Source organism: Anolis carolinensis, chromosome 4 (genome assembly GCF_035594765.1).
Source record: "Anolis carolinensis isolate JA03-04 chromosome 4, rAnoCar3.1.pri, whole genome shotgun sequence".
NCBI lineage: Eukaryota > Metazoa > Chordata > Lepidosauria > Squamata > Dactyloidae > Anolis > Anolis carolinensis.
Window position 1 is genome coordinate 233407445 of NC_085844.1, and position 144179 is coordinate 233551623.

Consider the following 144179-nt stretch of genomic DNA (forward strand, 5'->3'; position numbering starts at 1 on the left):
TCTTGGCCTTGATGAGGCTGTTGAGACATCCCACTGAAAAGATTGTTAACCACTGCGAGGTTGTCACTCCTTCACAAGCGTGAAAAGACCAAACAGCGGTCAACAATCTTTTCCAGCCTGAATAAAGCTCAGAAAAATGTGAATGTTCTTTATCTGCCTACTGTCTACTATCAGTAATCTGCAGCTGCTTGGTGGAAAACAATTCTTTATTGAGACAAGGTCCTGGAATTGTTGAAGAGGCCCTTAGCAGAAGCATTCTGACAGACTGTACCTTATAAGACCATACTCACCCTATCACACCACATGCACCACTTGCTGCTGAAGATGATGAATTATATACTAGATAGAAATGCCATGATATGGGAGCAACTACAGATATATATAATGCTGGAGGCTTAATACATGGTGTTGAGACTCCAAAGGCAACTGTACTTCTGAACCTTCATGAATAGAATCTTAGGGTGACTAATTCATAGGCTAATTTCCTTAGGTGTGAGTAACCATGTTCTTTTAGAGCAGTGGTTCTCAACCTGTGGGTTCCCTGATGTTTTGGCCTTCAGCTCCCAGAAATCCTAACAGCTGGTAAACTGGCTGTGATTTCTGGGAGTGGTAGGCCAAAACACCTGGGGACCCACAGGTTGAGAACCACTGTTCTAGAGTTTGTTATGCAGCTAAAAGTGAAGTAAAACATAGTCAGTCGTGCATTCTAGGCTTTAAGAAAGCTGAATTCAGTAAACTTAGGGGAAGATGAAATGGTGCAATAATAATTGGAACGGCCTGGTCTATGATATTGGATTATGTGATTTTAATAATTTTAATTGTTGAAACGTTTTAACGGTTGTTTTAATGGATATGTTTATTTGCTGGATGTGTGTTGTATGGCATCAAATTGTGCCTTATATGCGCTGCTCTGAATTCCTTTTGGGGTGAGACGGGTGGGATATAAATATGGCAAATAAATAAATAAATGAATAAATAAATAAAATAATCAAAGGCTTGGAAACCAAGCCCCATGAGGAATGGCTGAGGGAGCTGGGTATGTTTAGCTTGGAGACGGATGAGGGGGGATATGATAGCTATATTCAAATAGGAAGGCACAGCCTTGCTTTCTGCTGCTCTAGAGACTAGGATTCAAATTGCAGGAAAAGTGACTCCGCTTACTAAATATCAGGAAAAACCTTCTGATTGCAAGAGATGTTCAGTAGTGGAAAATGCTAACTCAAAGTGTGGTGGAGTGGCCTTCTCTGGGGGTTTTAAGCAGTGATTGGATGTTCTTGCACAGCAGGGGGTTGGACTGGATGGCCTTTGTGCTCCCTTCCAAATTTAGGATTCTATGATTCTACGACACATTGTGAGATATCAAACTCATTGCAATCCCTTGAAAGCTTAGAAACTGGCACTACAGACATCATCAAAGTCCTCAACATTTGTCCATTAATTATAAGCCAGAGATGTTCCAGACCCTTCATTGACGTGAACAGCTCTTGATTTCCCAGGCATCAAAGAGAAAGTTTCCATCGCCAACCTTCATCCTTCAGTTTGGCTCTGATATATTTTTGTGATTTAGGCTCCTAGCAACATCTGGTGCCTTCAGAGATTAAATCTGCCCAAGGCTGTTTGCTTGAAGATTTGCCATAACTGAAACTACCCTAGAGTTCATGAAAACCAAAATGATTCTGAAATGAATTGCACATCCAATCAATGTAAGTGCATACTTGAGGTAACTTGAATTTCTAGTTCAAAGGACACCAGTATTATTTAGAGTTTTAGTAACCATGATGGTCATAGCCATCACTTTCCTGGCAGGTACAGCCCTAGAAATTGATGAGAACTGTAAGCAAGGGAGCTGGATGGTACAAGAACCCCAATCAATGTATGACTCATTCAGGAATGTTATTGGCTTGGAAGAACTGTAGTGCCCCTGGAAGAACTGAATAATCCCACTCTGTTTGCTACCTCCAAACCCACCAGAATCACAAAAACAGTTATAGCAGCATGCTCAGATGGAGGCCCGTACTGAAGGCTCAGTCCCCATCTGTCAACATGTCAAATGTCCAAAGATGAGTCATGTTCAAAATTGAGGGTTTAATGATAAGCTAGGATAAGCTAGGTGCACAGTATAATAGGTAACATTGCTGTCACTCTTGTACTTCCTGCTAGATTGATTCTTAAATAATGAAACCTTTCATAGAGTCATAGAATCACAGAGTTGGAAGAGACCTCATGGGCCATCCAGTCCAACCCCCTGCCGAGAAACAGGAAATCACATTCACCTTTTCTCAGCTCATATTGCATAAAAGAATGACAAGACCAAGCCAATGTAATAGTATATGTCAGAGTTCTGGGGAAGGGCTCTGGTTTGTGAACCTCTGGCACTTGCTTAAGAAATCTAAGAGTTAAATCTGAAATCCAAAAGCTAAAGACAGATATCATTGGTATTTTTTTTTCACTGATGTGCTAATGCATGAAATAAAGAAGGAAAAAATCGCATTACATTTATTTGGAAACCTACTTATGTACTGGACAACATAAGTTGTATTATATGTGTTCTTTTTCCATAATAGATCTGTTACTGCAAATAATTATTGGCTGTTAGGAGAGTTGTATCTCATTTACTCTAATTTCTTTAATCTATGTAAGTACTGAATTTCACTCTAATTTAGTTTTGTGTTTCCCAATTTTTGCTTATGACACAGAAGAAGTAGTGAGGGAATACACACTTTAAATCACAATTCACAATGAGAGGAACTAAAAGGTTCAGGCAGAGATGGATAAAGCCCTTGATATCAAGAAGATGGAAAACGCTGAGATTTTCTCAAGCCATGGAAACACCTCGGACATGTATCAAGATGTGTAAATATTTTCTTCTTGATCACAGTTGAAATGTGGGATGACTGGTCACAAGGATGTGAAGAAATCTTGATGAAATTCCTTATTTTCAGTGAGACAAACTATCTCACTCCATTAAGGCAGTCTGTCAAGATTTGCTAACCTCCTTGAGATTTCTCACTTCCAGTGTGAGATGAGCATTCTCCTGTTCATTTAAAATTGGGGACATTTTCCTTTGAAAAGCTAAATAGACACACACTAAGATAAGTAAGCACTATTGAGTAAGTGAAGAAGGATGAGCTGATTCATCAAAAAGATTCATGGAATTTATTCTATGCATCTACTGTTCAAAAGTCCATGCAATAAGGTACCAATTTTCAGGTTGCAAAAAGCTTGATCTTACAAATAAAAAGCAATCATCATCCTAAGGTCAATATGAAAAACATTAAGCTTTCCCCTTCTTGAGTGTGTGAATGGAACAATAATCAAGGATTTACATTTTGCAGGAATAAAAGAATAATAACCCTAAAAGCACCAGATCCTGGTTGATCTTGGGAGCTAGTAAGCACATTCAATCCTAGTTTGTATTTGGATAGGGGACTACCAACAATTGCCAGGTGCTGTAGGCTATATATCAGATTATTCCTTGAAAAGAAACAGCCTATGAAATTCATGGGATCACCATAAGTCAATTGGGAATTCAGGGCCATTCTAGACAGGCCAAAAACCCAAGAGAAAAAGGCATTTGAAATGCTGGTTTCTCTCAAGTTTGCAGCAAAACAAAAAAAAAACCCAAACCCCTAAAACCCAATACTCTTTTTGATGGGGCAAGGGGGGGCTGGTTGTCCAAATTCCCTACCGTGTTGACCCAGCATTGGCATGGAGGGGGGGGGGATATGGCACTGGCCTCCTACCCTCCATCACCCTCTTTTCTGAATTTAAACAGCATTGAATTAAGTAGTTACTCTTCACATGTCCCTGGCCCCTGTTCCATTTTGCTGTGTTAACGCCCTGCCCCTGGCCCCATTGGTGGGAGAAAAGGTGGCAATGTGTGTTCCCCCTTCCCCATCACAAGTGCGAAAGGGCCCAGAAATGCAGGTAGCTCCATTGGAGATACCCAAAACCTGCTTACCTCTCTGTTGTTGCTGACGAAGCATCCTCAACACTTGGAGTTTAAATAGGGTGGGGCCTGCTGAGCATCATGTGATGGCGCTTGGTAGCCCCCCCCTCCCCTAAGTGCTTCAAAGGGGCAATTTGCACCATTGTGATGAGGTGGCAGGGCTGGATGCTTGAAAGCACTCTGTTATGCCTGGAAATGATAGAATGGAGCTTTCGAGGGGGAATTCCCCCCTCACCTCTCAAAAGCTCTGTTGTGTCATTTCCAGGATCGAGCGCTTTAAATACCACATCCTTGGTAACTGCTTAATTTTATGTTGTTTAATGACAGAAAACAGGGTGAGGGAGGATAGGATGGCATTGTCATCCTTTCTCCATGGGTTGCTTGAGCCTACAAAAGCAAGATCGCTATGGAGACTGCTCCTGAGATCACGGATGTCAATGTCAGGAGCAATCTCCACACACCCCTCACCTGCAAAGATCCAGACATTATTTTTTAACTTGTAGCAAACCTAGGAATCCAGATTTACTCCAGGTTAAACCAGATTAGCCCGAGGCATCATTTGGATGCCTCAGGCTAATCTGCGGAAGAAAACCCGCAGTCTTAAGGCCTGTATAGATGGGACCTTAAAAGCACATACAAAAAATGGGGGAGCTAACAGCACATGTAAACATAAAAGTAAAACCCATATCAAAAGGAGAGAACTAACAAAATTATTTGGGACAGGTTGAGCATATGCCAGGCAGCCTAACCAGCATATGTTGATGATAGCTTGAAATAACTAAATGCGACCCTTGGAGTCCTTCCACACCATCATATAATCCAGAATATCAAGGCAGAGAATCCACAATATCTGCTTTGAACTGGGTTATGAGTCCACACTGCCATATAATCCAATTCAATGTGGATTTTATACAGCTGTGTGGAAGGGGCCTAAGATCCAAGAGGAAGGATATCTGTCAGATTAAGCACTGAGGGGTTTTTTTTACTGAAGTACTCTACAGCCAACAGTTTTCTGTCATGCTGTACCTGTTCTAAGCTCTATTACAATCAATTTCTTTATTTTGTTCTGATAAACTTGAATATCAGTATTTGCCCTGTTGCCATTGAAGTAACTGCATTTTGTGTTGTTTCACCTTCATAGAAGGGTAAAAACAAACAAATGGCATCAGATGGGTAATGTTAAAATGAATCTAAACAAATTGTGGCCAAAAAACTTGAAAATCATTGAGGCCCCATCTATACTGAAGTGTTGTTAAAGTCCATGCATAGAGCTTCTTAGAAAATATATATATATATATATATATATATATATATATATATATATATATATATATATATAAATCTAAGAAGCTCTATGCATGGACTGTAACAACAATATATATATAAATCTAAGAAGCTCTTTCTATATATATATATATATATATTGCTGAGAAGGGGAAATCCAAGTCCTGTTTACCTCTTTAAAATGTTTAAATCATCTCTTGAGGGGCATTTGAAAAGTGACTTCAGATGCTAACCCTAAAGCTTGCCACAGATTTTCTCAAATGCTTTCTGCAACATTTTCTTTGTCTCAACATTTCACTTAAGATGAAAATTAATGGCAAATCTAGTTAATGTCTTAGGCATTTACTGTTAATGGTAGAAAGATATGTTATTTACGCCAAAGAAACATTCCCATTAAAAACATAAACCAGAGAATAGTCCACTAAATGTGAGTGGAAAGAAAATGACACCTTTTAGTAAGAGTGCTTCAGAAATCAGATCTTTGTGAATTTTGCTACAATTTGCCCTGATTAAATTATGAATAGGTTCTTAATTTTCTGGCTTCCACAATTCCTGAATGTTCCAAAAATGGAAAACTGTATGAGAAATGTTTGCAGAGAAAATTGGTTAGATCCAGTATAAGCCATCTGCCACCAAAATAGCTCCATTTTCAAATGATGACCTTCAACTTGAGTTGAAGATATTTTTCTCACCTCACACATTCAAAAGTTTTATCCCTACTTGGTGAGAATATGGGGTGCAAGGTGGGAGGGTTGCACATCTTTAATCTTTAAATTTTATTTGCATAAAAACATTACAATTTTTCAGCACTATGATACCAAACGCTATGCTGACACTGCTATTCACCAATAAATAAACCTCACAAACCATGAGACTAACATTTGGTAAGCATAAATATGATTTTACTACATGAGAAAATGCAGGGGGAAAGTTGACAATTTGATATGAAGAGAGACAAAACATTTTTTACATTAGCTATACAACTGAGCAACAGTTTTGACAGCTACAGCGATCACATGCTGAGCAATAATGAAATCTAATAACAGGCTAGTTCATGTACTATTACGCACATTATGGATCTTGGCATCAATAGGGTTATATTCCTGGCAATCCACAATACTAGGAGGTCATGGGCAGTTAAATACATATCACGAAGAGAGACATCTTCCAGGATAATGACAATGATGAACACCTAGTTGTGCAGACATGATTTCCAATCATTTTGATTAGATCCAGATTGCCAGGCTCTGTTTTCTGGGTAGTTATCAAGACTATAAATGACATAAGTGTTTTCCATTCCCACTACAATTCTGGAATGAAAGACAATGCTACTTTTGGGAAACTCACTTGTGAAACGAGAAAAGAAACAGAAAAGAAGAATCCAATTCCTCACAAACATGAAGCATTCTACCCTCTTTACAACCACACAGAAACTGTCTCTTGGTTCTGCCTGAAGTGTTCTTGCAAAGGAGAAACAATGCTACAAGACATGGCTAAAGAAAAATTCTCTGTGGGAAAGTGAACTTTCATGAACCATTCCAAGGGGTGTTTTTGCTTTTAAAAACACAATTCTCTTAGAAACGTGAGTCACAATAACAAGAAAATCAGGATGAATAGGATTCTAGTTCACTTAGGGCATGTTAAGCTAGACTTGATTTCATTAAATATTTCATGAACAGAATGCTGAATGAAATAAAGAGTAGAAATAAACAACCAAGGGATGATTGCCTTTGTCTTACTACACTTTTCTTCTCCTCTTCAAATTCTGTTGTTATTATGATTTTCTCTTTCTGCCTATACATTAGACCTATGAGCATTTTAAAGGAGTTGGATGTGAAATATAATGAGAAGTTATAGAATGCTATACGATAGAAAAGCCATAGTTGGGGTAACAATGAGAGACAGAGGCTTAAAACTTTCACAAGGCAAGTAAATAGGCATTGAATCTGGCTCTTCATCTTTAGTGACAGTCCCTATTGCATGATGTAGGGTGCATCCCACTACTGGTCTGCCTCCTCCACACATTTAAGCCATCTCCCACTATTGAGAGGGAAAGTCAGTCAATAGCTCTCATTCCCACAACAGACTCATCACCTACATTGTGCTGGCATGCTGGCTGTAAAGTGATGGCAGGGGACAGGATGCTCCTCCTCTTCCCATCTCCCTTCATTTCATTATTCAATAGCTCTTTTCTGTTTAGTCAGTATTTTCCAGTTATATTTTTTATGTTAATAACCACTGAAACTGCACAATTGCTCCAAATCCACTTTATTAAAGTTATGGAGGTATGAAAGTGTTGGAAGTTAACATTACAAGGGTATGCAGAAGTAAAATCACAGGACCACAGATTGGCAATTGGGTTTGAGCACTGGATTCTGGAGACCAGGGTTTCTTCCATCATGAAACCCACTGGTTGACAATAGGCAAACCACTTTGTCTCAACTCAGAGGAAGGCAAGTGCTCGTCTGTTCCCTAGGGTTCCCAATTTTCACTTAGATCCAATATTTTTGAATATTTTTTTCCATCCATATACTACCCAAACAGTTTTAAACATGAATTTTAAATGTGTGTCATTGTTTAATCTCTGCTTTGTGTATTTTAATATGTATTTTATAGAAATACTTTTTAATATGTATCTTTTATAGAAATACATTTTAATATGTTTATATGTGGTATTTTACAGTGTTTATTTATTTATTTACAGCATTTATATTCCGCCCTTCTCACCCCGAAGGGGACTCAGGGCGGATCACATTACACATATAGGCAAACATTCAATGGTTTTTAACATAGAACAAAGACAAGACAAACATAGGCTCCGAGCGGGCCTCGAACTCATGACCTCCTGGTCAGAGTGATTCATTGCAGCTGGTTGCAGCTGGCTTGCTCTCCAGCCTGCGCCACGTAATTATTCTATAACCTGTCTTGAGCCATGAGGAGAGGCAGGTAAGAAATAAATTTATTTATTTATTTATTTATTATTGTATGACACAGCAAACAAGATAGATATGCTGGATTTCGTTTCACAAAATCACAAATGGAACACTTCCCAAGTGTCTAGGACTGTGTGATGTATTTTCGGATGATGCGTGCAGATCCCAGTAGGGTGGCCTTTTGCAGTTGGCAGATCGTAATTTTGTCAATGTCTATTGTTTCCAAATGCTGGCTGAGATCTTTTGGCACGGCACCCAGTGTGCCCATCACCACCGGGACCACCTGGACTGGTTTCTACCAGAGTCTTTGAAGTTCAATCTTGAGGTCCTGATAGCGGCTGAGTTTTTCCTGTTGTTTTTTGTCAATGCGACTGTCACCTGGGATGGCAACATCAATGATCCAAACCTTTTTCTTTTCCACAACTGTGATGTCTGGTGTGTTGTGTTCCAGAACTTTGTCAGTCTGGATTCGGAAGTCCCATAGTATCTTTGCGTGTTCATTTTCCACAACCTTTGCAGGTTTGTGATCCCACCAGTTCTTTACTGCTGGGAGGTGGTACTTGAGGCGTAAGTTCCAATGAATCATTTGGGCCACATAGTTGTGCCTCTGTTTGTAGTTTGTGCAATTTTCTTACAACAGCTGAGGATATGATCAATGGTTTCGTCGGTTTCCTTGCACAGTCTGCATTTTGGGTCATCAGCTGATTTTTTGATCTTGGCCTTAATTGCATTTGTTCTGATGGCTTGCTCCTGGGCTGCAAGGATCAGGCCTTCTGTCTCCTTCTTCAGGGTCCCATTCGTGAGCCATAGCCAGGTCTTCTCCTTATCAGCTTTTCCTTCAATTTTGTCAAGGAACTTTCCATGCAATGTTTTGTTTTGCCAGCTGTCAGCTCTAGTTTGTAGTGTGGTTTTCTTGTACTGGGTTTTTTGTCTGCTGTGCTTTGAAGAGTTTCTGATTTTTGACTTCAATCAAAGCAGGTTCTTCACTTTGCTTTACATATTCTGCCAGGGCATGTTCTTCTTCTTTGACTGCTTGTTTTTACTTGTAAGAGTCCTCTGCCCCAGATATTTTATTTATTTATTTATTTATTATTTAAACTTATATGCTGCCACTCCCCTAGGGCTTGGGGCGGCTTACAAGAAAGGCTAAAATCTAACAATTTAAAAACATCTTTAAAATATCTTTTTTAAAAAATCTTAAAAACACTCCCCCAAGGCTCGGAGTGGCTTACAAAAACAAGCTAAAATCTAAGCAATTTAAAAACAGCAATATCACTGTGAGGGTGCAGTGAATGATGAATGTTCATGAGTTTTCTTGTTTTTCTGTCCAAATTGTCCACTTCCGCCTGTGTCCAATTTATAATGCCAGCAGTATATCTTATGACAGGTATGGCCCAGGTGTTTATGGCCTTGATGGTGTTGCTTCCATTGAACTTGCTTTTGAGAATTTTTCTGACCCTTTGTGTGTATTGTTTGCTGACCACAGTTTTCACATGTTCATGCTTGATGTTGTCCAGCTGTAATATGCCCAGATATTTATAGGCCTCTGGCTGGTGACACTTTATTGTTTGGCCATTGGGCATATTTATGTCCCCACTTTCAATGATTTTTCCCTTCTTCAATGCCACTGTCAAACATTTGTCCAAACCAAACTCCATGCTGATATCAGTGCTAAAAATTCAGACAGTGTTGTTCAGAGACTGGATTTCAGTTTCCGTTTTCCCATATAGCTTCAGGTCATCCATGTACATCAGATGTGAAATTTTGTGAGAATTCTTAGATGTTTGATAGCCGAGATTTGTTTTTTGTAAGATTGTTGACAGAGGGATCATGGCAATAATGAAAAGCAAAGGGGACAATGAGTCTCCCTGGAAAATTCCTCTTCTGATGTTGACAAGTCCATATCTTTCATTTCCAACAAACAGTTCAGTTTTCCAGTGCTCCATCATGTTTTCAATGAAGGTGCCAACGTTTTTACAAATCCCTATGGCGTCCAGGCACTTGATGATCCAGCTGTGTGGGAGTGAGTTAAAGGCCTTTTTGTAGTCAATCCACGTCATGTGAAGAGTAGCATTTCGGCTCTTACAGTTCTCCAGAATCATTTTGTCAATCAATAACTGGTCTTTTGTGCCCCTGCTTTTCCGTTTGTTGCCTTTCTGTTCATCTGGCAAGATCATAGAATCATAGAATCATAGAATAGTAGAGTTGGAAGAGACCTCATGGGCCATCCAGTCCAACCCCCTGCCAAGAAGCAGGAAATCGCATTCAAAGCACCCCCGACAGATGGCCATCCAGCCTCTGCTGGATGTTTTTTCTTCTTCAAGATAGTCTTGAATTGTCAGCTATGATGCCAGTCAGTAGTTTATACATTATTATTATTATTATTTGATACACAACAAGATTACTTCACAGCAATCAAGATCACTATGCTGGCTGTTGTATTGGATCACACGTCGGACACTTCCCAAGTGTCTAGGACTATGTGATGTATCACCAAATAATGCGTGCAGATCCAAGTAGAGTGGCCTTTTGCAGCTGACAGATGGCAATTTTGTCAGTGCCAATTATTTTTAAGTCCTGGCCAAGGTCTTTAGGCACTACACCCAGTGAGCTGATCACTCCTGGGACCACCTTTACTGGCTTGTGCCAGAGTCTTTGCAGTTCGATCTTTAAATCCTATTATTATTATTATTATTATTATTATTATTATTATTATTACTATTATTATTAAAAGATCTCACTTTCTTATGGCAGAAAAATGGTGGTGAGGGTTCAGATCTCCAAATCTCAATTGATTATATTGTTTGTAAGTAAGTCATGGATAAAGCAGTGAAGATCTGTCAGCCTCAATTTTTTCTCAACTATCAGAATTCTTGCTCCACCTTAATTCCAACTGTAAGTCATTTGTATTTATATTTTGCATTTGTACTTTGGCATTTATCTCTTCTAGGCTGTTCCCATAACATTTATCTACTTCTGATGGGTATCACAGGCTTTATAGTAATAAACCAGCTTTGCCCCTCTTTGGGCAACATCAGGGGATACTCCAGAGTCTGGAGTATCCTGTAGCTTTGTGGCAGTCTACACAATGGGACTGGTTTGGATTTAGACCAATTCACTGTCCCATCTGCACAGTGAAAGGGGATACATTGTGTCCATGTCACTATCGCAATTGCTTCCATATGGCCTACTGGGCATTGTGGGCACCCCATTCTGCCATCAATAGAGACACTTGCATGACCAGGAAAAGGGAGGGGAAATCAATCTAAGTAATAGCTTTCCTAACACAATTCATTTAAAAAAATACTTTGACTTTTCTTGAACTCATCATTATTTTATTAAATCTCAAATGCATTAAAATAAGCTTAAATGATTTATAATAACAAAAGAAATCTGACGTCAAAAATTGGTGCAATTATGACATTCAAGAAAGACAGATGGGCAACAGAAAATGGTTACATGATTTGAATGTGATCAACACAGCAATCTTCTCTGGTCATGATTATATACATATAATTGATGATTGAAATTGCATTTACTTCTGTTTTTGCAGCAACATATTATTAACTAATCATTTATTAGCAAGCAAACAAACAAGCTGTATCCATTTCCATTATTTTTTACACTATTTAAAATATCATCTCTAAATTGCTTTTAATTCCAAGCAATTGAAACATTTATCCAGAGCTGGTACATACATTCAATCACCTACTTGTTTATGTGTTTAAAAGTAGTGATCCTGGTAAGGATTAGTGGATTGCTGGGGTTTGTTTTTCTTATGTGGATTCAAGCATTATGGATTTTTCTTGGCAAGATTTGTTCAAGGGGGGTTGCATTTGCCATCCTCTGGGACTGAGAGAATGTGCCTTACCTAAGGTCACCCAGTGGGTTTCCATGGCAAGTAAGAATGCAAATCCTGATTTCAAGAGTTGTCGTCTTAATTCTCAAACCACTCAAACCAGATTACTATCTGGAGCAACCTACAGGGAGCTCCATTGGTTGCTGTTCATCTTCCGGTCCCAATTCAAGGTGCAGGTCATCACCTACAAAGCCCTGCACGGTTCGGGACCCACCTACCTTCGTGACCACCTTTCTCCCTATGAGTCCGCACGATCTCTTTGATCATCTGGGGAGGCTCTCCTCTCGTTCCCTACAACATCACAGGTTCAGTTGGTGGGGACGAGGGAGAGAGCCTTCTCTGTGGTGGCCCCTCGGCTCTGGAACTCCCTCCCCAGGGAGATTAGGCTGGCCCCAACCCTGCCTGCTTTTATTAAACAACTTAAGACATGGTTCTTTCAGTGTGCTTTCGATTAAACAGACATTAAACAGACACCCCTCGACAACTATGCTGCAATTTTTGCACTATACCTAACACCATCTTAGGTAACCTTGGAACACTTGGCCAGGCACTTTATGGAATACCTAGTTATCATGCACTTTGCTCTGACCCCCCCTTTATTTTGTTCCTTTGGTGGTTGAAATTGAGATTGTTTTAAAACCTTTTTACCTTGTCTTATAATTGTGCTTGAACTTATTTTGATTTTATACTGCCTGTTATTTATTGTTTGTTTTATATTCTAACTTGTATACACTTTGTCTTTTCTGGGCTTGGCCCCATGTTAGCTGCCCCAAGTCCCTTTGGGGAGATGGTGGTGAGATACAAAAAATAATTATTATTATTATTATTATTATTATTATTATTATTATTATTATTATTATTATTATTATGCTGGCTCCTTTTGCCAGTTTAGTGGGAGCATTATTCATAAGAGAATAAAATGCTTTACCATGGTATTTTTCACAAGAAACACATTTTTGTCAGCATTGGTTGCACTGATAATGTCTGAAACAAATTGTAAATACTTTTCACTTTGGATAATTAAGAAACATACAGAAGAAATCAAGCTATACTTCTTGTTTAGCGAACAGAGTAAATGGTTTTTGATCCCATCTCAGGAGAAATGTGAGGTAAAATGCAACAAATAAATAAATTTAGTCATCAACATTATTGTCATATTGTCATCATCATCATTTATGTATTTGTGTAACATCATCACTGTGTATGATATTTTACAAGTTAAGGAACAACAAAACAGTTCCACCCTCTCAGGCTTGTAATCTAATTAAGACATGCTACAAAAGGAAAGGGTGATGGCAGTATAGGAGGAGTTAAAGACCAGCAGATATGGCCTCTTCTTCTCTCCTTCCATGGTCAGGGCAGTGGCAGTTGGGATGGAGGGAGGGGCTGCTTCTAGGCTAGGCATGATGGAGCTGTGCCTACTACTTCTCTTTCTCCAAGGTCAGGGCAGTGGCAGTTGGGATGGAGGGAGAAGCTTTAATCTTTCAGGCCCAGTAGTCATGATGGAACTATGCCAGCTTGTTCTTCCTTCTCTCTCCTTGGCCAGGGCAATGGCAGTTGGGATAGAAGGATGGCCTTGTATCTGCTTTTGGGCCAAGAAACATTGGAACTGTGCCTGCCACTTCTTCTCTCATTGAAGCCAGGGTATTTGTAGTTCAGATGGGAGAGTTTTTCATCTGCTTCTGAGCCTAGGGGTTGATGGGGCTGAATACACAGATGTTTCGGGAGTTTCGTATGTTTCCCACTTACCAAGTATTTCCTTTGTTTTGGATGGATTTCTTATTTTTTTGGGATGTCTTGGTATGGGGTCTAGTGTGTCATTTGTTCACAATGTATTGATCGTCTGACAGAGAAGGGTGGTTAGGGTTCAAACACAATTGTGGAGATAAAGAATGCATGAAAATGAAACTTTGATCTCTCTTTCTGGAGATGAAATGTGATATAATGGTATTCAAATATACTCTGCGCTATTTCATTGTTCAAGAAGTCTTTGGAAAATTTATCACTGAAAAGAAAGAGAGGCCAATTTGAGGGGAATTGTAAATTTCCTTGACAAAATGACATTTGAAAATCACAGTGTATCAAAAGCTGAGTCTGACAAGAGCTTATCATTTGAGGGATGAATTAAAATATGGCAAATACATTCAGAATTATAATTTGTAGGCAATGAAACAGTATTTTTTCTTTTCAACTACAATGACTTTTTCAGAAATGGAAAAAAGCTTTTATAATATTCCATAAAAATTATGAAGTCATAATTTGCTCATGGGAAAATAAGTAAACATTTTTCTTTTACTTGAGAAAGAGGAAGTGGACTATGGTTGAGAGATCAAACTGAGAACAGATCATCACTAATTATACATGAGTTCATTAATTGAGTTTTAGACAGAATCCTTGGAGGGCATTTCAGTAATGGAAAATGTAACAGCCTTTCAGATCTATAATGCTAGCGCAAGTTCATTTGATAAAGAAAATGTAGAGTCAACTTAATGAACAAGCAAACTGAGAATACAGAATAAATCACAGAATATAAAGGAATTTTGCTAAAACAATCTTAAAAATGTTCCATTGAAATAGCTGGACTTTCCTAGAACTGCTCCAGCTCAAATTCTTCATGAATTGCAACCAATGATGCCAGTTGAACATATTTTGTTTGTTGTTATGGATCAAGGGAAATTCAAGTAATATTTTACACACAAAAGGTTGTATCTAATTTCAAGCTAGTGGGGAAAGTTTGAGGACTGGCACTGATGAGACTGCTAATGGAAAAATGCACAAAATAGTATGAAGAATGTGTTGTCGAAGGCTTTCATGGCCGGGATCACAGGGTTGTTGTATGTCTTTTGGGCTGTGTGGCCATGTTCCAGAAGTATTCTCTCCTGACGTTTCGCCCACATCTATGGCAGGCATCCTCAGAGGTTGTGAGGTATGGATAAATTAAGTAAGGAAAGGAAAGAATATATAACTGTGTATAGTCCAAGGTGTGGCAAGAGTTCTTTGTCACTGGGAGCCAGCATTAATGTTTCAGTTAATCACCCTAATTAGCATTGGAAATGTCTTGTAATACTGGTAGCCAGATTTTGTTCATTTTCATGGTTTCTTTGTTTCAGTGCCTTTCATGTTCTTTGACTCTTGTTTGGGCGCTGCGTTTGGTGGTCCCTATGTACCGGATACCATGCAGCTGTGGACAAGTATACATAGGGACCACCAAACGCAGCGCCCAAACAAGAGTCAAAGAACATGAAAGGCACTGCAGACTAATTCAACCAGAGAAATCAGCCATAGCAGAGCATTTGATGAACCAGCCTGGACACAGAATACTATTTGAGAACACAAAAATGCTGGACCATTCTAACAACTATCATGTCAGACTACACAGAGAAGCCATTGAAATCCACAAGCATGTGGACAACTTCAACAGAAAGGAAGAAACCATGAAAATGAACAAAATCTGGCTACCAGTATTACAAAACTCCAAAATCAAAACAGTAGATGGGAACCAACACAATAAGGACTTGACTGAACAAAGGATGCCCCCAGGCAAGGGACAAAACATTTCCAATGCCAATTAGGGTGATTAACTGAAACATTAATGCTGGCTCCCAGTGACAAAGAACTGTTGCCACACCGTGGACTATACACAGATATATATTCTTTCCTTTCCTTACTTAATTTATCCATACCTCACAACCTCTGAGGATGCCTGCCATAGATGTGGGCGAAACGTCAGGAGAGAATACTTCTGGAACATGGCCACACAGCCCGAAAGACATACAGCAACCCAGTATGAAGAATGACTGGAAGATGGAAATTTAATTTAAAAAAGTAATTCATTCTCATTGGCTTATAGAATATAACTACATTGTTCAATCCCATTTTTGCTGTGGCCCCATTTTGGAATCGGCACTTTAAAGTCTCTCTGCTAGAGAGGCTTAGGGCAGTTCCAGACAGCAGAAATGTCCATGCCAACCTGAGGCGGACTGTAGTCCACACACTGGCCTCAAAAGCCCTCACTTTTCATGGGGGGTGTCTAGATGTCCTCCTGGTACCTTCTAGGAGGACAGGAAGGTACCTGAGACACCCACCAAAAAAGCCTTTAAAAAAACTTATGGGGCAGGCATTTCCCTGCTACTGGCTCTCTCCTGATGTGTGGCAATGATGCGCCAGGAGAAGAGGGAATAGGAGTAATTTTCCTCCTTCCCAGATAGCAAACAATCAAGAGCCAGGTAACACCTCTCGAACAGAGGATACCTCTGGGCAACAGAGCCCAGGTTACCTCTATGCAGATACCCCCACTGATTGACTTTGCAGCTTCAGGGCCACTATTTAAGCTTGTTAATTGCAACATTCACACATGCCTTAACAAAACAATAGTTCTTTCTCCCATGAGAACCGCCACTCCTCTTGATGTTCCTCCAGCAACAACAAGAGTATCCCTTTGGGCACCTAAACCAGGCAATTCCAACTGGATGGCTCCTCATGAGGAAGGTGGCACTACCTGGAGGAATCTTCCACCTTATGTGACTGTGGAGCAGAACAAACAACTCCGCCTATGTATGTTTGCCCACAATGTCCTGCCTCATATACCGAGGAGGAGTTGTTTAAAGCTATGGACAATGCGGTCGCTGTTGCCCGCTTTTGGTCTAAAACTATCTAGCTGCTTGTGATTCCTTTATTTCATCACTTTTAAACTTCTTTATTATGCAATCCTTTTGACACGAAATAAATAACTTGCTTCATTGCCAAAGGAACCTCTGAAGGTGCCAGCCACAGATGATCGTGCAGCCTGAAAAATTCACAGCAACCCACAGTTTTCATTCTTTTTCTTTTCTTTTCTTTTCTTTTCTTTTCTTTTCTTTTCTTTTCTTTTCTTTTCTTTTTTGTGTCTTTGTTCCTAAAGTTAAATGTTATTCAACTATTTTGATCTGATCTGGTTTCCAGAAACTTCCTCTTTACTGTTTTCCCAAAAAAATCACACAGATTAGCCTTTTAATCCATTAGCCCACATTCCTTCCCAATGTGCTAACTCAATTTTATAACCCAGATTTTGGACCCATTTGACCATACATTCTGTAATGTTTTCTTCTTCAAGTCCATTTTAAGCCAAAGCACATTTTAACATGTACCTTGAATCTTTTCAACAGGTGTTTATATAGCAACCAGTATTATTCTCTTAATAATTCATCTTGTTTTTCGATGTCATTCATTGGTCATTCTCCCAAATAATAATAATAAATAATTTTTAAGTGTCAATTTCTTCTCCTTTGCCTTACTAGAGATTTTATGAAATGCTAGGGACATGAGGGCATAACCTGAGTTTTTATCTATTCTCAAAAGTGCACATTTAACAAAATTATTATAATCCATGTTTACTATTGTATTCCAGCTCACCAAACAAGGATTCACATAAGAAGAAAACGGACAGGCTTTGAGGCTGCAAGGCTATTCACTGCTATTCCACCTGGTCAACAAATGATTCCCATAAGCCACAGCAATGCGTGGCCAGGCACAATTAGTATATGTATAAACAGAATGGTTTCCATTTGGCAATAGAGTAAGATTAGACTGTTTAATTTGTATGCAGAACATGCCATATAGGCTTGGAGTTTGGAAAAGATGGCATGAAAATTGTGGGGGGAAAGCATCAATGGTTTTAGCCATGACAACAAATCTTTACAAAGAACACCAAGGACTAGGAATGACTACTGATAAAAGTTTAGGGGTGGAATGCAAAAGTAGGTTTGCAGCTGAATATTAAGAAAGCAAATATAATAATCACAGATGATGTCTATAACTTTAAAGTGAATGGTGTAGACGTTGAAACAACTGAAGATTTTCTATAATTTGCCTCAGTCATAATGCCAAATTCAGTGGTCAAGAAATCAGATGTAGAGGTATCTCATTCATACGGTGGCCATTAGACAAAGTTGGCTTGATGTCAGATGATAAGAACCACATGAAAGTTAGGTGTAACCAACCATAAAAATATAGTAAGATAATAATTTGATGAATTGAGTTAATTCAAAGCAACATGTAAGTCTACAGTGATAAGAAATAAAGTATGAAATGCATGTTTTGAACTTGTTATTTCACAAAATTCTTGCCAGCAAAACAAGAAAGTAGATGAGAGTACTTGTGGGTGAAGAATGAGAAATAACATCAAGAGAGAAAAAATGAAGTCTGATGCCTCTGGGTTTGTTCTTGTACATTCTCTCTTCAGCTTTAATAATAGATTTGTAAAAACTTTGTGAGCAAATGCTTTCCTTTGTTCACTTTTTTAAAGTGGTTACTCTTTTCATTGTGACAAACGCTTGTTCTATGTTGCTCCCACAAACAGTTGCTTTCTTTGTCTCTGAATCCCCATTGACCAGCTGATGAACTTTTTGGATAGATTTTGACTGAAGAAGTAAAAGTTAGGAATGTTGTATTCTGAGATGATTCTCACATTATACCATGACATATTTTAGCACTGGTTTCCTTTTTAAAAAAAAAAAAACTAGACATTCAACTATCATCCCATAAAAATGTAAGGAAATAATACATTCCATCTAACTAATTTTGCAACTAATAAATACCTAATTTTCAAATACACAGTGTAAATAGTCAAGTGCATGCAAAGATAGCTTTTGTGGTGGCCTGCAAAACATGTAAGCCCAAGAAAACGTACTTTATTGTATTATAAGGTACATGAATGATCCTTCCCACATTTCTGTAATTCCAGGCAGAGGAAAAGGAAAAATAATGAAGCCTTTTGGTATTAGCAGTTTATGTTGTGCATTATGGATTAAAAATTGAGCAAAATCCAACTCTCATTTCAACAGTAGTTAATCTGGAGTTTTGGGAAGATCATTATCAATATATGCTGGTGATGACAATATCCTGCTGTTTTCTTCCCAATACATGGTATTCAGTGATGCAGCCCATGAGTAGATTGTCCTATATGATGATCAGACGGATATGTATTGCTGTTCTCATTGTTATTTGTGGTACTGTTTCTTTTGGTTGGTAGCAACTCTGAATCTCATGCACAGATTATTCGTAGCCTTTATACGCGTAAGAATGAATTTCAGCTCATTTATATTCAAGGAATATGTTCCTTCATTGAGGTCTGGCTGTACATACTGAATAGGGCTAACATCTTTCTCATCAGCTTTTTTCTAGGTCCCAAAAGTGTTTAAAATTAGACAGTACCAAATTATTTACCATGCAATTACAGGGATAATATCCAGTGAGACAACAAGATGTCAGCTTAATCTGTCCAAGCACTAATCTTTTTTAAAAAAGTACAAAGTGAACAATCAGATTTTGAAGCTAACCTGAGAAGTTGTCTATCAAGTGGTTGGTCTTTCCTCTAAGGACTTTACCACATGGAAGTTGAGACCTGGCACAGTAGATGGTCTGTATTGCATTATGTGGTGCAATCCCCATTGCCAGCCCACCATGGAGCTGTCAGGGTCTATCACGCAAGGTAAGGCCCCAGGACTTAGCTTGTGAGGTGCGCCTAGGCATCTCTGTGCCAGCATCATGTACTTCGTTTTCTCCATGTTCATTTCTATGGTGGCTCATGTAAGATTTTCCTGTTATTTCCACTATTAAAAAGAATGGTGGGTGCTATGATTTATTTCTATTTTAAGAATCATTTCATTTACTGCTTCTAGTCAAAGATGACAGCAGTTCTGCCTCTTCATTGTGTCTTCTTTATAAGGTTTAATGTCTCCACTTGTTTGTTTTATCAAAGCAATTATGGGTGGAAATTCTGATTTTCTAGCCCTACCTGTACTTGATTTTTGGACTATCTATGAGCTGTATTTCATAGGTTCTCCCCTACCCATACTCTCGAATAAGCTGGAAAGTGCATGCATTTCAATTTAGACAGAACACAGAGAACATCAGCTATTAAAAGGAGAAAATGCTACACTATAAGAGCTTTAAATTCACCAAAAAAGGAAAGAAAAGAAAAACAGGCATAACAATGCTTGGAAAAAACTTTTCTTCAGCGATTTGTCTCTTATGTCTCTCTATATTTCTAGAATAGAAAAAAATTCTCCCAGAGGGAAAAAAAACTTCTGTTTAAAAGCAAAAGCTATTTATTTATTTATTTACTACATTTATATCCCGCCCTTCTCACCTCAGAGGGAACTCAGAGCGGTTTACAAATTATATGTACATACAATCTATCTATATATATAAACGAGTGATGGCATCACGGCAATTCACAAAACAACAAAAGTACAGGCCCCCCAACCTCAAAATTTGACAACACAACCCATCATCCACGCCTCAAGGTTGATACAACAAAAAGAAAAGAAAAATAAAGTCCTAATTAGAGGGAGAGCAATAATTTTTTTTATCCAATTGCTGCCAGTTTAGAGGGCTAATCTCTGCCCACTGGGTTGCCTAGCAACCAAGGGACAGCCAGGTTTCAGTTAGGGGACAGGCCGATTTAGGCCTCACTTAGACTTCTTCCACAGATTATCTAATTTGCACTGGATTATATGGCTGTGTAGACTCAAGGCCCTTCAACACAGCTATATAACCCATTTATAATCTTATATTATCTGCTTTGCACTGGATTATCTTGACTCCACACTACCATATAATCCACTTCAGTGTGCATTTTATTCAGCTGTGAAGACAGAGCCTCATATAATCCAGTTCTGAGCAGATAATATAAGATTAGAAATATACAGTAGAGTCTCACTTATCCAACGTAAACAGGCCGGCAGGATAAGTGAATATGTTGGATAATAAGAAGGGATTCAGGAAAAGCCAATTAAACATCAAATTAGGTAATCATTATACAAATTAAGCAACAAAACATCATATTATACAACAAATTTGACAGAAAAAGTAGTTCCATGCGCAGTAATGCTATGTAGTATTTACAGTAGAGTCTCACTTATCCAACACTCGCTTATCCAACGTTCTGGATTATCCAATGCATTTTTGTAGTCAATGCTTTCAATATATCGTGATATTTTGGTGCTAAATTCATAAATACAGTAATTACTATATAGCATTACTGTGTACTGAACTACTTTTTCTGACAAATTTGTTGTCTAACATGATGTTTTGGTGCTTAATTTGTAAAATCATAACTTAATTTGATGTTTAATAGGGTTATCCTTAATTCCTCATTATCCAACATATTCGCTTATCCAATGTTCTGCCAGCCTGTTTATGTTGGATAAGTGAGACTCTACTGTACTGTATTTACAAATTTACCACTAAAATATCACAATGAATTTAAAACACTGACTACAAAAACATTGATTATGAAAAGGCAGACTGCGTTGGATAATCCAGAACATTGTATAAGCGAATGTTGGATAAGTGAGATTCTTCTTTAATATGAAATAATTACTGGGATAGAATAATGCAGAACAATATAATCTCTAAAACCAGGACAGTAAATAAACAGGGGAATTCCACACAGGAAACAATCAGGGCCAGCTAACACCTCCCAACAAAGTATTCACATCATCAAAGTCTGGCAAATCCTGTTTTCTCAGGGTCACAGACAGTAGAAGCACATAAAATATCGCAAACAACACCACTCTGAAAACAAGGGAATTCCAGACAGGAAACAATCAGGGCCAGCTAACACCTCCCAACAAAAAATTCACTCAGGCAGGAAACAGCCAGGCTTTAACGCTGCAAGGCCATTACATCCTAATCATTTTTCCTAATTGCAGCATTCATACTTGCCTCCAACAAACAAAAAAGCCAATCAGAAATATTGTATATTCACAACCTTTAGGAAATAATATCCCCTGATGGTGCAGCGTGTTAAAGCGCTGAGCTGCTGAACTTCTGGACTGAAAGGCCACAGGTTTGAATTGGGGGAGCGGAGAGAGCCCCCACTGTTAGCCCCAGCTTCTGCCAACCCAGAAGTTCGAAAACATGCAAATGTGAGTGGATCAATAGGTACTGCTCCGGTGGGAAGGCAATGCCGCTCCATGTAGTCATCCCACATGACCTTGGAGGAGTCTACGGACAACGCCGGCTCTTCGGCTTAGAAATGGAGATGAGCACCAATCTCCAGAGTCAGACACGACTGGACTTAATGTCTGGGGAAAACCTTTACCCTTGACCTTAACTACCACCAATTCCTCAATACTTTATTTCCCATATCACCATACTTCGCCACAGCAACGCGTGGCCGGGCACAGCTAGTATATATATAAAAGAGTAATGGCATCAGGGCGATGCACAAAACAACAAAAGTAAAGGCCTCCCAACCTTGAAATTTGGCAACATAGCCCATCATCCACGGCTCCAGTAAGTTACAGCACAATTAGATGGCAAACACAATCACAGGGCCAACAAAAGCCCAAAAACCGCAACAGGCAATCTGCGCCTGCGTGCACACCGCCCTCTCCTCCCTTCCCACGCGCGCGCACACACACACACACACATCATCCTCACTCAGGAGGCCTCACAAACACCTCGCCTCAGAGCTGGGCCTGGGCTGAAGGAAGGAAGGAAGGCAGGAAGGCGGATTCCTCTGCCCTCTCCCCCCCCAATCTCCTCCCCCCTCAGGGCCCATGGAGGGTCGCCGAGCAGGCCCCCTCCTCCCGCCCCTCTCCCCTCCCCTCAGCGCCAGGAAGGCCCCGCGGACCCCCCCCCCCCCGCCTCACCCTCTCTCCTCTTCCCGGCCTCGGCCTCGGCCTCGGCCTGCCTCCTACCGGGCCCTCCGTAGCGCCGTCTACACCCTGGTCCACCTCAAGGACTTCTTCCCCGTTCTTTGAAAACTTCAAGGTGAGGGGGGAAGAGGAGGGCATGGCCCTCGAGCAGACCTGGGCCTCCCCTCCAGTTGTTTTGGGCGCCAACCCCCGCCCTTCCCGGCCTCAGGCCCCTTCCTTTTCCCCCTCACCCAGTTAAATGGCTGACGGGGGAAAAGTAAAGAGTCTCAGACCAGGAAGGGTGGAAGTTGGCGCCCAAAACAACTTGAGGGAAGGCCCAAGTTGGCCCAGGCTGAGCCCCCCCTTTTCTGTTGTTATTGTGGTTGTTGTTGTTGTCACCCACAAATGACAACCCTTCCAATGCCTCAGCAACCCCCCTTTTTTCCCTCTCAAGCCCTATCGCCCTCACCTTTCCCTTCCCTGTCAGTAATAATTATTATTAATATAATAATAACTGGTCATCATTTAAGAATGTCATAATAACCAATTATAATAGTAATTTTTTATTGTTATTATAACAGTAATAATCATTCAACAATGCAATAATAACTAATCATAACAAGTTATTATTATTACAACTATAATAAACATTCAAGGCTGTCATAATAATAATAATTATAACACTGATAATCATCCAACAATGTATTAACAATTCAAAATAAGAGTAAATTATTATTATTATTATTATTATTATTATTATTATTATTATTATTATTACAGTGATAATCATTCACAAATGGAATAATAATTATTAGAACATTGATAATCATTCAACAATACAATAATAATAACTAATAATAGTAACTTATTATTTTTATAACACTCTGAAATCAGGAAAATTGGGAATGCCACAAAATAAACTATCACAGCCAGCTAACACCTCCCAAAAAAGGATTCTTCCAGAAAGGAAGCTCACAATGCAGTGAAGCAGTGTGTATCACCAGACCCATTATTATTATTATTATTATTATTATTATTATTATTATTATTATTATTATTATGTTGCTGTCAACTGTAAAAATGAATACAATCTGGCTCCAAATATTCAAAAACAATAAAATCAATATATAAAAATTACTCTGCTATAATAAAACACAACAATACAATCTCTAAAATCAAAACACTACATAAAGAACAACAATCTGAAAACAGGGCCATTCCACACAGGAAACAATCAGGGCCACCTAACACCTCCCAACAAAGTATTCCCATCATCAAAGTCTGGCAAATCCTCTCTTTTCTGACACCCACACACAATAGAAGCACATAAAATATCGCAAACAACACCACTCTCAAAACAAGGGAATTCCACACAGGAAACAATCAGGGCCAGCTAACACCTCCCAACAAAAAATTCACTCAGCCAGAAAACAGCCAGGCTTTAAAGCTGCAAGCCCATTACATGCTAATCATTTTCCCTAATTCCAACATTCATACTTGCCTCCAACAGACAAAAAACAATCAGAAATATTGTATATTCACAACCTTGAGAAAATAAGCTCCCCTGATGACACAGCGTGTTAAACCGCTGAGCTGCTGAACTTCTGGACCCAAAGGTCGCAGATGAACACAGCCCCCACTATTAGCCCCACCTTCTCCCAATCCAGAAGTTTGAAAACATACAAATGAGAGTAGATGAATAGGTGCCTCTGCGGCGGGAAGGTAACGATGCTCCATGCAGTCATGCTGACCACATGACTTTCGAGGAGGCTACGGACAACGCCGGCTCTGCGGCTTATAAATGGAGATGAGCACCAACCCCCAGAGTCAGACATGACTGGACTTAATGTCAGGGGAAAACCTTAACTACCACCAATTCCTCAATACTTTATTTCCCATACCACCAGACTTCGCCACAGCAACGCGTGGCCGGGCACAGCTAGTATATTATATTATTAGGATAGCACTAAGCACAATATTAGCATTATATATTACTATATTGTACTATACCACTATACTGTAATATTATTAGTAATATTACATGTAATATATAATATATAGATTAATTTATTAATATATATAATAATATATAGATTAATATATAGATTAATGTATTATTATTAATATTATATTGTATTCTATTATAATATTATTATCAATATTATATGTATAAACAATATATTGTATTGTATGATTGAGGCTATGCTCCAACCCAAAGAAAATAAATTCTTTTTGGGAATGTTCTGCATCTTAATCTTTGCATTGTTGTATGGTGATTTCTTCACTTACAGATCCAGAGATCAAAATAAATTTTTAAATGCTGTGTAGTTGTTCTCCAAACATTAAAACAACATTTATATAGCTCTTTGCTTGCAGGATGATATAAACTGCCTTTTCATTTTGTGAAGGGATAAATTAACCCCAAGAGATAAATACTCATTTAATAGCAGGATAGAGCAGTCTGATTTGTGTGGTCTTTATTGCTGACATATAATATTGGAAAATATTTCGCCATTAATTTGCCTCATAAAATATTAACAGCATTGTGCAAAAATTTACAAGTCTTTTCATTTATGAATTAAAAATGTAGCACAAGTTAAAGCTGCATGCTTTCTCGAGGTTTTGTCTCTTTGCATTAGTATACACTAGGGAACAACTAAAATTTCCTGCTGTGAAGCTGAGATTTGCCTAAGAACATGAAAAAATCCTAGATGAATGGTCTATGTTAACAAGGCCTTTGGGCAGATTTGACATGACTTTCCTTTATTTTCATAACCCAGTCTAGACCATCTACTATTCCTTGTGCCACAAAGTAAGGGAAAAGGGGACAGTGGCACCTGGCCATATGGACAGTGGATGGATTTGAATGAGAGACCATTCCACACTGCTCCAGAGCATTTTCCTAATACAGGATAAACTCATTTGACACCACGTTACTGACTGGACAGCCAAACTTTTGATCAAAACTGGGATATTGGGCCAGTGTAGACAATTTCCAAATTACAATGTGTCTGTCTAAAAACAAGAACCACTGCTGTATATGACGCTCCTAGAACCATAAGAATTGGTATTTTCCCTTCTCTGCAGAATGACCCTCGATTTTTTATGGTCATATCAACCCCATTGATAGCTATGACTACAAACTGCTAAATGTAAATCAGGAGACTTTCAGAAATAATATGCAGCCCTGGATATGTAATAAAAATGGGAAACTCCAGGTTCTTCATTTGTAGCTGTGATGCAGTATTTCAGCCAGAAAATTGCATTTGACAATCTCTTCATAGAACCAACTGTATGCAGAATATCACTTGTTTGTAAGGGAGGGAAATCCATTAGGATTTAATGATAAAATATGCAAAGTGCTTAATACATACTCTGCAGGTCTGATATAAAATTCTGTATCTGTTGTAAATTAATTATCTTGTAAATATTGTATATGATGTTGGTGGAAGTGGTTTTAGTAAATATTTAGTAGGTCTTTTTATCATCTTTTAAATGAAATTCTTAATGGAACCACTATGACATATTTATAGATCATTCAGAATTGTTTATTTCAAAAGTCAAACTTTGATATCTCCCCATGCCTGCAGGAGTATATTCGTGGTCTGCATTAGGAACTTGTTTTTAGGATTCTTGGCTATAATCCTGCTATTATTCACATGGAATTTAAAATAATAAATATAATTTTCCCAAATGTGATTTTAAAAGAATCCCCTTCTTAAATAATATCTTTTGGAAGATATATGTTAATGAAGATCACTGTGTAATGAAAGAACACTCATCCATAAATGTGCTCATTATAAGCTGCAGGTACATACAACATGCAGAAAGGGATTCAAGAAGATCTTATTTGTATTCCATTGGCTGGGGCCAATGAAAAGGATATGTGTGACAGCCAAAAAGATCATTGTTGTACAAAGAGCATGGCTGGTTAAGAGTTAAGAAAAACCTCAATCTACATGTGTCCCTTGAGACCTTTTTGCAGCCGTGTTTGCTATTTGCCCTCCAATTGGACGTCCGACAAATTTGTCCAGCTTACCTGTCCAAATGTATCTCCCTCTATGAACCATCTTGGAGTTTAAGATCATCTGAGGAGGCCCTACTCTCAGTCCCACCTTCTTCGCAGGCACAATTGGTGGGAATGAGACACAGGGCCTTCTCAGTTGTCCCCCCTCAGGTATGGAACTCCCTCCCCAAGCACATTAGATCAGCCCCCTCCCTCCTGATCTTCCACAAGAAATTTAAAACATGGCTTTGTGACCACACCTTTGTAGAACCTGTGCAATAAACAGATATGGAATGACATGTTATGACTATAGGAACGGCCCAATTTATGCTTATGGGTTATGTGATCAATTGTGATTGTATGGTTTTTAAATGTCTCTTATTGTTTAAGTTGCATTTTATTATTCTATTTTAAATGTTCCTTTTAATTTTGTATTTAAGGCATCGAATAGCTGCCTTTATGTAAAGCCACCTTGAGTCCTCTTTGGAGTAGAGAAAGGCGAGATAGAAATATCGTAAATAAATAAATTTGGTCAAAAAACCACCAGTAGAGCTTTCCCAGTTTTTGAGATTACTAGTGCCATTTTAAAGCATTTTTCTCACCTTTTAATTGCCATATTAACATTTTTCCCAAATAGGAAGTGTCATCTTTCCTACTATGTGGAAAAAAGGTGCCCCCGAGACAGGTATGCTAAAATGCCCCCTCAGTGGCAGCAAAAGGGTGAATAGCATCTCTGGATGCTTTCAGGTATATATTAGCTATGAGGGGAGGAAGATCACCTTGTTTGGGGAGGAGAGTTTAGGTACACGGGAATTGAGATGAAGCTCTTTGCATTGCCTTCTTTACAAACTATATGAGGGAGATTTTGACAATGCTATAAAAAGTTATGCTGGGATCCCAAAAATCCACCTCCTCCTATTGTGAATGGCTTTGTTGACATTGCTCTGACCTTTCTGCACATATCTGAATGATAAGGTAGATTCTGAAGAGGGGAATAACATTTTTTAAAAAGAAAGGAAGAAAGAAAGAAAGAAATTTGCAAATATGTAGAATCAAGAATTTCCATGTCAGGAAACTCAGTTGTTGTTGTTGTTTAGTTTGTTTATTTATTGTCTTTACCATTCTGTTGTTTTCAATAAGAACAATTTTGTTTCTGACAGCTATGATCAATTCATGCAATCCAACCCAAATATATCTCTCTCAACCATTGCATTTCGGGAGCCACCCGTGGCGCAGTGAGTTAAACCCTTGTGCTGGCAAGACTGGTTGCTGGTTCAAATCCAACTGGGGAGAGCATTGATGAGCTCCCTCTTTCAGTTCTAGCTCCATGCGGAGACATGAGAGAAGCCTCCCACAAGGACGATAAAAACATCAAAATATCAAAGCGTCCCCTGGGCAACGTCCTTGCAGATGGCCAATTCTCTCACACCAGAAGCGACTTGCAGTTTCTCTAGTCGCTGCTGACATGAAAAAAAACAACATTGTATTAAAGCAAAATGTTCAAGAATGGTTTAGCAGTGACACTTCTGAAAAAAACAGACCCCAGACAAATAAAAAACTATTCAGGGCCTGTCCAGGTCCCAAACAAAATCATAATGGACTATGAAATCTGAAGTTTTATTTTAAAATGTTTCTCCTACACATATATCATTCATTAAATCTCAGTGCCAATAAGAACCAAGTGTTCATTTCACTAAACAGTTGAATAGTAAACTCACGCATAAGTAAAATAAGAAAAATCCTTATCTCACAGGCATATCCAGACATACAGGTCCAGACTGAAATAAATGCAATTGGGGGGGGGGGGGGCTCTCTGCTAAGTTTTCTTTCACAATTTTGCTTGCATAAGCAAATCCAGAATAGAAGAATGAGAAAGCAGCAAACATATCATTGCACACATAAGCATACTGCTAGAATGTTCTTATTTTCCCCTAGACCCAAGGAGAGACCCTAAGGAGAGTGATGGAAAACAGGCCTACAGTCTTCCCTCACTTATTGTACAGGTTACATTCCAGGACCACCTGCAATAAGTGAAAATCCATGAAGTAGGAGCACTATATTTATTTTAATATTTACACACTATATTAGTAGTTAGGTGGTTTTTCTCCCTTTCTTCCTGTGCTTCTTCTTGGCGGCCTCCTCTCTGGTGCCTGCTAGTTTCCCTTTTGTGCATGTACATCCCTCTCGTCGGCATCCAGAGTGGCCCACATAACCCTCCCATTTTTTAAAAAAATTACGCTAACAAGCAAAAAAAACAGGTTTAAGTACTTCAAAATCCAGGTGAATTTAGAAATCAATACAATAGAGCAGATAAGTAATCTCTGTTCAGTGCTTGGTGTAAATCATCTGGATAAAATAAGATCACCTTCCAATTTGCTTTTACTATTTGTTGGTTTAAAATCTTTGGAATTAACTAAACTATGTTCTATTCATGAACAAATGGGTAGCATCAATTTTCTGATCTCAACACCATAATTCCTCAACACTGCGAATGTCCAATAAGAGGGAAAAACAGTTTTGCAAAAATGCAGTAAAACTAGGCTTGGAATAAATAACCCACACAAAAAATAATCTATCCACTCATAATGTGTTTTAAAACTTACTTTCACCTTGCTAAAAATTACACTGGTTTGTAATCAGTTGTGGCACCGAATGATAAGTCCAAAGTTTGAGATTCCACTTAATTTTGCTTTTAATAAAAAAATTCAAAAATATATAAATTTATTCATATGTCTGTTTGAAATAACTTTTATTTTAAAAAAAAAATGGGTGGAAATTAAATTGGTAGATTTAACCTTCCAGACAGAGGAATTTGAGTTTGCTTAACTCTTGGCTTTTGTATCCCTGTATATTCAGCCACATTTGTAGTGCAGAATTCGATACATTTTCCCCTGCCCTATTGACTGACATTTCATCTTCTCCATTGATTTACCTGTTTAATTGCCCTTGTGCAGATGTTTGAGAATTTGTTCTTCATAATTTTGATGTAAAAACCTTGAGAATAAAACTAAGTATGGGGAAAAATGTAAGTGGCAGATTTGACCATCTCCAGAGAATGACATGGAATAGACTACAGGCAATCTGAAATTCTCTGGACTCTCAACAGAGCTATTGGCATCAAAAGAAGGAATAATGATAGTAGCTGCTGAAACCTTAAGGAAAAAAAACATAATAGAGAAGTGGTGAAAGAACATAGAAAAAGAAACCACCACCACCCCCGCCCCCCCCCCCAAAAAAAAAAAACAGAATAAGGAAGGAGTTATGCTTTTGCTTGGCTGGTTTGGTCAAAGCAGTGCTGTGAAAGAGTAATCTTTGGACAACAATTCCTAGAATTTCTCAACATGAAAAGTGACTGTATTAGTCAGAGATGTTAGGAATTGTCTTAAAAGTGACTGTATTAGTCAGAGATGTTAGGAATTGTCTTAAAAACAGTTTTTCTGAATTCTGGTTCAGGTAGAAATACTACCAAGAAATACTATGTGGGTGCCATTTTAAATTGCATCATGGAAAAATTGTATACATCCAAAGCTTGAAGAGTGAGGTAGGATACCATCCTACTCTTCTAGTAGAATTAAAACTGTTCCTTTTATGTGAGTAGGATATAAAAAGGAACTTGAGACTAGTAGCACTATTGTGAAAAGTCACATGAATTGAGCCAAAACAAATATAGAGTGTAAAGAAACATAGATACATGATACCACTTACAATAAATTTTACCTGGGACCCGTCCTAACATTGTAGCACTTTGGGTATTGGATTTAGGCAGCAAAGTATGGATATAATTCTGTACTCTTGGCATAAATTGTGCTGAGAAAACCATGTAATAAATTTGCCTTAGAGCTGTCATAAGTCAAAAAAGATTTGAAAGCACACAACCACATATTGGGTTGGATTGCAGGATTAATTAGAAGTGAAACAAAGATTCATAACAATCTTCCAATGGTCTTTCTTTCTCTCTTTAAAATGTAATTGATTTTTATTTCTGGGATACTGTACCACTTTGAGTCTCTTTCAAAAGACGAATAATAATAATAATAATAATAATAATAATAATAATAATAATAATAATAATAATATACTAAGTTTCAGGTGGATACACAACACCTTATGGTCACAACTGTGTAAATATGTAAACATATGTCCATAAATTGCATTATTTCATGAAAGAAAATATTGCTGCTTTCTGGTTCTGACAAAACTACCTCTGAGTATTTCTTGCCTAAGAAAATCCTATGAAATTCACCGTATGTGAACAGAAGACATGAAAGCACATACATTCTAGAGATTTGCAAAATCACTCTTTCATGTTCATACAAACAAGGGGACACCCATATTCCCCATGGTCAATATTGTTATTACTGTTAAAATCTAAAATGATTTGAAATGAAAATGGACAAATAGAAGAATCTAGTAAGCCTCAATTTTTTAAAAAAAATAAATAAATCGTAGAACTCTAAATGGAAAATAGGCTTGTTTTGTATGCTTTTATAAAACAGAAGCTATTCTAAAACAACCTATAAAATATATCATTTCATTTTGCTTTAAAAGTACCACCGTCTCTACCCATCGTAATCTCTCTTCCGCCCACACAAAATTGCCAGAACAATATAGGATGCTACAAGAATCCTCACAAAAGCAATGGAGGATAATTTGTGAAACTTCTGGGAAAGTTATTGTTTTACATTTCATACAAAAGTTTCCTTTCTGAAGGAAATAAAGTCTCCTTTCTGAGACTTGCTTGCAATAGTAAATGTACCAAAAAAGGGAAACAAAGTCAATTTATTTTTAGAGTCTTAGAGTCAGATATACATTTGGCAATAAAACACCATTAAAAGAATGAAATGATATTTTATTTTTGCAGCCTAGAATGACATTGTCAGCGCTGAGGAAGACACACTGGAGAAAGAGAAAAATGGAAAGACAGAGGAAAGGATAGTGGAAAGTGTGTGTGAGAGAAATTCCTATAGCACAGATGAAGTGTTTGAAAGCTCACAACTGAAGGCTTGCTTCAATAAGCAAATGGATCATTAGACCATCAGGTTCAGAGAAGCTCCATAAGAGATCCAACTAGGATTATGTAAGACTCTTGGGTTTCAAACAAAAGTTGTCATCACTCAGACTCCAGCACATTATTTAAGTAAAATCTTCATTGTCTCCACTGGAATTATAGCAAATATGATTGCTATAATTCTGCAGTGTGGCTACAACCAATGTTTAAAAGACAGAAAGAGTAAATAGTAAAAAAAAAAAATAAGATTTCTTCTGCCAAGAAAAGGAAAAATGCACATATATTTTGGCACACAATTAAGTATCCCTCTGCCTCAATCCTTGCAGCAATTTCCCTTCCTCCATATAATATCTATACGGGATATAAGTGTGGTACATGCAGTTGTGCCTGTATTGATGTAAGATCAAGGTAAAGCCCTTACCAAAGATTTCACATCTCAAAATAGGGAGATTTTTTAAAGAAATAGACTTGATTCAAGACACACAGAAGAGTAGGAAACTAAGAAAAGAGGAGTTGAATGTATTCCACCTGCCATTCTATAATCAAAGTTAACTCTATAAAAAGTTGCTCTGTAAGTCTTTCCTGATTTAATTCTCAAAGGAAGATATCAGTAATTTTATCAATTTTCTCCCAGCTCCAAGACTGTCTTCAAAAAGGTGCAGTTCAAAATGTATTCTGCACAAAATTTATGGACTGTCGTTTTGTACAGATAAAAGCATTTTGGTATAGGAATTAAATTTGCAGTGCAGCCAAACAACATATTTTCCATGTCAACAATATCTCCCATGTGCAAATTATATTTAAACTGCAAAGCTACTCATTAATCCAGGTTTCTCTACATTAGCATTTCCCAACTCTCAAAAAACATAGAAATGGGGGTTTCAAACATGTATTCCATATTTTTTAAATATTCTTTCTATCCCTAATCTATATCTCACAATGTACTCAGCATATATTCAGGCCTGAGAAGCACAGAAGGGTTACTGTTGTTAAGTTTCCACATTTTAATCTTACTTCTAACGATTGTCATTGAACACATAAACCTCACCTCCTCTGAGTAACATTTTTTAAAATTATAACCGGGGGATTTCTCTTTTTATTGCTGCTTCTGTCTTCCTATTAGGTTACATAGTTAAGTTAGAATGTATTCCTTTTTCTATTAATTATGAATAAGTATATCTTGGAAACATTATTCAGTAGAAATTGTGTGCTTGGTGTCTAGTAAATTAATAATCTAGGGATTTTCCTTGCACATGGCACATGTTGAATGAGACTTTCCATTAAATCCTATCCCAGAAATCCAACATGTTTTCCACCAAAATCTCCACAAGATACTTAGTGGTTAGATCCCCTGTTGAATTACTGATTCCAAATGGCAGTGCCCTCTGGCTTACTTGAAGCAATGGTAGAGCTTGGAAATTTTTTCTCTCCAAGCTCTAGGAAAGAACAAAAGAAACTCAGGAACAGCAATGCACAAACTAAACAATTGCTTTGGTTTTTTTCCATTAAAGAGTGCTTGTTTTTACTCTTCTTCTCACGTTCTCTATTGCAGTGAAAGAGGAAAAGTCTCACAGCTGTCACTGCAAGCCCTTAAATATTCGTGCATATTTTTCAACTTAAATGGATACACTTTCGAAGTGAAGCATTTCTGCGAATGAGTGGCATTAATTTCTTTGATGCCAGCTGGTGCGGTGGATGTCAAGCCTCAAAGACAGGAAAGCAGTTTTATGTACTTGAGATGAAAACGTGTACTGCAAACCTTCATTTATACCACAATTTCTGACTGAAACAAGGCAAATCTAGGTAAACAAAACAGGAGGCAAGGATTTTTTTAAAAGTCAGCTATGACTTCTGAAAGTTTGGAAACACTGTTTCCCTACTGGGTGGATAATATGCAAATTTCCAGATCTGCTGGACTCCATAGTGAAGAATGCTGAGAACTTGAGACCAAAAATATCTAGAGGTCCACAGGTTCTTCAACAAACACAATCTGTAGACATATTCAAAACTTCAAACCTAACTATTGATTTTAACAGAAGCTGCTGAATGGAATTATTCATGCACAAGAAATTCACTATCACAAGAAATAATCAAATTGGACACCAACTAGTATGGTTTTAAGGGTTGGAATAGATACATTCACAATGAACAGAAGTTTCAGTAGGTGCTAGACATGATAGATGTGTATATAGGACTCTGTACTCACATGGTGTGGAAGGAGCTACATTTGCTCTCATTCTATAGAGATAGGCCAGGTGTTTCTTTATCAGGCACAGTTGGATCTTGATGTTGAGAATCCAGGATAGAGTTAAAGGATATTTAAGACCCATAATCTTACTTTGTTCTCTCTTTTTTGTAGCAAAACTCAAAAACAAGTTCTTACCTTGTGGTTTGTTGGCAGGTGTGTGAGACTGTGCAGTGTGTGACAAGTTGTGGCATCCTCACAGTAATTTCTGCTAAAGCTTGGCACGTCCTTGTAGACCATCTGCAAGAATAGGCTAAGCCTTGTAGCCGGGGTGGGGGGGGGGGGAAAGGGCTTGTGGGTCTTCATCCCCCCCCCCCGCCGAAATTCTCAGGGTGGTCCGCGAGAAGGCCTTACATTTATTATTTAAACTGTTATGTTTATTCATATCATGATCTGATCACCATGCTCAATATATCCCATATGCATGGGGGTATTGGAATAATGATACAAAACTTTTGCTAGGGTAGATCCTCTCTCACTCAGACTCAGCGCCCCCCCCCCCCAAATCGAAATCCTGGCTACGGGCCTGGGCTAAGGTGATAGAGAGCTAGCAGTCTACTGGATGGAGAAAGGAAAAGAAAAGCAGTACAAGCATGGAAGGTATGGGTGAAATAATACGTTGTGCAGTCTACGCATTCTTAGCAGTGCCCCTGGCTACTGCTAGCATTCGTCCCTAAATAGATTCATACTCCTCCTCATGCCGCCGTTGGAAGAAGACCCACCACAACTTATTTTTAGGTTATTTCCAGATTCCGCAACCCATCTTGATTAATGAGCATGCTGGCTGAGGAATCTGGGGAACTGTGATCCAAAAGCAATTTCCAAACTTCTCACCCTTGGAAAATCTGTGCACTGTTTCTCCATGCCCTCCAGCTTCCCCAGTTTTGCAGGGGCAGACCTGATTAATCTTCCACCATTCCACTTCTTCAACTGCTTTTAAAATATCCCAGTTTCACTCTCCTATTCTCGTTTTTCCCCTTTGCCCTCATTTTATTTCAGTTGCTGCAAACTTGAGTACAAAGTCAAAATCTAGTCAACTTAGCAGGGAGGACAAGGACAGAATTTTGCCCTTCCTGGGAGACTCAGGGAAAAGTAAATTGCTGAAGCTTCTCCTCCTTGAGTTTTTGTTATTGTTATTATTATTTCATCATTTATAACTATTGTCTTCTTGACCATAGTCTGGTATTTCTTGGCCTTGGTTTTAGTAGTTTATTTCACTTTGTCTATCTTCATGTTTTCATTTCAGGTTATGCAGTGTCTTTGTTTGATTTGTCATTTTAGGCTCAAACAAAAGCTTATGAAAAAGTTAATATTGATGTTCATGACTATAAACTTCAGAAGACTTGGATTTCTCTCTTTGAAGGCCCTTTAGTGTTTTAGTTCCCAAATGACTTCTAGATAGAAAATGTCTAGGAGAACATTATTCCATTAGAAGGTCCCAGCCTCCAATATGCTTTCTGTATTCTTTAAGGAGATTGACAGTTAATCATAGCGTTTTTCATTGTCAATCCCCCCTTTCAATGCAAGTACTTTTCATGAGTATGCAATCTGCAAAAGATATCTTATTAAATTATAGGTATGAAAATAAAATGCTGGAATCCTGAAGGCTTAGGAAAGTATGTGGAGGCTGTTCTATAGTCTGCATTGTGAAATGAATGAAATCTGCACTTCTCTAATTATGTGAACCAGAACCCCATTATCCAGCGGTATAATCACTTCTCAGAAGTGACCCAGTTTTTTTGAGCAAAAGTACTTGGTTACCAAGGCTTTCAGTTATAATGCCTTTGCCTACTTATGCTTGCCTATGAAAAATTGTAGTCTAGACACACACTCTCCTTCTTCCATATGGGTAAAATGCTACTGTCAAAGCTACAATTCAGAATTGCACCATAGATAGATGGAAGAAAATTGTGTATCTAGACTGTAGAATTAACATAGTTAATGGCTCAGTGCTATGGTATCATAGTTCATGGCTCAATGCTATGGTATCATGAGGATTATAGCTTTGCACACACTTTAGCCTTTTCTTCCTAAGAATGTTTATTTATTTATTTACAACATTTATACCCCGCCCTTCTCACCTGAGGGGACTCAGGGCGGCTTACAAAAATTGGCAAATTTAATGCCTAAAAATGCAATCATAAAAACAGAACAAAACATACAGCACCATTAATAACATTGTCAAACACATTATAAAAACCTTAAAAATTTGTCCAAGATCTTCATACTTCATCCTTAAATCAGGCCATGTCAACTTTATCATTTACTCATCAAAAGCTTGGGCACATAACCATGTTTTCACGGCCCTTCTGAAACCCAGCACAGTAGGAGCCTGTCGGATATCTCCAGGGAGGGTGTTCCACAGCCGGGGAGCCACCACCGAGAAGGCCCTGTCCCTCATTCCCACCAGCTGCGCCTGTGAGGCAGGTGGGACTGAGAGCAGGGCCTCTCCAGATGATCTCAGGGATCTTCATGGCTCATAGGAGGAGATACGTTCGGACAAGTAGATTGGGCCAGAACCGTTTAGGGCTTTGTAGGTCAAGACCAGCACTCTGAATTGGGCTCGCTAGCATATTGGCAGCCAGTGGAGCTGGCTTAGCAGGGGGGTGGTACGCTCGTTGTATTCTGCTCCAGTTATTAGTCTGGCTGCTGCCCGTTGCACTAATTGGAGCTTCCGGGCTGTCTTCAAAGGCAACCCCACATAGAGCACGTTGCAGTAATCCAAATGGGAAGTAACCAGAGCATGGACCACCGTGGCCAAGTCAGACTTCCCAAGGAACGGGCGCAGCTGGCGCACAAGTTCTGAGTTGTGCGAATGCTTCCCTGGCCACCGCCAAGACCTGTGGATCCAGGCTCAATGATGAGTCCAGGAGAACACCAGACTGCGAACCTGTGTCTTCAGGGGGAGTGCGACCCCATCCAACACAGCCTGTAACCCTATTCCCTGTTCAGCCTTGCGACTGACCAGGAGGACCTCTGTCTTGTCTGGATTCAATTTCAATTTGTTCGCCCTCATCCAGTCCGACACAGCAGCCAGACACCGGTTCAGGACCTGAACAGCCTCCTTAGTGACAGGTGGAAATGAGTGACAGAGCTGGACATCATCTGCGTACAGATGACACTTCACCCCGAAACTCCGGATGATCTCTCCCAGTGGCTTCATGTATATCTTGAACAACATGGGGGACAGTACTGAACCCTGTGGGACCCTACAAGTCAATGGTTGTGGGGCCAAGCAGGTGTCCCCCAATGACACCATCTGGGAACGACCCTCCAGGAAGGACCGGAGCCACTGCAGAACAGTACCCCCGAGCCCCATTCCAGCAAGGCACCCCAGAAGGATACCGTGATTGACGGTATCGAAAGCCACTGAGAGGTCCAGCAGAACCAGCAGGGACACACTCCCCCTGTCCAGTTCCTGGCGAAGATCATCGACTAAGGCGACCAAGGCTGTCTCGGTACCATGCCCCGGCCTGAAGCCATACTGTGCTGGATCCAGAAAATCAGTATCATCCAAGAATGCCTGGAGTTGTGCGGCCATCACATGTTCCACGACCTTGCCCAAAAAGGGGAGATTGGAAATAGGCCGATAGTTATCCTATTGAGTGGGATCCAATGATGGCTTTTTCAACAGTGGTTTGATAACAGCCAATTTGACGCTTACTGGAAAAATGCCTTCCCGAAGGGAGGCATTCACCACCACCTTCACCCACTCGGCCAACCCCCCTCTGGCTTCTCTCACCAGCCAGGATGGGCAGGGGTCTAGGATGCATGTGGTGGCCCTCACCTCTCCATGCACCTTGTTCACATCCTCAGGCTGAACCAATTGAAATTAATCCATCAAAATAGGACAAGCAGGTGCTCGTGCTACATCCTCGGAGACTGCCGTTAATATGGTTTCAAAGCCAGAACAGATCAAAGCAACTTTGTCCGCAAAGACCCGAGCAAATGCTTCACAGCGGGCTGCCGAGTTGTCAGGGATCTCTTCTTGAGGAACGGGATATAACAAACCTCTGACAACTCAGAACAGCTCAGCCGGCCAGTTCTTTGCAGACGCAATATTAGCTGCAAAGAAAACGTTCTTTGCAGCATCTATTGCCGCGGTGTATGCCCTGAGGTAGAGGCATTGCTGTGTTCAGTTTGGCTCACTCGGCTTCAAACGCCACATGCCCTGTAGTCCCCTCTTCTTTTGCTTCATCGCTGCCAACTCCTCAGTGAACCAAGGAGATGGTTTAGCTCGGGTACTTAAGAGGGGACATTCTGTTAGTTTATTAAGGAATGGCAGTTAAAGTGGTATCAAACTATGTTAATTCTGCAGTCTAGATGCACCTTCAGGGTCTTTTTAATTTCCTTCTCTTTCCCATATATTCTGCATTTCTTTTTCTCTATGTTGCCCACTGTATTAAAAGATTCTACAGCACTAATTAGTATTTTGTACAAAATATGCTCAAAATGAATCCTTTTGTGCTGTGCTATTTATCTTCACTTTTCTCCAGAACTCTGTTTTATTTCTTGACATAGAATATGATTCAAACCATAGATCAGACTACAGGTCTATAGTTCATAATCTATGAGTACTCTGTTGATCTCTAAAAGTCAATGTTTTCTTTGTGGCAACCTGATTTGGCCCTGAATTATGTACCATTAATATTGCGTGTTTGTGACTCAGAAATATAGTGTTTGCATAATTTATTTCTCTCTCAAATGAATAAGGCATACTTTGGAATGTTTTTAAAAACTACCATTGGTGCCTGCTGGAAAAATGCTGCAAAACATTGTAATTCATCATCGCTCATCTGCCTTGAGATGGGTTTATCTTACATTAACTGTAGCCAAGAGGGTTTATTGGAAATGAAGAGAGGGGGGAAATGGTTTTGCTTTCCTTACACAAACAGAATGAATGCCCAGGCTGCCTTAATGGAAGAACTCATTTAAACATTTGGAACTTTTATGAAAGGCTTAATGTAGAAGTTATGTGATGCTTATGCTAATGTTGCCCTTCTTATGCAAGCTGGACTAATTACTTGAAAAGATTATTCTTTCAGCATCATAGAGCCCCATATTGTTCTCTGCCACCTTGGCAGAAGTCCTTGAGTAGATTTATGCCAATTATGCCAATTGACTTCTCTGTCATCAAGGCTATCTTTATCATTTGCTTTCTCCTCACTCTCTCTACCACATTTGACTTTGTATATATTATATATTGGATATATGCATAATAAAGGTGGCTGTAGTTGTTAATCTGAACAACTGGTTCTTCATAAGGCAGAATTCCAGAAAGATAACTATGTAGTTTTATATCACATTTCTCATCTCCCATTCTGCCACTTTTTGCAGTGTCTCTGGAACCACCATCACAACTCCCTGATCCATTTATGATTCTGTATCCTAAGCCCAGTACTTAATCCAACTAAGTTAGACCCATTTAATAAATAAGTTCACATAATTATTAATTTTGTTTTTAACAATTGATTCAAAGGACCTACTCTCATTGGTGATAGCTACTGAACGTGTATGTCTATCTACAGATGCCACAAACTACAGTGCAACTCCTGTTGTAATGTAATTGAGTGTCTCACTAGACTAGTTACTGCTTCACCAAGAACTACCATTGGATTTAGCTATAGCAGGTGGATAGCAGTAACTAATAAGGCAAGATGCCCATTTACCCAGCCATGCAAAGTCACTATAATCTGAATGCTGCTTCAACTACCTTCCATATGAATGGTATAACATAAAGGCTGCTTTCCATTTAAGCCACAGAGGAAATCTATGTAGCCCAATGATCCCATGCGACTAATCCTGAAATGTAGAAAAACTTATTTAAGAATACTATTTCTCCTGTCTGCAGTTATAGCCTAGAAAGGTTTGACATTGAAGCCATCCCCCTCAACATCATTCTTACAAAATACAAAACCTATAGAATTTTCCTTTCTGCTCTCCTTTCACCATCTGATAAAGACATTTCTATTCAGGCAGGCTATTAAAATGTAAGCATTTTAGGGGTTGTATTTAAAAATGTTTTATACTGTTTTATCTGCTTTTCTACTGTTTATCAAAACTTTATTGTGAATATTTTGATCTGTTTTGGTAACCACCTTGGGTCCCATTCTGGAACAAAGGCAGAATACAAATGCAATAAATAGAGAAGCAAAATAAAGAGTGTCAAAGCACGATTTGTAAGACTTGTAATCTTACTTATGGGAGCAATCGGAAAACATGTGGTGGGGAGTTTGAAGAAGAACTGAAATTCAGGGAGAAATTGAAAGCAACGTCTCATCTTCTTTCCTGTAGGAAATCAGGTAAATCTGCCTGAACTGAATGCCTCAAGTCTTGTTCGTAGCATGTACAGCCAGAAGTCCAGGAGGGTGGTGTTGACTGTTCAGACAACAAATACACTTGCCTGGCATATGTGATCCTGCCACTAAGCGATGTGTAGACCAGAAAGGAAAAGGTGTGGAGAGTCAAAGGGAGGAATAAGTACACCTGTGATCTGTCGTTGAAGAAAGCAGATAAGAAGAAAGTAAACTATTTGAAATGTCGTGTTGGAGGAGACTTCTGGGAGTATCTTGGATTGCTAAACAGAATGAGTCTTAGAAAATATGAAATTTCACCAGGGGTGAAAAGGTCTAAACCAAGGTCATCATATTTTGAATATATTGTGAGATGATGAAACTAATTGGAAAATATTATAATGCTTAATGAAGTGGAGGAATTCTGGAAAAGGAGGAGACTACACTAGAGGTGGATTGATTTATTCAAGGAGGCTGTAGCTCTGAGTTACAGACCTGAGCAGAGTAGTTAGTGGCTGGGATTTTGTGTGATATCTCATTCAAAGGACTGAGTTCAACTTGACAACAAATAACAACAAAATGTGAAGTAGGATATCAGTCAATAGTCTGTCCACCCATCCATCTGCCCATTTCCTTTTGCACATGCAAACATTCACATACACAATTTTAGAAGTGTCTCTTAAAATCATATATAAAATGGTATTACAATGAAAAAAGTCTTCTTTTCAAGAAGAGTTTGAAGAGTAGTTTGATCTGTCTTTGTTGTTGATGATGTTACTTTTGTCATTCCCTTTTATTTCTCTTATCACAAGGTATATCTGAATGAAAAACAGTACCTTTGTTTCTTTTAAACTCACCTGCCTTGAGGCTTGTTCTCAACTTGAAGTCATATTTCAGCCTTTGCAGTACCATCCATTCCACCTCAGCTAATTACAGTGTCACAAGAGAAAAGTTATGGATTGTGCTGAGGCAAAGTATCAAAGTTAGATCCATTATCAGGTAACTTGGTCTGCAGTCCAAATTCCTGGGTCAGGTAAACTCTTCCCGCCATTCTGTCAGAAACCAGATCAATTGACAATTGGGCTCCAGTTAAATAATGCTAGTCCTTCAAAATGGATACAAAAAGTATCATTCTATTTGTTAAATCATTTTCATTATATCTTAATAGGATTTACTCTTCTTTTGTTGTTGGGAGAGCTGTGAAGAAAAGGTGGAAATCATGGGGAGTGCATATTGGCACTCATGAAGTATAACCACATTCCACTAGCTTATCTTAATTTGTAGTCTCACTCAAATTAACAATGTCTCTTACCTATAGCAGTATGCAATCAGCATCTCTCTTAATTAACACATTTGCTCTGTTCCCTCCTCCCCATACAACACCAGACTGTAAATGGCTCTGAAGCTATCAGTGTTTTATTAAAAGGTTTTTGTTTAGGTATACTAAATGAAAAGAAATCAGGGCACCCAGCTGAGATATACAGAGTTATCTTCTTTTGTGGACTTCAACAACTTCAAGATAGAAAGGTCTTTAACAACTCAGACTTTTCTTTCATTGCATCTTACTTACTTACTTACTGACTTACTTAGGCGATCCCTCATAGGCCGATGATGATGGTCCTCCAGTTGTGGGGTCTTGGGGGTGGGTCCATAGGTGGCTGAAGAGACCTATTCTTGATCCGCATGTTCTCCCGCAATGAGGATATTGGTTTCCAGGTGGAAGGCGGTCCCAGTCAGGGTTGGCTTGACCCGCCTTCCTCTTGGCACGTTTCTCTCTTAAGCCCTCCATTCGTACCTCTTTGAACTCCGCAGCACTGCTGGTCACAGTTTTATTTATTTATTTATTTCCAATATTTCTACCCCGCCCTTCTCCCCGAGGGGACTCAGGGCGGCTTACACAACTGGTAGGATCACTACCAGTACATCATAATACAATAAAATAAGAATAAAACCGTTAAAATAATTAAATAACATAATAAAAATACAATATATAAAAATTTAAAACAATGCAACACCAAATATATATACCAATCATCCATCAGACCTTGTGCAAAAGCCTTAATCCGATCCATGTCAATGCTAACTGAGTTCATTCATTAAATGCTTGCGCGCATAGCCAGGTCTTCAGCTTCTTCCTGAACCCCAAAAGGGATGGAGCCTGCCGGATGTCACTGGGGAGGGAGTTCCACAGCCGAGGGGCCGCCACCGAGAAGGCCCTGTCTCTCGTCCCCACCAGCCGTGCTTGTGAGGCCGGTGGGATCGAGAGCAGGGCCTCCCCGGATGATCTTAAGGTTCTCGTGGGCTCATAGGAGGAGATGCGTTCGGACAGGTAAATTGGACCAGAACCGTTTAGGGCTTTGTAGGTCAAAACCAGCACTTTGAATTGGGCTCGGTAGCATATTGGCAGCCAGTGGAGCTGGCTTAGCAGGGGGGTAGTACGCTCCCTGTAAGCCGCCCCAGTTATTAATCTGGCTGCCGCCCGTTGTACTAGCTGGAGCTTCTGGGCCGTCTTCAAAGGCAGCCCCACGTAGAGCGCGTTGCAGTAATCCAAACGAGCTGTAACCAGAGCGTGGACCACCGTGGCCAAGTCAGACCTCCCAAGGAACGGGCGCAGCTGGCGTACAAGGCGGAGTTGTGCGAAGGCTCTCCTGGCCACCGCTAAAACCTGAGGCTCCAGGCTCAGCGATGAGTCCAAGAGAACCCCCAGACTGCGAACCTGTGTCTTCAGGGGGAGTGCGACCCCGTCCAACACAGGCTGTAACCCTATTCCCCGTTCAGCCCTGCGACTGACCTCCAATTGTTCAGCCCAGTTGACCTCCAATTAGAGCACTCAAGGGCCAGGGCTTCCCAGTTCTCAGTATCTATGCCACAGTTTTTAATGTTTGCTTTAAGCCCATCTTTAAATCTCTTTTCCTGCCCACCAACATTCCATTTTCCATTCTTGAGTTGGGAGTAGAGTAGTTGGTTTGTTTTTATTTTTCTTGGAAGACACCTGTGCATGATTTTTTTAAATGTGTGGAGGTCGGTGCACGGTCGGTCAGCTCACAGTCTTCACAGAGTGATTTCATGAGAGAAGAAGAGGAGAACCATTAGAGGTCTCTGAAAGTGTTTATTTTAAACTTTATAACATTAAATAAACAATTGGGGAAAGAGGGAAATCCAGTGACATTTTTAAAAAATTCCACCATTATGTGCTGATGTGTATATGAGTACACAGGAATCTCTATATTTGTATTAGGATTTTTGTATGTGCGCATATAAGCATCAGTGCATAATTGAGTGATTTTTTAAAAAAACTTATAGCAGATGTCCCCTGTCCACCCTCCATTTTATCCTGAGACACAAAAGGACTGCTGTGAGGACATCAGGGGAAGGCAGCCTGGGACCAGGAGGTCTGTGTGGAGACCTGCTCTGTGGTCCTGGGTTTCCTTTAAAATCAACATTTTGGCACTGTCTGGAAGCACCCTACACTGTACAATAACAACACTTTCATTCCACTTTAACCTATGGGATCCTGGAGTTTGTTGTCTGATGAGTCTTAGACTTTTTAGATGCATTCCCTTGAATGACTGCATTAGAGCTCTCAGATAGATAAGCCACAAAACTACAAATCCCGGAAAAATTGAAGTAGTAGGAAACTGATATACTTGTATTGCAGTGATACATCCCAGATGAGATCTCAGCTCTAACAATTTTCTTTTTGTATAGGCAATGATCTTCAGCGCACACTGCCATACAAGGTTGCCCTATTCTTTAGTTTTGCTTATAAATAAGACTGCCTAGCATGTGTAAGGAGGATATTAGTTGGTGAGCATATTCTGGCAACTTTTGATGAAGGGTTCCTCTGGGGGGCTATGATGATTCACCCCAAGAAGCTTGGGGTGTATGGTCTCAGTGAGACCTACTGCTCCAGGTGCTCCCACACCCAGTTGCTCTCTTCTCTCATTTTGTTCATCATGAAAAAACAATTAAATAGGTAATCTATATCCATAATAAAAGTGAAAACTCATATGTGGCACCGGTGTCTGCTCACACAGACAGCCTCCGGCCTCCACAAACAGACTATAGTTCCCAGTGCTGAGAAGCCAGCAAGTCACTCCTGTCTACTGATATTGTGGTTACAGCGAGCTCCATGAACATGTAGCCCAACCCCTGCCAATGTCCTTCCCAAACACTATGGCCCACTGCCAAAAGAATGTTTTTATTTGGGGACCATTTTACCCTAGATTTTGCAGGCATCCCAGGGTTCTCTATTGGTGTGGAATTTGCATGACCCCGCCTACTGCCCTTGCACCACAGGAAGGCATCCCAGGGTTCTCCACTGCTGTGAAATTTGCATGACCCCATCTACTGCCCTTCTCTTTCAAATCTGTCTGCATAACAAACAGAGCAGAACTGAGCTGCAACTAAACTTACTGGAGGAGTTTGGGGGATTGACTCCACATGAATGAGTACTTCGAATGATGGACCAGGACCACACTTTGCCCTCATAACCAACAGAATTTATTGGACAAGTTTGGGGAAAAGAGACTTATAGTTCACCTGCATCCAGAGAAACAGTGATCCCCACTGACAATGGACCGGAACCAAACTTCGCACAGAGAAGTCTCATGACCAACTGAACATACTGCAAGGGTTTGTGGGAATGGGCCTTGATTTTGGGAGTTGTCATTCACCTGCATCCAAAGACCACTGAATCCAGCCAATGATGGATTTGGACCAAACTTGGCACATAGACTGAACATTGTCTGCTGTGGATACTGAAAGATGTTTCAGGACAATTGCCCGAGGAATCTGGGAGTTGTATTAGTTCACCCCCATCCAGAGAGCACTGCAGCCAGGCGATGACCAGCCAACGACAGATCTGGACCACACTTGGTACACAGACCCAAAATGGCCAACTTTGAATACTGGCAGCATTTGGGAAGGATTGAGCCACGATTCTGGGAATTGTAGTTCACCCACTCTAAACTGAGAATACCTAACATTCAAATACAAATACCGCCAGGTCCCCAAACTAGTAATTAATAAAAATTGTCTTTGTTTTATCCCATATCTTGTCTGGTCTCATTATTCCTATGGTAGGAGAGAGAATATTGATAACTAAATATCTGAAAGGATATCATGTAGACAAGGAAGCATGCTTGTTTTTTACTGGTTCAGAGACTTGGGCACAATCCAATGGATTCAAATGGAAAGGTAAGAGCAATAGTCATGTGCAATTGATAAAAAATGTTTCTAACATCAGTCCAAAATTAGGGGGTGCTGGCATTTCATTTCTAAAGTGTTTTTAAAGTATTGTTAGTAAAACTTTCATTACTATAACAAGAGTAACAAAATTCCATTACTTTTTATTATAGTAATTGCTCAAGTGGGGAAACTTCAGTAACTCCTTTCTCCCTCATTTTTACAGCTATAGGGCTGAAACTTGCTACTATGGTAGAACATTAACCATTTTTGGCCCATAAAGTTTCACTTATCTATCAATTTTTGGGGAATTTTCAAAGTTTTTGTAAACTTTTTTAAAAAAAAAAACATACTACAAGAGCTATTTTTTTGAATTTTCTGGGTAAGTTTTGATTCTTTTTGGTGCAGGCCATTCCCATGTGTCGGGTAACATGTTGTAAGTACTAATTTAATAAATTTGATATCACTTATGACAACTAATGAAAATATTGCACACCCTCAAAGAGCAACTAAAAACCTCATCACCCTGTAGCATGGATCCACTTTAATTCCAGTTTCTGTCTCCCGCAGAATTCTGGGGCTTGTAGTTCAGAGAGGGGCCTTTAAACTGCTAAACCAGACAGGCTCTGGGCCTCACTAAACTACAAGTCCCAGAATTCTGCAGAAAGCCAAAACCAAAATTAAAGTGAATCCATGCTCTAGAGTGATGAGGCTGTAAGAATGACTAAAGCATCTTTCAGTATTGCTTTAGTTGTATATTTCTGAATGGCAGGGGATTGGATCTGATAGATCTTATGCCCCCTAGATAACTATAATTCTGTAATTCTGACTTGGTAAGTGTAAATGCTTACCAAGTGCATGAATGCAAACTGAGACATTTCTACATCCATCTTCTTAATGGAATAAATGACTGCTCCATTTTTCTAAGGGAGACTTTTAAAAGCTAGAAGAACATGTACAAAGCATTCTGAAACATGATATGTTGACATGTTCTGATAACAGCTAGAATATCAACATAAGATGAAAAGAACAATTTTGACATACAATATTTTGAAATTGTGTGTACTCCTTATTGATCAGTTTGGATGAATCTCATAACCTTTTGCTCCCAAATTTGCAACAAAATTTGTTTTCCCTTCAAGAGCTGATTCAAAATTATAGAATCATAGAATAATAGAGTTGGAAGAGACCTCATGGGTCACCCAGTCCAACCCCCTGTGAAGAAGCAGGAAATCACATTCAAAGCGTCCAGCCTTTGCTTAAAAGCCTCCAAAGAGGGAACCTCCACCACACTCCGGGGCAGAGAGTTCCACTGATGAATAGCTCTTACCGTGAGGAAGGTCTTCCTAATGTTCAGGTGGAATCTCCTTTCCTGTAGTTTGAAGCCATTGTTCTGTGTCCTAGTCTCCAGGCAACTGACAAGAAAATCTTAGAACACTAAAACAAAATTACACAAAATCACTAAAAGCACATGTTATAATACATTACTTAGCCTTAAAACGACTTTCTCCCTTTCTCCCTCCCTTTCTTTTTATGTTGAACAATATTTAGAAAACTGCTGCTATGAAATTGTCTCCCAATAATCTTTGAAAGTTTATATTGGCTATGGCTCTGCTAAGGTTTTTTAAAAACATTTGCATTCACTGTAGGTCCAGGAGTAAAACCCTACATTTTGAACAGAAATGACCATCCGATAAATACAAGCCACTTTATTATGGGCAGTTACATTTGCTTTTAAGAAAAGGCATTGTGCTATTATTAACATCAATCTTTCACTCACATTAAGGCTCCTGAAGTGTTACTCTGGAATCAGGTATATTTCATTCCCTATGAAATAATTTTACAGGAGAAATGCATGAATATTATTCAGAAGGCAATCCACACATGCTTTACAGCTCATTTGTATCAATATCAAGTGAATTCTGTGACAACTTAAGAATTGTACTCTTTAATCAAGGAAAATGACAAGACATTTCATCTTAATGCATTAGGGACCATTGAGGAAAACTCAAAATGAGTTACTTGCTTCCAGTTCATTATTTTTAATTTGAAACTTTATTTTATTTTTCATGTCCATTTCTATTTGATGAACTAGACATCAGAAACAGAAAAGAAAAAAATAGAACAAATAAGAAGTCTGACCTGAGTTCAATGATGGACATAGCTGGAGCCAGATTTCATATTTGGCACTGGTGAGTGGACATCCCAAAGGGAAGTGACATATTTAGAATCACAGAATGATAGAGTTGGAAGAGACCACAAAGGCCATCCAGTCCACCTCCTACCATGCAAGAATACATGATTAAAACACTCTCTACCATACTCTGAGGCAGAGTATACTGCCTTACTAAGTGTTTCCTAATATTTAAATTAAATATCTTTTCCCATAGTTTGAATCGATTGCTCTGGTTTTTAGGCTCTGGAATAGCAGAAAACAAGGTTGTTTCATCTTCAATATCATATCCTTTCAAATATTTAAATGTGGCTATCCTTACCTTTGAACATTCTTAGTGTACAGTTCCCCTACCAGCTGCTCCTTTTCAAAGATGAATTAGGTATATCAAATCCTGGAGACAGATATAACCTACCTTTATCCCAATATATTTCATAACATATATGTGTCAGCTCACCACAGCCGCTCCTGAATGAACACACAAGACTCTTTGTGGTATCACCAGGAACTTTTACTGTAGGAAACATGAACATCAGAAAAGCCAAGAATGGGAGGCTCCGGCCAACCCTCCTTTATATACCCTCCCCCTCATTTGAACAGTCTCTTCCCGCTCAGTAAAACCCCGCGCAAATTCCCCGCCAAGTCCATCAGCCGTTTCTCCTCCGAGTCCTGGGACGCAGGTGTCTTATCAATGTCAGTGACCCTGAAACTCAGAGCCACATCCAGGCTCTAGTAGCAGGGTTCTGACATGGCGTCCTCCTCCCCTTCGTCCTGGAAGGAAAAGATTAAACACAACTATTGTTCTCCGCTGTCCAGAGTTCCTTTATACTTTTTTAACAGGCTGCAATGGAATACCGGGTGTACCTTTCCTAGGTCCTTTGGTAGCCTCAGCTCATAGGTCACTTCGTTTATTCTTTTTGCTACCCTGAATGGCCCTATATAGCGTGGAGCCAATTTCTTGGATGGGAACCCCAATTTCAGGTTTTTTGTGCTCAGCCAAACCAGATCTCCTTCGCCCAATTTGTCCCCCTCTCGGCGCCTACGATCCGCAAAGAGCTTGTACTTCTTTTGTGTTTCCCGCAATGCCTCTACCACGGTTTGCCACCCTTGCTTGATTTTGGCCGGCCATTCCTCGTCGGTCTGGCCCTCCCCTTCCTTCCACTCGGGTAGCCTGGGGAAAGGTGCCACCTCCTGTCCGTATACTATTTCGAATGGGGCACGACCTGTGGCCGAATGTACGGCCCCGTTAAAAGCCATCTCAGCAAACGGAAGAAGGTCCGCCCAATCATCCTGTCTATAATTGGTGTACATCCTTAAGAATTGGCACAGTGTCTGTTGGGTACGTTCGACCCCCCCGTTGGTCGCGGGATGAAAGGCCGAGCTCAGGTTCCTTTCTGCTCCTAACAGCTGTAAGAATTTTCCCCAAAATTTTGCAGTAAATTGGACTCCCCGGTCACTAATTATCTTGTCGGGACACCCATGTAGGCGATATACATGCTTCACATACAAATCAGCAAGTTTTTCAGCTGAAGGAAGTTTTGGCAGAGCCACAAAGTGTGCCTGTTTTGAGAATAGGTCCAATATTGTCCAAATGTATCTGTGGCCTCTGCTGGGGGGTAGTTCGCCTACAAAATCCATGGCTACGCATTCCCATGGCCTCATGGGCTCCACCACCTTCTGCAATAGCCCCTGGGGCTTCCCCGGTGGTGTTTTTCCCTCTGCACATAATTCACACTGCGTGACGTATCCCCTGGCGTCTTTCCTCATTCCGGGCCACCAGCATTGTTTGGCCAACAGTTTAATAGTCCTGGTGGGGCCTAGATGACCCGCACCCTTGTTATCATGGTACTTCCTTAACATTTCTCGTCTTAAACATTCAGGAATATACAATTTCTTATTTACAAACACCAAATCCCCACACAATTCTCCCTTTTCTTTGTTTGTTTGTAACCATTTGTCCATTCCATACGCTCGCTTCAACTCTTCCTCCCATATTTCTCCTCCCCCCGTGGAAATGGCAGTACGTTTGTTTTCTTTGGCCGCTTGTGCTCGAGTTAGTACTGCCAGGCCCCATTGCTTATCAAGAAAAATACTCCCTTCAGATTCCTGAATTCCTCCCCCGTGCTGAGGCATCCGAGAGAGAGCGTCAGCGAGTATATTATGTTTCCCCTGGAAGAATCTGAGTCTGAAATCAAAACGGCTGAAATATTGGGCCCATCTAATTTGCTTCGCTGATAGTTTACGAGGGGATCTTAGATACTGTAAATTTCTATGGTCAGTCCACACCTCAAACGGTGTTCCACTTCCTTCCAGGAAGTGTCTCCAGCACTCTAGTGCTTTTAGAATCGCTAAGGCTTCTCTCTCCCAAATCGGCCAGTTTTTTTCTGTATCGCTAAACTTTTTTGACAGATAGCCACATGGCTTCAGGTTCCCCCCCTCGTCTTTCTGTAGCAGAACTGCCCCATATGCCCGGTCTGACGCATCGCAATGTAATACAAAGGCTTTAGACATATCAGGGTGCTGTAGGACAGGCTCCTCAGTAAAACGCTTTTTAAGGGCTTCGAAAGCTTCCTGGCATTCTATTGTCCAGGTCAGTTTGGCCCCTGGGGCCTTCACTTTGGCTGTTTCTCCCCTACCTTTAGTCTTTAACAAATCCGTTAATGGCAAAGTGAGGCGCGCAAAGTCCTTGATAAATGTTCTATAGAAGTTTGCGAACCCTAGGAAGGATTGCAGCTGCTTCCGTGTTTTGGGGGCTTCCCACCCCCTCACGTCTTCTACCTTCGCAGGGTCCATCGCCACTCCCTGGGAGGAAATCCTATACCCCAGAAAGTCTATCTGGTCTTTATTGAACTCGCACTTGGCAAGCTTCGCATACAGTTTTGCTTCTCTCAACTTTTGCAGGACTTCCCTGACTAGTTCTATGTGTTGCTCCTTAGTCCGAGATACTAACAATATGTCATCTAAAAAAACAAAGACTCCCTTGTACAACAATGGATGCAACACTTCGTTGATTAATTGCATGAACGCGGCGCCTCCGCCGCACAAACCGAAAGGGAGCACACGATAATTGAATAATCCGAATGCACAGGAGAAGGCCGTCTTCCACCTGTCCTCTGGTTTAATCTGCAATTTATGGTACGCTTCAATTAAGTCCAATTTAGTGAATATCTGTCCCTCCGATAACTGGGCGATCAAGTCCTTCACTAAAGGTAGGGGGTATTTATTTCCAGAACTGATTGCATTCAGGCCCCTGTAGTCAATGCAGAGCCTCAGCGTTTGGTCCTTTTTGCGCCTGAACAACACAGGCGCCCCTAGAGGGGAATTTGAAGGCTCTATGAAACCCCTCGCTAGGTTTTTATCAATGTATTTTCTCAGTTCCTCCTTTTCCCTAGCCGACATTGGGTATATTTTTGCCTTAGGAAGCTCTGCTCCTGGGACTAGCTCTATCTTCACTTCAACTCTCCGCTTCGGTGGGAAACTGTCTGCTTCCTTCTCATCAAATACGTCCACAAAATCCCGATACTCTGGGGGTAATTTATCTGCCAGTTCTGCTATCCTGATAGAGTCTTCCTCCCCCCTTTTCCCCGGCTCCCTTTCCACTTCCTGGCTCCCTCCTTCCAACTTCATCCTGAAGATCATGCTCTTATCCTCCCAGTTGATTTGCGGGTTGGCCTGCCCCAGCCATGGCATGCCTAGTATAACATTATAGCTGGCTATTTGTGATATCACAAATGACACCTTTCCTTCCCAACTCCCTATCTTACACTTTACATCTTCGGCACTGTACTTAGCTAATGATCCCGATGCTGTGGATCCGTCCAACTGCGAAAAAGCTATTGGGGATTCTAGGTTCGTTCTTTCGCATCCCAATCCCTCGGCTAATTCAGGGGAGATGATGTTCCTGGAACATCCACAATCCACAAATGCTTTGCAGGTTGCTTGTTTGCTGCCACTTTCCAGCTGAATGGGGACCACTATCATGGCTTTGTCCTGACTTACCAACCCCCCCGAGTGGTGCCTCATCGGTGGTTCTTCCTCGGCGCGTTTCCCTGCCACGGCTCTTGGTTTGGGCGGGCCTCCGCCTTCCCCTTTTCTCTGCCAGCACTCGGCAGCCCTGTGGCCCAAACGGCCGCACACGAAGCAGCCCCTCCTGCTGGTGCTCACGTTCCCTGTCGGCTCCGTTCTCCTCCCGGCTGGGGTTGATCCCTCCTTCCGGCTCCCCTCTTTCATCTGCGGCCGCTGCTGTAGCCCTCCTCGGTGCCTCCTCGCCTGGGCCAGCGATGTCTCGACGCGCCCCGCCAGCTGAATCCATCCGCGCAGTGTGTCAGGCTCATCACGATGCACCGCCCAGGAGAGGATCTCCCGCCTGAGCCCCTCTTTGAAGAGTTCTATCTTTGTCACTGCAGACCATTCCGGCACCTTTTCAGCGAGGCATTGGAACTCCTCCGCATACTCAGATACCGACCTCTGCCCCTGGGAGACAGTCTTCAACTCCTCCCTCGCCCGGATCTGCTCCAGTGGATCTCGGAAACGGGTCTCCAGGGCCCCCATAAAGCGTCGGAGTGACCCCAGACATGGGTCGCGCCGCGCGTGTAGTTGAACGTACCAGCTGGCCGCTCCCCTCTTCAACACTGCACCAATGGCCCGTACCCGGCTGGATTCCGTTCTAAAAGTGTGGGCATTGTCCTCCATATAGCCCCTCACCGTGGTCAGGAAAAAATCCAGTTCAGAGGACTCTCCCCCAAACTCGATCCTTAGTTCCTCTCGTCTCGGTAGGGGTCCCTGTGGTGGCAATCCCCAATCCTCCGCCCGTCGCAAGCCGCCTTGCGGGCCAGTGGGCCCCGCTGCTGCTTCCCTTTGTCCTGTGCCACGCCCGGCATTCGCCAGGGGCACCAGGGTCTCAGTTGGGAGCGTAGCCGAGATTCTCGGAGGCTTTTCCCCTTCGTCGTCACTCTCCTCCACCCGCGTCAGGCTCGTTTGGATCTTGGGCCGGGCACCGGGCTCCTTTCGCATTTCCCTTCCCTTCGGTGCTGGGAGGTCTGCAAAGCCCTGGCTGCTTCCCATGCTCACGTCCCACATTGAGCTAGCCCGGAGTTCCCTTCCTCGCTCCGGCTCCGCCAAAACCGCCAGGCGCTCCATCGCCCTCGACATCACTGCCAGGGTGGTCTCCATCGCCGACATCCTCTCCTCCAGAAACACCATCTTTTGCGGGCCTGGGGAAGGTGAACCTTCCTCTCCTCCGGTGCTATCTCCCCGTACCACTCCGCGCCTCTGGGTTACCCCATTTGGCTGGGCATAAGCGGTGGATGACGCCAGGGCCGCCAGCTGGTGGAACTCAGCGTCCGTCTCGGGAGTGGCCCTTTCCGACCTTCCTCCTCCGGCGCCCAAGAGCTCTTCATCCTCCACTTGCATGTTACACCTCACCGCTACAGCGGGATGGTGTCCGTATTCTTGGCTTAGTGTCAGCTCACCACAGCCGCTCCTGAATGAACACACAAGACTCTTTGTGGTATCACCAGGAACTTTTACTGTAGGAAACATGAACATCAGAAAAGCCAAGAATGGGAGGCTCCGGCCAACCCTCCTTTATATACCCTCCCCCTCATTTGAACAGTCTCTTCCCGCTCAGTAAAACCCCGCGCAAATTCCCCGCCAAGTCCATCAGCCGTTTCTCCTCCGAGTCCTGGGACGCAGGTGTCTTATCAATGTCAGTGACCCTGAAACTCAGAGCCACATCCAGGCTCTAGTAGCAGGGTTCTGACATATATGAGTGAGGTGTGTTGTCCCATTTTGCCTTCACAAAAACCCTGCCATTTGTATTAAAGTTGGGGGGTGATATTTGAGTTCCATGGCTAAATATTGTTGAATGTATACCAACCAACATATTATCCAATACAATTCTGGAAGGCACCTGAGATTAATTGAGAAATATTATGTGGATGTACTATATTGGCCCTGGTTCTCCTAACCTTGACCTCCCTTTCCCCATTGAAGTGGCGTGGACACAATCAGTCTCTATTCTTTGGTACTTCATAGGTCAAACATTGATGTCTGCTCCTTTGTACTAATGCAGATCTAGGCTAGCCAAGAGAGGATTCTATATTTAAATCCAAAATCCAAGATTTTGAATCAGTGATGACACTTAAACTGATGGATTACATAAAGATCTACCAAAATTGATCCAACCTCCTGCCAAAGTCTAGCACGAAAGCATCTGTGACAACAAAGTTAAAAGATGGGGCTGGGAATCCCATTTTATTCCAGTTATTTCCAAAGAGCCACAATGATATTTAGTGCATGATTGTATACTTATATGTTCAAATAATACAGCAAAGAGAATGGCTCTTGATGATCTAGCCATAGGGCCTCTGTTTTTTAAAAAAAATGTAAAACTCGATCTTGCTATGATACAAAAATACTTTTATTCTTATACATTGTGTTTAGATTACATCTCTTCAGGAATTAAAATGGATCAATGCATTTTTGGTGTATTCTTAGTTACATAATTTGTCTGAAGATATTTACCAGTATATTCAATGCTAGAAAACCATTTGCAATTTTAGTGTTCTCTTTTTGCTATTTTATTTTCATCTCTGTGTTGAGATAAATGTGGGTAGATCCCATGGTAGAAAGTCTGGATTATGAGAAAAAAATAAAAATATATCATGGACTCAGATTCCCCAGAAATCACCTCCAAATGTATTTTGATCTCTAAGATCAGATTTGATAAGAGGTTTATTGATAATATAAATTTATCTGCATGTATTACTCAAGTTTTGATTTATTCTAGCGCTTAAAAATATTTAAGAGGTCTGAGATCATTTTCATGTTCCATAAGATAAAATAATCCCTTTTAAACTTCCATTTAATTGATTTATTGAAGTCATCACATTCCTGCTTTTTCAGTAGATTTCACCAGAAATTGCACTTTGCAAGAATCAGCACTTCCACAAGGAGCTACATGACATATATTTCCACCTCTTCCTTTTTTTTTTTTTTCCAAAGAATGACTTTGAAAATGATCTGAATGTTCATCTTTCAAACAGTTCTGCATTGTTGGAATTCATTTCCTAACTCTTAAATTTGTCTAGAATTGGTGGTTGGTCTGAGAGAAAAGGTTAAACCGACAGAGCTCCCTCGCCCCCCCCCCCAAAAAAAAACACCCATTGTTTTTCAATACCTGCATAATTTGACACAATACCTGCACCATTCAATACCTGCATAATTTGAGTTTCTCTTTCTGTCATTTCTTTATTACCCTTAATGTGAGCCAAGAACAGTGATTCACAAAAACTTGTGTTTAAGCATTGGTTACTCACTTGATCTGGTTTGAAAAGTAACTTTATTCCATTAGTTTTGTTATGGGCATCCTCCCCATGTGTGTTACTGTAGTTATAAATGGGGTTTCCGTGTCTCAGATCACTGGTTCAAATCATAGGAATTTCTTTTCTTACCCAGATCTCCAAGCAAGGAGATAAACACCAGGACAAGTGGTGCCATAAGAGTAGAAATTCTGATTTTTATAGCCTGAGCATCCATTATTCTGGCATGGTTTGAATATGTTGGTATGTGCTACACCAGTGGCTAAAATAGACAAGCACAGTGAAGTCAAGGGAATGGGGAGAGACATTGTGTGTGTGAGAGAGAGAGCTATTTTGCAGGAACAATTAAGGGGGGAAGGGGGAGTAAGGTGGAGTGAACTATTGGTTAACATTTTAATTGCTTCAGAATCAAGAGTTGGGGAAAAGTAAATATTCCATTGGCTTCAATGAAGATTGAAGTAGAATGCTAGAGTGAATTTCCAAAGGCTCTTACAAAATATTTTCCATTTTTCAACATCACTATTGAGACCAGGGGTGTTTGCGAGATTCTCCTTATCTATCCTTACATTTTATGTACTTAGAATCATATAATCATATTCTACTTGTTTTTGTTCTTGAAAAGGAACTGCTGAAGTAGTAATCCTCCATTTGTTCATTTCCTAGTTTTGTCCATATCACTGTGTATGCTATGCTTTTGGGTTCCCTCATTTCATATATGTTTGCCTTTTTTTATATTACCAATGCCATGTATCCTCCAAGTAAAGCCACTTCAGATAGAAGCCCTAGAAGGAAGGGTGGCAATGACTTCAAAATAGATGTCTCTATTCTTCACTATTTTATCGAGATTGTTTAAACATACCTGGTTCTAATTCACCCACCACTCCATCAAAGCTACCCTTGATATTATTATCTTTCCTATACAGATTTTCTGTACAGTCTCGCCATCTTCTCTTGATCTCTTCAATTTCTGTTAGGTCCCTGCCATCTTTGTTTTTGATCACAAGAGTATACTGTGAACAAATTATTATGGGAAGTTATCAGGTTTTAGTAAATCTTAGTAAAATCTGGTTATCCAGCAGCACAATTATAACAGTTTGATACCACTTTAACAGTCATGGCTGCATCCTATTGAATCTTGAGATTGCAAGCTTGTGAGGATATTCTGAAATCCCTAGCCCACACCATGAACAACAACACAAGAGCTCATTGATAAAAGTATTCCAAGTATTAGATAAAACTACAAATCTAAGAATGCATAGGATGAAGCCATAGCAGTTAAAGTGAGATCAAAGTACTGTAACTGTGTTGTGTGAATGTACCCATTGGATAGTTTTTAGCCTCTTTAAATTGCTTTTCGAAGCACTTTTTAAAAACCCACCATAAGCCTTCAAGGTATAGAAGGATAAACTCAAACCAAAATAATGGGGAAGTGAAGTAGGTATTATAATTGAGGACTTCTGGATTTGATACTTCTACCAATAGGAATCAAGAACAGCTCCACTGAAAACTAATGGAAAATCCGTGTAATGAAATAGAAGCTGTGCTTTGTCCAAAGACTGACAGTAAGATAAATTTAATAATTACAAGTGGATTATCATAGGAGTGAAGAGGGGATATGGAAAGAACTAAAGATGATTCAAATGTATTCAGAATCAGAAATCATCAACTTAATCCTCAAAGGTGTTGAATATCTCTTTGATACCAACCTCAGAGCAAGGAATTAATACAGTTTGGAATTAGCTCTTGTCTATTTTGGCCCACAAAATGATATTTCATATGCTTAAACAATACTGTGCTTCTAAAAGAGTGATACAGGCCATTAAGGGATTTGATTGTTCAAAGGAGAAGAAGATCACTATAATCAAGCATGCTGGTCTCACACATTTATTGTAGGAATAATCACCCAAATACCCTAAAGTATCCAGATCCTGTCTGATCTTGGAAGCTAAGCAAGATCAGCCTTGGTTAGATTTTGGGTAGGAGGTCACCAATGAATACAAGGTGCTCTCTGGGCTATATTTCTGAGGAAGGAACTGACAAAACCACCTTTGTGAATTTATTGCCTAAAAAAGTCAATGAAATTCAGGGGGTTGTCATAAGTCAAAAGGTGACTTGAAAGCACATACATATTTATATGTAAACTATTAAGTTCAATCCATATTTAGACAAATTCCCCTAGATACTCATTGAAACTTGAGGTAGAAGGGCAAAATTTGGTGTTCAGGAAATATGGTCCTAAACTAAACCTCTGTTAGGGCAAAATGATAACAGACGGGATGAGCACTGTGATAGAAAGTTAAATTTTCAGAAAGAGCAAGTAAAAAGTTGAACTTTGAACAGAAAGCAAACTTTTATGGGGATGTCTCATTGTAAGCCAACATCTGCCAGCAGAAGTTGATGAATGATGGAATTTATGGAAGAAGAATCCTAAGGCTATGATAAATGTTACAGAAGTTTGGTAAGAAATGCTTTCACCATGGTGGATAACAGCAAAGGTAAGGTTTCATCTATATTTCTTAGGGTCTTCTCAGTGATACAGATATAGCCAGTGATACAATACCTAGGGATGGCATGTGTGCATAACCTTCCTCAACCCCCCCCCCCCCAAGAAAACACACACACACACACAAATTGAAGTAACACAGAAAGCGATTTCACAGTGCCACAGACCAATACAGGAGGATTTTGTGTGACGATAATGAAATAATCCTATGTACTACTTCAAGTGGTCCTTTTGGTCTGAAAAGGCTCATTATTTGTATCGCAGGCTGGATCATCTTCTAATAAATAAAAAGAGTGAAAAGGACTAGATGTTCAGCTCTTTTTGTGGTTTTCAAGGACAAACACACAATGAGCAAATACAAAATATTTTTGACATTTTAGACAATAATAATAAAGTGATTATCCTTTATGTTGATTTTATTATTATCAGCAGCAGCAAAACCAACAAAAATATACCCTATAAAGTCAGAGGGAGAGCTTTTTGCTCATGGAAGGTCTGAATTCAACCTACCAGAGGTTTTAGGTGAATGGCGCACAGGAGTGAGAAGTGTTCAAAGCTGACAGATCCAAGCCAGTCTTTGAACAAAGGACTGAGTCTCAAAGAAGTCTAACAAATAAACCTCAATTAAGTAATGCATTGGAGTACTGCTGAAGCACGAATATAAAGCCATATACTGTATATATACTCGAGTATAAGCTGAGTTTTTCAGCCCTTTCAGGGCTTTTATTTGGGTTGGCTTATACTCAAGTACATACAGTATTTGAAATGCAATTTCACTGACCCTTTGGAGAATAGGAATCTTGATAATCTCATTGTGTTTTTCTACCTTCCATGAATTGTCCTTTGCACATAAAATTAATTTCCATTGTATCTTAGTATAAGGATTCAATACTGACTCCCTCAGTATGCCATGTGCATGCTTTAATGAGTTATTACAGCTAAGCCCATTTAATTCCAAGGAGGAATTCTCCTAATCTTTTCACAGGTAGATCGAACAACCCTCACAAAACTCCAGAGCTGGACCACATACTTTGCTGTATCTTCTTTAATGGAGCTGAAGCTTTTTGATGATAACAACAACATGTGGCCATTAATACCAATCAAGAAATCAAACCCAGACATTGCAGTTGCAACATGACAAAGGAGTGAGAGCATGCAAGTCTATTATGCTTATGAAGAAGGTCAGATAAAGATTAAGTAAAAAATTGTTCTACTTTCATTCCTAGTGGGGTAGGGAGAGGTGGGAGCTTAGAAAGGTTGGATTTTCATAATTTTCTGTAGGGAACAGCTGTAACACATGCTGTCATGACCTTGCTTGCTTCCCAGGGGATAACATAAGCCCCCTGGGGAGTAACTGAACATTCTCACCCATATAGCGATCCAGGAATATAATTTAAAGCCACTTAAGAGGAAATAGGAAAAGTTCCCTGCTAATAAAAAACATCAGGGGATAAAACAGGACCAAAAGTGAGCAGCAATGACTGACGGCTCCCAAAGAACAGCAGGGAAGCCATTGACTACACAAGTCGTTCAGCACTCCCTGGAAATTCTCTGCCACTAGAGATCATTTTGACACAGCAGGTAAACCTTTGCAGTCAAAAACCAAATGTTTCTTCTCATAGCAAATCAAACTAGGGTTTTTTTTGTCTTTTCCAGCTGCCTGTTCTTCTCTTTTTCTTTTTCCTCTCCTGGTCCTCCCCTGCTCCTCTTCCCCCAGTTTATTTCCTTCTGTAAGTAACAATGTTGGCAGTAATTAAAAGTTTTTTCCAGTTCCTCTAATATATCAATTAATCCTGTCCCATAGCAGGGTTCTATTTGCAATGGTTGCATCATTACTCTCTGATCGCCAGGCAAGAATATATAGAGGCAGCTGAAGTGGAAAGAACAGGATGTTTCTTTTACACCATTGCAGATAGGTGTCTTTGAAGACTTGAGGCCTCTTTGCATACTAGGCTAGTTCCAACTAAGCCCAGCCATCCACCTTCAAATGTAAAGCGCAAATGTGATAAACTGATAAACACGTATTTGCAAATAGACATTTACCTTTGCATGTGCCATAGAGATATGACTGGCTCATCTGCCACAGTAGCAATATCAGATTTGCTTCTATGTTAAACATAAAGCAGCACTGAATTAGTGATGGGAAAATATCTTCTTTTCAAGCTCCCAATTTCAGGAAATTTTATGTGGTGTAAGCAGAGACAGGCAAAGAATGTCCTCAGATTTTCTCCTCCTTGATTAGAAAGAATATCTCAAAATACTGAGTATGACATTTTAAAAATATATACATATACAAAAATTATCACTTTTACACCAAAAACAAGGTCATTATTACAAATTATTATTTCAAGAGAAAAGTTCTGAAATGTGAAATTATCAAAAATACACAAAACCTTAATGTCACCCAGCAAGAAAAAAAGTTCAGAATTTTTCATTCTTGTGTGCAGGAGTGAACTAAGTGAAGATCTATATCCCAAGATAACAGGGAAAAGTATGCAAATTTTTAGGAGTTAGGGGTGTTACTGGGAAGATTGGCAACATTACCTGAACCCAACATGACCCCCAGATGAATTACAGATAGGTGTCCTTTTTGACTGACTGTCATTTGTATCTTCCAAAAATATCTAATGTTTAATAATACTATATCATGTCAATAATGCTGTGCATTATGTATTGTTAATCTATCTTCTGTATATTCTTGTACCGCCTCCCTCTGACACATTCATGAAAAAATGTTTAAAATAAATATTCCTGTCTCCTGGTTTTCTCCCTCTCTTTTACTCACCTTTTTTTTTCAACAATACTGTCAAAATGTTTCTTCCAAACTTTTAGCTCTAAAGCTGTTTCCCTCTCTTTAATAGATTAGGGCACATCCATATTTATATTTACCACTGAAGTGCTGACCTCAGATCCTCTAATATTTCACAGATGAAAACCAGGATGTGCCTGAATAAGCAATGTCAGAGTGTGGTCAAGATAGTAAAAAAACCCACATTAATAAGGAAAATCATGTGTGCGGAAAGGGACTACCAGGAGGGCATGACTCTGTCCCTTTCTGGACTATCTCCCTGCTCAAACTGCCAATTTTTGCACTTTGAATTCAACTTGTACCAACGGAAGTAAACTGAAGATATAAGGGCAAAGTGGGAGGAGGAGAGTGAAACTGGGACATTTTAAAATGATCCAAATAAGTGGGATGACAGAGGAGTATTTGGTATGGTTCCTACCAAATTAGGACAGCTGGGATGTATGCAACCTGTATGCTTGATGCAAATGTTGTTAATTCAGAGAGAATATTCATAATTGGGTGTTTATTCATGTTTAATAGTGTACAGAAGGATAAGATCACATATTGTTGTCATCTTTATTTATACTCCACCATTTCCCACAAATCAGGACATAACATGATTTATAGAGTAAACATTAATGTAATACAGTGGAGTATTGTGTGATTTCCAGACTGTATGGTGGGTGTTCTAGAAGCATTTTCTTTTGATGTGTCACCTGCATCTGTGGGTGTCATCTTCAGAGGATCATGACCTTCAGATCCTCTGAAGATGAGAGCCACATATACAGGGAAAACATCAGGAGAAAATGCTACTAGAACACAGCCATACAGCCCAGAAACCATACAACACTTTGGTGATTCCAGCCGTGAAAGCCTTTGACAATACGAATGTAATACAGTTAAAATATATAAAAAGTCGATATTAAAATGGCATTACAGTATCCATTAAAAAAACTCATAAAATTAGAAATAGAAACAGGTTCTTTAAAAAAAATACAGTTGGAAATAGTACAATTAAAAACAGCATAGCATTTTGGTCAATGGCATGTCTTAGTAAATGGAGCACTAGGGCTCGTTTTGTGACACCAAAAGCGTCCTCAAGTGCCTTAGGTTTTTTTAAAAAGTCATCCTAATTCCCCCAAATATCTAATGAAAGCATAAAGGGCAATTGGGACATGCCTCCCCACAACCCAGGGGGACCTTTTTCAATATGAAGCATCTTAGAAATCACACGTCACCTCCAGTTAGAAGAAAGGACACTTCTGGGCCTAAAATGGTCCAGAGATGACAAAATTCATTGCGAAATTGTCCCCCACACCTCCTATGCAGTGTATGGGGCAATCAAATAGTGCTTGTCTTGTCACTTTGAGATAGAAGGGACTAATAATGCTATGGCTGTAGCAGCCTCTTCCATGCTTTTCAGTTGTGTTCTGAAATTACAATCACTTCCTAACTAGATTGTTCATGGCTCAGAACCTCAATAATGGTGCCCTTCCTTTGTCTTTATGCTCAGTCAGAGATTAAGGATGAAAGGGAATGGGTCTATAAATTGCAGTCTCATGAGTAATGAATGGACAAGTAAAAAACCTGTGAAATAGATGTCCTGCCCTCCATCTTCCACTGTAGAATACTGTAATAACTAGGTCTCCAACTGGAAGATGGGTTGTGTGGAAGGATGCCACTAACACATTTGGGGCCTACTGAAGCATGATAATAAGACTTATGAAGAAAGTGATCCCTGTGAGACCTCATTACAGACATTCCTTTGTCTAAATAACAGCTTCAGAGTGCGAAAAAGGCATCTTTACAACCGCCTTGCCTAGACAAAATGGAACATTTATGTCTACCTCTGCCTTTTGTTTCCTCCTAATAGTATCAGACTAGCTAATTGGGACATAATGCACTTTGTCATACACTTTTGTTGTGCTATCGTTATTTTCACCATCAATATAAAAACTGCATCTTAACACTGAGGCATAACTATCTCCAATTAAGTGATGAAAAATGACATCCATGCAGCTATGCCCTGCATATCTGATTCCGTCTGCTGAAGGGGTCCGTTTTGTCTTTGCAGGCTTTCTTTCCCAACTTTTTCTTTTGAAAAAAACAACAAACCCTGGATGGTTAAAATGAACATGCAACTAAGGACAGAAACTATACAATCTCTGCTGAAATGAAAGAAAAAAGAACAGAAGTGAATTAGTGAATCATCTTTTGGCTTGTGGACAGATGAGAGGGAGGTATTATATTTTTACAATAAGTTTATCAGTTTCTCTTACCTGAAACAATACTATTCCATTTTTGCCATTATTATCTGTCCTTATTTTTAATATTGAACAGAATTCAACATGTGCTACCTAGTATTATTTGTAGTATTCAAAGACATAGCTCTGCTAGTCTAGAATATTAGCATACAAAGGGATCTTATACCATCTTAGAAACTATGTACCTCTTCACGCGGGGCAAAAGAGCTCTGTTTTGGCACTTTTTCTCGGTGCTTGGCTGGGGCCTGTCGAACATCAGCAGACGATGCATGGCAGGCCCCACCCACATTCCTCGCAAAGTGGAGGGGAAGTGTCAGAAAGCTCTTCCTCCACCACCACGAGGAATGGTTTTCAGGAAGCTCTGACAGTGCTACCTGCACTCTCTCCCCTTTTCCCCATATGATGGGGGAAAGGGCAGTGGGATAATACGCGTTGCCATGTGTTGTCGCCCTTTCTCCCATCTGATGGGGACAGGGTGCCATTGAGCCCTGTCCCATCACCACCATATGATGGGGAAGGAGGGAGGGCACAACAGTCACCACAAGGTACCCCACGTGCCTTCCTTTTTGTCGGCAACTGCCGGTGCAATGGCACAACCCTCGTGGGCCATGTGAGGTCCTAACTGAGAGAATGACATTGAAAGCATCTAGAGAAGTAGACTAATTAGGGTGCATCTACACTGACACTATAATACAGTTTCAAGACAGTCACAAAACATACATCACTCTCCCCTTTTTGGGCAAGGTCGTGGAACCTGTGGTGGCCACACAACTCCAAGTATTCTTGAAAGACATGGATTATCTAGATCCGGCACACTCTGGCTTTAGGCCGGGACATGGTACCGAGACAGCCTTGGTCATCTTAGTAGATGATCTACGCCAGGAACTGTACAGAGGGAGTGTGTCCCTGCTGGTTCTGCTGGACTTCTCAGTGGCCTTTGATACTGTCGACCATGGTATCTTTTGGGATGCCTTGCTGGAATGGGGCTCGGAGGTACTGTTTTACAGTGGCTCCTATCTTTTCTGGAGGGTCACACCCAGAAAGTGTTACTGGGTGACACCTGCTCAGCTCCACAACCGTTGTCTTGTGGGATCCCACAGGGTTCGGTACTGTCCCCCATGTTGTTTAACATCTACATGTAGCTGCTGGGAGAGATCATCCGGAGCTTCGGGTTGCAGTGTCATCTGTACGCAGATGATGTTCAGCTCTGTCACTCCTTCCCACTTGTCACTAAGGAGGCTGTTCAGGTCCTGAACCAGGGCTTGGCCGCTGTGTCGGACTGGATGAGGGCGAAGAAATTGAGATTGAATCAAGACAAGACAGAGGTCCACCTGGTCACTCACAAGGCCGAACAGGGAATAGGGTTACAGCCTGTGTTGGATGGGGTCACACTCCCCCTGAAGACACAGATTCGCAGTATGGGTGTTCTCCTGGACTCATCGCTGAGCCTGGAACCCCAGGTCTCGGCGGGGGCCAGGGGAGCATTTGCACAACTCAGACTTGTGCGCCAGCTGCGCCTGTTCCTTGGGAGGTCTGACTTGGCCACAATGGTCCACGCTCTGGTTACATCCTGTTTGGATTACTGCAACACTCTCTACGTGGGGTTGCCTTTGAAGATGGTCCAGAAGCTCCAATTAGTACAATGGGCGGCAGCCAGATTAATAACTGGGGCAGCATACAGGGAGCGTACTACCCCCCTGCAAAGCCAGATCCACTGGCTACCAATATGCTACGGATTCCAATTCAAAGTGCTGGCTTTGACCTATAAAGCCCTAAACGGTTCTTGTCCAACTTACCTGTCAGAACGAATCTCCTCCTATGAACCATTAAGAACGTTAAGATCATCTGGGGAGGCTCTGCTCTTGGTCCCACCTGCCTCGCAGGCACGGCTGGTGGGAATGAGGGACAGGGCCTTCTCAGTGGTGGCTCCTCAGCTGTGGAACACCCTCCCCAGTAGCATCTGGCAGGCCCCAACTCTTTTGGGCTTTAGGAAAAACGTAAGGACATGACTTTGTGTGCAAGCATTTAATGAATAAGCATAACATTTGACATAGTCTGAACTAAGGTCTACGTACAAGGTTCTTGGAAGAATGGATTTAAGTAACCATATGTTTTAAGCTTGTATATGTGTTTTTATCAATTATTGTTAATCATTTTAGATGTATTGTTGATTTTTATTGATTGTATTTGGGCATTGAAATTTTGCCGGTTGTTGAAAGCCACCTTGAGTCCCCTCGGGTGAGAAAGGCAGAGTAAAAATGTTGTAAATAAATAAATAAATAACCGATTGTGCTGTAGCAAACATTTAAGGTATATAGCCTGACTTCAGCCTTTAATGCATTGCAACTGATCCTAGTGTATTACAGATCACAGTGAGAAATCAGCTTCAGAGAATGCAGAGAGAATTGTAGACACCTGTCCTTGCTGAAGCATCTTGGATCATTCTGAATGAGGAAGAGAGGGGGCTGCCAAAATTTTTCCCAAAGCCATGGATGACTAGCAGGAGGCTAACTGACACCCCCCCCCCCCCCAAGAGGGGTAATTGATTACCTTTGCTCTTTTCATTACTGTTCTTTACCCTTTATGGTTTTGGTGTTTACTCAGTTTGCTCCTCCACCCCTATTTTTGATCACCCTTATACCTCCTAGGAGCCCTATCCAGAGTTCTACACAATTTTACCCTCTGAATGTTTAGTTATTATTACTGTCCAGGTTTTAATTCTGTTGAGGTGTTTTATTGTTTTATATAGTTATAATGTTTTTAATTGACTGTTCTGTGTTTTAACTTGTGTTATTGGGCTTGTCCCCATGTAAGCTGTCCCAAGTCCCTTCGGGGAGATGGAGGCGGGATACAAAAATAAAGTTATTATTATTATTATTATTATTATTATTATTATTATTATTATTTCATTACTCCCCCCTTTAACCTTCTATGCCCTTCTGGAGGTGTACCTCTCCTGTAACCAGAAAAAAAAACACAAAGAAGTTTGAGGCCAGACTCCATGTTTAAGGTAATCACCCACCTGTCATTAAACTGCTTCCAAATCAGACTGTCTATTCACCTGTGCAGCAAAACCAGTTCCTCCCAAACCGGTTCCAAGCTGTATTATAGAATCAGTGTAGATGTGTCCTCCATCTGCAAAAGTTTTTGCTATCAACTTTATTCTAAGTTAGTTTCTAATGTGCTTTAAGAATCCTTTTCATACTTAGTAATGTTCTATCTAATTTCTTCATAGCTGCTTTTCCAAATCCTAGAATTTCATCCCACACAGTCTTCTCTCTGTCTTCTCTCAGTTTCTCTGTGTTGCCAAAATGGAGACCCACTGAGGCCACCAAATGATGCAAGGCCATTTCCGGTGGTTGCCTGTGGGATTCTGTAGCAGCAGAGTAGGGAAATGGAGGGAAGACTGCATTTCTAGGAGTCAGTTGCTACCCAACTCCAACTGTCAAATGCTGGAGAGAAGCCAGATAGAAGTAGGGAAAGATGGGGAAAGGATGTGGGATGGCTGTCATCCCTGAAGACAGAAAGTCACAGGATCCTGAAGGTAGGGAATGAAGGAAGAAATTTCCCTGCTTTCATGCAATGAGGTCCCTGGTCTTCTCTTTTTATTTTTAGACTACAGTATCTGTTTTGATTAATGATTGAGTCAAGGTTTGGAAAATCGTTCAGTTTTTCACTGTCTTTATCATTTGTGTATATTATTTATGTTTTCTTAATATTCAAGTGCCACTTTCTTTCTTGACTATATTAAGTAATTGTTTCAAGTCTGCCAGTAGTATGGTGTTATATGTATATTTTAAGTAGTTAAGGTTCCTTCCTCCAGTTTTCACACCTTCTTCCTATTTACCCAATCCTGCTTTATGTAAGATTTATTTCATGTACAATTTAATCAGAGTGATAAAATGTAGCCTTTCCCAATGCAGATGAAAACTGGAAATCATGAAAGTGGGGAATTAGGATTGTCACATCTTTCCCCCCCAAAGGCTCCTTGTCTTTAAGAGCTGTAAATCAGGAACAATAAAAGACCCTCCAACTGGAATTTGGCAGAAACAGTCTTGAGTACTCCTCTGTCATCTCAGTTTTTCAGCTGCTTCTAGCAATCCTTCTACACTTAACTGAGAAGGAGTGGGTTAAAAAACATGCTTCCACCCAGGTTTCAGTCACCACCCACTCCCATAACCCTGGACTTTCCCTGGGGGGTGGGTGGGAGGGAGTGGCATCCAGCCCCACCAGCCCCCATCCCTGCCCCCCACAGCATACTGTAGGTGCATGCTGGCAGCACAGGCTCCTCTGCACAATCCTCCTGATGTTTGAAAATGATGTACCAGGATCCTGACACATCATTTTCAAGTGTCATGAGGACTCTACATGGGTGGGTGGCTTCTGGCAAGTACGCCGGGAATAGGGGGCTGGGGAAGGAGGTCAATCCCCACAGGCCCAGCACCTTAACAGATCCAGACCGTTCAGTAAGGTCCGGATTTGTTGAGGTGTTCTATTAATCTGAAGTAAACTGGGAAAACCCAGTTCACTTTGTATTAATCTGGATATTCTGGTGGCTCAATGTATTAAAGCAGTGAGCTTCTGAACTTGCAGACCGAAAGGTCTCAGGTTCAAATCCGGGGAGCGGAGTGAGCGCCCGCTGTTAGCTCCAGCCTCTGCCAACCTAGCAGTTCAAAAACATGAAATGTGAGTAGATCAATAGATACCGCTCCGGCGGGAAGGTAATGGCAATCCGTGCAGTCATGCCGGCCACATGACCTTGGAGGTGTCTACGGACAATGCTGGCTCTTCAGCTTAGAAATGGAGATGAGCACCAACCCCCAGTGTCAGACACGAATGGACTTAACGTCAGGGGAAACCTTTACCCTTACCTTTTTAGAAGGGCTCTAAAATGTCCCAGTTCCTCAGTTATAAATCAAAACCATGTGGTTGGGGGACACCAATTTCAAAATGGAAAGTATTGAGGTAAGGCTACCAACTTATAATAACTATGTCCAGTATAAGCCAGGAACAACAGATGGCCAGTTTGTATAGTCCAGAGACTAGAGGAATTCTCTAGTGTATTCTCCCTTGTAGCTTCAAACTTAAAAACAGCACACAGATTGTCTCTGCTGTTCACTTTAAAACATGTTCATTGCATGGATGAAATTTGCTATCAATACATGAAAAGATCCTACAGCTTTTCAACCTGCTTCTAACCTCTGTGAAGTCATGCCCACATCTAGCTTTGTTTTGCCCCATTTCATACAAAATCAGAAAGAGAAATTTATGAGAGAAGCTAAAACACAGTTTATCACTTATCCATTGTTATACCTAATACCTGCAAAATTTTGTATGTCCTTTGTCAATGATGGATTGCATTCCCATATTACTTGTTTGAGATTAGCTCAATCTGTTCTTTTACATAAAACCTTGCTTTCATTTTTTTAATGTTTAGCAAGAAAGGATCTTTATACGGCATAACGCAAAACTGATCTTGAATTAGTGGAATTGGAGGATAAGAACAAGAGTGGGTCTATTTTATAAGAACTATCTGTTCTGCTTTTGTCTATCAAGAATCCTTATTTCATTTTTTTTTCTGAAGAGAAAAAACATTTCAACCTGTGTACAGTCTTACTCTTTTTTTATCAGAATCCATGTAATTTCCCATTTGAAAGTTGGATGTTGGCCTTTTTTTGTTTCTCATTGTGATGGTTTCTTTATAATTTTAATGAAACTTCCAGCAGCTACTTGCAATTCTTGGTAGTCTTTGCAGACTTTTATCCTTAGAATTCCTTCATCAGAAGTTCAGCAGTCTAGTGGAGCACTTGGCATTATGTACCTAATGTATTTCTACATGGCTTTTGTTCCTCAAGATGTATGGCCTACCTATTCAGACGTCCATATCTTTCCTTTGCTACATACTGATCTGTGTTTTCTTCTGAGACACCTTTTTAATGATAAAAATGCCTTTGCTTCTCTCAAGCTGAAATATTTATAGACCCTTTCTCCTCAGACTTAATATTTCATTAATTCTTCAAACTTTCCTTTTGCCCAACTTTGACCATATGGGGATGAAACTTTATTATCTGTTCAAATAAAATTTAAAATAATTATTTAGTTTGAACAAAAAATAAAAAGCTAATACACAAGTTATCCATCAAGAGATGTATGACACAAGTATTAAAAAAAGGTCTATTATTATTCACCTTCCAAATGCTGTCTTGAAAAATGACTTTATCGTTTGGAAGAATGTAGGTTTGAAGTGAAGGGTGGTTTATATTAATTATGCTCCTTGTCTCATTTATTAAGACTGCAATCCTGTACTCACTTAGCTAGAAGTAGATCCCATTGAGTTTAGTGGATAATTAACTATTAGACTGCTTCTACACAGCCACATAATCTGTACCAGAATGTGGATTAAAGAAATTGAGTTCAAGTCCAGAGAGTCTCCACACACACCCTGGGAACCATGAAAAAGTTCCTGCAGCATCCACAAAACTCCCTTCATGTCAAAATGATACAATGGAACAATATATTTTTTCTTACTTTGTTTAGAAAAGTGTGCTGAACTGCAGCAGCAAATCATATAAGAATCAGCAATAGAGCTCATCTTCAAAAAGTGGAAAGTGATTTTTTTTTTCTTGGCTGGGAGAGGGAAAAGGTGTTTATTTACCTTCCTAAGAGCATTATATTTATTATTTTCAAAGAAGGGGGAAAGAACAGAATCGAGGTATCTCTCTTCTAACCTCCGCTGGGAAGATCCTCGCAAGAATTCTTGCAAACCACCTTCTACCTATTTTAGAAGACACCCTCCTAGAATCCCAGAATGGCTTTAATCCATCCAGGGGAACAGTGCATACGATCCTTACTGCACAACAGCTCCAAGAAAAATTCAGGGAATAAAACCAACCTATGTACATAGCATTCATTGATCTTGCAAAGGCATTTGACACAGTGATTTGCAGTGCTTTCTCTGGACCATCCTCCAAAAAATCAGATGCCCTGACAAATTTGTGAACATCCTGTGGCTCCTCCATGATGACATGATGGCAACAGTCTTGGACAGCAATGGCTCCCAAAGTGACCCATTTAAGATGTAATCAGGTGTCAAGCAGGGATGTGTTATTGCCCCTACCTTATTGTCCATCTTCATCGCTATGATACTACACCTTGTTGATGGGAAGCTACCCACCAGCATAGAAATCACCTATCAGACAGATGGCAACCTCAGCATATTGAAAGCCAAAACCATGGTCACAACATCTGTTATAGAACTCCAATATGCTGATGATAATGTGGTCTGTGCTCATTCAAAAGAAGACCTACAAGCCACTCTAGACAACTTTTCAGAAAGAGATGAAAGGCTTGGCTTCTCATTGAACATAGAGAAAACCAAAGTGCTCTTTAAACAGGCACCAACTAATTTCTCTGCAATGCCAGAAATACAGCTTAATGATGTAACATTAGAAAATATTGACCATTCCGCTACCTTAGCAGCCACCTCTCCACAAAAGTCAACATTGACACTGAAATACAACACTGTCTGAGTTCTGTGAGTGCAGCATTTTTCCAAATGAAGCAAAAAGTATTTGAGTATTGGGACATTCGTAGGAAGACCAAAATGTTTATTTATAAAGCTATTGTCCTCCCAACCCTTTTATATGTCTGCGAAACGTGGACCATCTACAGATGTTGCACTCAACTCCTGGAATGGTTCCATCAGTGTTGCCTCTGAAGAATCCTGCAAATCTCTTTAGAAGACAGGTGGACAAATGTCATCATGCCAGAAGAAGCAAAGACCACCAGCATTGAAGTGATGATCCTATTGAGGAAAGTATGTGGTCTTAAACCAGGAGCTTCTTCAAGCCAGTCAGCAGTGGATGGTGACATTTCTAACCATAAGCACAGAGGAGGAGCATTTACACCAATTTAGTTCCATGCTAAGAAGGGGTCTCACTTTTTTTTTGACAGCTTCTTTGCTCCCTCTCCCCATGTGTCTACTTGGGTTTTGTCATAATAATTTATTACCTTCATTAAATATGCCTGGGAAAGAGGGGAAATGTCTGCTCTTGCCATTTCCCTGTTTTGATTTTCTAGTTGTTAAAGCATGCATTTTCTTTTCACATTTATGAATATGTGAGATGTTGTTGGCACTTGTCTGGATCAATGGTGTAAGTATGGGTAGGAAAGACAAAATGAGACCAGTACACCTCCAAATAAGAACTTTTTCTTTGCCCCCCATGAATATTCCTTTCAGTCCCCAAATTCCTAGGAATCAGTGCATCATATAGGATTCCTCCACACCAAGACTGCATATATTTCCTGTGTTTGCATTGCAGTGGTAATTCTGCTGACCTTTTTTCTTTGTGTGGCCAAACTATATTTCTAAATGTTCAACTGAAGTTTTATGTTGGTGCACTTCTAGAAATTTGAGGACTGAAGGGAAATCTGAATTAATTTCCCCAAATGAGATTTCTTACATGGGGTCTCAGCACCCTCATTCTTACCCCTCCCCCTTGTAGGCTAGGGGCGTTCGCACACAGTACCTGTAATTCAGGAGATAACTGGTTAGGGGGGGGCAGAGGATGTTTGTGCTAAATGCATGCTCAATTGACGCAACAGAGGGAAATAAAAACATCTTCCTTTATTCCAGTTCCAGGTGAAAAAAGTGGATTTTCCCATGACTGTGTGACCTTGCAGTCATGTAAAGTTTGGAATTTCCCTTTTGCCCCCTGTGGAGACTGCTTCCCACTCATGCCAGAGGCACAGCTGATTTCCAGCTGGTTTCAAGAGAGGAGAAGCAGAGAGCCATTAAAAATGTCTGAACATGCTTATTTTAAACTTTATAACATTAAATAAGCAATTTGGGAAAGAGGGAAATCCAGTGGCATTTTAAAAAATCCCACATGTATGCACTGATGCATATATGCACACATAGGAATCTCTATATTTGTTTTAGGATATTCGCATGTGTGCATATAAGCATCAGCACATAACTGAGTGATTAAAAGAACATCCGGTGGATGTCCTCTGTCCACCCTCCATTTTATCCCAAGACACAGAAGGGCTGTGAGGATGGCGAGGGAAGAAAGCCCAGAACTGGCAGATCTATTTGGGCAGATCTGCTCTGAGGTCCCGGGTTTGTTTATCCCACATATTAATCCCACTTTTAGTGCTGTCTGGAAGCACCCTAGGTGAATTTTGTTTGGATCGGGTCAAGCTTATCTCCTCACAGAAGGGGGGGGGGAGTCATTTCTGTGACCATGACTACTATGGAAATAAACAACTTATTTCAGTTAGAAGTTAGATACAGTGCCCTTGAAATCAAATGTTGAGAAGACTTCTCACTGAGATAAACCAAATAATATAAAATAATGTCATAAAATATAAATATAAACATAACAGCAGCAGAAGGAAACTGTAAAGTAATAAAATCATATAGCAGGTTTTAGCAGCTCTCAATGACCATTCCAGTGGAGCAACAGTACAAAATAGAGTTTTGGGGGAATTGCTATTACACTTCTAAAGTTCATTTAGTTCAGTGTAGCTTACTCCTGAGTAAATGGCAGTGGTAGCAGGTGGCTACTTTGGGATGGTGAATCCACAATGTGTTTTATTCTAAACTTTAAACCCAAGCATTTTTAATAGCTCCTTTATAATTTGTACTGAAATACAGCTGCCATGTCATGCCCTCCAACTGTCTCAATTTGACAGAGATCATCACAATAAATACGCTATTTCATCTTTTCAGCTCCTTTAAAATGTCCCAGTTCCTCTCTGCTCCTGAAACCACATTATAAGGTCAGTGTAGACTCATATATTGCAGTTCAATGCATTAAAATACATTAAATGAGTCTAAACTGATAATATATAATGCAGGTGCATATACTGCATTACATGGCACCCTAGATGGGGCCCGGGATATATTGGTAAATGGATGCAGGATGGATTGCAGCATTGCTTCTGGCTGTTGTGAAGATAAATAGGATGGTTCAGACATTAGACATTCCCAACTAAATATGCAGAAATCAGCATATTTGCATGCAGGTAACCCATGTACTTCTAATTTGTTGAATTACCCCCTTCTTTAAGCTTCTGCAATGTGACAAAACTTGGCAGTCACATGAGAGTCACCTCTTGGAAGAAGCACTACCATCATGGATGTGCTGCAGTTCTAGCACTGACTCCATATGTTTCTAGACACCACTGTACAGGAGGCCACCATCTGTTTGAACTGGTCCTTAGTGTATTTGAATGCTAAATCTGCTGGTGGTGCATTTGCAAATTTACAGGAAGACAGATTTTCCTATATCTGCAGAGGCTCTTGGCTAAAATATATTGCAATGCAAAGATCCAATAAGAGGACTGTGGAGGATTATAGGTGAGCAAGCCAGCTGGTAAGATTGCCAGAAGGTAGTGGGGAAATCTCTCCCCCTTTCATTCAATATAATACATTGTGAAAACTTAGCTTCAACTTCTTTTAAGGTGGTAGATTTCATCCAAAGTCAACATGACCTCAATGAAGCCGTCTATAAACGTCTAAAATGTGCTGACCTTCATAGAAATATATATTTTATTTTATTTTCTAGTAAACCTCCCTGACACTATTAATTTTTCCTGGCTTAAAAAAAGTGCAGCATTTACAATGAGGAAAGAAAAACCTCTGTTTCTTTTAGTAGCACTGAAATTTATATGTTGAGCTGCAGGCTACAAAACAAAGATTTCATGATACTTCGCTTAATGAAACAATAAAGATGTTTGTGTGAGAAAGAGAGAGAGAGAGAGATTTAATTAAGTGAGAGGTCATTTTTCTCAGATAATTCTCTGTCTTGCCAATCTGTTCACATGCTGAGTTGAAGGTGAGAGGGGAAAATCTGAAAGAAAGGCAGAAAACACCTTTCCCCTGGCAGGGTGAAGTCTGGCTGGTAAGATGCCAATCATTTGATTCTTCCTTGTGCCACACCAGGAAAAAGTCTTTTGTTTTGTTTTTTCTCTCATAACAAGCTGTCTTTTTGTGTTGTAGGATTTTTGTTAAACATCTAAGCTGCTACAATGCAAGCAATAGTTTGTTTTTCAGCAGCTAAAATTCAATATGTACTTGGCTAGCAGAACTCCTCTGATCTGATCTTTTGTAACTTCTCTAGGCTATGTTGATAGCTGAAGGGCATGTACTATATCCCTTCCCCCCCATTCAGTATTTGATAGGTCCAACCATCCAAGTTAAGAATGTGTTTTGTCAACACCAAGCCTCCAAGATTGAAATAAAGAAGATATACATTTGGGGCACTATTTTATTTTAGTTTGTTGTATTTTTAGATTATATCCTGGTTCCAAAATGAGACCCCAAATGGTTTACAATATACGTTAAAACAAAACAGTTGGTAAAAGACTAAACATAATTAATAAATAAAATTAAAATATTTTAAAACATGAATTTGATATTATTAATACTTGTCAGGACCATGGGTCAAGAGAAGGAGGAGGAGGTTTGCCTCCCAGTAGCTGAGTATGAGCCCATGAGAGAGTAACAGCCTGACATGACTGCAAGTGAGACTGCTGTGTAGGAGCTGGACCCTGCAAAAGCAGCTGAGTATCAGCAGGATGAACCCCTTCAAGAGGAAGGAGGGGGGGGGACTTAATGTTCCCTGCCTGGTTACAGCTCAGAGTGGACATGATTTAGCTGCACAGGTCAAAGAGACGGGTTCAAAGGAGGAATGGCCAGCTGTAGGACTTTTGCAGAGGCAGTATAAAAGATGGGCATTGGCAAGAATACCTTGCTGGAAGCAGTAGTTGTATTGGATGTTTTAAGCAAGTGACTTTGATGCTTGAACCTTGTATTTCATGTTGTGGATATTGGTGAGCTGCTTGTGTGCTTGACCTTCAGACTGGACTCTTGGAATACTCTTTCTGCCTTCTACTTTGTGTGGACCTCCTTTGTGAATGACCCTGGACTTTGGACTAGCTGGAGAGCCTTGTATATATGTGACTTGAATGACTAAAACTCTGTAAGTGCTATCTCTGTGTTGACTGTGGATTGCCTTGACTACTCATGCTAAGCTTCGGTTACAGCATCTTGACAATACTTTAAAAATTATAAAAACACATAATACATTAATAATCAATACATTTATTTCATACATTAAAACTCATTGTGGTAGAACTCAAAGATCACATTCATCTGGATCAATATGTTCAGACATCTTGTAGTTCCTTTCTGACTAACTAACTGAGGCTGACTCTACACTGCCTTATATCCCAGGATCTGGTCCCAGATTTTCTCCTTATAGGATTATAAGAGTTTCCACAGCCATATAATCTGGGATCAGATCCTGGGATATAGGGCAGTGTAGAAGGGGCCTGAGAAAAATAATGTAGACTTTTCAGATCCAAGGTGTAAATGCCTAGAAACAGAAAATAATATGAATGAGTAGGCTGCATGTGTGAATAGCAATAGAAATGCAAAATTTGTGACAGCATAGTAATGAAATGACAAATTCAGTTTTAACAATGGTCATGGGCAGGAAGATGGATCTGTGAATTTCATTGTGAACATCTAGAGTCCTAGAAGCAGAAGAAACCCAAGAGCTATCTACTAGTCTAATGTAATGGAGGTGCATGAACCCAATCTATAGCAATTAGCAATCTACCTTCTATTTCACACTGCCAGGCGAGCCTTGTGTTCTCCTTGCAAAGGAAACTATGCCAGTGTCCAGAATTGCTCATTCCACTGCTGAATAAAAGATACTCCTATTATATAGTTCTTCCTAGTATTTAACTGAAATCACTTTTCTTGATATTTAAATCCACTGATTTTCTTAAAAATGCATTCAATTATTTAAAGTCCTCTGTTGTCATATGACATCTCAACAATATCTTTTCTAAAGTAAGGATATCGTCCTCGTTCAAGAGTATAAGCTTGATTTCTAGATCTTTTACCATCTTGGTCACCACTCTCAGAACACATTCCAGATTGCTGATGTCCTCCTTGAACTGTGGTATCAAGAACTGTACTCCAGGTGATGTCTGTCCAAATCAGAATTGAATGGTTTTGTCACTTCCTCTCATGTGGATACAGCCTGGAATGTCATTGGCTATCTCTACTGCTTTATCAAATGATTGAATCATTGTTCCAAAGATGCCATGAAACTATTGATAGTATCAGATGGGTCACCATGGATAATAAAATAAAAAGGCAGCAACAGTAGTGATAGTGAACAGAAAGGAGGAATAAGAAATATGCAAATATTCCTGTGAATGTGTTTGAAATTATTGAAGATATGTAATTTTTTTAAAAAAAACATGTTGCGCACAAAACAAAAACAAATCCAAAATGAAGTGAGTTATTTGAGTTAGTTTCAGGCCAAATCAGATAGTAGCTGATATAAGAATACAAGGGGCACTTGAACTGATGTGGATTTCATTGTTAAACTATGGTGTCATTTGGGACTCTTTGACCTTAATCAGGGATGTCAGACTCATTATCACCGAGGGCCACACCAGCCTTGGATTGCCTTCAAAGTGCTGTTTGGAATTGTAAGACTGGAGAAATATAACTATATAGGCCTTGCATTGAAAACCTCATGGCCCTCATGAAATGATGTGGTAAGGCAGATTCAGGCCATGGGACCTACATTTGACACATGTGCTTAAACAAAACTAAAAAAATAAATTCTAGCTGAAATAATTCCATTGGGATCTCCATAAAAATGTGGTGTTGAATGTCAGGGCTACCTGTGATTCCCATTCTTCTCTTGCAAGTTGACAATATCAATTTTTTTTGAATGCCCAAATAAGTTTCCACAGTTTCTAAGAACTGCAATCATATGAAGAATCTCAACATCACTACTATGAGAACAAACCAGACTTTGGAATAACAATCTGAATTTGCCCCACAGCAATCTGATTCATCTACATGCAAATAGAATAAGAACCACTACTGTTGTTCTCTGACTAATAGTTGTGATTATTCACAGTGTGGCATTTTACTGATCTTCAGACACAGTCTTGGCCGGTGTTTAAATACTTTTATCTCCAGCTCTCACCCTGTGTCTGCTGAATATCTCTTGGGTTGTTTCACCCTCACTCATTCATGATTAGGTCAAAAATGTTCAAAGTCTTCAACATACTTCACAATGCTCTAAACCCTTTCCGATTTTCTGCTATTTTCAAGTGGACAAAATACACATCTTGCCATATACAAGCAAAAATGGGGTCAAGTGACAAGTTTCAGTCTCTTTTGTCTCCTTTTCTGATTCCCAATGTCTTTGTGTCAGTTTAAACAGATGGCTTAGAAAGGAGCTTTTGTTGCACAGACACCGAGCTCACAGTACTACCTGCAATCCAAACTAATGAAAAGAAGTAGCGAGAGAAAGAGAAAAGTGAAGGAAAATGGGGAGGGAGTCTATTTTGTTCATATTCATGCTCACAGAGTTTACATTATGCTGTTTCTTAGTACTACCTATCCCAGTGGATTCTATGTGCCATGCTAGATTTTTTTTTTACTTTGAAAAATACAATTTGGAAAGAGAACTATTAGTTGAAAAAGGACACTGATTTTCATTCTGAAGCTTTAAATGTTGTGAGAAAGTGGAGTGGAGTTCTGTGATCAATCTTACTTCCAGCACATGGCAAAATCAATATTAATGAAGTGGTTGTGATGTATATTTAAAATAAATAGTCATCCATATTGATAGATTCTATATCCACGAATTCAAACATCTGTGGCTTAAAATTATTTTTGGGGCTGCCTTTGAAGACAGTTCAGAAACTATAGTTGGTACAAAGATCAGCGGCCAGATGAATAACTGGAGCAAGCTACAGAGAGCGGTCAACCCTCCTGTTTAAGCAGCTCCACTGGCTACCAGTAAGTTTCCAGGCCCAATTAAAGGTGGAGGTTATCATCTATAAAGCTCTAAACAGTTCAGGACCTGCTTATCTCCATGATCGCCTCCTCTCCTACGAACCCACGCAGACCCTAAGATCTTCTGGGGAGGCCCTTCTCTCGCTTCCACCTCAGTCTCTAGCACGGTTGGTGGGGATGAGGGAGAGGGCCTTCTCAGTGGTGGCCCTTCGACTCTGGAATTCTCTCCCCAGGGTGATCAGACTGGCACCTTCGTTGTCCACCTTCCACAAGGACCTAAAAACCTGGATGTTCCAGTATGCTTTTGAGTGAATAGTCCCGCTAGATACGCGTTTTGGTTATAATTCCTTATTCCTGGTGCCGGGCTGTGGCGCAGACTGGTTAGCAGCCAGCTGCAATAAATCACTCTGACCAAGCGGTCATGAGTTTGAGGCCAGCCTGTGTCGGGGTGAGCACCTGACAATTAAAATAAAATATAGCCCCTGCTTGTTGTTGACCTAAGCAACCTGAAAGATAGTTGCATCTATCAAGTAGGAAATTTAGGTACCACTTATTTGTGAGGAGGCTAATTTACGACATCATAAAAAAAATCATCCAGCCGCCGTTGGAATGAGGAAGTGCTGTTGCAGTGGATGATGAAGCAGCTGCTCCCCCTGTGGCCGGAATCAAGCATACCCTCAGGAAGCTGGAAGCTGGGGAAGGTTTAAATTGCCTCTGTCTCTGTCCTATGTTATATGGCATTGAATTTTTGCCTTATATGTGTCAATGTGATCTGCCCTGAGTCCCCTTCGGGGTGAGAAAGGCGGAATATAAATACTGTAAATAAATAAATAAATTGCACTTTATCACTGCTCCTCACCTTATAGGTTTTTTGGTTTTTTAATGAGACCATTCCTCCATCCCTTCCCTGATTGCTCCTATTCTATCCACGAACTCTACTCAGAGTTTTGCACAAGTCACCCTCTGCATATGTAGCCTTGTATGTCCAGGTTTTAAAGTAACTGATGTGTTGATGTTGTTTTATGTTTATATTGTTATATTGTTTTAACTCATAGATTATATTTTAACCTATGTTGTTGCCGGGCTCATCCCCATGTAAGCCGCCCCGAGTCCCCTTGAGGAGATGGAGGTGGGATACAAGAATAAAGTTGTTGTTGTTGTTGTTGTTGTTGTTGTTGTTAATAAGGAACCCAATTATACTATAGCATTGCATATAATGGGACATGAGCATCTACAGATTTTGATATTCATGGGAAGTCGTGGAAACAAACACTAGCAGGCTCCAGAAATTCCCATTAATATCAAAATTACTATATTTGTGCCCCAAAGAGGTTGCTCAACTTGCCCATTTTGACTTCTCACTGTTGTGATTCACACATCAAAAATGTTCATGGCCCATATAAGACAAATATGATTCCACTCCATTAAAATCTATGGTGTTCCTGAAGAGCAGAAGAAATGCACAAAAGAGAAATGTAGTAAGGAATATAAACAAAGCTGCAGTACATGCAAAATATTGCAGAATCTGCTTTTGATCATAGATGAGATAACATGGGGGTGAATTTGAAGGCTTAAAAGTGAAGGCTTCAGAAGAGCTGTTTCACAGATATTAAAAAAAATATGTGAGGTTGTAAATGAGTTCAATAGGAAGAGGAGTTTCTCCTCTATTGTAGTGGAGAACAGTCAATGTCAATGATGAAAAATGATGGTTATTTTGAATTTTTTATGTTCTTTCAAGCATGTTCTCTGCCATAAAGCTTTTAAATGAAATAATCAGGAAATATTTTATCAGACTACCATGTCAGACTCAATTGTTCTTTCAGCTAAAGAGATAACATGAGAAAGCTTAAGGTGAAATACACATTTTACATTAAAATGTATATCTGGCACAGCATAAAATTCAAAATAATATAAAAATAATGATTATGTCCAGAAAAAAGAATACCAAATCTCAGTATTCAACATTACTAGTAAATCTGTGTAAATAATTATATTTTCAGGATTTATTTGATGTTGAACATAATCCCCATCACCTGGACCACAGTTAGGAATGACCATTTAAAACTATTTCTATACAACGCCCATTTTAGATATGAAATTACTATTTTCTCTACTTACAAAAACTGGCAGTAGCAGTACTGCTCATATCTGGCTTTGAAAAAAAAGGGAGCAGTGGGGCGATTCTGTTAGTCCGTGTGCAGCTCCCTCTTGCGACACTTTCCCCATCACAAGAAACAAGAGCGAGACAAGAAAGAGGATGGTCGAAGGCTGGTTTAGTCTGAACAGCTGAAAAGTGACTCACACTTAAAGTATCCAAAGCGGTAGACACTGAAGTCAGACTATAAGTGAAAACCTCGAATTTCCATTTTACACAATTCAGAGAAGCAAACAAAAAAAGACTAAATTAATAAAAGATAAATGAAGAGAAGGGAGAGAAAAACAACAAAGAAGCAACAAATTCACAAATTGATTCTGAACAGAGGATGGGAAATGGGGAAAGTTTGAAACCTTTTCCAAACATTTCATGTTGGTGACAAACTTCTTAGACATGCATCATTTTGCAACACAGTAAAACAATTTTGCTAGCGAACCGGAGGTTAAACCAAGCATTTATAAGAAATATACCATCTTATCACATTGCGAAATTTCCCAGTTGTAGGACACTTCAGCCTCTGTTCAAACATGGAAAGCTACTGAGCTCATCTCATGAGTTAAACTACTTCTGTCAGCCATACGTAGCACTACAAGGTTGAAAAGAGGCAGAAGTGTCCTGAAAGGAGGGAACTCTGGCAATCAACCTCATCCTATCACATTGAAACATTTTCCCCTGATAGGACACTTCAGCCTCTTTTCTGGCATGGAGAAGCATGGCGTTCATCACATGTTCCAGGGTTGGAAAGAGGCTGAAATGTTCTGAAAGGAGGGAACTCTGAACACAGGCAAGCAATTGTTTTCAGAGCTCCTACCTGTTCTTACACTTTCCTCACATTTTTACAACTGAAAAATAGGTGTTTCATTGCCTGTTTCATTGCCCAACTATCAGAAGTCTCTTGTATCCTCTGGGGTTCCATGCAGATCAATAGGATCCCATGGAGAGCAATGGTTTTAACCTGGATCACTGCCTCTTGTATCCTCTAGGTTTGGGCCAGAACATTTTTTCCATGGGAGATGAGGTTTTAAACTCATGTCAGTCTCCTTTAATGTAAGGGGCTTTGGGCAGGGCAAGGGATATCTTGGTTTTGGATATTGTTTCTTCTGATTAAAAACATAAAAGCAATACCTTGTAATGAATTGCCAGCTCTCAAGTTGCCATGTATGAGTGTGAGTATGATGGAGAGGCAGAATGTGGAACAGGACTGCTGACAATGAAAGAAGAGTGATTCGCTATTCTTAAAGGGATGGTCACCCTTGCTTTCCCCTCTCAATGTATTTATTTATTACATAAATAAATTGTAATAATCAAATGTATGGGGACACAACATAGCCTATGAAAACCTTTCATTTATATATTTAAAAACATATGGATTGTTGTTTCTTTCACATATTTTTACACCTACACACTGCAGCCAATACAGTAATGTCTTGTGAAACACAATTTGGAAAGCTCTGTCCTATATCTGTTTTGGATTACACAGAGCTATGGTTGCCATGTGAAATAAGGGGCAGGGTTCTTGTCCTTTTAATGGTTTTAGTGAAGATGGGCAGCAGCTCTTGCTGAAATTCCCTCTTCTATAACATCATTAACACCTTATCTCTTATATCGCCTGGCAATAATACTGAGAGCATTTTGGACTAGTCTGACATGAACTCAAAATAGCCTTCAGGAATTTGTCTGGATAGGCTTCTATTTGGTAAGGACGTGCAATTTGGTTAAAGCACAAGGTTTTTGGACGAACGGACCTGAGCATACGTATTTTTTAAAGTTATATACTGTAATTTTATACTGTATTTAATAGTTTTTAACTGATTTTATGAATTGTTGATTGATTATGTATAGGCACCTAATTGTGCCAGTGTTGTAAGCCACCCTGAGTCCCTTCAGGTGAGAAGGGCAGGATATAAATATTGGAAATAAATAAATAAAATATACCCCATTCTGTTTTCAGAATCTGGATCTCGGTGGAACCCCAGATCCGTTTTCGAGTGTGTACTGAACTTGGTTGGAAAAAAAATCAATTTTTTGATCTGGCAACCAAAAGATCCAGAAAGATCCAGCCTATTGGCGGTAATGGGGAGCTCACAAGGTTCTCCTTTCTATCATTTTTAGGGCATCAGTCTTAAGAAACCACACTTTCTGTAATCATTTCTCCTTATATCCTTCAATAAGACCTGGATCAAAGGCATCAGATGTAAGAAACCACTCTTTGTGGGATAGTTTGCCCTCAACACCCTTTCAATAAAGTTGAGTTAAGGCACCTCCTTTAAACAGTTATTTCAATGGGAGCCACAACATCTGAATAGGCATTAACCATTTTTAAATATATATATATATAAATTACCTATTCATGTTATGGTGGCTTTAGAAATGGCAAGATACCTCTACCCCACATTTGAAGCTTGCTTCATGTGAAGTGCACCATCAGTGGTAGTTTCTTAAGTGTGTAGAAAGTAAACTACTTATTTATGGCTATTTGAGTAAAAAAGCAAGCCAAGCCATGCAGAGCTGCAAGCAGCGCTGAGAATTTAGATCACCGGTCTTGCTCAGAAGCCTGCTTGCAATAGAAAAATGGAACCCCAGCTTGGCTAAAAGACACATCATGGCTTTCTTCTGTTCTGCTTGGCTCAACTGGCAGGGATCACAGGGAAACCCTGTGCGGGCGCAGCTGCACTCCACATGTAGCTGAAAGAAACTGAAAACAGTCATTTTTTGAAGCCACATGGTTTGTTGTAGTCGGAAAAAATGGCAGCGGAGCCTATGCCATTACGGCTGGCTGAAAAAGCCATAATCCATTTTGAAAAAGTGATCCATGCACAACCCTACTATTTGGACCATCAACTGTCCACCAGGACACTACTACATTGCTTTTTCCATGCACTCATCTGGTGATACCCTTTTTTTTTCATGTCAAGAGCAACTTGAGTCGCTTCTGGAGTGAGAGAATTGGCCGTCTGCAAGGACGTAGCCCAGGGGATACCCAAATGTTTTGATGTTTTACCATCCTTGTGGGAGGCTTCTCTCATGTCCCTGCATGGAGCTGGAGCTGATAGAGGGAGCTCATCCATGCTCTCCCCGGGTGGGATTTGAACCTGGCAGCCTTCAGGTCAGCAACCCAACCTTCAAGTTACAAGGCTTTTATCCCCTAGGCCATCGGAGGCTCCATGGCGATACTCATGAGGAATGGACAAATGCCATGGGAACAGCAGAAGTGAATTTGAGGTAACTCTGTATTTCCTTGCTTATGTAGACTCGTCCCAAAATTACTATTTTTATTAGTGACAAAGGCACAGAGATTATGTAAGTTGAAAACACATGGACACAGTTGCGTGTTGTTGTTTTTTAATAAAAAAGAAGGCATCTTCAGAGAGAGACTCAGACACTCAAATTTCCCTGAAAAGGGAAACTGTATATTTTTACTGCAAGTTCTGAAGGGCGAAAGTTGATCCGTTCAGTCTTTGGTTTTCTTTAATAATTCATGAAATTTGTAGAATCAGCAAGTAATTGGTTTTTACAGCCAAGTCCTTTGAACACTTCCTCCTCCCCCATTTGTGTCGATTTATGTCTGCATTTAACTAAAAAAAACCAACTTAAAATGGGGGCTTTAAAAGCGTTCACTTATGTACAAATGATGACCCTTTAAAGAGCAGCAATGATAGATTTCTCATAGAAACAATAACATCATTCTTGGTGTATAATTTAGATGATATTTTTCTCCTGTCTTCTGTATCTGAGCAGTAAGTGTGTGTGTGTTTTAGGAACCTGGCCCATGATGATAATATTTTATCATAAATTATCAGGAGCTCTAATGAAGTAGCAAATTAGGTGTGCTAAGTTATTATGTTCCAATTTTGATGTTTCCTAGGGTACATAATTGTCAAGCTAAATATGTCTGGCCAGGGCAAAGAGAACAATGCCTCCAGGAAAAACTCTACTGAAATAATCTTCTGACTTGCAGGTCTCGATTGTCAGTGCCCAATATCGCCACTCATAATATTGCACTTCAAAATTACACAGTTACTATTCATTGTTATTGCTTCGTGCATTCAAGTCAACTCAAACATATGGCAAATGTATAAAAGGTTTTTGTTAGCATGATTTTTTCAGGGAAGGTTTGATAATTTGGTTTTCTCTTATGCTGACAGAATGTAACTTGACCAAGGTCATCCAGTGAGTTAGCATGGTTGAGCAATGATCTGAATCTGCTTTCTGAGGACCTCAACACACTAGAGATTTGATCCACTTTAAATCCACTTAAAATCCACTTTAGGGAGGGGACTTTAAACAGTTTATCCAGATAGGTCCTGGGCCTCACCAAACTACAAACACCAGAATTCTGCAGGAGGCAGAGACCAGATTTAAAGTGAATTCATGCTGTAGTGTGATGAGGCTATTAGAGTCCTATGGTGCACTCACACTGTAGAACTAATGCAGTTTGACACTATTTAACTGTCATAGCTCAATGCTCCAGAATCCTGGGATTTGTAGTTTGGTGAGACACCAGTCCTCTTTGGCAGAGAATGCTAAAGATTTTTTAAAAATGTGACTTCCAGGATTCCATAGCATTGAGCCACTACCAGTATTATATTGATAAACTAGGAGTTGCTGGGGTGTTGTGGTTTTAATGTTGAACTAAGACTCCAGGAGACCTGGGTTTAATTTCCCACTCATTCATGGAAACCTACAGGGAGATGTTAGGCAAATCACACTTTCTTAGCCTGCCTTAGAAGAAAGTGATATAAGAATGCGAGGGACACTTGAATTGATGTGGATTTCATTGGTGAAAAAAATCTCTGCCAAGAAAACCCTGTGATATCTTCACCCAGAAATTTTCATATGTTGAAAACACATAAAAAGACAGATGACAATAGTAAAACAGCAAAAACAATAGGAAAACTTTTCAAACTGAAGGTATGTCCATCCAGGTCTCTAGGGACAACAGTGAGCATAAAGAGATTTCTCATTGGCTAATTGTCTATAATATTATGAAATCTGAGTATGTGTTGATCAAATTGCCTATACAACTTCCTTTATAGTATACTTTCTTCCACATTCCAAGCTATCAAGATCCATGTGGATTGAAATGATATTCAAGGAAAACACAATGGGTCTTTTCATCGCTTTTTGGCCTTTTGGCTAAGATCAAGTGTTGTATTTGTTCTTATTAGTTAAAAAAAATCAGACTTTTTGGAGTGCACTATGGGGTATAATACTCTAAATCCCATCTTGGAGCTGAACAGGTTCAGCCCTGGTTAGTACTTGGATAGGAAAATTCCAACAAATACCAGGTGTTGTGGGCTGCATATCCAAGGAAGGAACTGATAAAAATGCATCTATACTCATGGGAAATTCATTGAGTTGTTTGGTGACTTGAAGTCATGAATAGAGAGAACTTGATTTTAAATGAAATTGGACAACTTAGAAGCCCAATTTGCACCAACACTGGTTTAATTTCAGCATCAAATAAAAACATGGCTCTTCATTAAAGCCTATGTGCCCAACTAATTTTTTCCCAAATCTGTGTATTCATTTTTAAAGTGGCTCACACAGTTTTATCTGATTTGGCACTGTGTTGCCTCATCTGATGAATACACTCCTAGTCTAATTATTGCTATTTTTAATGGATATAACTGATTTTAGTATATGCCGTAGAGTAGGAATTACTCCCTGAATCTTTTGCATCAAAATATTCCTTTTTGCTTGACAGTGTTGTCACCTTGCTGAGGCCAATGAGATGAAAATCAGGTTTCAAACTGACATATAATAGGATCAATGTTTGTGTGTATTAGTTCTCAAACTTTTTAATAATCCATGCTAATTCTTTTATTTATTTTTGCACAGATTGGCTGCTTTAGAACTATTGGCATGCTTTTATGTACTGAGAGGGAATCATGCTCTGAGGAGTTTTATTCTCTCACTTTTGCTAAGGTGAGTAGCAGCTTTATTTCATTCCAATTATTAATATCTTCTTTTAGTCCCACATGTGGGAGGGATTTGAAATAAAGATATGGGTGAGGATTCCATGGATATCATAACATGCGGTATAAACAGACTTAATGAAGTCTGACTTGTTCCCATCCTCTTTAAAGATCAGTGTTGTACAACTCCTCACTTAATTACATTTTAATCTAAGCTTTACATTTCTTCTCTAACCTGGGCTGATTCCCAATGTCAGTTCCCTCATTCACACACACACCACTGCTTCTTCCTCTGTGTATAGTTTAAATGATTCCCTCTGTGCTGAGCCAACATCTACCTTGTCAGCAGCGCTGAGTGTGTCAGCAAAAGCGAGGTGAAAAATCCTAATTCCGCACTGCGGTCTCCAGCAGTAGTCAAACAGTCTTCATAAAATATTTATTCACAGTTCACCACCACCATCACCACCACCTTATCTCCCCCCTCCACTTTTTTTCTGCCAGCTGCAGTCAATTGTGGAGCCTTAATTGATCAGAATGGGATCATGGACCATGTAGACCTGGACACATGCCAAGTTATTAGAGTCAACCATGCTTTCAGTCAGAGAATAGGTTGGCTTCCACCAAGATGAATATTACATATATTCACCTTTAGCTGTGTGAAGTGTTTGGATTCTCTCCTTCCTTCAAAGGTGCAGAATTGAGTTTTAACTGAGGACGAGGATGCTTTCACAAATGTCACCCTTGAAATCTTCTCAGTCAGGATTACAGTGAACCTCAGAGGTTCATAGTTATAAACTTAAACACAATGTAAGCATTGAAGAAAACTACATTAATTCATATGCTAGGACAAGATAGTCAATTATTTTTTTTAATTTGCCTTCTAATCCAAGTTGGTGGAATAATGATAGAAATTTGAATTCAACTTGAAAGTTCAGTTTTCTGAGCCCAGCTATATTGCTAACTAAAGGAGGGTTGTCCCCTCACTCTTATAAATACAGTTTTTGTTGTTATGATGTGTTTGTTTTCTACAATTATCCCAACAGTTGCCTGTATAGAAAAGTATAGTATAGAAAATTATAGTATAGAAAATAGAGATGTTGAGGGCTCTATGTTGACCTGGGTCTTTTATTTAATTTATATTCTGCTTTTCTCCTCAAAGAGGCTTACATTATATGCTAGAACAATCCAGCATGATCCCTATGTCTGTAGTCGATACATTCCTGGACATTGTGTGAATACACGAAACCACAGATAATAGTAAATACTATTGATATTAATGACCCTGTCCCAAGAATACCATAAAGATATGCAGGAGGACCTAGAAAATGTCTAGAGAGGTCATGCTTTGTCAGAATTGGGTAAATGAAACTGCAGACATTGCTCCCATGGATAGTGGGTCATACTGTATAGTTAAAACAATATATTCTAAAAAAATCTAAAAATAATTCACAAGAGTTAAAACACAATAAAATATCTTACACCTTAAGTACTACCACTGCCTACCTTTCTGGTCCATCATGCTTTCTCTGAATTAGTCATAAGACCATATCAAACGAATGTAAAACTAGATGTAAAATATATGAGATGTTTTTTAGATTTTCCTCCCCAATAGAACTATACCTATAAATGCAACTTGTACATGGCTGCCCCAATTAAGAAAAATAAAGTAATTAATATTAGACTTGTGCATGGATTCATTTCAGCCATTTTCCTTTGGCTTATTTGGGTTCCCTGGATGTCTGTAACGGAAAGGGCTCAGCCATTATGTTGTTGTTTTTTGCCCAAAAAGGCCCATGTGGCTTCTAGGAGCGGCTTCTTCCCTTCTATTTGGGCGAATGTAGCACATGCTTCCTCAAACCCATTCCTCAAATCCAGGCTCACTTGAAAGGAAGAAAGAATATGAGCTCAGGAAGGGTGCTTCCTTAACCCCATTGTTAAAACCCAGGCTCCCTTGAAAGAGAGATAGAGAGAGAGAGAGAGAGAGAGAGAGAGAGAGAGAGAGAGAGAGAGAGAGAGAGAGATTTACCTTATTTATACCCCACCTTTCTCTACTCCAAGGGGGACTCAAGGTAGCTTAAACACAGCACTTATACAGTGCCTTAAAATATAAAACATAAACTTGAAATAAAATTGGATTAAATTGGTACATACAAATAGCATAATTAAAATACATTCCAATGTTCAGGCACATCATCCAGGATCAAAGTCTAGGCCGTTCCATAGTCAGATTGCACAATTTCCCATTAAAGTTATTCCACTGCGCTATTTTTCAAAGGCCTGCTCCCAAACCAGGTTTTAGTATCTTTCTAAAGGATAGGAGGGAGGGGGAGGGGGTTGATCTAAAATTGCTGGGGAGGGAGTTCTACAGCCTTAACCCAGTTGTTAAAACCCAGGCCCCATTGAAAGGAAGAAAGGAAAGGATCCCAGGAACGGAAAGGGGAGTGTTGTAAGTTCCCCATTGCTGCCAATGGGCTGGATCTTCCTGAATGTTTTGCCTGCTTAGGTTAGAACAGATTTTTCCAGTTGAATTTTATTTTATGGCAATGTATATGGGACTTATATTGCCATATAATAGAACCCAACAACATACCTAAATCTGGCAGGTTCCATAAGAAAAGGAAAGGCATAATGGGTTAAATGAGGCCTATGTGTCACACTTAACATACCTGTCTGAATAGTCAAAGGTAATGTTTAATGTAAAGTACTAGATACAATCTTTAATGATTTGTGCAAATGGAAAAAGGAAACTGAGCTATACCATCCATGATGGCAGCATAATGAAAATATATTTCATAAAAGCTTATAAATCCCATCATTCCAGCAATCAATAGAGCAGAAAATTAAAAGTGATTATACAATGAAAAGAAAGCTATTAAGACTGGACTTGACCATTTTGGGGAGCACCAATGAAGTTCATAAAGCCTATCTCAGTTTTAAAGACCTGCTTTGCAATATCCTTATCTGTGCTGAACATGGACAATATTAATGTGTCAAATGGAATACAAATGTGTTCCCCCAAATGTCACAAATCTCTGTGAAACTGTCCAAAAAATACTTTGGGTTTTTCCCCCTTTTCATTTATTGAAATTAACAGAGATAACCTTTTTCAAATACTTCATAAACTGATTTTTTTCCCCAACAATACCAGCATTTACTGGTGTTTTTTTTAAAAAAAAAAATGGGCACAACATCATCTGTAATCTTCCTTTAAATCCTCATTGCACCCTAAAAAATAAGCATTGTGCAGACCCTTATTTCTTAGAAATGGTGATATTTTAAAAAAATAATATACTTTTGTCCTCCCCTTTCTTTCTAATATGAAATGTACTCCAACACTAGCATTAGTGGCAGGTTGCACAAAGCAAAGATTAAAGATTTTTTTTTGTTATAAGAAGTGTCTAGCTAATACAGACAATAAGGGAAAGTGCAGCAGGTTGGTTTTTAGTCTTGTCAAATTATAACATTTTACAATTAGTAGTCAGATGTGTTCACACCAAGACATATCTAACTTTCAATACTCTCTTCATTATTTGAAAAGATACAGAACTTGGATGCTGCCTAGTGCCTATATAAATAAATTATTCAATCCATCTCCAAATTTTGTCTGTTTTGTATAGCTAAGAAATAGAGGCAATGAGGGAATTACATTCAACCAAACATATTTCTTAACAGTGTTGGTCATCTAGTGGCCTAGTGGCATCCTTCTATCCTTTGATGCTCTATAGACCATCTCTGCTTAGAGAGATTCCTTAAATCGGTCTTTGTAATGTGAAGAAGATTCCTTCCTGATTGCCACTGATAATGACAGGTATTTTGAAAGTCATGCCATGTGTCTGTCTGAAGAGTTAAAAGAACTTTCAAGCATTATCTAGTCCAACTCCCTGCTGATGCAAGATATCTGTAATTAATGCATTTTTGACAGATGGCCATCCAACCTCTGCTTAAAAACATAGAATCATAGAATCATAGAATCATAGAATAGTAGAGTTGGAAGAGACCTCAAGGGCCATCTAGTCCAACCCCCCGCTAAGAAGCAGGAAATCGCATTCAAAGCACCCCCGACAGATGGCCATCCAGCCTCTGCTTAAAAGCCTCCAAAGAAGGAGCCTCCACCACGGCCCGGGGGAGAGAGTTCCACTGCCGAACAGCCCTCACAGTGAGGAAGTTCTTCCTGATGTTCAGGTGGAATCTCCTTTCCTGTAGTTTGAAGCCATTGTTCCGTGTCCTAGTCTGCAGGGCAGCAGAAAATAAGCTTGCTCCCTCCTCCCTATGACTTCCCCTCACATATTTGTACATGGCTATCATGTCTCCTCTCAGCCTTCTCTTCTGCAGGCTAAACATGCCCAGCTCTTTAAGCCTCTCCTCATAGGGCTTGTTCTCCAGACCCTTAATCATTTTAGTTGCCCTCCTCTGGACGCTTTCCAGCTTGTCAGCATCTCCCTTCATCTGCGGTGCCCAAAACTGGACACAGTATTCCAGGTGTGGTCTGACCAAGGCAGAGTAGAGGGGGAGCATGACTTCCCTGGATCTAGACGTTATTCCCCTATTGATGCAGGCCAAAATCCCATTGGCTTTTTTAGCTGCCGCATCACATTGTAGGCTCATGTTTAACTTGTTGTCCACGAGGACTCCAAGATCTTTTTCGCACACACTGCTGTCAAGCCAGGCGTCCCCCATTCTGTATCTTTGATTTCCATTTTTTCTGCCGAAGTGAAGTATCTTGCATTTGTCCCTGTTGAACTTCATTTTGTTAGTTTCGGCCCATCTCTCTAGTCTGTCAAGATCGTTTTGAATTCTGCTCCTGTCTTCTGGAGTGTTAGCTATCCCTCCCAGTTTGGTGTCGTCTGCAAACTTGATGATCGTGCCTTCTAACCCTTCGTCTAAGTCGTTAATAAAGATGTTGAACAGAACCGGGCCCAGGACGGAGCCCTGCGGCACTCCACTTGTCACTTCTTTCCATGATGAAGACGACGCATTGGTGAGCACCCTTTGGGTTCGTTCACTTAGCCAATTACAGATCCACCTAACCGTAGTTTTGTCTAGCCCACATTTTACTAGTTTGTTTGCCAGAAGGTCGTGGGGGACTTTGTCGAAGGCCTTGCTGAAATCTAGATATGCTACATCCACGGCATTCCCTGTATCGACCCAACTCGTAACTCTATCGAAAAAGGAGATCAGATTAGTCTGGCATGACTTGTTTTTGGTAAATCCGTGTTGACTATTAGCAATGACCGCATTTGTTTCTAAGTGTTTGCAGACCACTTCCTTAATGATCTTTTCCAGAATCTTGCCTGGTATTGATGTGAGGCTGACCGGACGGTAATTGTTTGGGTCGTTCTTTTTTCCCTTCTTGAAGATAGGGACCACATTCGCCCTCCTCCAATCTGCTGGGACTTCTCCTGTTCTCCAAGAACTCTCGAAGATGATTGCCAGTGGTTCTGAAATAACTTCCGCTAGTTCCTTCAATACTCTTGGATGTAGCTGATCTGGCCCTGGGGACTTGAATTCGTTTAGAGTGGCCAGGTGTTCCTGGACAACTTGTTTCCCTATTTGGGGTTGGATTTCCCCCAATCCTTCGTCCATTCCATGTTGCTGAGGTTGAAGATGGCTTTCTTTTTGTGAGAAGACCGAGGCAAAGAAGGCATTAAGCAGTTCTGCCTTTTCCCTATCCCCTGTCACCATCACCCCATCTACTCCTTGCAGTGGCCCTATCGCCTCCTTTTTCTTCCTTTTTCTACCAACATAAGCAAAAAAACCTTTTTTGTTGTTTTTTATGTCCCTGGCAAGCCTGAGCTCATTTTGCGCTTTAGCCTTGCGAACCTTTTCCCTACAGGAGTTGGCTATACGTTTGAATTCTTCTTTGGTGATTTCTCCCCTTTTCCACTTCTTGTGCATGTCACTTTTGAGCTTTAGCTCAGTTAGAAGTTCTTTGGACATCCATTCTGGCTTCTTTGCACTTGTCTTATTTTTCTTCTTTGTTGGCACTGTTTGCATTTGCGCCTTGAGTATTTCACTTTTGAAAAACTCCCATCCATCCTTAACTCCCTTGTTTTTTAATATCGGCGTCCATGGAATGCCGCTCAGTAATTCCTTCATTTTTTGGAAGTCAGCTCTCTTAAAGTCCAGAATGCGTGTTTGACTTGTCTTAGTTTCAGCATTCCTTTGTATTGCAAACTGCAGGAGCACATGGTCACTTGCCCCTAAGGATCCAACCACTTCAACTGTATTGATCAGGTCTTCCACATTTGTTAAGATTAGATCAAGAGTTGCTGATCCCCTTGTTGCCTCTTCTACCTTCTGGACCATAAAATTATCTGCAAGGCAAGTGAGGAATTTGTTGGACTTTGTACTCTTGGCTGAGTTTGTTTTCCAGCAGATATCGGGATAATTGAAATCGCCCATGACTACTATATCTCTTCTTTGTGCCTGTTTGGTCAGCTGTTGACAGAAGGCTTCATCAAGTCCTTCATCCTGACTCGGAGGTCTGTAGTAGACACCCACGACAAGATCTTTTTGAGTCCCGGTTCCCTTGATTCTTATCCAGATGCTTTCAAGCTGGTTTCCCGGATTACAGTCTTGCATTTCTTCTGCAACGTAACTGTTTTTGACATATAAAGCTACTCCCCCTCCTCTCCCCTTTGTTCTATTTATGTGAAAGAGGTTATAGCCCTCAATGGTTAAATTCCAGTGATGGGAGTCATCCCACCAGGTTTCAGTGATGCCTATGACATCGTATGTGTGGTGCTGTGCTAGGAGTTGGAGTTCGTCTTGCTTATTTCCCATGCTCTGAGCATTAGTGTAAAGACATGTAAGCCCCTGTGACCTCCCCTCGAACTGTTTATTTGGGATTATTGTGCTCTCTGTACTTGGTCCTTGCTGTGTTTGTGCAGCCCTCCGTTTAGCCTTACGGCGGTTCCCTGTGGTCGTGGGTAATATAGTGTTCGCCAGGCTGTTGTTCCCCTCCCCCAGTGGATTTAGTTTAAAGTGCGCCTGATGAGGTTTGTGAGTCTGTGTGCAAAAAGATGTTTTCCTACTTGTGTGAGATGCACCCCATCGCTTGCCAGTAGTCCATCCTCTTGGAAGAGTAGACCATGGTCAAGGAAGCCAAAATGCTCCTCTTGACACCATTTTCTGAGCCAGTTATTGACCTGTACTATTTTTCCGGCCCTTGTAGAGCCATGTCCTACAACAGGGAGGAGGGATGAAAAGATCACATGTACATTATACAGTTTTAGCTTTGTTCCCAGAGCTCGAAAATCATTTGTGATCTTTTGAAAAGTATGCCTAGCGGTGTCATTGGTACCTACATGAATCAACATAAGGTGGGGAGGGTGATGGGGCTTTAGGAGCCTGCTGAGCCTCTGAGTGATATGGTGTATTTTTGCCCCCGGGAGGCAGCATGTTTCTCGAGCCATCCCATCCGGTCTGGAAATGATGGCTTCCGTTCCTCTAAGGAGGGAGTCACCTACTACCAAGACCTGTTTCCTTTGAGGATTGACAGGGTCCCTTTTGTGCAAGACAGTGTGTATGTCCCCTGAAGAGTGTTCCTGTTGAAGTGAATCATGTAGGTGTAAAGTGTTGTCCTCCTCCTCAACATCCCCAGTGCATTCATCAATGACAATCCATTGAGATACATCCGAGAGCCCATTACTCTCCCAAGGATGTTCCTGTTGCTCCTGGTCTATGATTGGGGATGGAGCATTTGCATGATTACATAAGTGTGACTGTGGTGATGCACTGTCCCTGTCAGGGCTATCCCCTGCGCATTGATCCAGGATGGTCCACTGAGTGGTATCTAAGAAACTGTGGTCCTCCACAAGATGTGTTTCCTGATTGTATGTTAATGATGTAAGAATTTCAAATCTGTTGTGTAAATGCAGCTGAGCAGAGGAGTTCTGTGGAGGCTGCCTGGTCCTGCGTCTCCTTCTATGGGTGACCTCCTTCCAAGCCTGAGGGTTGTCTACCTTTGAGTTGATCTCCCCATAAGGTTCCTGATCATGGTCTTGGTGGTGTTGGTGTGATGCAGGCTGCTGATCTACAGCAGCGTGTTGTGCAGTGTCCAAGAAGAGCTCGAGTGCCTGAATGTCCTTAAGGGTCTTAATACGGTGCTCGAGCTGTTGGATCCTCTGCTCCATCAGAGTCATCTGTTTGCATTTGGAGCAGATGTAGTTGTCTAGTTTTTGTGTGAAAAAGCGGAACATGCCACAGCTGGTGCATGTGATGGGAATGTTTTGCTTTTGTTGCATCTCTTGGTGAGCGTGGTGGCCAAGTGGGATCTTTGTACAGTTAAGTAATATGCACGCACTTTATGTGCAGACTGCAACAAACCACGTCTTTGTGTATTTGTTTATGTTGCTTTGTTTCCTGTATGTACTGCAAAGGATAGTTAGTAAAGTCAATCAACTTAAGTACCTGGCTCTCTTTCAACACAACAGTCACACAACAGTTAGACTTTGACCACAGGAGCCAAGCCCAAACTCAGTTTAAAATCTTAGCCAAATCTTAGCCAAATCCTACCTGAAGCCAGGGAGCAAAAATGTCCTCCTGCTTCCTCTGCTTCTGCGAGAACCAACTTCTGCTTCTGCGAGAACCAACATAAACAAGTAAGGTCCACCACTCTCTAAGGAATCTGTTCCATTGACAGCAAAACCCATCAGGATTTTCCTAGTAATGTTTACTCAAAATCTCCTTACTTATAATGCAGATCCATTGGTTTGGATTCTATCCTTTGAAGCATCCAGAATCAAACTTTCTGCTACATAAGGGTTATTCACATATTTAAGATAGCTATCATATCACTTTTTAATGTTGGTTCATTTGGATTAAACATGTTCCAACTCAATCTTTACACAATTTGGTATCATAGTCCTTTAATATCATTGTCTCAATTACCTGGACACATTCCAACCAGTTGGTATCCTTCTGGAAATGTGGTGCCCAGAACTGTACACATCACTCCAGGTAAGTTCTGATCAAAGCAGAAATTATTATTTCTGCTACTTTCCTTGATACGAACACTATAGTTCTGTTGAAGCTCTCTAGAACTATACTTGGAAAAGAAAAGTATGTGAAAGAAAATCATTCAAAAAAGAACATTTCTAAAAGTTCAAAACAGTTGAAAATATGAAAATAGTAAAGGCCAACTCCTTCCATCAAACTCTTAACACTCCATGACAGGTTCCTCCCTGGAAGTCCTACCTTATCCAGATGTCCTGCTTTGATTGCTGTCCCCCAAGGGAAACATTGGAGAGGATTATGTGATCTATCCACAAACAACATTGCATGGTAGTAGAAGGATTAGCCCTTCTTCAATTGGTCCAATTGGTCCTTCTTCAGACATGTGGCTCCCCACAGCAGTTACATCACAGAACATAGGGATTGACAGGAGAGGTGCTATTGTCTAAATCAGGGGTCCTCAAACTTTTTAAGCCGAGGGCCGGTCCACAATCCTTCAGACTGTTGAGGGGCCGGATTATCATTTGAAAAAAAAATACAAACAAATTCTGATGTACACTGCACATGTCTTATTTGTAGTGTAGAAACAACAACAACAACAACAACAACGACAACAACAACAACGAAAGAACAATACAATATTTAAAAATAAAAATAATTTTAACCAACATACATTTATCAGGATTTCAATGGGAAGTGTGCTCCTGCCTCTGGCCAATGAGATAGTCAAGTTAATTAGGGTTGTTGTTGTTGTTGTGTGCCTTCAAGTCATTTCAGAATTTGGGCGAGCCTAAGTCTAAAATGTATTTATTATTTATTTATTTATTTACTGCATTTATTTACTACATTTTTATCACAGCCTTCTCACCCCAAAGGGGACTCAGAGTGGCTTACAAATTATATGTACATACAATATATTATATTATTAGCATAGCACAATATTAGCATTATATATTACTTTATTGAACTATACCACTATACTGTAATATTATTAGTAATATTATATGTAATATAGAATATATAATTAATATTATTATATGGTATTATTATTAGTGTTATATTGTATTACATTATAATATTATTATCAATATTATATGTATATACAATGTATTATATTATAAAACTGAGGGCGGGGGCCAGGTAAATGACCTTGGTGGGCCGCATCCGGCCCCCGGGCCTTAGTTTGGGGACCCCTGGTCTAAATGTTGAGCATAGCATTTTCTTTGTCCATGCATATTCAGAGAAATAGTGACAGTATCCATCCCACCCCTGCCAGATCTGGGATTTCCGCCCAAATCCATTGCACCCATGAAATTACAACTCAGAAAGGAGGACAAATAGAGGACTTGTGGGTTTTTCTCTTTGAATATTCCACTCAGATAAGAGGAAAGGGTTTATTTTTATCTGGTTTTCAACTTTTAACTTGTTTTTATACATGCAAGGATGTGGTCTCATGGTGGAGGATGGTAAAGAATAAAATAATATTCAAAGATTGAAAAACAAAAATAGAGAGGGTTTCATAAGTGTCCACAACCACAACACAGAGAATCTTCCTCAAGGCTTTTTCTTGTTATACCTCATTATACATCTGCTCACCCAAGCTCAGACTCATAGAATTATATAATTTAAGAGGTGAAAGGAGCCTCAAGGTCCATCTGGTACATGCAGCAATACACAACTAAAGCACTCTTGAATTATACTCACTCAATCTGTGTCTCACCTTTTTTGCTCCTTGTGTAACTGTGTAGTAGCTAACAAGGGAGTAGGGCTGGTGAGCAGAAGGAACACCACTAATATAACCCATGCACCAGAATAATATCACCCTGCAAAACTTCTCAAGGACTCTTGGGAGGCCAAAGAAAGTTACTGCATCAGTATGTACTGGCTCTGATAGAAACTCCTCCTTTCTTGACATCTTCTTATCGTCACTTGTCTACATGTACACTATATAGTTGTATCAGGGAGTGGGGAGTGACCAGTTGAGACTTACTCAATAAGTGATCCCCCTTACTTGCCTGTCTCCTGACCCCCTCATACCAGCCACTCCATAATCCTTTTAAGGGATAAGGGGATAACTGAGTCAGACTCATACATCAATGGCTATGATAGACACTGATACATAATCCTCCACATTTGGCTTTGCTCCACATCTTTGCATCAGCAACTTCATGGCTTTACAGTAGAAGGGGGAAAGATATGGCTTGCTCAGTGGCTGCCCCCAAGATCTAGAACTCTCTTCTTAGATAAACATACTCATTTTTATCTTTTCATGGACAGGTGTTTTGGCATCCCTTTGAGGACTGACTATTTGAAAGGAATGGGCTTTTCATGGACTCTGTTATTTTTATTTCCTAGTCTTCTTTTGATGGTCAGTTTTTATATCTATTTTTAATTTAATAGATAAGAGAGAGACATTCATACCCATGCAGGATATGTTCCACCTGGACCATAGTTACCTGAAATTGTCAATACAACAGAACACGATCAAATTAGCTTACTTTTAATCCTAATAATCAATAGACTTGGAGGTTTCTAGCAAAATATGTGTTTGTTAGGTTCTCTGTGAAACTCTATGGAAACTTCCAGGGGCAACATATCATAGAATCACCTGAAGGACTTAGAGACTGCTTAGACAGAATTTTTTTTTTTAGATCCAGGTAAATATAACTGTGAGTCCAAGTCCTGTGGATAAAGGAATCATACTGCATTTCAGTATTTCATATTACAGTAGAGTCTCACTTATCCAACATAAACGGGCTGGCAGAACGTTGGATAAGCGAATATGTTGGATAATAAGAAGAGATTAAGAAAAAGCCTATTAAACATCAAAATAGGTTATGATTTTACAAATTAAGCTCCAAAACATCATGTTATACAACAAATTTGACAGAAAAAGTAGTTCAATATGCAGTAATGCTATGTAGTAATTACTGTATTTACGAATTTAGCACCAAAATATCACGATGTATTGAAAACATTGACTACAAAAATGCGTTGGATAATCCAGAACGTTGGATAAGTGAGACTCTACTGTATTTTACAAACTAGAAATAAAAGAGTTTTGGATATAAAACTGTAACTGCACTCATAAGTTGACATCCTTGGGGCCTTCATATTATCATTAATGATTACTTTAAAATTATGTTTCAAGCTCTGATTAAAGTTCTATCTAAATAATAATAAAAACAATGATGATAGAAGAGGAAGAAGAAGAAGGAAGTAAAGATACATTTGTAACAATGTGAATTTTTCAAAGGATACTTCAAAATGCTATAAAATATTCAAGGTTCTCTAAACCACATACAACATGTAACATTTGCCTGTAATTTGATTAAATGTATCACTATTATCTGTTATTTTTCATAACCCGCTTCCCCAAGGAGAAGTTAGAGCTCTAAAATAGAAGGAATTGAAAGCAATCTTCCAGCTCTTTTGTGTTTCACATGATATCCAGCCATCGGTGGTTTAATTAAATGAAATCATAAGAGTAATTTAAAATGTTGTCTATACTATCTCATTTCCATTAATGCCATTAGCTTAGCAAGAAAATTATTGGCATCCTCCTAAATGTTTCCAAAGTTTCGTTATTCTCCAGAGAGAAACATAACAAATAAGGCAACATATCTGGGTCGGCTAAGTAATAGGAAATTACATCCGTTTCTCTTATTGACTCTTCCATTTTTGTTATTCCATTTGATGCACTCATTTAAATAATATTCATATTTAAACATACATTTCATTTTCAAGTGTTTGAATAGCAATAGTACTATAGTAGCATTCTCATTCTCTGATTTGGAACAAAATGAATTCATCTGAAGCTAGAGGTAGATAAATAAAAGTGCTAACAAGAAAAAAAGGGGTTTTTTTAACAATGAAACTTTTGGGGAAATTTCTTTTAAACACATCAATAGAAGATTAACCAAGAGCAACCACCAGTTAAAACCAAATTCAACAAACTGGTGTGTTTAGATGTCAGCAGGCATTGTATATAGAACTATATTTGGCTGCTGGAAAATGAGCAGGAGAGACAGAACTAATGTGGCCTCTCCTTGGCAGAGCATTTCAGAGCCTGGGAGCATCTGTTGTGGATACACAAGTGGGAATAGGTCAGAAGAGTGGTACTGGGACAGATCTAATATTTTCTCAATCATTTTTAAACACAATGCCAACTCTTAGGTGGGAAACTGGTGAAGGCCTATCTCTGCAGTCAGGCATTTGGGGGATGACGAAGGGCAGGCTGTCAGAGAAGTTGTGGGAGGGATTTTTTGAGAAAGGTGTTTAGCATTTAAATATAATTTTAATTGTATTCTAGCTTTTGTATCCATAACACAAATATTTAAGTGTTTTTATTTTTGCATTCATTTGAATTTTTCTTGTTTTTAAATTCCACTGTGTTGTGTCATGTTATTGTTAACCGCCTTGAGTTCCTAAATAAAATAAAATAAAATAAACATTATTTGCTGATTTTAGGGTGAGATTTATCCAAATATGTCGAATATCAGCACAACTTGACATGAGTAAGTACCGTCAATCTTCTATAGCCACAGATTCTGCATCCATATATTCCACTATCCATAGCTTGAATGTATTTGGGGAAAAAAATCACCACAGAAAATAATAATAATAATAATAATAATAATAATAATAATAATAATAATAATATCTTTATTTTTATACCCCGCCCCATCTCCCCGAAGGGACTTGGAGCGGCTTACATGGGGCCTTGCCCGACACAATAATACAATAACCGCAATAAAACAATAAAACAAATATCCCAAAAACAAAGCATGGTAAACTGAAAATTTTTAAAAACATATCAATTGAAAAAAATTGTAATTTTATCACCTTTTATAAGGTGGCATTTTATTATGTCACTGTATATAGACTAGAATACAATACAATAACTTTATTGTCATTGTACAACAAAATTAAATGCCACCCCCAATCACATTATATATGTAGAATGAAAAAAAAATCTATCCTTCAACATTCTGATCATTATTGCACATCAGTGTGAAACCATAGAGTTCAATATAGTCACAGTTCTGGGATAAAAGCTATCTCTCAACCTATTTGTTGTTGTTTTTATCATCCTATACAGTCTGCAGACAGAGCTCCATGCAGTCATGCCGGCCACATGACCTAGGAGGGATCTATGGACAATGTCAGCTCTTTGCCTTAGAAATGGAGATGATCACCACCCCACAGAGTCAGACACAACTAGACTTTATGTCAAAGGGAAACCTTTACCTTTACCTTACAGTCTGCCAAATGGCAATAATTAAAAAAAGAATATCCAGGGTGAGATGGATCCTTAAGAATATCTTGAGCTTTCTTAAGGCAGTGGGAATTATAAAGTTCTTCTAACAAGAGGAGAAGGAGTGACCAATAATTCTTTGCGCAGTAGTAGTAACCCTCTGGAGTGCCTTCCTATCTGCCACTTATGCAATTAGCAAACCATATTCAGATGCAATAGGTTAGAACACTCAGTAGAAAGTAACCAGTAGTTTTTCATTCAATTGTTGTTTCCTTAAAAGTCTGAAATAATACAATCTCTGCTGGGCCATCTTAACCAATGCCACAGTATGATCAGGTCCTCCTTAACAATAGCACCCAGGAACTTAAAACTGGCCACCCGCTCCACTCGATTTCCATTTATAACCAAAGGCTGAATTGCTGATCTATTCCTTCTGCAATCTACTTATCCTTGGTCTTATTGGTGTTAAGAACCAAATTACTGTCCCTGCACCACAAGAGCAGCTGATCCACCTCATCTCGGTAGGAAGACTCATCCCCTTCAGAGATAAGCCCACCACTGTTGTATCATCTGTAAATTTAACAGTGATTTTACTATTGTAAATGGGGGTGAACTCATATGTATAAAAAGTATAAAAAGGACTCAACACACAGTCCTGTGGCTTACCAATGTTGAGAATAAGAGCTGAAGAGATATGATTATTAGGCTTGCTCAAATAATTCGTTTTCCCCGTTTACCGTTATTGATTCGTTATTTTCGATTGTTTTGAAGCAATATCGAACCTTGGTTGTCCACACGTCTGGATATCGTGGTTTCGAATCGCGAGAGGCCGTTTTTTCTAATTTCTTCGTTTTTTTGTTAAGAAAAAAAAGCTTTTGCAAAGCACCCAAACTCCTTTCCTTTTGCCCCTCAGCCAATGGGAGGCTCAGCCAATGGGAGGGGGTGAGGGGGAAGGAGGCCAAGGAGGAGGAGGAAGACGGAGGGGGGAAATGGCCGCCGCCGCCTCGCCTCAGCTCAGTGCATTAATTAATTGGGCCTTAATGAGCCCCCTTCCAAGCCAAACCCACCAGAGAAACACCCTCAATGCAAACCTTGCAACGTCCTTCTCTCCTTCTTGGACACAAAGGCAAAGGGAGGAGGCACTTCGGGTTCCCAAGCGACCTGAAAAGAGCCATAGAGAAAGGGAGAGCCAGTGCGCATGCTCCACCCTCCAAGGCACACAAGGGGGGAGTTCGCATGGGAGCCGGAAGTGTTGGGGCCTCCGTCCCTCCCTTGCTTTTCCTCTTTGGTCTCCCTATCTTGAACACAGAACACGCATGAAAAAAAACACACCATAATTTCACAATATATAGTTTAAATAACAAAAGGAAGAGGAAGGAAGAGGCCCGGGATGCGAGGGGGTGTGGGCCAGGCCCGTCCTCGGCTGCTCCCAGGGGCCCAGATTCGCACCCTCCCTCCCCCCAATACAGGTCTCCAGTCCATACCACGCTACATGAACTTGAATGGATACTGTGGTTGTGTTGTCGAAAGCTTTCATGGCCGGGATCACACTGTTGTGGTATGTATTCCGGGCTCTATGGCCATGTGCCAGAAGCATTCTCTCCTGATGTTTCACCCACATCTGTGGCAGACATAGAGGTTTTGACGTCTGTGCGAAGCTAGGCAAGTGGGGTTTATATATCTGTGGAAGGTCCAGGGTGGGAGAAAGAACTCTTGTCTGTGGGAGGCAAGTGTGAATGTTGCAATTGGTCACCTTGATTAGCATTGAATAGCCTTGCAGCTTCAAAGCCTGGCTGCTTCCTACCTGGGGGAATCCTTTGTTGGGAGGTATTAGCTGGCCCTGATTGTTTCCTGTCTGGAATTCCCATTTTCTGGGTGTTTCTGGGAAGGTAATGGCACTCCATGTAGTCATGCCGGCCACATGACCTTGGAGGTGTCTATGGACAACACTGGCTCTTGGGCTTAGAAATGGAGATGAGCACCAACCCCCAGAGTCAGACATGACTGAACTTAACGTCAAGGGATACCTTTACCTTTACCTACACACACACACACACACACACACACAAGCAGGGACTATATATATATATATATATATATATACACAATATATATCACACACACACCAATTTAACAAAGTTTCAGCCACAAAAACAAAGTTTCTGAAGTAGAACAATGACTTTCACAGTAAAGACAACCCAATTTAACAGGAAATAAGACTTTCAAACCAGGAACAGATTTCTGCAATTATTAAAAAATGGTTTATTATAAAAGCTATGAAAATTTGCCAAAAATCAGAGGATAAGGGAAACGTTCCACATTTTGGTGAGCTATCAGTGTTAAATGTGTTCTACCACTGTACCAAGTTTGAAGAAGATCACTCAAAAAATGAGGGCGGGAGAGCCCCCTAAGTCCCCCCCCCTCGGGCTGTTTTTGGGCCACCGCGCATGCGCGTCCGCCATTAATGAATTAATTTAGAAAATAACGAATTTTCGTTAATTTCGAAAAATTTTGGGGGCCAAATTCGTTATTAGCAACAAAAACGAAAAACTGCCCCCTCTAGATTTGAAACGAGTTTAGAATCAAATTTTTCATGGATCGATCAAGCCTAATGATTATCTAACCTAACCCTCTAGAAATGTCCAAACAAGGAGTCCATAATCCAAAAACAAATTGAATTTGAAAATCCAAGATCCATAAGTTTAGACACTGGTTTATATGGAAGGATTATGTTAAATGCAGAACTAAAGTTTGCAGAAAACATCCTCACATAGTTCCCCTGCTGTTCCAGGTGGGTCAGAGCAGTGTGGAAAGTGATGGCTATAGCATCCTCCACAGATCTGTTAATTCTGTATGCAAACTGATGTTTATCAAATGTATATGGAAGGCAAAAATTATATGCCTACAGACCAATTTTTCAAAACACTTCATGTTGTTGGAAGTGGGTGCCACTGGTCTGTAGTCCTAAAAATTATCAATAGGGAACATCTTCAGTAATGGATTAAAGCCGAAAGTTTTTAAACCAGATGGGATATTGAACTGAGATAGTCCAATTAAAAATCACAATAAAACATCAGCCAACTGATATAATGGGGACTTGAACATCCACTAATGTTGGACATCCATAGGGTGTCCTGGAGCTGAACCATAATAGATTGGTAGGCCCATTATATTGCATTGCATTTTTCATGACAGAGATGAAGCTTGCTTATTTCCTTCTTATTAAAAGTATTGCTTTATGACCTTTCACTCTGCCAACACTCTCAAAGTGATTCACAGGAGAGGGAAACATTGATTGAAAATAGATTGAAACATTTTTAAAAAAACAGTTTTCAAAAGCCACTTTATTAGAAGAATCCCAAAAACTAAGCGTAAAACTGATGGGAAGGACCAAAGACAATTTGTTTCTGGGTTACTGCTGGAATGTCATCAGGGCTGGAACCAGCTTTGCCTCCTTTGAGAGGAAGTTAGTTCCACAATCATGGTACCAATACAAAGAATGTCCTGCCTTGTGTATTCCCCAACCTGGTGTCTAGGGTTGGTGGGTCATGCTGCACTGATGACCAAATATCCAAAATCTGCCTTATTGGAGGAGGCATTCCAGACAGCCTAGCTTCCAGCTTTATTGGTCCAAACTAATGTCCTGAATTACTACCAAAAACAGACTGGCAACCTGTGTTCTCTAAAGCACACACCAGGTAACAATATAGTTATTACATTTTTGCACTAACTGTAGCTTCCAAAAGCTCTTTAAAGACCCTCATATAAATAGTATAACCAGAAAGCTGGAAGACCTCTGTGAAGCGGTAAGAGTTTTCTGATCACAGGCAGATAAGGGAATCCTGGGAGGTGTTTAAAATTTGTGATGAAACAATAGAAATTATTGCCAATCCAGGAAGGTACTTATATGCTCCAGCACAAAAGAAGTATAATCTGAAGATAACTTTGTCATGTGTTACAGCCATCCTGGTTATCAGAAGCAGCAATGATGTCAAATGTGAGGTCCAAAAAGATTACTGCTGTCTGTTCCTGTTTATAAGTGGAGGTCTAGGATGAGGCTTAGAGAAATACGGTCTGAGATAAGAAATGTTGCCATTTGTTGTTAACTTCTGCCTCCTGGAACACACATATGTAATCTGCTGTCAGAGCCATGCTATCATCGCTGTCATGTTTTTCATCTCTAGTCCTCATATGGCCAGTAAGGGGAATGGCCTCTGTCTGCATTGAAGTCCCTTAGTTTCATTCTAACTGACAATATCTCAAACAGAATACAGGGCTGTGACTCTAACATTGTCGCTTTTTTTCTCCTGTATGATTTTTAAAGTCTTTGCCTGGTGAAAAAGCCACTGAAGCTTCAGAGTTAGTCCAAAAAAAAAAAGTATTGCTGATTGCTGATTGTAGATTTAGGATTTTGTTATATTTAGCTACATAACTAACATGGTTACCTATATATATATATATATATATGTGTGTGTGTGTGTGTGTGTGTGTGTGTGTGTGTGTGTGTGTGTATTTGGGGGGGGGCAAAATTGTGGATTTTGATATTATCCATGGATAGGTTGAGGATGATTCTGTGGACAGAAGAAAGCACCATGCCAACTCAGGGGTCCAGATACCTGCCATTTTCCTGCCCAAGCATTAAAGAAGGCCTTTCATCACGGTACTTAGAGCAAGTAATCATTCCCTTTTTAAAAATAAAAGCTAAGACACAATATTAACTCTTGAATTCATTAACTCCATCAATTGTCCATGTATATCAATGAAATGTGCCAAGGAGGATTTCTTCATAACAGTGTCTCCAATTATGTTTATTCAGTAACAATTTTCCAAATAGATAGCCAGTAGCCATCCTAATATCTGACTCATATCTACCAGCTCCTGCCCAATGATGCTGTTTAATTTCAAAAAGTTTCACAGGAGAAAAGTAGCTTTTCTTTTTAGCTGGCTGAGTTGAATCAGATTTTAATATGTACATCCATTGTATGAACTGATCTGTAAGAACCCCAAAGCTGAACCCCACCATAGGTAGGTACTTCTAAAGCCCTTTGATTTTAGTGGGTCTAAGAAGCATATGCTTTAATCTTTTCTACTTAAAGCAAATGTCCTTTTAAAACTGCTTAACTGCTCTATATTCTCTTACTTTTGTTAAAAGGTAAAGTGAAGCCATAGTTTAGCTACCCTTGATCTAGGGATATGCTGATTTAAATTATTCATTCCCATGGGCAAGAACAAATAATTTAATCAATTTTCTGTCTGTGAATGCCTTTGAAAACTATCTAGTTTTTAAAGATGTTCATGTAGAGGGGGGGGGGGGAGTCCTTCCTCCTAGGGTCATATTTTTTTCCTGCTCCATGGACAAAGACAGGTAGTGGAATCATTATCAGCTATGTCCTGACTGCACACAGAAGATCTTGGATGGATCTATCACGCATCTGTGATAGATAGAATATAGCTGGTGATGAATTTGTCTCTCCTCACAGCTGCTATATGGCCATGTCCAAGGGAAATGAAAAATGTGAGTCTGGGCTGGGTGGTAGGTGGAAGTACTTTCAAAGACTTATGGGTGAGAGATGAGTAACTTCAAAAAGTTTCATTTGTGAGAGCTGCATCTACACTGTAGAATTAATGCAGTTTGACCCCACTATACCTGCCATGGTGCAATGCTATGGAAACATGGTTGTAGTTTTACATGGTCTTTAGCTTTCTCTTGTGTCCCACTAAACCATAAATCCCAGAATTCCATACCATTGAGCTATGGCAGTTGTGATGCCAAACTGCATTAATTCAACAGTGTAGATGCACCGACAGTTTACTGATATGTGCAAAGCACATAATGATGCATCGATGATTGTTAAAGAGCAGGAGGCATAGAGCAGGAGGAATAAATGGACAGTTCTCCCATCCAAAAACACATTCTTCTTTGAATATCTGTATTGGGATTCATGTACTTTAAAATGTTCATAAATGATCAGAAATCACCAGCACAGTGTTGATTTGAGTGTTGGGCTAAGACTCCTGGAGACTAGGGTTCAAATCTTCATGCAGACAACTCTAAGCCACCTTAGCATATTCTATATAGTAATGTATAGAAATTGTAACAAAAAACCAACCCTGGTGTAATGTTGTGGTTTGAGTATTTGACTCAAATGCCTGCTCAGCCATGAAACTTTCTGGGTGACCTTGGGCAAGTCACTTTCTCAGCTTCAAAGAAAGGCAATGGTGAACCCTTTTTTGATCAATCTTATTAGGAAAACACAACAACAACCATAATATTTTAGATCTAGTCACCACACTTCAAGAATGTAGAAGAAGGCCAGTCATCAACAGAATAAAAAAGCTGAGACAGATGTTGTGTAGAAATGTCAAAATGTTTAAAAATTAGTAAAAGGAAACATGAGAAAGCTGTATAAAATTACATATGGCATGTCGAAAGTGGAGAAGGAGACATGTTCTCCACTTTTTTCAGCAAGCCAGAAGTGGAATGTAATGATCTGGAGGATCTGATCCACTCAAGTCCCGCTGAGTTTAGATTAAAAGTGTACAAAGTGTACAATGAAGTAAAACTAAGCCATTGAGAGTACAAATTGAATTTAATGATGACAAATAGGTTAGGGAAAGGTGCAGAATCAAGAAGGAGGTTTAAAAATGTTTTTACAACCCTTTAGCTAAATGCTGGCAGAGACTCTTGTACAATTGGTCCCCAGATCTGCAATAGACCATATGTTGTTCTCTGATTTCTAAAGGGGCCTTCTAGTTCTTGGGCAAAGTATCAATGTTTCCTTCTTCCAAAGCTAAGACAGAGAGGAAAGCCCACTGATTCAGTTATGTACCTTTGCAGGATTGCCTTTCTAGAACATTAAGGATAATGTCAATTTTCCCCATCCCATCCTATGTACCATACACACATTCCATACTGGAGATGAGCAAAATCTATGGTCTCAGAGAGAGAGATGCATCTTTGTTTCCAGTTGCACTACAAGCCTTCTTACAGGATGCATTACATTCAACAAAGAATTTTTAAAAAGCTATGGGAAAAAATTATCCCCACCCCATCTCCTTTTTTAAAAAGTCCTGTATGAAAGACCATTTCTCGCAATAAAAGACTGCCAATGTTTGAAGATCTTCAGTGGAGGGCTTTCTTTCCATCCTGCCACCATCATCAGCATATTTGGGAAAGAACCTTTTTGGAATTATCTTGCATTCAACTATATTCTGTTGGTAGACAATTAATACATGCTGCTAGGACAGTAATATGTATAAATCTGTTAAGAAGTCTATACAGTGATATCTTTTCTTAAGTGTTTGATTTGTTCTGTGATTTGTTCTTAGCTCAAAATGCTTTTTATCTCAAAGCAAATTTTCCCATTGATAGGGAGGAGGGGTGGGCAACATGGGTGGCTTTAATATTTTTATAACAACAACAATAACAACATCAACAACAACATCAACAATACCTTTATTTTTGTATTCCACCTCCATCTTCCTGAAGGGACTCAGGGCAGCTTACACATGGGACAAAGTGCCTAAAACAAATGCAAAAAACACACAGTACAATACAAAATAAAACCAATAGCATATAAAACAACAATTTAAAACTCAGAACAGTGCCCAACAACCTAAAGTGATAAGTGTCATAAAAACGTAACAACAGTGGACAAGAAGAAGGGGAAGTGATAGTGGAAGTTGTAGCTAAGCAACAAGGGCATGGGATGAAAGTATGGTGCTGTATCATTAAATTGCAGACCATTGGGCTAGGGATCTCAAAGGCTTGTCTAAACATTCAAGTCGTCAATTCTCTCCAGAAGGAGGACAGTGTGGGGGCCTGCCTGGTCTCCCTGGGGAGGGCTTTCCAAAGCCGGGGGCCACTACTGAGAAGGCCCTCTCCCTCATTCCCACCAACTATGCTTGTAACGGTGACTGTGGGGAGAGCCTACCCGGCAGATCGTAACACTTGCACGGGTACATGAGAGGGATGCAGTCATGAGAATAAGTTGGGCCCAAACCATTTTAAGCCTTTGTAGGTGATAACCTGGGGCCCCTGGTGGCACAGTGCATTAAAGCACTGAGCTGCTGAACTTGCAAACCAAAAGGTGCCAGGTTCAAATCCTGGGAGCGGAATGAGCACCCGCTATTAGCCCCAACTCCTGCCAACCTAGCAGTTCAAAAACATGCCAATGTGAGTAGATCAATAGGTACTGCTCTGGCAGGAAGGTAATGGTGCTCCATTCAGTCATGCCAGCCACATGACCTTGGAGGTGTCTATGGACAATGCCAGCTCTTCGGCTTAGAAATGGAGATGAGCACCAACCCCCAGAGTCGGTCACAACTGGACTTAATGTCAGGGAAAACCTTTACCTTTTACTTAGGTGATAACCTGCACTTTGAATTGGGACCGGAAACTTATCAGCAGACAGTGGAGCTGATTTAATAGGGGCATCGTCCTCTCCCTATAATTAGCTCCAGTTCGCAACCTGGCTGCCGACCTTTGCACCAGTTGTAGTTTCCGGGCCGTTTTCAAAGGCAGCCCCACATAAAGTGTGTTACAGTAATCCAACCTGACGGTAACTAAGGCATAGGCCACTACGACCAAGTCAAAAATAGTTAATAGTTGCTGTTGAGCAACCAGCTGCAGCCAGCTGCAACAAATCACTCTGACCAAGAGGTCATGAGTTCGAGGCCAGCTCGGAGCCCCGCGTTTGTCTTGTCTTTGTTCTATGTTAAGGCATTGAATGTTTGCCTTATATGTGTAATGTGATCCGCCCTGAGTCCCCTTCGGGGTGAGAAGGGTGGAATATAAATACTGTAAATAAATAAATAAATACATTTTATTTTTTAAAAGGATGTATATAAGAAGATGTATGTCAAAAGCCTATTGATTAAAGTGGAAAATACCATATAACACATGTACAACTGTTAAGACTGTTAAATGTAATACATTGATATTTTGCAGAACTGTAAAATATAAAATAAAATAAAAAACATACTAGAATAAAAAGAAATGCTATTAATCCTTTCCAACCTCCCAAAACACACACCCATTTCTGTTACGTGTTTTTAAATAAAAATGTACATTCTTCTGAAACAATAAAAAAGAAAGATCAGCTTTAAAATGGTAGAAGGAAAAAGTTGTGGCAAGGAAGTACATTTGAGGCAACAAAATGTGTGTTGGCCAGTACAACAACAAAATAAAACCTGCACATTCACATGGAACCATAAAAAGGAAGGTCAACTTTAAAATGGTAGAAGCACAAAGTTGTGGCAAGGAAGCACAAAGTGAAGAGGCAGAAATTTCATACTGTACTCATTCCGGTCTCCCTCCCACGATTGCTCTCTCTTTCCCTCTCTCTCTTCATGAAGCCAAACACACCAGGAATAAAAACCACACAAAATCAACTAACCCAAATTTCCTCAAAGTGAACAAGAGCAAAGTGGACAGCAATCTCCCAAACTAGACAAGAGCATGAGGCACGAGGCGCGGAGGTTGCTCCCTTGAAGACCTAAAGCCCTGTACTCTCACACTAGCACTCCCTCTGGCACTAGCTCTTAACTCAAAATGTTGCTCTTATGCCAAAGTGAAACCCGGGCCAAGTGACAGCTGTTCACTCAAAACGCTTGTAAGTTGGGATGCTCTAAGGTTCTACTCTATATGCCCTTCCTTCTTCTAAAAAACATTGTTTCCCTCCTATATGTAGAAAAGAAGCTTCCACTGCTAAAACTTTTGAATAGGCTTATAAACACTCTGTTTTGTGCTTTCACAAAAATATAGAGAAGAATGATAATTTGCCAAGAGCAAGTTGCATCTATATTTTTAGAGAAAAACAGCAATTCTTGATAATTTGAAGGATTCTGATTTCAGTTTGGGAGTTCCCACCCTCCCATTCTATTCTTTGTTGGATGCAAAATCTGTTCAGATTGTTTCTTATAAACACTCCTATTGAAAGGAAGAGAAAACTGTAATCATAAAGATGTTCTGCCCAATTGAGGAACAAAGTCTCTAAGAAGAATTCATTCAAACACAAGGAGGCTTAGAGACAGCCAAGAAGATTTTGTGTTTCTTGTATGTTTGCAATCAATAATTGTGTATAACAATGACAGCCTTGCTGACCTTGCAGGACTGAATCAATTATACCCCTTCTCCAGAAATGAAAGACTTCTCAAACTCTTTTGCCAAAAATGTGATCCAAAACTATAAATATTAAAGCACTGAAAATCATGTGTGTATTCTGGATATATGCCAAAACTAGTTGGACCATTAGTCCAACTAGTCTAGTATTTTCAGTTCTAAATGGCTGCATCTCTCTGCAGATTCTAGCAATTCCCTAGCCATATCTAGTGATTCCTTGGGATCCTGTCCAAGTGCAGTACAACCTATGGGGATATGTTCCAGGACCCCCATGGACACCTGAAATGTGGATCATAGAGGATCCTATATTTTTGACAATACTTGGATTGGAAGCATACCATAGAATTGCACTGGAGGATCTAGAGAGACCCACAAGAACTTCTGGGGTGAAATATTTTTTAGTGTATGGACAAAACTGATGATTAATTTATTATTATTAATAGTAGTAGCAGTGGTATTCTATCCTTTTTCATTTGGGATTTTGAGGCAGCTTACAAAACTGAAACCAAATAAAGCTAAAAATGCATCATCCAATATTTTAAAATGTAATTAAATCTTCAACTAAAGTAAAAGCTGTTAAAAACAAACCATTAAAAAGAACAAGAAATGGAAACAACAACAACACACTTGAAATGCCTTTCCCCCCCTAAGTAGTCAGTCCTCAAATGTCTGCCAAAACAAAAAAGTCTTCACCTTCTTGTGGAAGGATAATAAGGTGGTGCCTGTCTCTACAATGCATAAGTTACCACATGTTCATTTGATGTTCTAAATTGTTGTTTTAATTGATATATTGCATTACTGTTTTATCTGTTTTATATTGTGATTGTATTATGTTGCTTATATTTTGTCCTTATGTTGTTTGGGCCTCTGCCCCATGTAAGCCGCCCCGAGTCCCCACGGGAAGATGGTGTCGGGGTATAAATAAAGTTATTATTATTATTATTATTATTATTATTATTATTATTATTATTATTAACACAACGACGTTGTATGGCACAGCAAACAAGATAGATATGCTGGATTTCGTTTCGCAAAACCACAAGTCGAACACTTCCCAAGTGTCTAGGACTGTGTGATGTATTTTCTGATGATGTGTGCAGATCCCAGTAGGGTGGCCTTTTGCAGTTGGCAGATGGTGATTTTGTCAATGTCTATTGTTTCCAAATGCCGGCTGAGATCTTTTGGCATGGCACCCAGTGTGCCCATCACCACCGGGACCACCTGCACTGGTTTCTGCCAGAGTCTTTGAAGTTCAATCTTGAGGTCCTGATAGCGGCTGAGTTTTTCCTGTTGTTTTTCATCAATGCGACTGTCACCTGGGATGGCAACATCAATGATCCAAACCTTGTTCTTTTCCACAACTGTGATGTCTGGTGTGTTGTGTTCCAGAACTTTGTCAGTCTGGATTCGGAAGTCCCACAGTATCTTTGCGTGCTCATTTTCCAATACTTTTGCAGGTTTGTGATCCCACCAGTTCTTTGCTACTGGGAGGTGGTACTTGAGGAATAAGTTCCAATGAATCATTTGGGCCACATAGTTGTGCCTCTGTTTGTAGTCTGTCTGTGCAATTTTCTTACAGCAGCTGAGGATATGATCAATGGTTTCGTCGGTTTCCTTGCACAGTCTGCATTTTGGGTCATCAGCTGATTTTTCAATCTTGGCCTTAATTGCATTTGTTCTGATGGCTTGCTCCTGGGCTGCAAGGATCAGGCCTTCTGTCTCCTTCTTCAGGGTCCCATTCGTGAGCCAGAGCCAGGTCTTCTCCTTATCAGCTTTTCCTTCAATTTTGTCAAGGAACTTTCCATGCAGTGTTTTGTTGTGCCAGCTGTCAGCTCTAGTTTGTAGTGTGGTTTTCTTGTACTGGTTTTTTGTCTGCTGTGTTTTGAGGAGTTTCTGATTTTTGACTTCAATCAAAGCAGGTTCTTCACTTTGCTTGACATATTCTGCCAGGGAATGTTCTTCTTCTTTGACTGCTTGTTTTACTTATAAGAGTCCTCTGCCCCCTGATCTTCTAGGCAGATATAGCCGGTCAACATCACTGCGAGGGTGCAGGGAATGATGAATGGTCATGAGTTTTCTTGTTTTTCTGTCCAAATTGTCCAGTTCCACCTGTGTCCAATTTATAATGCCAGCAGTATATCTTATGACAGGTATGGCCCAGGTGTTTATGGCCTTGATGGTGTTGCCTCCATTGAGCTTGCTTTTGAGAATTTTTCTGACCCTTTGTGTGCATTCTTTGCTGACCACAGTTTTCAAATGTTCATGCTTGATGTTGTCCAGCTGTAGTATGCCCAGATATTTATAGGCCTCTGGCTGGTGACACTTTATTGTTTGGCCATTGGGCATATTTATGCCCTCACTTTCAATGATTTTTCCCTTCTTCAATGCCACTGTCGAACATTTGTCCAAACCAAACTCCATGTTGATATCAGTGCTAAAAATTCGGACAGTGTTGGTCAGAGACTGGATTTCAGTTTCCGTTTTCCAATATAGCTTCAGGTCATCCATGTACATCAAATGTGAAATTTTGTGAGAATTCTTAGATGTTTGATAGCCGAGATTTGTTTTTTGTAAGATTGTTGACAGAGGGATCATGGCAATAATGAAAAGCAGAGGGGACAATGAGTCTCCCTGGAAAATTCCTCTCCTGATGTTGACAAGTCCATAGCTTTTATTTCCAACAAACAGTTCAGTTTTCCAGTGCTCCATCATGTTTTCAATGAAGGTGCCAACGGTTTTACAAATCCCGATGGCGTCCAGGCACTTGATGATCCAGCTGTGTGGGAGTGAGTCAAAGGCCTTTTTGTAGTCAATCCACGTCATGTGAAGATTAGCTTTTTGGCTCTTACAGTTCTCCAGAATCATTTTGTCAATCAATAACTGGTCTTTTGTGCCCCTGCTTTTCCGTTTGTTGCCTTTCTGTTCATCTGGCAAGATGTTTTTTTCTTCAAGATAGTCTTGAATTCTGTCAGCTATGATGCCAGTCAGTAGTTTAAACATAGTGGGCAGACATGTTATTGGCCTGTAGTTTCCTGGTGCTGCTCCTTTTGCTGGATCCTTTTGTATCAGGTATGTTCTTCCAGGTGTTAGCCATTCACTGATACTTCCTTTCTGCAGCATCTCATTGAATTGTTGGGCCATTTTTCCATGTAAACTAATCAGATGTTTGAGCCAAAATCCATGAAGTTGATCACTACCAGGCGATGTCCAGTTCTTGACTTTTTGCACTCGTTTGCTGATCATTTCAGTTGTTATTTCCATCTGTTCCATTTTGTTCTGTGAGAATTTTCCTTCAAACTCCTTTATCCACCCAGTGTTTTTGTTGTAGTTTTTATTATTTTCCCAAAGTTCTTTCCAGAACTTTGTTGTTGCAGTTTTCTCTGGCTTTATGGTTACTGTGTCTGTTGTTTGGTTCAGACTCTGGTAGAACCGTTTTTGGTCTGATTGAAACAGTTGATTTTGTCTGTACTGGATGATTCTGGCTTCATATTTTTCAATTTTTCTGGCTGTTGCTGTAATTTGTTCTTTCACAATTTCCAAGGCTTCTTCAATTTTTCTGGTGTTCAGCCAGTACTTTCGGATCAGGTATTGCTTGATTTTGTCATTCTTCAGTTTCTTCTCTTTCATATTTTTCAGGTTACTTGCATCTGATCTAAGTTTCTTGATTTTCAACTCTAGCCTGACCTTCCACTTTGGTTTTCCAGTCGATTTTCTTTGGGGCTGCCTTGGTTGTAGGAGCCCAAGCTCTTCTGTTACTTTCACTGCTGCACTGTAGGCATACTGGTTTGTTTGTTCAATTGATGTTGTTTGGACAGTGGAGAGTACTGCATTCACATCTTTCATGAGAGGCGCCAGGTGTCTCTTGGGCACTGTTTTTAGAGTTGGGAGCCGCTGTCTTATTGCATTTGCTGCAGCATGAGCCATGATCTTATCCTTGAGCTCTTGTTGTCTTGCTGTCAAGGTTCCTGGTGGTTCAACAGATGTTTCAAGTGCTGGTTCTTCAAATTCTTGCAAAAGCTCCACACTTTCTTCTGGTTCAATCTGTTCCACCATTCCAAGTGTTGCTGGAGTCTCTGCTGCTGTCTGTGCTGTGGTCTGATGGCAATCTACTTTGCAAATTTTCTGGATTTCTTCGAGTTCAACTTCACTGAACACTTTGTTTCTGATTATGAATCTTCGTTGGTCAGCCAGTCGGGGTTCTGTTATCTCTTGTTTCCACAGTTGATGCATCCTTTTTTGGTAGCCACGCCTTTGAGGTTCAGATTTGTAGTAGCATTTCATAATTGTGCGGTTTTCTGGCATTGTATATTTTTGCCGCTTCTGTGACTGTTCATTTGGGTTTTGATGATTCCGTAGCCCACTTGTCGATGGATGTCCAGAATCAGCAGCATCCACCGCAGTCCTTTTTATCCTGGGCGACGACCGAGCCAGTATAGACTTCGTTTGGGTTTGATTCTCCATAATGCTAATGGGTTAGGTGCTTTTGGCTGTGCTCCTCAGCTGAGGCCTCTCTGGCTTGGTTGGACCTGCCGGTAGTTACACTACCGCCAGCACAGCCCTCAGTCATCATTGGAGCAGCTAAGCCCCCCCCACCACATCAAGGTGGCACCTGCGGGAGGGATGATGATGATGATGATGATGATTATTATTATTATTATTATAAATTTGCCAGTAAATCTGGAACAGTCCAAAACAGAAACGCTCTTGACTGGATGCAAAAATCGCCACATACTATGGTGGCAGGTTGGAATCCACACAGTCTAGCAATGCCAGAACTGTGTTGGCTGTGCTGGACCATCACCTGACCTTCCATATCACTGTCACAACTTCCAGTTGGCCACAGAGCTCTTTGTGACTTCCTGACCATCTTGGGCACCTTGTGCTGCCTTCAGCAGAGACACCCATATGGCCAGTAAGAGAGAAGAAGCAACTTGTCCCCTTTTTTCTGCACTGGTGAGAGAACAGGAAAACTGTGTTGTTGCTATTGTTGTCCCATGTGGACTTTGAACTGGACCAAACTGGGTCTGATCCTACTGCCTACTCTGTTACAAAGTTCTAGGATACCCCTGAGTTTCAAGCAAACTCCCAAGCATCCCCTGACTTTCCCTGAAATAGGGAAAATCAGATTAATCCAGTATAACCCACAATACTCATTGAATGTGAAGGATTGTCATGAAGACAGCTGGGAGCCAACTCAGGGTGACTCTGCATTTTATGCTCATGTATGCAAGTTATAGGTCTATATATTTCTCTTTCTATATGTCTTGAATGTGGTCCCACATTCAAGACATATAGAACATATTATGGTAAATATCATAAAATTATGGAATCATAGAGTTGAAAGAGACCACATGGGCCAACCAGAACAACTCTTTGCCATTTGGTGCAAAGTAACCTATTGAATTTTCCATTCTCAGATTACTAGTCGTTCATCAAGACAGTTTACACAATGGTTGTTTTGAGATTCCAAATTTGTACATACAAAAATAGCACATGCAGAATAATTCCTCCTTGGCCTAGGTTTTGTGAAAACAGCTCACTTGTAACCATTGTCCATACAAGCATGTATTTTAAAATACATAATTAATGCGAAAATCTGTTTTAAGCCTTACATCTCATTGACCCATAGGTAAATCTGCCAAGCATGATGGAATGTTCCTTTCTCAGAGGAATTAAAGGACCTTTTTAGAAGGATCCAGTATTTACTTGTCATGACCTAGCATGTTTGCTATAGATTTGTCTCTGGAATTAATGCTCTGATACAATAACATTTGTGGTAATGGTTCTCTTCTGAACAAGCTTCTAAAAAGCATGTTATTGACTAACTTTTGAAAAGATATTCTTTTAAATAGCAATATGATGACTCACCTCTTGAACTGAGCTTTATTCCAGGTTCCTTCTAAATTTGTGCTGAAATGTAAGTAGAAATGTGGCAAGCTTGTGAGTTTGAAATATTAACTATACAAGTTTAGAATACATCTTATAATACAGACCTACCCACATTTAGACAAAAAGACATGTTTTAAAATTTACAACTATTTCCAAGGCTTTCTGATATAAAACAGGACAAACAACATAATTGTTTAAATTAAAGGAGAAGAGAGAAGTCAGAATTAAGAACCAAATAGTCTGGAAATGTTTCTTTAAAGTTCAAATTAAAAATAAAGCACAGAGAAAGGTAAGCTCTAGGTATAAGTGGATGAACATAAGTAAGAGGTATGCTAAGTGAGTTGTGCAAGGTCATAGAGCAAGCAGAAGACAGAGCTAAGAATAGATTCCTGCAACCAAGTTTTCCACTACCTGCCTTTGAAATGACAGCTGTGCTGCCAAAATAAACAAGCAAATGTAATGTTTGTCAAGGGGAAATTCTTGGTGACATTGTATCCTGCACACAAGTAATGGTTTATTTTAGTGGGGACAAAATTTTGCATAAAGATTTTGCTGTCTTGAAAGTTCTCTCACCATTGTGGCATCTTGTCTCCTAGTGTCCTTATCAGTGACCAACAAAGCACTGATCAAAATTCAGCTGCGCTTAGGAGGACAATTGCTACTGATGCTGTCGGTTGCCATAATTCCAAAGCACTGCCAAGTAAAAAAATTGCCAAACAAGTTTCAACAGGACAAACAACATTGCTTTGGTGGGATCTGAACTCCAGTTTGAGCAAAAATCATTGTTCTCACTGGTTAAGATACTAAATAAATTTCACCACACATTATAAACATTCTGCAAGACTCATGGATGGAGTGATAGGGTGATCTATTTTATGGTTAATTTGCTCAATTATTATACAGAATTAAGTACAGAAATACCCCCTTATCCACAGAGTATATGTTCCCAGCTGGAGCATGTTTATCTGAAACTGAATGCCATTCAATTAGCTGACTTCCAATCACAGCATAGAGTTGTGGTTTTTTTTTTTTTTTGGATTTCTTGATGTAATGTCTATTATCATCTATTGTATTGCTTTTAATTGTGTTATGATATGTTGTTTTTGTATGTTATTATATTGTATTGCTCTGGGCGTGGCCCCATGTTAGCCGCCCCGAGTCCCCGTTGGGGAGATGGTGGCGGGGTATAAATAAAGCTTTATTATTATTATTATTATTATTATTATTGTGTTGGAGAATCCAGAAATTCCTTGAGAAATAATCTCTTTAGAAATTTGCTAAGTCTTCCTGGCTTCTGGATGAAACATACCATAGAATTTCCTAGAGACTGAGCAAATTCCAAAAAATGCCATTGTTCACTTGGGTCGGGTAAGTCAAACTGGGTGCAAGTAAGAACAAAACATATGAGGAAAGATTGGAGGAACTGGGCATTTTCAACCTGGTGAAGAGAAAACTTAGGGGTGACATAACTGCACTTTCAGTATCTCAAGGGCTGCCACAAAAAGGAAGGTCCAGGCTTGTTCATGAGGTAGATTTTGATCAAACATGTCTTGATCAAAGGAATGTCTTGACAACATGGAACCACTTGCCTAGAGAGGTCTCCTCTGAATGTTTTCAAAAAGAGGCTGGATACCTACCTGCAAGGAACACTCTAATGAGGAGGGAGGGGGATCCAATGATTTTGTTTTTTAATTGCAAATTAATTCCCAAATTATGAAAAGGAAATCGGCAAATAAACACACAGCACAATGATATCTGGTGTACTATTTTGTTGCCATTTTAATGTGTTTGAAACAGCTTTTAATCATGTGCTTTTAAACAAAATTGCTGTTTGTTTGTTTTTAAAACTTTTGTAAAATAAGATTTTAGCTATTGCTTTTATTTTAAATTATTGTAATCCACAATTGAACCAGTCCTGGGATTAAAAACAGGGTATAGATGCAATGAATTAATGAATCAAAGTAAATGATGGCAAATCTAACAGCAAGCCATATTTTTTATTATTATTCCAAGGACCCTTCTCATCCACAGACTCAACTATCAATTGCTTGAAAACAATTTTTTTAAATCCCAAAGGCAAACCTTGATTATGCCATGTTATAATAAGGACACCACTGAATATAATGGGACTTGAGCATCCATGGATGTTAGTATCCTATCCACTAGGGTTCAAGGTCCTGGAGCCAAACACATTGGATCTTAAAGGCCTACTGTAAATTGTGCATGTTGACCTGTTGAGGACAAGTCATATCAGACTTGCCAATAAGAACAGGAGCAGGAGTGGGCAAACCTTGCTCTGGGATCTTTTATTCATGTTTTAAAGGGAGCATATGGCTTACAGGACAACATGACTCTTAACGTTTTTTGATCCATGAAAAATTCTTTAACTGACGGCTTTGTTAAGAGTTCCACTTAAAGGTGACAATTACAACACTTGAATCCCTGGGAGAATGAGAAAGACTTCATAATTAATTGGCAACAATACGTCATCACAGTTAACAAAATTACAGTGCAAGGATATTGTTCTCGGTGGGACATGGCCATTTTAAAATTAAAAATGAAAGCACCACTAAAAAGCTGTCATCATGGTACCTCGGATGCCTAATTGCTGCTGCTTGGTTGTTGTTTTTAATATGGATTCAGACTATTACAAAGCACACTTGCCAACCTAATTTGGGAAGCATACATTACAAAGAGCAGGTAATTTAACAGCATCACTCTAATTACTCTCTTTCATTATTTTAGTAGCAAACAATATAATTGTTATGGGCTTAGGTTCCTGATGAGCGGCCTAGAGGCACACCTTGTGCACCTTGGTTTCAGCTTAACCTTCTCAGTCTGCTTCTACCTCCCCCCCTCCTTTTCAGTCTCATTAAGATGCAAAAAAAGGTGCTGAGAATAACAGAACTTGTATTTTGTTTTCCTGAAACATCATCTATCAGGCCATGTCCTTGGAGAACCAGGAGTAATTGCAAGAACACTAACAAGTAATAGCATGGCAAGGCACATCCCATCTTTATTAATTTAATAAGGGGAAACTTAGAGGCACTGCAATGCCTAACATGGAAAGATTAAATGGGGCAGCATATTGATTTGTGCTAATTTTCAGTAGAGTGCTAACTTCTTTCTTACTAGGATGGGTTAAGTTTGTATCAATGACATCTTTTGCATTAAAAAAAAAACTTACAGTTCATTAGGGGATTGTGACACCAGTCTTGGCATGAAATCTCAAGATCTGTCAGTACAACTCCTACCCTCTACCGTCAGCTTTCCAGGAAAGGAAAGTGTTGCTTATAAAACAAAGACGAGAAAAAATCAACTGAGTGTTTCTGCTCCAGGTTTCTCCTCCAGGCTGCTTCAAAACCTGAGATTTGGGGTGTGTCTAAAGTGTAGACTCTACACTAAGGAATTTAGCCCGGGGTGAATATCCCCTGGAGCAACCATTCTTCAGAAAGCGAGGAAACACATCCACTCTGCTGGAGTGGTGTATATTTTACATCCTCCATGTCACCATCATTGTAGCCAGCCAAGGAGCTCCTTCAAAACTCTTGGCCATTGCAGGCACCTCTTTTAACACCAGAATTGGGTATCCACACAAAGGAGGGGGTGATATCCTTTCATTCTTCTTGTTCTGTGGACATCCCATTCTGACACTGACAGAGGTGCCCATGTGACCATGAGGAGGGAGAGGAGAGCACCCCTCCTTCATGCTAGTCATGTGAGTATCCTGTTCTGGGGTCAACATAGGTGTCCACATGGCCAGGAGTTTGTGTGGAGCTCTGTGTTCAGATAGGCATGGAAATTACAGCAACACAGGGATTATAATCTCCTTTCTATGCACTGATGGTGCTGGTCTCATCTGGACAACAGATCAGGCTGAATACGATCCAGTCTAGCTGCTCAGGCTGCCCCTCAAAGTGGGGCAAAATCAGTTTAGACCAACCTGTGAATCTCATAAGAATAAAGTATCTATCATGAATACAGCCAGCAGTCCATTCTCAGTGAGTATGGTGTTTTGTTTAATGTGGACAACTGAATGTTCAAAGACATCCGTAAAGTCAAAACTGTGAAATGCATTATTGCAATAGATGTCTGCAAATGCAATTTATAGCAACAAGGTCTAGTGGTAATAACTGTTTAATATTGCTTCCACAACCTTCAACTGAATATAGATATAATATTATGGCCAATACAGCACAACCATGTATGTAAGAGAAAGAAAGAAAGAAAGAAAGAAAGAAAGAAAGAAAGAAAAATTGAGCTGTAATATTTAGACAATACCCCAAAATTATGTATCCCCTCACTCATTCAAAGACTAACAAGTTTAAGGAGTTCATAAGTAAAATATGTCGCTCGAGGTCTCTTCTAATTATTCATTGTTCAACCTTCACATACTTGTAATACTAATTCCAACAATTTTGCCTCTAGGCTCAGCAGAGTCAGCCCTAAGGTCCGCCACTGACTTCACAAACACGCATCAGGGATGGGTACCAATTTTGGCTTGTGAATATTCTTAGGCAGCTTTGGCAGTGTCTAGTACCAGAACTGAATAACAATGTTAGGTTTCTGCACCAAATGGAGGAAATTGCCTCAGGCTTTGCAGCACTCTTTCGAACTGTTAACGCTAACAGAGAGGCAGCCTTGGATTATAGCATGAATCAGGTATAGACACTATGTTTTGTGAATAATTATCGCATTTGTTAGATCTCTGGGCTTTCTTGGAAATGGTTTCCAGCTGTTCAAGAAAATACTGCTTCCCAATGTGTAAAAAACCCACTTCTAATAGCCAACTCTTTCTTTGAGCATAGGTCAACTCTTTATTTGAGCTTATGTAGTTAAAAACTATAGCATCTATTCACAAGAGGGTTGCCCTCAATGTTTGCAAGAAGGAGGAAGGGGAAAAACATCCAAACGGAAAGAATAGGAGTTCTTTGAAAACTGAGCATGTTCAGTAGATATGGAAGACAAAGCAATAGCTCCCTGGTCAGTGGGACAATAAATCCATTTGGTGGGTAGGGGTCAGCACCATTCCAGCTTGTCATGTCCTTAAATTGAGGTATTCAAAATACAGTATTCTCTATGAAGCAGAATAGTATGGTAGTTACTTTCCATGATCTGGGTTGGTTACTTGTAATATTGATTATAATACCTAGTAAATATTCAAGATTTCATACAAATAATTAAATAGTTACTGCAGTGTATGGGTACATCTTTGTACTTCCGAAGTAGTGAATGTGTGCAACTTTTACCGTCCTGCATCCCTGGCTGGCTAAATGGTAGGAGTTGCAGTCCAAGAAGGAGGATCATATGGAGGATCATTTATTTATTTATTTATTTATTTATTTATTTACAGTATTTATATTCTACCCTTGTCACCCTGAAGGAGACTCAGGGTGGATCACAAGGCACATATAATGGCAAACATTCAATGCCATTGGACAAACGACATATATAGACAACGACATATATACAGAGACACAGAGGCAATTTAACACTCCAGCTTTTGGCTTTGTGAGGATAGACTCGATTCTGGCCACAGGGGGAGCTGCTGCCTCATCATTCACTGCGACTCTTGATGGAAACTTCCTCCTCTTTCTGCATACTTCTGGAAATTTTATGGCATCGTAAATTGATTAAATTAGCCTCCCCGCATTAGCGGTACCTAAATTCCTACTTGACAGATGCAACTGTCTTTCGGCTGCATAGGTCAACAGCAGCTGGACTATTTATGGTCAGGAGCTTACCCTGACCCGGGCTGGCTTTGAACTGATGACCTCTCAATCAGTAGTGATTTATTGCAGCTGACTACTAACCAGCTGCGCCACTACCCTACTCTTTATATATGGGGACATGTAAATGAAAAGTTACTTTTGTAGTATGAGAGCCCTTTGAGACATTATTAAATCCTGAGAGGAACTGGGACATTATATCCCTCCCAGGATTTAGTCCGCACCCCCACTTCAAACCCCAGGCTTTTCCTGGGGGGGGGGGCATTCCCTTCCAGGTCAACTAGAAGATGACAAGGGAGGAGCATGAGATTATAATGATGGTGATAACAGAAACATGGGCCCTTCTGACCTTTTACAATTTTTAGACAGGGGAAGTTAAACGTTATTATCTTCCATTACAAGTTGTGGCCTACCATAGGATCATAGAGCAGGAAAGTTCTGCAAGGAACATGTAGTCCATTTCACCTCCCAGATTCACACACCAGACAGGAATATATAACTAACCTAATCCTCAAAAATGGCCATTTTTAAGGGGATCTACTTCTCTCAAGTAGAACAGCCCTCATAGTCAAGAAGTTTTTCTTAATGTTCAGGTCCAATTTATTTTCTTGTAATTTAAATCCATTTGTTGTTATTCTGCTGTTTCCCCTGCAAGTTAAAGAACTCATTGCCCTTACATGTGCCATATTTCATTTCCCATTTGGTTTTAGCTCAAAGTATTACTTATTACAAATATACCCCTTTAAATTTGTCTAGTACCTTAACAATTTTCAAGAGTCTTATTCATAAACCATTCTTTCTTAACTGGAAAAGCCATATTTTTCCAGTCCTCTCCATAACTTATGCCATTAAGCCTTTCTTTATCACTGCCAGCTTTACACATTCATCATTCTTATATCCTTTCAAAGTGCCAGTGATCATTACTGGATATAAAGCGTATCAGAAAAAAGCCTTAGCTGTGTTTCTGGTGGTTGAGCTACCTGTACTGTCATTTATATTCTTCTAAGCAAGTCTCAGAAATCAGGGAGTCTTGTGTACTTTCTTCGATGAGCCTCTAAATTGAGTAGGTAGCTTTAGGGATTTCCTTATAATCACTCCCAAATCTCTTCCCTGGTCAGTATTCTACAAGACCTTTACATGGTAGAGAAACTTCCTTTTCTCCATTATTATGGCATTGTTGGTTTTGGATTTGATAAACCATAGCTGAGGTACAAGAGCTTTATATAAAGTTGCTCTGTCAAGTTTCATGTACCCCCTTTTTATAATAGATTTTCCCTCACTAGAAAGAGGAAAGAAATGAAATAAAATATATCAAACAACAAGTCTTCATCCAATTTCAAACTTTTTAACGGTAATAATTATTCAAATTATCCTGAACGTGTTTGTTTTATACTAAAAATTTGTGTGTTAGGATGCCAAATTATTCACAAAATGCATTATTATTCTTCCCTTCCCTCCTTCAGCCTCTGGTTGTCCAACACGAAAGTACATCCTGTAGGAATAATTGTATATCACTGTTATGGAATAGTTAACCTTTCTTTGCATTCCTTCCACACCTATTGAATGCAAGGACAGAAGGGGCAGGCTGTTTCACAACTTCATCGGCTTTGAATGAGTACTTTCGTAACTTAGTTCTGACCCTTTTCTGCATTAATTTCAATTCGTAAAACGTTGGAATGCATTTCCGTGTGTGTGTGTGTGTGTGTGTGTGTGTGTTTGTGTGTGCATTGCTCTCTCACTGTAAGGAAGGTGCTAGACAACTGTGCAGGATCATAAAAGCACAATTTTATTGAGTACAACATCTGAATTGGGCTAGCAAATCTATGGCATGCAGATATTCCTATCCCCCCTTACTGGTGTGTTAGGTAACACCCTTTAAATCATAATCCCCTGAATGTCCACATCCCACCAGTTCTAGCAGATATTCAATTTGACAAAGTTATATTTTCTATAGTATGGAATAGGAAGCACAAATACTACAGGCACTCTAGTCACACCCAAAAAATCCTACTTGGCCCTCAAGGGGGGTGAATGGATGCAAATCATGCTGCAACTTGGATGGAAGATTTGTTGTAGTGTGTTGTAGTTGATGATGATGATGATGATGTTGCTGTGTGCCTTCAAGTCATTTCCAACCTACAGGGAACTTATCCCAGGGTTTCCTGTGGCTGAGAATTTGTGACTTGCCCACACTTGAAGAAAAGAGACTAGAGCACACTCATGCCAGACCTTATAAACACTGAACATGTCCTGGTGCCATGTCATGAACATCAGGAAGAATTTCCTCACTGTGAGAGCTGTTCAGCAGTGGAACTCTCTGCCCCGGAATGTGGTGGAGGCTCCTTCTTTGGAGGCTTTTAAGCAGAGGCTGGATGGCCATCTGTCGGGGGGGTGCTTTGAATGCGATTTCCTGCTTCTTGGCAGGGGGTTGGACTGGATGGCCCATGAGGTCTCTTCCAACTCTACTATTCTATGATTCTATGATTTTATGACACCAGCACTGCACAACATTATCCAGTATCCTCATTCCACACACATATCTGGGAGGAGGAACAGAGTCACTTCCTGGTAAATGACCAAGGAAATGGTTTTATAGACATACTCCAATTGTGGATTTCTGAATATATTCTATCCCAAAATCGATTTTAAGCACATGTTTTGAAGTCAAGAATGGCATAGCATGGCATGGCATAATTAGGAGAAGTGAGAAATCCAGTTCTGATCCACACATGATATGTATCAGGTCAGTTTACTTGGAAATAAAGACTAAAAAAAATCCTTAACCATCCACTACATTGTTGTTTTCATTCCCTTCCATGCTGTTACCAAAACATTGCATAGCTTGCCTTGCTGTGACAAAAGGATTTGTCTCTATTACAACAGCCCTGTTGCCCACATGCAAATGATAATGTTCCCTGACACAATGCTTTTATGAAAAGGCAAAGTATTCTGACCAAGGCCGCCTCTTGCAATTCTCCTGTGCTGACAAAACAGCTTTTGTTTTAGCTGTTCAAGAGAACAGTATGGCAGTTACTGCTATGATGACAGCTGACAACATATATGATGATTCCCTTGTTTGTCCCCTCCCACATATGCAAAGACCCTTGAAAAATGATGATGGAAATCACTATAATGAACAAATAGTGTGCCATGGGAACAACAGGGAACATAATAAAATTAGACTTGTGGAAGAAATTATATTTGATTTTTGCAAATGATTGTAAGTTATGATTATCCTGAAATTTATAGTGGAAAGAAATTTTTTAAAACTTCTCCTAAAACAAACTTAAACGCTTTTTCAAGGAAACAGGCTCAAGCTGTACTATGTAAATTATTTTAGCTGGAGTGATTTGATTCACGACCTAACACAGAGCCTTCTCAGCCTTCTCTAGAAAATCATGTCAGTGGTAATATGCATATTAACAGCTGCACCTTTTTAGACATGAAAGAAAGCAGTCCTTTGTAGGACGTTATCTGCCAATTGCCATTTTATCCTAGTTAAAATGATTTATATTGTTCCTTCCTTCCTTCCTTCCTTCCTTCCTTCCTTCCTTCCTTCCTTCCTTCCTTCCTTCCTTCCGTTTTATACTATCTATTGATTGAATTTTTTATTCATTGTTTTGCTTCTTGATCCAAAGCTCATTATCAGGGATCTGTAGGTGATGTATCAAAAACCCAAAAGGATTTATAATAAGATTAAAACCAGTTTTAAAAACCATTCTGAAAAAAGTCTGAAACATTCTAAGAATATATTAAAACAATAGCCAACTCTAAAATCAGGAACAAAAGCTATGGAGAGCAACACAATAGGGAAGGATGCATACTCATTTCTCTGAGGCCCCTTCCACACTGCCCCTATATCCCAGGATCTGATTCCAGATTATCTTCTTATCCCAGATCATCTGGCAGTGGAGGTTCATATAATCCACAGATAATCTAGGATCAGATCTTGCAATATTGAGCAGTGTAGAAGGGGACAGAGGCCCTATGTACACTGCCATATAAAATCTAGATGGTCTGTTTTAAACTGGATTGTATGAGTCTACACTGCAATCAGAGGCGGTCCAACAATGGGGTGAATTAGGCAGTCGCCTGTGGCGCAAAATATACGGGGGCGCAGTCAAGACTGCTTTTTCTGTTGATTTGTTGTAAAACATGATGTTTTGGTGCTTAGTTTGTAAAATCTTAATGTAATTTGATAGGCTGTGTAATTAATAGGCTTTCCCTTAATCCCTCCTTATGATCCAACATTTTCGCTTATCCAACGCTTTTATTTTCCAGTGATTGGTTGGGGGGGGGGGGGTGCCAAAATTCTGTTCACCTACACTTGAAAAATACCTAGGGCTGGCTCTGACTGCAATATAATCCAGTTCAAAGCATATAATCTGGATTTTATATGGCAGCATACATGGAGCCTGAGAGGGAGTTCCGTAACTCAAATACAGCTCTGGCTTGTAATACTCATTATTTTAGCCTTTCAGAATGGCGATGCATTCAAGAAGCTCTTCATTTAGGTTCTCTGATTCTGGTCAGGGTCATATGAGAGCAATCATTTTTTCATATATCTTGGAATCATGCTGTTTGGGGTTTCTAGGTCAAAATTATCATTTAAAACTGAGTTCCTGGAACTGGTTATGGCTTGGCTGCTATTTCTAAAGAGATACAAACTCATTAGATGGGGATAAATTCAGCAGCATGCTCCACTTCACGTTCCCTTTAAGCACAGAGCCTGATTATTGATGCTACCATTAGATGACACACAACTATGTCCAGTGGGGCTCCATGCTTAAAGGGAAGGTGAAGTGGAGCATGCCGCCACGATGGCAACATGGAAGGCTTCCCATGTTCCACCAGGAATAATGAGGGGAAGCGAGGTGATTAATGCCCCCCCCCCCAATGGGATGGTGAATAGGGTGAGTCAGGCGATACAAGATGTGGGGCAGCAGATTCTCCACACCCCTTGATGTGCACCACTGGAATTACCACGATGCATGGCAATTCCGGCAGCCTTTGTAATGAGGTCAATAGTTAGTTTCCCATTTTTATTTTATTTTTTGTTTTTATATTGCTAGTGGTGTTTTACCTGTGAATTGATAATTTAATATTTCATTTTGTTGTTTTGTGCCTTTAGGCCATTTCCATCTTAAGACAACTCTGAGGTGAATCTACCACAGAGTATACTGGGCAGGATTTCCCATCTGGAAATGGCCAAGCTAGGAAAAGAAGTAAAAATAGTACAATCTTTAAGATGTCAATTAAAAACGTTTATCTGGAACAACCAAATATCCAATTCTTTGTAATTCTTACAGCTCATTTACAAAGCAACAATTTATTTAACAAATTAATGAATTAATGAGTTAAGCAAATTAAATTCCTCTCTTTACAACACTAGCAGAATCAAAGATTCATACGGTTGGATGAGACCACAGGGGCCATCAAGTCCAAACCCCCACCATGCAGAAATATACAACCAGAAAAAATACACACCCAGCCTCTACTTTAAACCCCCCAAAATAGGAAACTCCACCACACTTAGAGGCAGCATATTCCACTGTCAAATAAGCTCTTAATATCAGGAAGTTCTTCATAATGTTTAGGTAGTATCCTAGTTTGAACCCAGTGTCCTAGTGACTATAGCAGCAAAGGATAAGAGTTCTCCCTCCTCAATATGACACCTTTTCAAATATATATCACCTTTTAATCATCTCCTCTCCATTCTAAACATATCTAGCTCCCTTAACTGTTCTTCATAGGGCTTACTTTGCAAGACCTTTTCCATTTTAGTCACCTTCCTCTGGACACATTTCAGCTTGTCAATCTTCTTCTTGAAGATTATTACTAGACATAATATTCTAGGTGAGATTCTGCCAAATCAGAATAAAATGGTACTGTTACTTACTTTGACATAGGCCCCATCTACATTTATCATTCAATGCAGTTTGAAGCTAGCTAGTGGCCAGATAACAGACTCTCATAAAAGTGTGTGAAAGAAAGCCCTTAATGTGCATCAGTGCTCTGTAGTTTATGTCGTTACCATCCAGTCCTCAAACAGATTCAGTATTTGATATGTAATCATCTGTATAGCAAAAACACTTTCTTCAATACTGATTTGAAACTGCATTAAATGGCCAGTGTAGAAGGGTCCTTGTACCTCTATGTTGAGGGATGGGAGCCAGTAGGCTCTGTCGCAAAAGCAAAGGTGAACCAGCATATGCTGCCAAAAAGTACCCCATCTGATGAGGTTATTATGCTCCTATTGATGATGCACTTTTCTTGGCAGCCAAATCACACTGTTCATTCATGTTCAACTTGTGGTCTACATATAATACTACTGAATAATACTATGGTCATTCCCACATTTTTTATGATCACACTTAATGAACTAATTTTGAAACCTAGCATTTGAGTGGAAAATTGATACAAAAATGGAAAACGCCTTATTAATTATGTTCATGTAACTAGTTGAATACATCACTGATCCCAGACTATGGAACTTTCTGTCATGTGAGATTAGGTTTTTTAATTTCCACTGGTAGTCAAAGACTTTTGGTTATAACTGGTTGAAGGATTTTTCATGGAGAGTTGCTGTATTTCTATCCCAGTTGTTATTTTTAATGCTTTATACTATTTCATATTAATGTTTTCAATATGATAATTGATTTGTTTTTTTCTCATAAAATACTTGTATGATAATAATAGTTTTGGGGGGTATATTTTAATTTAATGTATGTAATGAACTTCCTTGGATTCCATATTGGAATTTAGGTGAGATTTTAAATAGATATATGATAGGTAGGTAGAAACATAGATGACAGATACATGAAGCTTCAGAGTTGTACTCCATACATCTGAGGAAGTGGATTATAATCAATGCAATCTCATGGTAGTAAAGGTAAAGGTATAGGTTTCCCCCTGACATTAAATCTAGTCGTTTCTAACTCTGGGGGTTGATGCTCATCTCCATTTCTAAGTCAAAGAGCCAGCATTGTCCATAGACACCTCCAAGGTCATGTGGTTGGCATGACTGAAACTGAGGGTAAAAATGTGGGTACAATGTAAGCTCTGCCTCACCATCCCCAAGATAGTCTAGACACAATAAAACTCTTCCTTCTCCCATTTTGTGATGAAAGACAACTTACTGCAATGCTGGCCTGCACTTTTGTAGACTGATACTACATACTTGATCTTAGCCAAAATGCTGAGAATAAAAAATTGGTGGGACTATCCTTCCAGGATCTCCACCTTCTTGAGAAGCTGCATCTTGCTACCTTTAGTGAAAAGTTCTTTTTTGTTTCAGTCACTGGGTTTTTCCATAGGATATAGGTCTGGTATGGAAATAGTTCCCAGAACCTTTCTTCTTGTTGGAGGAATCTGCTATGTGTTTTTAAAACCTGGAAGGCAGAATGCAAGATAAAAGATAGAAGATCTCTCTTTACAATAACATATATAACATATATAACACCATTACAATAACATATATATTACCTAATTATTCTGTGGTCTGGTCATAAACAGATGATCTGAGCTATAGCGATAGCATACTTATCATTGGCCTGGGAAATATGAGACCAAATTTATTTCCCTCTTCTCTGCGCTCTTCCAACAAGTGATTAGTGCTGTCTGACCATCTGTTCAGTGGGCATGTACTTACAAGGATCCTTGGATTGCGGCCATTCATCTGTTAGCATGTGAATGGGTGCCTTTCCATTACAATCAATGAAGGGGTGGCAGTTTTTCAGAGAAGGATGAGAGCCTTTCATTTCACTGGCTGAAATGTTATTCAAACTGTAACAGCATTGTTGAAATATAAACAGAAGGAGCAAGCAATATACCACAGCAATTTTACACCATCCTTGTCGAAGTGCCTTGTTCCGTTTGCTCATGATATGTAGTTTAGGGTTTCTCTTTTTTCCGAACAACAGCAAAAGATTAAATTCAATTTTGGGAAATGTCTGCCCCCATTTATCATTACAGTGTGCAAAGTCACAGCAACAAAACTTCAGATGCAAAGGGATGGGGGGAGAGGCTTGAAGTTACAGCTGCTTCTGAACAGAATATGCTGTTTTGTATTTGTTTTGTTTCTTTTCCTGAGATCTTTGATGGTGACAACCAGACAGTGTATAGTGCTTTGAAGCAGTTAAGCAGTGACAGAGAAAATATTTATTGTTTTCCAGTTGCGTCAATGCTGCTTTGATTGGGCTATTTGTTTTTAAAGCTGGTGTCATTTGGGTTTGGATTGGATAGTGAATCATGGCTTTATTATTGGTCTATGTATCCTTATAGAGCTGATAGAAATACTGAGGTTGGTTACAAGTTTCAGGTACTTCAAAACAACCTTGCAGCACTATTTTATGTGTTGTTTATGGTCATTCATTTTCCTATCCATCAAGATGATGGGAAGGTTCTGTGCAGAGAATGGGAAAATATTTGTTGGCTCAGAGAAACGACTGTTGTCAGCATCTGTATGTGTTTGTATATAAATACGTGTGTGTGTGTGTGTGCATATTCTGTTCTTCCATACATGTTAAGACCACAATTCCAAGCAACCCCCACCTGGGTCCAAATTCCAAGCAGAAATGTTCCTGGAATCTACAGTTCCTAAATAGTCTTCCCTGGATACTTTAGACCAATATCAGATCTTTCTTTTGGCGGGGAAGGCAATTGAAAGAGCAGATCACATTCAACTCCAGGCATTTCCTAGATGCATTTCAAACCAACTTTCCTAGGTGCATTTCAAACTAACTTTAGAGCAGAGTATGGAATTGAGACTGCTGTAGTCATATTAGTATGGATCTACACTGCCATATGCAGTTTCAGAATGCAGATTTACTACATTGAACTGGTAATGTAGACTCATACAATCCAGTTCAATACATTTAACCTACTTTATGAACCTGCATTACATGGCAGTGTAGATTCAGTTGTTTTAACACTAAAAAGGAATCACTTCTAGTATTGCATAACAGGGAGTTAGAGTTGATGCCCCTTGTGATCTCTTCCAACCTTATGATTCTAAGAATTTTAAATCTGAGTTTTTAAATTACAAATGCATTGTTTTAATATGTGTATTCTTTTAACTGGTAATGTATTTTAATTGATATTCTGTGTTTTTAGCTGGTATCTGGTGATATATTTTAATCTGTTGTTCCCACCTTATTCCATAGGAAGAGGCAGATAAGAAATTATTATTATTATTATTATTATTATTATTATTATTATTATTATTATTATCATCATCATCATCATCATCATCATCATCATCAGACACCCCGTGCTGCCCTTTTTTCTGGTCAAGCGAAAATTTGCTGGATATCTCCAGGAAAGTAGTCAAGGCGTATCAGCAATTTTCTCTCTTCCAACACTGTTGTCAATATCGTTCAGGCAAGATTGTCTGATACTTAAGAGCATTTTTCTTCTGACCCAGTAGGAGATCTGATGGATTTCTAGCAGCATGCTGTGAAGTGACATGGTTGACATTTGGAGGACAAAACTACTTAAATACATCTCACTACTAGACTCCATTGTCCAAGCAGTAAAGTCTGTGGAGGTATCTAAAGTATTCTTTGGCTAGCTAATGTTGGATGATTTTCTTGCTTTGTAGTTAAAGCTTGTGAACAAAATGCTTGACAACATTCAACCAACTACTTACCTTCTTTAACCTCTCTTTGTTTTGTTTTTATAAGATGGTAAGAGATTATTAATTATCTTTGGTAATGGGAGTAGCTGCAATCTCCTTAGAGAAGATATTAGTATGATCACTGATGGGGAAGGAGATTAACATAGAGAAGATCTTAATAACTAGAAATTGGTAAGAACTAAAACACTCTTTCCAGGGCAAGATTATGAATGGAACAAATATTTGAAACTATTCAGAAAATGGTTTTAAAAACCACAATTTTTTTAATGCTGAGAAACCCTGATGAGAAGAATCCTGGACTCACCACAATCTTAGCAGTTCAGAATGTATTCTGTAAAATTCTTATGTGGTTGTTTTGCACAGAAAAAATACAATTATATGCAAGAAATATCATAATCTACATGGAAGATAATGTTTCAAAGTAGAAATATTAATTCATATGTAGAAATTGTTTTCTGTGCAGAAAGAAGCCACAGTCAGAGAGTTGTTCGATGTAAAATTTGCTCACGGTTTATTTGCCTAGTAAACAGCATTTTATGTAAAGGAAGTTGCAGCTACTCCCATATTTCTGCATTGAAATGTTATTTTCAATGCAAATAATAGCTATTTCCTATGCAGAAAATATTTTTGCACAAAAAATCACATTAATTTTTCACAGCATGAGTTTTGAATTGCAAATAATCTTTGAAAACTACATGATGTTCAGAAACTTTTATGCAGCAAGAAGAAAAATATTTAAGTTATTAATTGGTACCTTTGAGAAAAAAACACAGAGAAGACTACCATTCTTATGTGAAGTGCCCAAATGAGTGATGAGTAATCAGATCTAGATACTCTTAGATGAAAGAAATTTTCTAGCTCAATTTAAATTAGGGTTTAGTAGTTGTTTGACAGGAAAACTAGTTTGGTCACTCTGTGGGTTAGCCTTTGTGTACTTATTGATCCTCCTGAACTTTTCAGAGGCTTTATGGCCATCAGTGTGGTATCCTTCTAAAGTGGTTGAGGTGAGCATGTGATGTATAATTTTTCAGTGGTTAATCTCATATTTAAACTTTTTTTTTTGGAATGATTAGTTCTGCTGGAGCATTTTTGCTTCATCTAATGTGATGTATGCCTTTCTCATAAAGATCTGTTTTTTGTAAAAATGCAGACATGAAAAAAAAATTCTCCCAGGAGTTGACCATTTTTTCATCTAGGGATATTGATGTGTTAATGGAAGCAGGATACTATTTAATTTATAACTACAGTAGAGTCTCACTTATCCAACATAAACGGGCCGGCAGAACGTTAGATAAGCGAAAATGTTGGATAATAAGGAGGGATTAAGGAAAAACCTTTTAAACATCATATTTTGTTATGATTTTACAAATTAAGCACCAAAACATCATGTTTTATAACAAATTGACAGAAAAAGCAGTTCAATACATGGTAAGGTTATGTAGCAATTACTCTATTTACGAATTTAGCACCAAAACATTGTAATGTATTGAAAACGTTGACTACAAAAACATTGACTACTAAAAGGCAGAATGCATTGGATAATACAGAACGTTGGATAAGCGAAGGTTGGATAAGTGAGACTCTACTGTAAATGAATCTACAGATTTATGCCATCTGGAAATTTTGCCTGTAGGTTCATCTGAAGCCTGAAGATAGTTCTGTTCCTCTTCTCTATGATCAAATTTGGACGAGGCACCCAACGTACTGGTTCAATCTGTACCTGGATATATTTATGATCTGTATGGGGCCAATAAATGGAAACTCATTGCAGATAGAAATATTATTTCTGGTAGTTATATTACTCTTAGCAACTTCATTTGATACTAGATTTTCCACACCTTACAACTTCCAAGGAGCATGAGTGATTCCATTCTATTTTGTAATACTTCTCTCAGGGTGCTTCCAGACATATATTAAACCTGCTTCGGAGTGGGTTTAAGTACCCACACCCCAGGAAAACAAATGAGTTTTCCCATTGGTTGTCCCCAATGAAGCATGGTAATACTGTGCTGGAATGGGAACAACCCAAATCCCCCCTAAAAGCTTCAAAACAACATAAAAACTTACTGGACTATCATTAGGACTCTATGGAGGCTTCCTGCATATATCACGCGATTTGACCCCCCACATTGGTATGTGCCAGGAAGCCTCCAGAGAGGTCTAATAGCTGAGGGGTAAGTTTTTATTTTATTTTAAAGCTTTTAGGGGGAGATTTGGGGAGGGGGTGGGTTCCCTCTTCCCTTCTCTGGGCCCATGGGGCCTGAAGAAGTGAATTAGGCTGTGGGGACAGTCTACCCAGTAGTCTGTTCCCACAGGGCCCATACTCCATTAGACCTGGGCCTTTCAGTAAGGCCTGGGTTTAATGGAGTACCTAAATAATTTGTTACAAAGCAGGGTTTTCCTGCTTTGACATGAATTATTCCTCTTTTACCAGAGGCATCGGTTGGATGCTTCTGGTAAAAGTGTGAGAGCTCGCACATTCTGAGCCCTGTCTGGATGTCCCCTCACAGCTGTCTACTCAGGTGGTAACAATTAACTCCTGATACTAATTTTGCTTTTCTGAACTTGAATTGATATATCCAGTTGGTATGCTGAAGCAAGGATGTGATTATCTAACTTGCAAAGGTCAGGCTAGATAAATAGCTTCAGTGAAAAGGAAAATTTGATCATAATTTATTTATGCTGGAAAAGATCACATAAAAACCACATTCGGGGAAGAATAAAACATTAACAGCATTTTTACTACTGCAGTTTAGCATGGTTTAGCAGCCTGACTCCATATCATCTCTTTGAAGGAAAGAAAGTGATATATTTTTATTACCAGACAGGACAGATTTTATACACAACTGATATTTGTGTAGATAAAGGATAGACCCACCTAGACATTTCTACTTATGTGTGTGTGTCTCTCTGTGTATCAGTTATAAAAAATCAAAAGCAATTATCATAAGGAAATCTCAATATTTAAAAGAAAAACTTCAGAAAACCCCCATCTTTTTTTTAAAAAAAAAATACTTATAAACTTTTTGTGGCTTAATAATATTTAGTTTGTGGCAACAATGTTCTCCTATATAGAAAATCCTGAAAGAATGTTATTACAGTAGAGTCTCACTTATCCAACATAAACGGGCCGGGAGAACGTTGGATAAGCAAATACGTTGGATAATAAGGAGGTATGAAGGAAAAGCCTATTAAACATCAAATTAGGTTATGATTTTACAAATTAAGCACCAAAACATCATGTTTAACAACAAATTTGACAGAAAAAGTAGTTCAATATGCAGTAATTCTATGTAATAATTACTGTATTTATGAATTTAGCACCAAAATATCAAGATATATTGAAAACATTGACTACGAAAATGTGTTGGATAAGCAAGACGTTGGATAAGTGAGACTTAATAAATACATAATAAGTACTTTAATTCTGATGATTTTTTTTCTTTTCCTGTTTGGAACTGAGACCAACTGTATCTTCCTCCTCTGAGTTTCTTTTCCCTCCCCCTTTACTAGTAATACCACCCAGTATTGGAATGCCTGGCACAATTAGCACTTTATACTTGGCCATTCCAATGCTAAATCTTGGCCACTGTATTTGGACTCATTGATGGAGTTCTGTTATTAGGTTTTAAATGGTGGATTATGTGTTTTCTTGATTATTTGTTATGCACATCTGTTATTGTGTCTAATGTTTTAAATTGCTGTATTTTAAATGACTGTATTTTTTTAACGTTGGAAACCGCTCTAAATCCCTTGAGGAGATAGGGTGGTATATAAATAAAGTTTTATTATTATTTATTATTATTATTAAGCTGATGTGACAAGTAGAAGAGATGAAACTACACAGTGGAGTTTTATATTTCACCTACTACATGGAGGAGTTCAGCCAACATATGGAGGACCACACAGTTCCCACATCGTTTACATTAAGTGAATAAGACATTGTTTTAAACAGTGAGCCATCTCAACATTTGACAACATTTAAATAAAACAAACTGTATTATAATATAATTCCTGTTGTTGTTTTTATCTCTCTGAATAGTACAGAGTATCCACCTGTTCATCAATCATCCCATTATTTTTGTATTCATTGTCCAAAATATCAGAAGCTCAAATGTAGTGATTTTTATGTTTTGGCCATTTTGTGCAGAATTATGTTTTTACTCCCAAAGCCCCCCCCCCTTTCAAAACGTTTCTAGCTATGGGCCAGGGTTCTTACAAGATACAAGCACTAGCCAAAGGTTTGTCAAACCAGTGTAATGATGCTAATGAAAGTAAAGGCATCCATAGTTTGGGACTTTAAGGTCTTCTACTACTATGCAGTGTATTGTTCACATTGGTGGAACACAGAATAGGGTGCTATAGTAGATTTCATGCCTTAATATCCTAAAGGCAATAGCTTCTATCTATTTGGCCTGCTATCTGCATGGAATCTATATCCAGAGATCCCACCACCCACAAAAATAAAAAATTCAAACAAGCAAACTGACATTAAGCCATTTTATGAAAGGGACATTAGGCTTGTGGAATTTGGCTGGAGGGTAATCAGGTTTTGGCATCCGAATTTCATTGGACACCCAGATCTGTTTTTTTGGGAGCTTCCCAAAAATAAGCTAATGAAAATATTTGTTTACGGCTAGGCAGCTGAAAGATCCAGGAAGATCTGGCCAATTGGAGGCAATTGGGAACTTACATCACTCCCCTTTCTGTTCCTTCCTTTCAAGGGAATCTCGGTTTGAGCAATGAGGTTAAGGAAGCAGCCTTCCTGGGACCCTTTCTTTTCTGGCTTTCAGGGGAGTCTGGGTTTCAGCAACAGGGATAAGGAAGCACCCTTCCTGGTACCTTTTCCTTTCACCAAAAAGCATCTACACATAGAATGCATTATAATAATCTAAGGACCTCATTGCACAAGATCTGGGCTCTGTCCTAGGATGCTTCCTAGATGAAGCCCAACGGAGCCCATTACATGAAGCAGGGCTACTTTCGGTGGGGCTCTGTCCTGGCTCCATCCTGAAAGTGTCCTAGGATGGAGCCCTGAGAACACAGGAGGCTTCCCTTATTCTCATTAGGCAAGCTGGGGAAAGTGTGTGTGTGAAGGGGGAAGATGGGCAGTGATGGTTTCCCCTGTGGGATGGGGAAGGAGACAATGTGGGTGATGCAGAATGATGGTTTCTCCAGTTGCCCACCAGATTTGCCCCACAGATGCCCCTGCTTTCCCCTAGCTTGAGGACCTCAATTTAATGAGATCCTAATGAGGAAGTTTTCAGTGTATGAACTACTGTAACTGACATCATGCTTTGTCCAAGAAATATTGTTTCCAATCAGCCAGTCAATGCCAGCCCTGGGTGTTCATTCTACATGAATTTCCAGTAAGATAGATGGACACAGGAGTAACTCCTGAAACTATGCCTCTGTGCTTCCATTGGTCACACAACACCATCCATGGCAGACCAATTAGTAAAATCCAACAGCCAATCCACAATATTTCCTTTTATTATGACACAGCAAACAAGATAGATATGCTGGATTTCATATCACAAAATCACAAGTCGAACACTTCCCAAGTGTCTAGGACTGTGTGATGTATTTTCGGATGATGCGCGCAGATCCCAGCAGGGTGGCCTTTTGCAGTTGGCAGATCGTAATTTTGTCAATGTCTATTGTTTCCAAATGCCGGCTGAGATCTTTTGGCACGGCACCCAATGTGCCCATCACCACCAGGACCACCTGTACTGGTTTCTGCCAGAGTCTTTGAAGTTCAATCTTGAGGTCTTGATAGCGGCTGAGTTTTTCCTGTTGTTTTTCGTCAATGCGACTGTCACCTGGGATGGCAACATCAATGATCCAAACCTTGTTCTTTTCCACAACTGTGATGTCTGGTGTGTTGTGTTCCAGAACTTTGTCAGTCTGGATTCGGAAGTCCCATAGTATCTTTGCATGCTCATTTTCCAATACTTTTGCAAGTTTGTGATCCCACCATTTCTTTGCTGCTGGGAGGTGGTACTTGAGGCATAAGTTCCAATGAATCATTTGGGCCACATAGTTGTGCCTCTGTTTGTAGTCTGTCTGTGCAATTTTCTTACAGCAGCTGAGGATATGATCAATGGTTTCGTCGGTTTCCTTGCACAGTCTGCATTTTGGGTCAACAGCTGATTTTACGATCTTGGCCTTAATTGCATTTGTTCTGATGGCTTGCTCCTGGGCTGCAAGGATCAGGCCTTCTGTCTCCTTCTTCAGGGTCCCATTTGTGAGCCACAGCCAGGTCTTCTCCTTATCAGCTTTTCCTTCAATTTTGTCAAGGAACTTCCCATGCAATGTTTTGTTGTGCCAGCTGTCAGCTCTAGTTTGTAGTGTGGCTTTCTTGTACTGGTTTTTTGTCTGCTGTGCTTTGAGGAGTTTCTGATTTTTGACTTCAATCAAAGCAGGTTCTTCACTTTGCTTTACATATTCTGCCAGGGCATGTTCTTCTTCTTTGACTGCTTGTTTGACTTGTAAGAGTCGTCTGCCCCCTGATCTTCTAGGCAGATATAGCCAGTCAACATCACTGCGAGGGTGCAGTGAATGATGAATGGTCATGAGTTTTCTTGTTTTTTCTGTCCAAATTGTCCAGTTCCATCTGTGTCCAGTTTATGATGCCAGCAGTATATCTTATGACAGGTATGGCCCAGGTGTTTATGGCCTTGATGGTGTTGCCTCCATTGAGCTTGCTTTTGAGAATTTTTCTGACCCTTTGTGTGTATTCTTTACTGACCACAGTCTTCACATATTCATGCTTGATGTAGGTCAGCTGTAATATGCCCAGATATTTATAGGCCTCTGGCTGGTGACACTTTATTGTTTGGTCATTAGGCATATTTATGCCCTCACTTTCAATGATTTTTCCCTTCTTCAATGCCACTGTCGAACATTTGTCCAAGCCAAACTCCATGCTGATATCAGTGCTAAAAATTTGGACAGTGTTGGTCAGAGACTGGATTTCAGTTTCCGTTTTTCCATACAGCTTCAGGTCATCCATGTACATCAGATGCGAAATTTTGTGAGAATTCTTAGATGTTTGATAGCCGAGATTTGTTTTTTGTAAGATTGTTGACAGAGGGATCATGGCAATAATGAAAAGCAGAGGGGACAATGAGTCTCCCTGGAAAATTCCTCTCCTGATGTTGACAAGTCCATAGCTTTCATTTCCAACAAACAGTTCAGTTTTCCAGCGCTCCATCACGTTTTCAATGAAGGTGCCAACATTTTTACTAATCCCGATGGCGTCCAGGCACTTGATGATCCAGCTGTGTGGGAGTGAGTCAAAGGCCTTTTTTGTAGTCAATCCACGTCATGTGAAGATTAGCTTTTCGGCTTTTACAGTTCTCCAGAATCATTTTGTCAATCAATAACTGGTCTTTTGTGCCCCTGCTTTTCCGTTTGTTGCCTTTCTGTTCATCTGGCAAGATGTTTTTTTCTTCAAGATAGTCTTGAATTCTGTCAGCTATGATGCCAGTCAGTAGTTTAAACATAGTGGGCAGACACGTTATTGGCCTGTAGTTTCCTGGTGCTGCTCCTTTTGTTGGATCCTTTTGTATCAGGCAAGTTCTTCCAGTTGTTAGCCATTCACGGATACTTCCTTTCTGCAGCATCTCATTGAATTGTTGGGCCATTTTTCCATGTAAACTAATCAGATGTTTGAGCCAAAATCCATGGAGTTGATCACTACCAGGCGATGTCCAGTTCTTGACTTTTTGCACTCGTTTGCTGATCATTTCAGTTGTTATTTCCATCTGTTCCATTTTGTTCTGTGAGAATTTTCCTTCAAATTCCTTTATCCACCCAGCGTTTTTGTTGTAGTTCTTATTATTTTCCCAAAGCTCTTTCCAGAACTTCGTTGTTGCAGTTTTCTCTGGCTTTATGGTTACTGTGTCTGTTGTTTGGTTCAGGCTCTGGTAGAACCGTCTTTGGTCTGATTGAAACAGTTGATTTTGTCTGTACTGGATGATTCTGGCTTCATATCTTTCAATTTTTCTGGCTGTTGCTGTAATTTGTTCTTTCACAATTTCCAAGGCTTCTTCAATTTTTCTGGTGTTCAGCCAGTACTTTCTGATCAGGTATTGCTTGATTTTGTCATTCTTCAGTTTCTTCTCTTTCATATTTTTCAGGTTACTTGCATCTGATCTAAGTTTCTTGATTTTCAACTCTAGCCTGACCTTCCACTTTGGTTTTTCAGTTGATTTTCTTTGGGGCTGCCTTGGTTGTAGGAGCCCAAGCTCTTCTGTTACTATCACTGCTGCACTGTAGGCATACTGGTTTGTTTGTTCAATTGATGTTATTTGGACAGTGGAGAGTACTGCATTCACATCTTTCATGAGAGGCGCCAGGTGTCTCTTGGGCACTGTTTTTAGAGTTGGGAGCCGCTGTCTTATTGCATTTGCTGCAGCATGAGCCATGATCTTATCCTTGAGCTCTTGTTGTCTTGCTGTCAAGGTTCCTGGTGGTTCAACAGGTGTTTCAAGTGCTGGTTCTTCAAATTCTTGCAAAAGCTCCACACTTTCTTCTGGTTCAATCTGTTCCACCATTCCAAGTGTTGCTGGAGTCTCTGCTGCTGTCTGTGCTGTGGTCTGATGGTAATTTGCTTTGCAGATTTTTTGGATTTCTTCGAGTTCAACTTCACTAAACACTTTGTTTCTGATTATGAATCTTCGTTGATCAGCCAGTCGGGGTTCTGTTATCTGTGAGTCAGGGTACTCTTGTTTCCATAGCTGATGCATCCTTTTTTGGTAGCCGCGCTTTTCATGGCAGACCACTTAGTAAAATCCAACAGCCAATCCACAATATTTCATTATTATTATTATTATTATTATTATTATTATTATTATTATTATTATTATTATTTTCTTATTATTGACTGTAAAAGCTTAAGCATTATTCACTCTGTTAGTACATGACCTGGAAACTTGTAGCAACCACCTGTTTACCAGGTGCTAGCTAGCCATTGGCCTTCTTTACCCAACTTTCTAACCACAACTTCTCCATTTCCCACCACAACTGTTCAGCTGTTATCCTCTGCTCAGTCATGTACCCATTCCCATATATGGTCAATCTTTCTATCCTTTCTTTGTGCTCTCTTAATACATTATTTCTTTTCATAGTAATTGTATTTTTTGGGGAGATAGAGCGGGATACAAGAATAAAATTATTATACACTTTGAAGATAAAATTGCTCAAATCAGCTCTGAATTGGATACTATAAATAATAGAGATCGAGTACATTTTAATTTAGTCTTTGCTTTGTCTGGTGGCGATGTATTCCTTTCAATTGGTATGATCTAAGAATTTAGAAAAAATACTTGGAGAAGTAAGGATTACCACATATGTCTCAGACCCCTGCCTTTCCTGACTTATTAAAAAGACCAGAGGATGCCTGGCTGAGTGGATAGAGAGACTGTTCAATTCACTGGTAAAACAAGACTGAGTTCCATTGTACCTAAAGGAGGCATTTGTTGAAAAAGTATTTCCCAGATCCCACTGGACAAAACAACAACTGGCCACATACTAGACCATGTGGTGACCACCCAGCTTCAGGGGTTTCTGGATGAGATGGATTATCTAAATACAATTCAATCTAGTTTATGGCTTACCTATGGGACAGAAACAGTTTATAGAATCATAGAATCATAGAATCATAGAATCATAGAATAGTAGAGTTGGAAGAGACCTCATGGGCCATCTAGTCCAACCCCCCGCTAAGAAGCAGGAAATCGCATTCAAAGCACCCCCGACAGATGGCCATCCAGCCTCTGCTTAAAAGCTTCCAAAGAAGGAGCCTCCACCACAGTCTGGGGGAGAGATTTCCACTGCCGAACAGCCCTCACAGTGAGGAAGTTCTTCCTGATGTTCAGGTGGAATCTCCTTTCCTGTAGTTTGAAGCCATTGTTCCGTGTCCTAGTCTGCAGGGCAGCAGAAAATAAGCTTGCTCCCTCCTCCCTATGACTTCCCCTCATGTATTTGTACATGGCTATCATGTCTCCTCTCAGCCTTCTCTTCTGCAGGCTAAACATGACCAGCTCTTTAAGCCGCTCCTCATAGGGCTTGTTCTCCAGACCCTTAATCATTTTAGTCGCCCTCCTCTGGACGCTTTCCAGCTTGTCAACATCTCCCTTCATCTGTGGTGCCCAAAATTGGACACAGTATTCCAGGTGTGGTTTGACCAATGCAGAATAGTTTGGATCATCTTTGTATATGATCGACATCAGGAATTGTGTCAGTCATAGACTAAGGTTGAAAACCATTCCAGATATTCTACATAAGCTACTTAGTTATAATTAACAATTCCTGGCTCAATCTCACAAACCCAATTTAAATCAGCCTTTCTCATTGGTGGGAGAGGATTAGAAACATCCTCCTCCTTATGCCCAGTTGGCAGTGAAGCATATTTCTTTCATAAAATGTGGCTTCTGGCTGTTAAGGTGAGTTGGAGGGGATCACTTAGACCAGGCGTCCTCAAACTTTTAAAGCATAGGGCTTGTCTACAATCCTTCAGACTCTGGAGGGGCCGAATTATCATTTGGGGGGAAAAAATGAACAAATTCCTATGCACACTGCACATGTCTTATTTGTAGTGCAAAACAACAACAACAATGAACGTACAATACAATATTTAAAAATGAAAACAATTGTAACCAACATAAACCTATCAGGGTTTCAATGGGAAGTGTGGGTCTGCTTCTGGCCAATGAGATAGTCAAGTTAATTAAGATTGTTGTTGTTGTGTGCCTTCAAGTCATTTCAGACTTTGGGCGAGCCTAAGTCTAAAATTATTTATTTATTCATTTACTACATTTATTTATTACATTTATATCCCACCCTTCTCATCCCGAAGGGGACTCAGAGTAGCTGTATGTACATACAATATATTATATTATTAGCATAGCACAATATTAGCATTATATATTACTATATTGAACTATACCACTATACTGTAATATTATATGTAATATATTACATATATTGTATAACATTATATTATTATCAATATTATATGTATATACAATATATTATATTATTTAAAATGATATAAAAATATTATATTATAAAACTGAGGGCGGGGGTCAGGTAAATGACCTTGGAGGGCCGCATCCGGCCTCCGAGCCTTAGTTTGGGGACCCCTGACTTAGACAATCTTACAGTAGACTTAATAGTCTTACTGAATACAGATACAGATCCATAACTTCGGATTACAAATCTTATGTAATCTTCGGATTACATAATTTCAGAACAAAATACCAGACCAGGTTACTTGAGTTGCATAAAACAGAGTGGATTCCTTGGTGGTTTTTGTTCTGCATTCTGAATCCATATATCTCATTTTCTACAGATCTGAAACACCTCTTATTGTTTTATATGCACATTAAATCACTACAAAACACCATGTCTGAAATTTGTGGGTTCTTCCCACCACTTCTACCTTTTCATATGATGCTGACAGTTTGACTGGAAGCAGATGGCTGATATCATAAGGCCACAGATGGGAGCATGCATTTGCCAGACCCAATCATCAGTCTTTTTCTTTCCCCAAAGGAGAAGAGAACTCAGAACTTTGGTTTAAGCACAGACTTTAACCTAGGTTGATTACAGCCTATTATTCCCATATCTGATTCCCATACCTCACTAACTTTTAAAATTTTATTGCCAGTTTACTAGCTGGTTAGAATTGGGAAATAACTGGAATTCCAGATATTAGCCAACTAGACAGCTGTCAAAATTCTAATTTTCAAAATTCATGTAGATACCATGGCATCTGCACATAAAAATAAAGTATAACAGAACATTCAATAAAGGAACTGAGAATGCTTAACTTGAAAAAGGCTTGCTGGAATGTCTGGACTAAATTCTCTAATTAATCCTGACTAGACTACAGCCGTCAAATAAATTACATTTATTAATGTATTGACTCACTTTTTAGCAATTGGTTCATGTGTACTTAACAAGGTCAGAGCTGAATATGCATTACCACTTTTATGCATATATTTAGATATGTATGTTTGTAAGTATGTCTTTTAGGCAATCCTAATCTTCACATAGGAGCCCCGGTGGTGAAGTGTGTTAAAGCACTAAGCTGCTGAACTTGCAGACTGAAAGGTCCCAAGTTCAAACCCCGGGAGCGGCATGAGCGCCCGCTGTTAGCTCCAGCTTCTGCCAACCTAGCAGTTCGAAAACATGCTAATGTGAGTAGATCAATAGGTACCGCTCTGGCGGGAAGGTAACGGTGCTCCATGCAGTCATGCCGGCCGCATGACCTTGGAGGTGTCTACGGACAACCTTAGAAATGGAGATGAGCACCAACCCCCAGAGTCAGACATGACTTGACTTAACGTCAGGGGAAAACCTTTACCGAACCTAATCTTCATATATGTGGTAGATATTAAAATAGCCTTCCTCATCCTGGCAATAGCCATCCTTTAGTGACAGATGCACAGAGCTGGCCCTAGGTATTGTTTTTCTGATGGAAGAAGAATATGTACTGCACATTTGGTGACAAGTAAAATGCCAATCAAATTGTTGTTTTCAACCTTGCCTTTTCCTATAGTCCCTGGCTGCATGTCAAAATCTCGTCCAACTTTTGCATTAAAATCCCCCAGGATGATTATTTTGTCCTTCTTAGATGTGTCCAATAGGATGGTGTCAAGCTGTGAGTAAAATTTTCCTTGATATCTTTGTCAGCATCTAGTGTTGATACATAGGCACTTATGAAAGTTGCCTGCTGGTTTTTTGACAAGATTCATTTGGAGGGTTGAGAGTCATTGGTTAATGCCAATGGGTGCTACAGATAGATGCTTCATTTCTGTTAGTAAAACCGATTCCGTGTACTCTTTATTCTTGTTCAGGCAGTCTCTTCCAGAAGAAGGTGTAGTCTCCTTTTTCTTCCTTAAGCTGTCCCTATCCTGCTCTCCAGGTGAAGTGTTGCTATAGCAATGCTAAAGTGCCACAGCTCCCTTGAAATAGTAGCAGTCCTGTATTCAAGACGTTTATTGTCTTTGTTGTCCAGAAGTTTCCATATGTTCCTCATTTTTCTTTTTTGATCTCATCTTAGTGACCCCTCTGGACACGGCAGTCCAGTCAGGGATAAGAGAGGCAGACTATGTTTAGGGCACCTTTTCTAGCCCCCTCCCCATATGAAATGGATTCTAAATAAGGCTGCTCAGTCATGGAGTAGAGATCAAAGATTTGAGGGTCTCGCTAGAAATGGAGAC

The 144179-nt window shown here is 39.7% G+C and overlaps 1 pseudogene; it reads left to right on the forward strand.

The window, feature by feature from the left end:
- The first annotated feature begins 84552 nt into the window (after positions 1-84552).
- Positions 84553-84661, forward strand: LOC134299054 (U2 spliceosomal RNA; annotated as a pseudogene).
- Positions 84662-144179: the final 59518 nt, after the last annotated feature.